Source organism: Prunus mume, linkage group LG8, assembly GCF_029339155.1.
Source record: "Prunus mume cultivar Tortuosa linkage group LG8, ASM2933915v1, whole genome shotgun sequence".
In the NCBI taxonomy this organism is placed as follows: Eukaryota; Viridiplantae; Streptophyta; class Magnoliopsida; order Rosales; family Rosaceae; genus Prunus; species Prunus mume.
In genome coordinates, this window is record NC_142705.1 from 10651852 (window position 1) to 10785021 (window position 133170).

At 37.2% G+C, this 133170-nt stretch overlaps 24 protein-coding genes, 1 long non-coding RNA gene and 5 other non-coding genes across 38 annotated transcripts; 11 read left to right on the plus strand and 19 right to left on the minus strand.

The window, feature by feature from the left end:
- The first annotated feature begins 651 nt into the window (after window positions 1–651).
- Window positions 652–3314, plus strand: LOC103341753 (beta-fructofuranosidase, insoluble isoenzyme 1-like). Its single transcript, XM_008245301.3, has 5 exons — window positions 652–1052; window positions 1143–1996; window positions 2192–2601; window positions 2702–2804; window positions 2919–3314. Exons 2-5 carry the CDS (start codon window positions 1148–1150, stop codon window positions 3114–3116), a joined length of 1560 nt encoding a protein of 519 aa, XP_008243523.2. The 5' UTR covers window positions 652–1052; window positions 1143–1147; the 3' UTR covers window positions 3117–3314.
- A 1767-nt stretch (window positions 3315–5081) lies between these two features.
- On the plus strand, window positions 5082–7467 carry LOC103341883 (beta-fructofuranosidase, insoluble isoenzyme 1-like). The gene is given in 7 exon segments (XM_089043512.1): window positions 5082–5202; window positions 5204–5841; window positions 5844–5932; window positions 6366–6772; window positions 6940–7003; window positions 7005–7043; window positions 7153–7467. Coding segments are annotated over 7 exon segments (1551 nt in total). The 5' UTR covers window positions 5082–5086; the 3' UTR covers window positions 7351–7467.
- A 12542-nt stretch (window positions 7468–20009) lies between these two features.
- LOC103341882 (beta-fructofuranosidase, insoluble isoenzyme 1-like) lies at window positions 20010–22396 on the plus strand. Its single transcript, XM_016796593.2, has 4 exons — window positions 20010–20858; window positions 21287–21693; window positions 21863–21965; window positions 22072–22396. The coding sequence occupies exons 1-4, from the start codon at window positions 20010–20012 to the stop codon at window positions 22267–22269; spliced, it is 1557 nt and encodes a 518-aa protein (XP_016652079.1). The 3' UTR covers window positions 22270–22396.
- Window positions 22397–24424: 2028 nt separating this feature from the next.
- On the plus strand, window positions 24425–26179 carry LOC103341752 (1-aminocyclopropane-1-carboxylate oxidase homolog 4-like). The gene is made up of 2 exons (XM_008245300.2): window positions 24425–25309; window positions 25717–26179. Exons 1-2 carry the CDS (start codon window positions 24461–24463, stop codon window positions 25975–25977), a joined length of 1110 nt encoding a protein of 369 aa, XP_008243522.2. The 5' UTR covers window positions 24425–24460; the 3' UTR covers window positions 25978–26179.
- Window positions 26180–26811: 632 nt separating this feature from the next.
- On the minus strand, window positions 26812–28538 carry LOC103341751 (60S ribosomal protein L40-1). The gene is made up of 4 exons (XM_008245299.3): window positions 28308–28538; window positions 28115–28217; window positions 27112–27178; window positions 26812–26967 (listed from the first exon to the last, which is right to left on the minus strand). The coding sequence occupies exons 1-4, from the start codon at window positions 28495–28497 to the stop codon at window positions 26941–26943; spliced, it is 387 nt and encodes a 128-aa protein (XP_008243521.1). The 5' UTR covers window positions 28498–28538; the 3' UTR covers window positions 26812–26940.
- LOC148914709 (small nucleolar RNA snoR99) lies at window positions 27853–27953 on the minus strand. Its single transcript, XR_016123017.1, has one exon. It is a non-coding gene; the product is annotated as a small nucleolar RNA snoR99 (small nucleolar RNA).
- A 1207-nt stretch (window positions 28539–29745) lies between the features above and the next one.
- On the minus strand, window positions 29746–31835 carry LOC103341750 (small ribosomal subunit protein uS11x). Its single transcript, XM_008245298.2, has 6 exons — window positions 31704–31835; window positions 31217–31336; window positions 31083–31128; window positions 30683–30768; window positions 30394–30523; window positions 29746–30067 (listed from the first exon to the last, which is right to left on the minus strand). Exons 1-6 carry the CDS (start codon window positions 31704–31706, stop codon window positions 30000–30002), a joined length of 453 nt encoding a protein of 150 aa, XP_008243520.2. The 5' UTR covers window positions 31707–31835; the 3' UTR covers window positions 29746–29999.
- A 7272-nt stretch (window positions 31836–39107) lies between these two features.
- Window positions 39108–41730, minus strand: LOC103341749 (uncharacterized). Of its 2 annotated transcripts, XM_008245295.3 has the most exons (5): window positions 41257–41730; window positions 40900–41138; window positions 40267–40379; window positions 39668–39808; window positions 39108–39565 (listed from the first exon to the last, which is right to left on the minus strand). In XM_008245295.3, exons 1-5 carry the CDS (start codon window positions 41513–41515, stop codon window positions 39310–39312), a joined length of 1008 nt encoding a protein of 335 aa, XP_008243517.2. In that variant the 5' UTR covers window positions 41516–41730; the 3' UTR covers window positions 39108–39309. The 2 variants fall into 2 exon arrangements, with proteins under 2 accessions (XP_008243517.2, XP_008243519.2); XM_008245297.3 differs by lacking the exon at window positions 39668–39808.
- Window positions 41731–41875: 145 nt separating this feature from the next.
- On the minus strand, window positions 41876–44563 carry LOC103341748 (uncharacterized). Its single transcript, XM_008245294.3, has 5 exons — window positions 44321–44563; window positions 43982–44220; window positions 43139–43251; window positions 42502–42642; window positions 41876–42395 (listed from the first exon to the last, which is right to left on the minus strand). Exons 1-5 carry the CDS (start codon window positions 44541–44543, stop codon window positions 42146–42148), a joined length of 966 nt encoding a protein of 321 aa, XP_008243516.2. The 5' UTR covers window positions 44544–44563; the 3' UTR covers window positions 41876–42145.
- Window positions 44564–44712: 149 nt separating this feature from the next.
- Window positions 44713–44792, minus strand: TRNAL-UAG (transfer RNA leucine (anticodon UAG)). Its single transcript has one exon. It is a non-coding gene; the product is annotated as a tRNA-Leu (tRNA).
- A 606-nt stretch (window positions 44793–45398) lies between these two features.
- Window positions 45399–48011, minus strand: LOC103341747 (chaperone protein dnaJ-like protein). Its single transcript, XM_008245292.2, has 8 exons — window positions 47738–48011; window positions 47539–47656; window positions 47342–47461; window positions 47174–47260; window positions 46855–46931; window positions 46600–46727; window positions 46181–46317; window positions 45399–45803 (listed from the first exon to the last, which is right to left on the minus strand). The coding sequence occupies exons 1-8, from the start codon at window positions 47908–47910 to the stop codon at window positions 45726–45728; spliced, it is 918 nt and encodes a 305-aa protein (XP_008243514.1). The 5' UTR covers window positions 47911–48011; the 3' UTR covers window positions 45399–45725.
- A 649-nt stretch (window positions 48012–48660) lies between these two features.
- Window positions 48661–54910, minus strand: LOC107881801 (uncharacterized). Of its 2 annotated transcripts, XM_089042338.1 has the most exons (9): window positions 54134–54910; window positions 53254–53661; window positions 52971–53130; window positions 52649–52890; window positions 51248–52179; window positions 50825–51168; window positions 50206–50469; window positions 49911–50116; window positions 48661–49587 (listed from the first exon to the last, which is right to left on the minus strand). In XM_089042338.1, exons 1-9 carry the CDS (start codon window positions 54395–54397, stop codon window positions 48880–48882), a joined length of 3528 nt encoding a protein of 1175 aa, XP_088898464.1. In that variant the 5' UTR covers window positions 54398–54910; the 3' UTR covers window positions 48661–48879. The 2 variants fall into 2 exon arrangements, with proteins under 2 accessions (XP_088898464.1, XP_088898465.1); XM_089042339.1 differs by lacking the exon at window positions 53254–53661.
- A 150-nt stretch (window positions 54911–55060) lies between these two features.
- Window positions 55061–56469, minus strand: LOC103341746 (uncharacterized). Its single transcript, XM_008245291.2, has 3 exons — window positions 56032–56469; window positions 55790–55843; window positions 55061–55408 (listed from the first exon to the last, which is right to left on the minus strand). Exons 1-3 carry the CDS (start codon window positions 56341–56343, stop codon window positions 55175–55177), a joined length of 600 nt encoding a protein of 199 aa, XP_008243513.2. The 5' UTR covers window positions 56344–56469; the 3' UTR covers window positions 55061–55174.
- On the minus strand, window positions 55907–55980 carry TRNAN-GUU (transfer RNA asparagine (anticodon GUU)). The gene has a single exon. It is a non-coding gene; the product is annotated as a tRNA-Asn (tRNA).
- A 582-nt stretch (window positions 56470–57051) lies between the features above and the next one.
- Window positions 57052–62194, minus strand: SNX1 (sorting nexin 1). Its single transcript, XM_008245289.2, is given in 12 exon segments — window positions 57052–57513; window positions 57594–57654; window positions 57962–58041; window positions 58423–58438; window positions 58440–58489; window positions 58658–58791; window positions 58917–59076; window positions 59719–59793; window positions 59992–60125; window positions 60700–60835; window positions 61603–61737; window positions 61873–62194. Coding segments are annotated over 12 exon segments (1203 nt in total). The 5' UTR covers window positions 61885–62194; the 3' UTR covers window positions 57052–57303.
- A 1246-nt stretch (window positions 62195–63440) lies between these two features.
- Window positions 63441–64371, plus strand: LOC103341880 (protein S40-7-like). The gene has a single exon (XM_016796591.2). The coding sequence runs from the start codon at window positions 63594–63596 to the stop codon at window positions 64221–64223; it is 630 nt and encodes a 209-aa protein (XP_016652077.2). The 5' UTR covers window positions 63441–63593; the 3' UTR covers window positions 64224–64371.
- A 266-nt stretch (window positions 64372–64637) lies between these two features.
- Window positions 64638–66386, minus strand: LOC103341743 (uncharacterized). Its single transcript, XR_514802.3, has 2 exons — window positions 65266–66386; window positions 64638–65072 (listed from the first exon to the last, which is right to left on the minus strand). It is a non-coding gene; the product is annotated as an uncharacterized LOC103341743 (long non-coding RNA).
- Window positions 65425–65523, minus strand: LOC148914710 (small nucleolar RNA Z266). Its single transcript, XR_016123014.1, has one exon. It is a non-coding gene; the product is annotated as a small nucleolar RNA Z266 (small nucleolar RNA).
- LOC148914711 (small nucleolar RNA Z266) lies at window positions 66224–66324 on the minus strand. Its single transcript, XR_016123013.1, has one exon. It is a non-coding gene; the product is annotated as a small nucleolar RNA Z266 (small nucleolar RNA).
- Window positions 66387–76443: 10057 nt separating the features above from the next.
- On the plus strand, window positions 76444–78693 carry LOC103341742 (NAC domain-containing protein 90-like). The gene is made up of 3 exons (XM_008245288.3): window positions 76444–76684; window positions 76906–77234; window positions 77997–78693. The coding sequence occupies exons 1-3, from the start codon at window positions 76519–76521 to the stop codon at window positions 78378–78380; spliced, it is 879 nt and encodes a 292-aa protein (XP_008243510.1). The 5' UTR covers window positions 76444–76518; the 3' UTR covers window positions 78381–78693.
- Window positions 78694–82303: 3610 nt separating this feature from the next.
- Window positions 82304–85936, minus strand: LOC103341741 (Vacuolar protein sorting 55 (VPS55) family protein). 2 transcript variants are annotated; one of them, XM_089043145.1, is made up of 6 exons: window positions 85770–85935; window positions 85026–85215; window positions 84889–84940; window positions 83773–83812; window positions 83599–83683; window positions 82304–82813 (listed from the first exon to the last, which is right to left on the minus strand). In XM_089043145.1, exons 3-6 carry the CDS (start codon window positions 84919–84921, stop codon window positions 82630–82632), a joined length of 342 nt encoding a protein of 113 aa, XP_088899271.1. In that variant the 5' UTR covers window positions 84922–84940; window positions 85026–85215; window positions 85770–85935; the 3' UTR covers window positions 82304–82629. The 2 variants fall into 2 exon arrangements, with proteins under 2 accessions (XP_088899271.1, XP_008243508.1); XM_008245286.3 differs by lacking the exon at window positions 85026–85215 and having other exon boundaries at window positions 85770–85936.
- Window positions 85937–86426: 490 nt separating this feature from the next.
- On the minus strand, window positions 86427–89265 carry LOC103341740 (WD repeat-containing protein LWD1-like). The gene is made up of 3 exons (XM_089042145.1): window positions 89134–89265; window positions 87730–88359; window positions 86427–87094 (listed from the first exon to the last, which is right to left on the minus strand). Exons 2-3 carry the CDS (start codon window positions 88320–88322, stop codon window positions 86680–86682), a joined length of 1008 nt encoding a protein of 335 aa, XP_088898271.1. The 5' UTR covers window positions 88323–88359; window positions 89134–89265; the 3' UTR covers window positions 86427–86679.
- An 8347-nt stretch (window positions 89266–97612) lies between these two features.
- On the plus strand, window positions 97613–109790 carry SPY (Tetratricopeptide repeat (TPR)-like superfamily protein). Of its 3 annotated transcripts, none has more exons than XM_008245284.2 (18): window positions 97613–97975; window positions 98474–98928; window positions 99322–99483; window positions 99591–99766; window positions 99889–99964; window positions 101389–101517; window positions 101636–101755; window positions 101872–101940; window positions 102024–102105; window positions 103302–103396; window positions 103727–103791; window positions 104160–104358; window positions 105432–105626; window positions 106038–106132; window positions 106262–106397; window positions 106556–106773; window positions 108297–108424; window positions 108958–109790. In XM_008245284.2, the coding sequence occupies exons 2-18, from the start codon at window positions 98518–98520 to the stop codon at window positions 109353–109355; spliced, it is 2754 nt and encodes a 917-aa protein (XP_008243506.2). In that variant the 5' UTR covers window positions 97613–97975; window positions 98474–98517; the 3' UTR covers window positions 109356–109790. The 3 variants fall into 3 exon arrangements, with proteins under 3 accessions (XP_008243506.2, XP_016652121.2, XP_008243505.2); XM_016796635.2 differs by having other exon boundaries at window positions 98478–98928; XM_008245283.2 differs by having other exon boundaries at window positions 97613–97946.
- Window positions 109791–110075: 285 nt separating this feature from the next.
- LOC103341738 (Cyclophilin-like peptidyl-prolyl cis-trans isomerase family protein) lies at window positions 110076–112575 on the minus strand. The gene is made up of 6 exons (XM_008245281.2): window positions 112416–112575; window positions 112203–112298; window positions 112048–112109; window positions 111765–111898; window positions 111068–111152; window positions 110076–110335 (listed from the first exon to the last, which is right to left on the minus strand). The coding sequence occupies exons 1-6, from the start codon at window positions 112485–112487 to the stop codon at window positions 110290–110292; spliced, it is 495 nt and encodes a 164-aa protein (XP_008243503.2). The 5' UTR covers window positions 112488–112575; the 3' UTR covers window positions 110076–110289.
- An 87-nt stretch (window positions 112576–112662) lies between these two features.
- Window positions 112663–116432, plus strand: LOC103341879 (fission ELM1-like protein (DUF1022)). Of its 4 annotated transcripts, none has more exons than XM_089042329.1 (11): window positions 112663–112924; window positions 113048–113144; window positions 113324–113393; window positions 113619–113715; window positions 114366–114515; window positions 114599–114725; window positions 115133–115245; window positions 115327–115390; window positions 115503–115596; window positions 115748–115856; window positions 116070–116432. In XM_089042329.1, exons 1-11 carry the CDS (start codon window positions 112781–112783, stop codon window positions 116163–116165), a joined length of 1161 nt encoding a protein of 386 aa, XP_088898455.1. In that variant the 5' UTR covers window positions 112663–112780; the 3' UTR covers window positions 116166–116432. The 4 variants fall into 4 exon arrangements, with proteins under 4 accessions (XP_088898455.1, XP_088898456.1, XP_088898457.1 ...); XM_089042330.1 differs by lacking the exon at window positions 113619–113715 and adding an exon at window positions 113716–113761; XM_089042331.1 differs by lacking the exon at window positions 113619–113715 and having other exon boundaries at window positions 113319–113393; window positions 114343–114515.
- Window positions 116433–117210: 778 nt separating this feature from the next.
- Window positions 117211–118581, plus strand: LOC103341878 (casparian strip membrane protein 1-like). Its single transcript, XM_008245432.2, has 3 exons — window positions 117211–117758; window positions 117966–118089; window positions 118181–118581. The coding sequence occupies exons 1-3, from the start codon at window positions 117481–117483 to the stop codon at window positions 118394–118396; spliced, it is 618 nt and encodes a 205-aa protein (XP_008243654.2). The 5' UTR covers window positions 117211–117480; the 3' UTR covers window positions 118397–118581.
- A 343-nt stretch (window positions 118582–118924) lies between these two features.
- LOC103341876 (uncharacterized) lies at window positions 118925–120136 on the minus strand. The gene has a single exon (XM_008245431.2). The coding sequence runs from the start codon at window positions 120134–120136 to the stop codon at window positions 118925–118927; it is 1212 nt and encodes a 403-aa protein (XP_008243653.2).
- Window positions 120137–121529: 1393 nt separating this feature from the next.
- LOC103341737 (uncharacterized) lies at window positions 121530–123743 on the minus strand. Its single transcript, XM_089043481.1, has 2 exons — window positions 122409–123743; window positions 121530–122373 (listed from the first exon to the last, which is right to left on the minus strand). Exons 1-2 carry the CDS (start codon window positions 123638–123640, stop codon window positions 121800–121802), a joined length of 1806 nt encoding a protein of 601 aa, XP_088899607.1. The 5' UTR covers window positions 123641–123743; the 3' UTR covers window positions 121530–121799.
- A 1330-nt stretch (window positions 123744–125073) lies between these two features.
- On the plus strand, window positions 125074–129764 carry LOC103341736 (mRNA-decapping enzyme-like protein). The gene is made up of 8 exons (XM_008245279.2): window positions 125074–125375; window positions 125542–125582; window positions 125804–125853; window positions 126694–126838; window positions 127232–127288; window positions 127689–127809; window positions 128570–129052; window positions 129291–129764. Exons 1-8 carry the CDS (start codon window positions 125217–125219, stop codon window positions 129345–129347), a joined length of 1113 nt encoding a protein of 370 aa, XP_008243501.1. The 5' UTR covers window positions 125074–125216; the 3' UTR covers window positions 129348–129764.
- A 481-nt stretch (window positions 129765–130245) lies between these two features.
- On the plus strand, window positions 130246–132164 carry LOC103341734 (small RNA-binding protein 11, chloroplastic-like). The gene is made up of 4 exons (XM_008245278.2): window positions 130246–130526; window positions 131253–131321; window positions 131424–131530; window positions 131617–132164. Exons 1-4 carry the CDS (start codon window positions 130412–130414, stop codon window positions 131722–131724), a joined length of 399 nt encoding a protein of 132 aa, XP_008243500.2. The 5' UTR covers window positions 130246–130411; the 3' UTR covers window positions 131725–132164.
- Window positions 132165–133170: the final 1006 nt, after the last annotated feature.

Genomic DNA, 133170 nt, shown 5'->3' on the forward strand with positions numbered 1-133170 from the left:
AGGAACTTGAAGGAGATATGTAGATGGCTTGGTGGTCAGGCGTCAAAGCCGAGTCATAAGTCAGGTTGTTGAATTTCCTTTAATATGTAATAGGAGACTTAATCCAAACCTAATCCTTATTATTCTCCACATTAACAAGCAATACCATTAATGTTTTTTGATGTAAATTTTAAAACATCCTTCTTAATTTAATTTGGACCTCTCGCTTTACCCTTATAGATCGCCACTGCCAGTACCACCTTGTCTGTCGCTGAGTCTCCAGCGCTATTTATAGATATCTCAACCCCTATTTATCCCAGAATTTTTCCTCTTCTTTCTTCACTGCATGTTGTAAATATGGATTTCGTAAGAAAGCTAGTTCCGGTTTTTTTATTTGCTTCGTGTGTTTTGTTGGTCACAATTAACGATAATAGAGTTGAAGCGTCCCATAGGATATACTCTAGGCTTCAAAGCGTTCCTGCCGGTGAGGTGAAGCAACTCCACAGAACTGCCTACCATTTTCAACCTCCACAGCACTGGATTAACGGTATTGTCTTATAAAACATTCTGATTAGTGTTATCGTTTTTTCAAATAAATCATTAAGTTTTTCTGATATAAGGGTACATAAATTGTAAAAAAAGAATTAAGAGTTTGGTATATTTCACTTTCAATAAGGGAAATTAAAATATATTTGGAAAGAAAATTGATGTCCATAGGTTGCCTTTTTTGAGTAATTTTTGTATGTTACGGTTGGTGTATCATCCAATACACATGGAATAGTGTGTAAATATTCTCTAAAATTAATTGTATTTCCAAATGTCCTATGAACATACACAAATTTCTCTTTTTCTCTGGGTTGAGATGCATTTATGAGTAATTAATGCATGTGAGATTCGTTAATTTGCTTGTTTCGTCCCTAACATCTTTACTGTGATCACGAACAATATTAATTCAAGCAATTGGTATTTTAAAGTTGTTCGTTCATAAATTACTTCACTCGCTGACTCTTGTTTTGCTTTCGGATATTTCCATGGCGCGCGGCTGATAAACCAACCATCCACAGACCCAAATGGTGAGTAATCTTTGGCATTAACAATATTAAAACTTCTCAACAGCAGTTAATTGGATCTCCTTAATTAACTTTTGACTGCAAATTGCACAGGACCCATGTACTTCAATGGTCTCTATCACCTTTTCTACCAATACAATCCCAAAGGTTCTGTGTGGGGAAACATTGTGTGGGCCCACTCAATCTCCAAAGACCTCATCAACTGGGAAGCCCTACCCCACGCCATCTTCCCCTCCAAGCCCTTCGACGTAAACGGTACTTGGTCCGGCTCCGTCACCATCCTCCCTGGCAACCGCCCCGTCATCCTCTACACTGGCCTCGACAACGACAAGCGACAGATCCAAAACTACGCCGTTCCGGCCAACGTATCCGACCCCTACCTCCGGGAATGGCTCAAGCCGGACGACAATCCCCTCGTCCTCCCCGGCTCAGACATGAACGCCAGCCAATTTCGTGACCCCACGACTGCATGGTGGCACGGCGGCCATTGGAGAATGCTGGTGGGTGGCAAGAGAAAGCACAGAGGGATGGCGTGGCTTTATCGGAGCAATGACTTCAAGCACTGGGTCAAGGCCAAGCATGCTCTCCACTCTGCCTCCAAAACTGGCATGTGGGAGTGCCCCGATTTTTTCCCGGTTTCGTTGCATGGGAAGAATGGACTGGACACATCAAAAGTTGGTGAGGACGTGAAGCATGTGTTCAAAGTGAGCCTTGATGAGACTCGCTATGAATATTACACAGTCGGGAAATATGATCCTGAGGGTGATATCTATTTGCCAGATAACACTTCGGTTGATGGTAGGGATGGGTTGAGATTGGATTATGGGAATTTTTATGCTTCCAAGACTTTCTTCGATCCTTCAAAGAATAGGAGGATCCTGTGGGGTTGGGCTAATGAGTCTGATACAGCTGACGATGATACAGCTAAGGGATGGGCTGGAATTCAGGTATGGTTTCTGGGCCTATATATTTTTCCTTTCAGCTGACGGTGATTCATTATTGTCGTATTAAAAATGTGATTGCTTTTAGAATTGTTGTTGTTTTTGTTTTTTTGGAAGAAATACTATATTTATGAACCATTGTAGACAACATTACTATATCTTGGCATTTCTTAATTTTTTATGGATGTTATAATTTTGCAGGCAATTCCAAGGGAGGTGTGGCTGAGCCCTGATGGGAAACAAGTGCTCCAATGGCCTGTTGCAGAATTAGAAACTTTGAGGGGACAAAAGGTCGACTTGAAAAGTATTCAAAATATGATACCGGGAAAACTTGTTGAAGTTAAAGGAATAACCGCTGCTCAGGCTGACGTTGATGTTACATTCTCGCTGGCGAGCTTGGACAAAGCTGAGGAGTTTGACCCTAACTGGGAAAAGCTTGACGCCGAATCAGTTTGTGCCCTAAAGCGTTCGCATGTTCAAGGGGGCGTCGGTCCATTTGGGCTCGCGACGTTGGCTTCACAAAACCTAGAGGAGTTCACTCCTGTCTTCTTTAGGGTTTTTAAAACTAAAGACAATAAGCATAAGGTTCTCATGTGCTCTGATGCAAAAGGGTTTGTCTCTGTCCTCCTACCTCCAACTATTAGCTCAACTTTTCTTTATTGTTATTTTTAAAAAAAAAAAATTAACACTGAATTTAATTGGATGGAGCAGTTCAACTTTGAGGCCGTTTGACATCAAACAGTATAGACCATCATTTGCTGGCTATGTAGATGTAGATTTAGCTGCTGAGAAGAAGATTTCTCTAAGGAGTTTGGTACGAATTACCTTTAACCCTTTCTTTTTCTCAGTTTAATTGTAACACATTTTTATAAGTAAAAAAGTTTTCAAGAACTCATAACTAATGTCCTTTTTTTTTTTCCAATTGCAGATTGATCATTCCGTTGTCGAAAGTTTCGCAGCTGGAGGAAAAACATGCATCTTGTCCAGGGTTTATCCCACATTAGCTGTCAACGATGCTGCTCACTTGTTTGTGTTCAACAATGGGACAGAGCCTGTTTCTGTACAGACCCTCAGCGCATGGAGCATGAGTCCTCCTAAGCTAATGAACCAAAATTTAAACTTCTGAGCAGAGAATAGATATGATGCAATCAGGCATCTTATAATAATCTAGGGATACAAACGAGGGCTATTTCCACTCACTGGCCAAACACGGGCTTAGTCTTATGGGTGTTTTTTGGATTGTACTTGGAAGGTCGTCCTTGGCTTTCCTCACCATATATAATATATATAGGATGCGATGTTTGAATCCCATTTTGATTGACTATATACATTTCTTCTCTTATCTTAAAGATCATATACTGTTTTTTTTTTCTTTTGGGGATGCAACTTCTGATCCATCGGTGGTCAATCCACCCATGTCGTTTTTTTTTCCTCTTACCGATTGATCGACTCATATCGCTTGAATGCTAGGTTTTTACGAAATTTGTACAGTCCAAAACCCAAAGCCGGCTTAGAAACCAAGATTTGAGCTCTTAAATGTACAATTCTAAACTCTAAGCAATGGTCACGTTGTAAATGAGATATTTTAAAAAAACCGAAAATGGATAAAAATAGTTGTCCATTGAAGCGTCGTAATAGCTTCAAGTAGTTGAACCTAGCATGCCGATTGATTATAGAGGCACAATGTGGCACCCTTTGGCCATGTTTCTGGTCCAGTGAAAAAAATTATATGCAAAATAGGACCGGCTTGTTCAATGTCACTCTCAGTGAGTGACATGAGAGTTGTTCAATATCATTGTCAGAAAGTAACTAGACCGATTTGTTTAATTTTGGAGATGTTGGACCATTTTAACTTTGCGCCCTCCTATTTGCCCTTATATGGCAAAGTCCCTTACTTTTTCTTTTGTATCAAATAGATAAAAGGCAACGGGAAACATTAAGGCACAAAACAATCCTGTTACCTCACGATTGGAATAAATATATTCGGTCTTAAGTCAAATCGGCTCATTATAAATATTTCTTCCAAGCATATATCAATTCTCTTGTAAGTGCATAAATAATTTTCACATAAAATAAACATTAAAGCTAAAATACTTGGATTGCCAACATCAATAGTGTGCCTGATAACACTTATCCTAAATCCCATGTCCAAGGGTCAAAATCCTAACTTGAAGCCCTAGAAAAGATGATTCTATACCCTAAAATAATCCGCTACAATAGGTATATGGATATCCAAAAAATGAGATAAGAACTCAATCCACCGATAAAACCGAAGTTTATCTGAAGTACTGTTAATTAAGCTTATAGATAAGAACTGAAACAGAAATCAAATGTCCAAAAAACCTGCACAAGCTTTCTATAGATAATAAGGTTGTTTGTGTTTCAAACATACCTGTCCTTAACCCCAAAAAAACATCCAACTCTAATCCAGTAAGGAAAACAACTCTAATGCAACCGTCCTGATTGGTTTTTCTTGTTTTGTAATGTAGGGTATGCATGGCGTCAAGAATTTCAAACTCTTTTTCTCTCAAAGTCTAGTGCTATATATAGATAACCCAAGCCCTATTTATCCCAAAGCATTTCCCGATCTTTTTTCAATCTAGTTCCTTCCCTTGATATATTCTCTGCAGTTTCTATGGATCTAATGGATACTACGTTGAATAAAAAGTTGGGTCTGGTTTTCGTCTTTGCTGCTTCTGTTTTTCTGGTCATAAACAACAATGGCGTTAAGGCCTCACACAACATATACTCCAGGCTTCAGAATGCTGCTGCCGTTGAGGTGAACCAACTCCATAGAACTGGGTATCACTTTCAGCCTCCAAAGCACTGGATTAACGGTAAGTACGATACTAACACGAACTGTGTTTTACATAAATTCTATCATTCCTTTAACCATTGATTATTAATGTTACACTCACTGACTTTTATCTTGTGTTCCTTTCCATGGCGGCCAATATTCTGATAACTATCAACAGACCCAAATGGTAAGTACTCTTTCCCAACATGAAAGACTTTTTGCCTCTTTTTTTTTTTTTTTTTCCAAAATCTAGAAAGATAACACTCAAATTAATTCTCTTTTGCAAATTTACAGCACCTATGTACTTCAATGGTATCTACCACTTGTTCTACCAGTACAACCCCAAAGGTGCAGTGTGGGGCAACATTGTGTGGGCTCACTCGGTATCTAAAGATCTCATCAACTGGGAAGCCCTCCCCAGCCATATACCCTTCCAAACCCTTTGACATAAACGGCACTTGGTCCGGCTCCGCCACAATTCTCCCAGGCAACAAGCCCATCATCCTCTACACAGGACTCGATGCGGACAAGCGTCAGATCCAAAACTATGCCGTTCCTGCCAATTACTCCGACCCATTCCTTCGCGAATGGATCAAACCCGATGACAACCCCCTAGTAGTCCCTAGCCAGGAGATGAACTCGAGCCAATTTCGTGACCCAACAACTGCATGGTGGCATAATGGTCATTGGAGGATTTTGGTGGGTGGCAAGAGAAAGCATAGAGGGATGGCTTGGTTGTATAGAAGTATTGATTTCAAGTACTGGGTGAAGGCCAAACACCCTCTTCACTCTGCTCCCGAAACTGGCATGTGGGAGTGCCCCGACTTTTTTCCTTTGGCATTGAATGGGAGGAGTGGAGTGGACACATCAAAAGTTGGTGAGGATGTGAAACATATTTTGAAAGTGAGCCTCGATGAGACTAGGTATGAGTACTATACACTTGGGAAATATTTTCCTGAGAAAGATAGGTATGTGCCTGATAATACTTCGGTGGATGGTCGAGCTGGGTTGCGATTGGATTATGGAAACTTTTATGCTTCCAAGACTTTCTTTGATCTTCAAAGAATAGGAGGATTTTGTGGGGTTGGGCTAACGAGTCAGATGCTGCTGACGATGATAAAGCTAAGGGATGGGCTGGAGTTCAGGTGATTGCTAACTTTTTATTTTGTATTTTTTTTCATTCGATTAAGGACATGTTCCGGGATTGAGATTGGGTTGGATTATGAGGTAAAATTGGATTGGAGAGCATAACACTAATCCAATGATATGTTGGATTGAAGTGTGTTATTTACATGGCCTAACATGATTTGACATAATCTCATCCAAGTAAAACAAACTCTTTGGTGGGATTCATAATCCAATTAGATTTGGGCCTAGTAGTATTAGACATAATCAAATCCATGTTGTTTTAAGACCACCAAACATCTTACTAGGATTGTGAATTGCTTCCAATCATATAATCCAACTCACCAACTGATCCTATAGTTTTATTTCTCCTTACTTTGTATAGCAATTATATATGTGCACTACCATATATACTAAGATGGCTTCATTTTTTGGATTGTTATAATTTTGTAGACAATTCCAAGGGTGGTGTGGCTAAGCCCCGACGCTAAACAAGTGGTGCAATGGCCTATCAAAGAATTAGAAACTTTGAGGGGGCAAAAGGTGGACATGAGCAATCAAAATGTGGAACAGGGACAGCATGTTGAAGTAAAAGGAATAACTGCTGCTCAGGCCGACGTTGAAGTTACATTCTCCTTGGGGAGTTTGGACAAAGCCGAGGAGTTTGATCCTAACTGGGCCAACCTCGATGCCCAAACCGTCTGCAGCCTAAGGCGTTCGGATGTTCCTGGTGGCGTCGGTCCATTCGGGCTCTTGACATTGGCTTCTCAAAACCTGGAGGAGTTTACTCCTGTCTTCTTTAGAGTTTTTAAAACAAAAGAGAATAAGCATAAGGTTCTCATGTGCTCTGACGCAAAAAGGTTTGTCTTTGTCCTATTCTTCTTAATTTATTACTGAAAAATGATTGTAGTTTACAGTATCTGATACATTGTTGATATTTGATAACATCGACCTACTTCCATTTTTCTGTACTCACCGTGGACCTATTCCTTCACATTCGTTAACCCTTAATTTTTTTGGATGTCAGTTCTTCATTGAGGCCGTTTAATGAAAAGTTGTATAGACCATCATTTGCTGGCTTTGTAGATGTAAGATTTATCTGCTGACAAGAAGATTTCATTGAGGAGTTTGGTACGAAAACTTAATCCCTTCACTTGCTTTCTCAATTGGTAACTCATTTATATTATTAATTCCTTAATTAATAACTACTAACTATTTTCGATCTTTTTTTTAACTGCAGATTGATCATTCGGTTGTTGAAAGTTTCGGAGCTGGAGGAAAAACATGCATCACCTCAAGGGTTTATCCCACACTAGCCGTTAACGATGCTGCTCACTTGTTCGTCTTCAACAATGGAACTGAGCCTGTTACAGTCCAGACCCTCACCGCATGGAGTATGAATGCTCCTCAACAGATGAACCAAAGCTTAGAATTCTGAGCATATATAATAGAATGTTTAGGATTTAATCACACGAAAATTCATGCTTGGTTAAATTAATCATGTACTTATTGTAAACATTTATTCATTAATGAAGTTGATTTTCAAATCAAAGAAAGAAAAAGGAGAAAGAATTAATGAATATTAAGGCACAAAATATATGTCTTTAAACCTCGGATTTGCTGTTTACCGCCATTGCCCGGTGGATTTGTATTATAGGTCTAAGCACATGTGCTTTTGTTTGCCAAATTGGAGGTTTTAGGTTTTTCTGGCATGCGCAGTTCTCTTTGAATCAAACTGATTTATTTTTGTGTTTGGTCATTAGAGATGTTGTACTTATATTTGGCATTGCAGCTACTGTGTATTTTTTTTCTGTGTTATCTCTCAAGAAATAAGAGATTTGTTTGAATATTCTCGTTGTATTGACAAAGGTCTACAGACCAAGATATATATACATGTACAATTCCTATTTCCTAGGCTTAGAAGCTGTGATCCACTTTAGGTGGGATTTGATCTAGAATAATACAGGAAAGTAAATATATTGCAGTAATATTTTGTAATACTCCCCCTCAAATTGGAGAGTGAATATCATGAAAACCCAATTTGTCTGTAGTATCACAAAATTGATCCCTTTCCCAAGGCTTCGTAAACAAATCTGACAACTGGAAGCATGTAGGTACATATGAAGGACTAATCATTACTGCTTGCACTTTTTCTCGAACTATGTGACAATCTATTTCAATGTGCTTTGTAAGTTCATGAAAAAAAGATTTGCTACAATATACCAAGCTGCCTGATTATCAAAAATAATGGCAAATGAGCTGTTTGTGGGACCTTTAAATCCTGTAATATGTAGTGCAACCAAGTCAGCTCTAAACAAGCATTAGCCATTAGGGCTGGGCACGGTACGAGATGACACGGGATGGAGGTCATCCCAATGTCAATCCTGAATAGGGGAATCGGGATGGGATGACACGAGATGTGAGTTTTTGAAAAGAAGTTCAAAACATATTGAACCCAAACGGAATTGGTATGATTCGGTATCAATGCGTTGATACCGTAAAAAATATGCAAAATTTCATAACCAAACACTGGCAGTGATGGATTAAAAGGAGCAAGAGTCCCACTGATATTGTTAAAGATCTAAACTTAACCAAACACCTAAACCTGTAATAAAGTAGTGTTCTTTTCAATTAAAAGAGAAAACCCAACTACCATTACTTCTTAGATCCAGAAAACTTGACTTCTAGATAGCCCCAAAATGCTAATGCCTGTAAAATGTCATTGAAAACGTAAAGTCCAAATCCATAAACCAAATAAGTGAAATTTGGCAGCTGCACAGGAAACCTCCAATACCTACCTAAATTTCATAGAAGAAAGTCTTCAGATATTTACAATATATCATGAGATGAAAACAATCAATGTAATCCAGGATAAAGGGCTAAAATCCAACTGTAACAGGAAGGATACATATCAAAGGAAAAGAGAACAAAAAGAGAACAAACCTTATTTTCTTTCCAAAGATCAAAGGAAAAGGGAACAAAAAGAACTCATTTCTATCAAGAAAGATTGAGAAAGGAGGAGAGAAGAGAAGAGAAGAATTAGTATTAGACAGAGGAAAGGACGCAAAGAAACAAAGAGAAAGAGGAGTTGAAGAAATCTGTGGAGGAGAGTAGGCTGAAATTAAATTAGGATTAATAAAACAAATGTATTGTTCAATATGGTATCATGCCAACCGGGATCACAAATGTGAAACCAACGTCGTGCCAAACAGTAACGGGTGACACAGTATCATCCCGTTTACACGTCAACACCAAACGGATGACACGAGATTGGCACGGTTTGGCACGATTTCAGGATGGTTTTGGTATTCCAGTTTTGATGCCCACCCCTATTAGCCATAGCTCGATATTCAGCGTTTGTTGATGATATAGAGACATTAGCTTGTTTCTTGGATTTCCATGAGATAAGGGCATGTCCAAGAAAAAACACAATATCATGTAACCGACCTTATTGTGGCACGTCAACCTCCCTAATCTGAATCACAAAAAAATTTCAAGGCAAGATTGTTAAAGGCAGGAAATAATAAACCTTGACCAGGAGTACCTTTGATATATTTGAGGATTCGTAAGGTAGTATCCTAATGAAGTTTTCAAGGTTGATGCATGAATTTGCTCTCTCATGCCCCAGACCCAAGGGTTGGTGGAAATCCGGCAGCTGGTGCTTGAGAAAAAAAAAAGAAATTAAAAAAAAACCGAAACATGATTTAAAATAAACTTCTCTTATAAAAATAGCTCCAAAATCTTACAACTTTACAATGAATAAATAAAGCTCTATCACTCTCATATAATTTTGCCACAACTGGTTTAGTCCTTGTTTTTGCCCACTAATTCATCTGAAAAGTTAAACAGGGTGAAGATGAGCAATCACCATTCAGTGAGTATATTATGTAATATGACAGTCAAGTAATGCCATTTTACACACTCTACAAAAGATACACCAATCCAGATCATATCTCGATTATCCTTCATAGCATGTAACCAACCACATGACCCCTATTGGCCTCAGCATGTAACCATTAAAGTTCTCATGTTCCATACGTACTTCACAAATATTCCAATCAATATATATATGGGGTAAAAAATTGCACCAAATGTACATGCTTGACTTGAAATAGAGAGATATTTGTAAATAGAAAAAATCCACGATAATTCATGATTTTCATATTTTATCACAAAATAAGAGCTTTTAGAACATATTACATATCACCTTGATAATAAGAACCCTTAAAATAAATTCGCAAGACAACCAGGGACGGTCCTATGACTTGTACAACCTGGGCTATCCCTGTGTGGTACATCTAACACCCCGACTCCAATTATTTTCTATTTTAATTTAATTAAGGGAAAATATTAATTTATTCTTGGGTTAAGGGTAATTTTGGTCACTTTCGTATCCGGGAAGATTTTGGGACCAGTGGTGTGGTTGCGAGTGGTGTGGTTGTTGGACTTGAATCAGATTTCAAAACGGTTTTGTACCTCAACATTAAAGTTCTCATGACTTCCTTCCATGAATAACCGTCGGAACGCTCGCGGAAACGCGTGGCGTGCGGAATTAGCTTGGAACTTAGATCTCTCTCCTCCGCCACCATTTCCGATCGGAAGGTGAGGTACTTCACAGGTGGGATAGGTTTTGATAAGTGTTAAATTCATGAATTGAAACTTAGGTTTTGGCCGGTTTTCAATTTGAAATCAATATATTCTTCGAGTAGTATATATATATGGGGAAACTTCTCTAATGGCGTGGAAAAAGTTGTTTTTCGATCCTGATGAGATCCTTAGGATGTCACGAGTGCGTAGGATTTCGCGGATCTCAATTTGGATATCGTTTACATGATTTCACTTGACTTGATAAGTTCTAACCGTTGGAGTTTCCAAAGAGATATTAGGTACTCTTGTAAATCATGAATTGGAGAGCCCCGGAGAAAGTTTGGGGAATCGCGATTACCGTGCACGATCCACAATAACCTTGGAATGGGCGTCATGATTTTCATATTTTATCATTGTTTCTTGGACTGCTGATGAACCGCACTGGGCCGGGCAATACTTGTGAGTGGAGAGCTTTTAGCATATATTTTAAATGGTGGTTTTGATTTAATAAGTATTTGATTGATGGATTTGAATGTTCTGATACATCTTGGCATATTACATTGTCTATGTATAGAGTATGAGAGGTTGTTGTGGTGAGATTGTGGAAAGATGTGAAATTGAGGGATGGTTGTGAGATGTATGAGTATGGTAAGTACCATTCCCTTATTACCTTCCCACACACGTCGCACCTTGATCACGGTGTGAGACACTTTCCAATGGGAAAGTATGTATATTGCTTGAGTACCCTTAAAATAATTTGTGAGCTACATTGGCAAGTTCCGCCGGTTGGCAACCGTTAGTGTTGCCAAACAACAAGGGATTGTCTCCCCGGTCACTAGTATGGAGAGAAGTATATATTATATTAAAGTCCTAGTTATATGACTTGTATTTACGGGTTGATGAGAGTTGCCTTTGGGATTTTGTGTTTTGAGTTTTTGGTTTCTGAATTGTGAAACTGCATGCTAGAGCATTATTTTTACACGGTGGGGTTATTATGTTGATTTAAAGTATTTATTTCTGTCTACTCACATATCTGTTTTCTTGTTTTTGGAGGCATAGCTTAGTTGGCTACTACTTAATTTTGTGTTGGAATAAAAGCCTGGCAGTTGGAATGTATTTTGATGTAAATTTATAGCAGAAATAGTAAGTATCATTGTTTCGGAATGTCCGCCTTGGTTTCGGAGGAAATTCCGGGGCTGGTCCTGTCAGGATAATTGTAGTGTTACCTCTAGTTGTCGTGTGTCTATCTAACTCTATCTTTGTGATGATAAATTTTCATTTTTGAATTTTCTTACGAATTTTCTTTTCTATTAATTCATTTTTATTCATCATGGTAGACTTTACTGGCATTGTTGGTGTAAAATAGTCTTTTAAACAAATAAAATAAAAATGATATGTTGTTAAATTTTATATATATACATACATTGATCAATTTTAAGCCTAAAATCTAACAGTTCAATAAGGTAAATATATGTAATCCCACATCGACCAACGGAGATGGGGTGATGTGCCTTATATGTGCACACCCGCATCCATCTAGCACGAGGCCTTTAAAGTCGAGGAACTGAGTTGGAAGCTGCGAGCGAGGCTAGAGCAATCCTAAATAAAATACAATTTGGTATCGAATGAGATGTTGATTGTAAGATCCCACATAAATGCCTTATATATCCATCTAGCAGGAGTTTTGGGAGCTGGGCAGTATAGCAGGCTAGAGCAATCCTAAGATGGGTGACCCAGGGAAGTTGCTTGTAGCTCCGACCGTGAGGGTAGAGAGAGGGCCCAAGCGGACAATGTAACAATATAGCTCATTTTAAAATTCTGGGTCCGTCTAAAATCTCAAATTTCCTTGCATCTCTCTTTAGTCATGTTGCATCAATAAGTAGTAAATAAATAGCTCCCCAGTCCCCATTCTATCCTTGGTTGATGTGTTCGGCGGTTAAAATCCTGGGTAACAAGGCAACAACCTTATGTGTTTACACGTCCTTTAAGCAACCAAGGAATTGTGAAGATCCAACCCATATAATTATTAAAATGGTAAAACAACTATATATATAATCAATTTAAAAATATAACTAAACATAGCAAAATATTTATTCTTCTACTGGTCTTCTTATCTTCGAGGATTAATATCACACCAATGCCGGGTTCATTAAATCTACGTCCTCGCTTATCTATTCGAGAGGATTGAGGCACTTTGCATGAATTCGCATGAATCTTTATTGAACATTCCCAAAATTTCCACCAAAAGCCATTTTATAACCCAAACCGGCATCTAACAACTATGGCCTCCGGCCTCATGTAGCAAGACTGTTCTTAAAATAACTTAATGCATCAAACATGCATATAACAACTTCAAAATCTAAATCAAACCTTCTAAATCCTTCACCCACGTGCTCACTTTCGGTCAGTCTCAATTCAACCAAGTTTTAGGTAAGACCACCTAAGTAAACCTAGTAACTTCAGGCTCTAACGCCACTGCTAAGGGATCAAGCCACACGTAGCTCTTGTATCCTGGACTCCTAATATCAAATAAACCATTACCACCACACAATTACATACATTCTAATATTTATCCATCACAACCCATCAAACACAATCACAATATCCTAATATCACAAATAAAACCGCCTCGTCATGTCAACACGCTCGCATCCAGAGCTCCCTATTTATCGACGCACTCCGCCAACAGCTAATCCAAAGTCAGCTACACATTCTCAACTCCCCAGCACCACACAACCACATTCTCTAATCCAAAGACGCGTCTCACACCGGCCTCAAGCATTCTGATCGTCGGGGCCTTGCCACGATTAGCGGCTAATTGCTGCCTGTTCCAAAGCTGCGCGTGCAGGGACCACACCTGGGCTCGGTTCCAAGGCGGTGACGAGGATAAGCATGATCACAAGATGGGGCAGGTGGCGTGGGTAGTGCGATAAAATTTCAATCGCTTTGTTTACCTTTATCCATCCACACAATTTAATATATAAAATATAAATTCTACTTCTATACAAGCCTCAACCCTGGCAAAGCAGGATAATATTTTGATCAACAACGCCCAAGACCTGTCACTAAGGTCATTATAACCCTCCTAAAGATAGCTAGTCAACCCGGGGTCAAACTACCCACTTCAAACAGGCCCGCGGGGCCCACGGATAACAAGGCAAGGTCTAGGACACACGTCCTGCAAGTTTGGTCCTCGGACGGTCGGATCGCTCACGATCGCGATCGGACGTACTAAAACCCTAACCCTTTATTTCTCCGGAGTACGTCCTTTAAGCGAACCAAGGAATTTCAGGACCATCCGACGGTAGCGAACCCGGAAAATACGCGATATGCGATATCCGTTCGGAACTCTGTATCCAAAATGAGATCCGAGCATTATCCATCCAATGGGACAAAAATGCCCCTGCTTAAAGCGATTTCGCGGAAATCCTCCAAATCGTGAGCCAAGATACATACACCTAATTTGGAGTCACTTTTGTTCTTGGACATACCCCAAAAACTGACCGGAATGGCCGGAAATCACAAAAAATACATATTTCGCTACTAGCCTAATTATTAAAATGATCATGCGAAAAACAACTATATCTATAAAATATAATCAATTTAAAAACCAAAAATATTTCTAAACATGCCACTGAGCTTCTTTTTTGCGTTACAACTCAGAAGCTACGTGTCTACGAACTCATCTATTCTAGCGGTCGAATTCCCAAATATATATATATATAACTTCTCAATTCCATTTAAATTAATTAAACATGGGATAAATTTGGGGTCTTCACACGCTCAATATTCGAACGAAACAGGCTATGTCAGGCCTTGTGATAGTGAGATAAATTAGTCTACCAACTAGTCTTTTGTACTTAGTTGGATTATGCAACAATGCTCCATCTGTGGGAGTAAGTTTCAAATTATGTTCCATTATAAACTTGTCTGGGTGTGTCCTCAGAAGTCCCGAATCTTGCAAAATATCTAGTGCATATTTTCTCAGAGACATAAAAACTTTCTTGGAATGGGAGAATTCAACACCAAAAAAATATTTCAAATTTCCAAGATCTTTGACGCGGAAACGTTTAAGAATGAATGTTTTGAGATGTTCCATTTTTGAAGATCATTGCCTGTGATAAGTATGTCGTCAACATAGATAAGTACTACAGTAAATGAAGTGCCTTGAGCTTTGGTGAAAATGGAGTAATCAACCTTTGATTGTTGATAAGCAGCTTCTAAATGATGTCTGAAAAAGTGGAGAACTAGTTTCTAGAAGCCTATTTGAGTCCATAAGGGGACTTGTTGAGCCGACATACAGTGTTCTCCCTCGTCGACGAAGACCAGGAAGAGGTTCCATCTATACCACTTCAAGCAAATTGCCATGAAGAAAGACGTTTTGAACCAGTGATAGGCAATAGCAACAATTAGCAGACAACGGAGGGTGGTGAGTTTGGCTATAGGAGAAAAGGTTTCTTAGTAGTCAATGCGCTCAACTTGAGTGTATTCTTTAGCAACAAGGCGAGCTTTGTAGCACTTAATGGTGCCATCAAACCTGCATTATTGTAAACCCATTTGCAACTGATCGGTTTATGGCCAATGGGTAGAGGAACCAAACTCCAAGTGTTATTGTGTTGCAAAGCCTCTAATTATGTACTCATGGCATGTTGCCAATTTGGATCAAGGATAGCCTGAGCATATGATGTAGGTTCAGTGTGACCAGAAATGTTAGTAAGAAAAGAAGAATGTTGTCACGCCCCAACCCTCGGATTTACAAAACCTTGGGTTAAGACGTGATTCACACCTTAATTATAGAATTTAATAAAAACTATAACTAAAATGTAAAGAAAAATATTTAAATAATAAAATAAATATTTCACATAGAATATTCAATAGAAACGACAACATCTGAAACCTTAAAAATATTACATTATTTTACAAGTTATAACTACTCGAGAGTTTACTAAAGAGTAGCTCATTATTCATCCACAAGCTATAACACACTCTATAGACATACCAAAATCATCACAAGCTCTAGATTTCAAGTTCGGTACCTGCAAAATCTATTAGGAGGTGAGCGAAACCACAGCTTAGTAGGGACATAAACATTTTTACGGTAAATTGATATAATTAAATTAAGTGACATGCAATCACACAACCAAATATCATATTAATAATATTAATGCATGAATGCTCTTCATCTAATCTCGTTAATTCATATAACTTGACAAGCAGACCTACACGTCACATACCATGCTTATACCACTTGGTCGAATGCCCATTTATATGAACTAACACTCATTTCAACCATCCCATAATTCCCCTTTTGTTAGTCATCTTGTCTAACTCCCTGTCGTCAGTCCCGAACACCTAAAAATCATGTGCACAGTGGGATCCCTGAGACTTGGTACCTGCCAAGAGTTAGACTCAACTACACAAAAGACTATTTCCATTACCCTATTTTCCATATTATTTTCTCAACTCAACAACTCCAACAAATTACCATAACATGAGATAATTATGCCAATATTATTCAAATAGTTCAAAATACGTAAATATCTTATATCAAGAACATTATACAATATCACAATTAATAGAGCTCACGAAATTTAATTAGATTAATCCCCGTAAAGGCCCTCAAGAAACCCCTACCTTGAACGTAAGATAACTTTACAATCCAACACCTTGAGTTCCTCCAAAGTCTTTCTTGTTTAACGCTTTCTAATATTTTTCCTCCTCTTTCCTCTCTCTATCACTTTCTTCTTCTATAATGCGTTACCATGCATGTCCTAAAAACTAAGTTAAGGAAATGATTCCTATTTATAGTACAATAAGAGTCGGCTAAAGATGATATAGGAGGGGAAAGTCGGCATATCAACTAAGTGGTGTCAATTGGCATGCGCATATGACTGTAATGTTGCCAGCTATAAGAAAATATAGCAGGAGGTGTTCAAAGCTAAGTAAACTCAAGATATGCAGATGACAACTCACAAGGTGATTGTGCTCCTTGCTTGGCTATAAAAGAAATGAATATGTCTATCACTAATATCAATCAAAGTTGATCACTACAAACCTTAACTTAGCCACCAAGTATTAATAACATGCAGGAGTTGCAACGAAAATAAAACATATCCATATATTTATTTAAAGTATATATTCATTAGTGATAATATTTATGAAAGTATAGCACGTAATTTTTTTATATGTACATATATATATATATATAGACTTAACTATCTATGTTAATAACTAAATATTCCCCAATATATATATATATATACAGAGAGCTTCCATTGAGGATCCCTTAAATAAGCTTATTTGAGGGACACCATTGTAGGGCCCATTCCGGATTGTATTTCACTAATCCAAACCGTCTATTTTGTAGATATACATTCAAAGATCATTTCTACAAAAAATCACTTGAATCCGATATCATTTGACCATTCAATTGATTTATTGAAATTTTAGTATTTTCTTGAAGCACCGTGTTCATTGATTTTGTAGGACACAATTGGATGTCGAAATGGTTTCTGATTTGTCTAATTTTTTGTAAGGATGATCTATGAATGAAGACCTAAAAAATAGATGGTTTGGATCATTGGAAAAAAAATTATAGGGTACCCTAAAGGGCGTCCCTCAAATAAAATTATTTGAGGGATCCTCAATAGAAGGGGACTGTATATATATATATATATATATGTGTATGTGGTTTCACAAATGTGCAAAAGACAAACGGGAGTATGAAAGGAAGTGGGAAAGTGGATATCAAGTACCTGATGCAGAACAAAGCACCAAGGTTAAGTGACTAACTTGGTTGAACATGTGGTAATCTTTATGCCATACAAGAGGTTGCTTAGGGCGAAGTGACTGGCGTGGAAGGGGAACAGAAGGAGTTGGTTTGGCGGGATGGTTAGGCATTAGAGAGAATTCTAAGCGGGTGAAAAAGGCAAGGTTGGATCGGCTAGAAGAAGGGATAGGTCTGATGGGACGTGTAAGGAGGGCTGGGGTGATACGGTCGGATAAGGTTGTCAAGATTGGCGGGTCTCGTGTGCACGGGTCACGAGGTGACGCTGCCTGGAGGCGTGTCAGGTGGGCTTGGCTCAGTGGGTTGGGTGTGCTGGGCCCAGTGGTCCATCGTCACAGCCAAGAGGTGGAAAGTTGGGCTGCACAAAACTAGGAGTAGTGGGGTTGGGAATTTAGGAAAAAGGAAAAGTGTTTTCACAAAACTTGACATTACGACTTACAAGAAATTTCTTGGTCTCTAAATTGTAAAGTTTGTAACCTTTCTTACCAGTGGGGTAGCCGACAAAGACGTAACGTTGAGCACAAGGGTCAAATTTATGAGCAGGCTGCACAACCGTTGCATAACAGAGGCAACCAAAAACTCTCAAGTGATCAAATGATGGTGGGTTATTGTATAGTAGTTCAAAAGGGGATTTGGTGGATAATAGTGGGAAGGGTGGGCAGTTAATAAGATAGACAGCAGTCAAGACACATTCACCTTAGAAAGTAAGAGGTAATTGGGATTATTGGAAATGCAATGCGCGCTACAATGAGAATATGGTGATGCTTGCATTCAAGAACTTCATTTTGTTGTGAAGTGTAAACAAAGCATTGATATTTGATGCCTGTAGTTTGGAAAAAATATCTCATTGACAGAAATTTAGAACCATTGTCTACTCGGATGGCTTTAATAGTGGCATGAAACTAAGTACAAGCAAATACGACAAAGGATTTGAGAATATTTTGTGTCTCAAACTTGTGTTGCATCAGAAACAGCCATGTGCCACTAGTAAAATCATCTACAATGGTAAGAAAGAAACGTGCTCCTGAATGTGTGGGAACTTTGTGTGGACCCTAGATATCACAATGTAACAAATCAAAAGCAGCATGTGTTTTTATGTAAATGTGTGGGAACGTTTATGATCAGTGTTCTTTAATAAATGTTTTAATTGTGTAAATGAAATGTTAGCGTGATCCAGTTGGTAATCAAGTGCCTGTAGTTGTACACATTCCAAAAATTTTGCGGTTTGAAAAGTGGCTGAGAGAGTGGATGACGTACAAAGAATTTGTTTGTTTCTTACTCGGGGGGTTGTATCCCCTACAATTTACTATGCAGCTTTGCTATATATTTTTTTTCTGTTTTAGAAATAATGCAGTTATAATAACTATAGAATTTGGTTGTTTTCTTTTGGGATTTATGCATTTCGATTTGAACAATGATGAAATTGGAATGTCATGAAATGTAGATAAAGATTCATATAAGTTTTCTAAGCATACAATTTATGAAACCTCCTACATGTGTGCATGAGCAGGAGCGCGAATCTATTTAAGAAATCTCGGAGAACATCAAGGCTCATTCAAATACCCTTGAGACTTTCCGGGAGGATCACTCTGGCCAAGCTGCATCAATTGAAGAGAGGGCACGGGATACCTTCCAAAACCAGTATGCAGTAAGCTGTTTTTTCTCACAACTTGTCATTATGATGATGAGGATTAATGTACTTATCACTCATGATTATCTTCAGGAAGTGGATATACTTTGTGCCTGATATGTAAGAAAAGTAACTGAGACTGGAAATTTATCCCACTGGTTTAGTATACATGCGCATTTGCAATTCAGTTCATGAGTTTGGTGATTAATATGTAGGATTATGAACCTAGTGGGTCTACACCCGAAAAGACTGAGCCAGAAGTTCCAAGCAAGGGCACGATCGAGTCATTTCGAGCCATGCCTATGGAAGCTCTTGTTGAGGAATTCCGGGAAAACCATTCATACGAATCATTTGCCAGATAACACTTCGGTCTATAGATAATAAGGTTGTATCTATTTCAAGCATATCCTGTCGTAAAGCTTAACGAAAAAACAAACATCCAACTCTAATCCAATAAGGAAAACAACTCCAAATACTCATAGATATCTTCATGCAACCGTCTGGATTGCTATATATAGATAACCCAAGGCCTATTTATCCCAAAATATTTCCCGATCTTTTTCAATCTAGTTCCTTCCCCTTGATACATTCTCTGCAGGCTCTAATGGATACTATGTTCAATAAAAAGTTGGCTCTGGTTTTCGTCTTTGTTGCTTCTGTTTTTCTGGTCATAAACAACAATGGAGTTGGGGCCTCACACAACATATACTCCAGGCTTCAGAATGCTGCTGCCGTTGAGGTGAACCAACTCCATAGAACTGGGTATCACTTTCAACCTCCCAAGCACTGGATTAACGGTAAGCACAATACGAATACGAACTGTGTTTTATATAAATTCTATCATCCCTTTAACCATTGATTATTAATGTTACACTCACTCACTTTAATCTTGTGTTTTTTTCCATGCCGGCCAATATTCTGATAATTACCAACAGACCCAAATGGTGAGTACTCTTTCCCCCACATTGAATTCATGTAAATTTGGAATTAGTGCTTAATTATTGAAGACTTTTTGCCACCTTTTTTTTCCCCCCAAAAAAATCTAGAAATATAACCCTCAAATTAATTTCTCTTTTGCAAATTTACAGCACCCATGTACTTCAATGGTATCTACCACTTGTTCTACCAGTACAACCCCAAAGGTGCAGTGTGGGGCAACATTGTGTGGGCTCACTCAGTATCTAAAGATCTCATCAACTGGGAAGCCCTCCCCCCGGCCATATACCCTTCCAAACCCTTTGACATAAACGGCACTTGGTCCGGCTCCGCCACCATTCTCCCAGGCAACAAGCCCATCATCCTCTACACAGGACTTGACGCGGACAAGCGTCAGATCCAAAACTATGCCGTTCCTGCCAATTACTCCGACCCCTTCCTTCGTGAATGGATCAAACCCGATGACAACCCCCTAGTAGTCCCTAGCCAGGAGATGAACTCGAGCCAATTTCGTGACCCAACAACTGCATGGTGGCATAATGGTCATTGGAGGATTTTGGTGGGTGGCAAGAGAAAGCATAGAGGGATGGCTTGGTTGTATAGAAGTATTGATTTCAAGTACTGGGTGAAGGCCAAGCACCCTCTTCACTCTGCTCCCGAAACTGGCATGTGGGAGTGCCCCGACTTTTTTCCTTTGGCATTGAATGGGAGGAGTGGAGTGGACACATCAAAAGTTGGTGAGGATGTGAAACATATTTTGAAAGTGAGCCTTGATGAGACTAGGTATGAGTACTATACACTTGGGAAATATTTTCCGGAGAAAGATAGGTATGTGCCTGATAATACTTCGGTGGATGGTCGAGCTGGGTTGCGATTGGATTATGGAAACTTTTATGCTTCCAAGACTTTCTTTGATCCTTCAAAGAATAGGAGGATTTTGTGGGGTTGGGCTAACGAGTCAGATGCTGCTGACGATGATAAAGCTAAGGGATGGGCTGGAGTTCAGGTACATGATTTATTTTGTATTTTTTTTCATTCGATTAAGGACATGTTCCGGGATTGAGATTGAGTTGGATTATGAGGTAAAATTGGATTGGAGAGCATAACACTAATCCAATGATATGTTGGATTGAAGTGTGTTATTTACATGGCCTAACATGATTTGACATAATCTCATCCAAGTGAAAACAAACTCTTTGGTGGGATTCATAATCCAATCAGATTTGGGTCTAGTAGTATTAGACATAATCAAATCCATGTTGTTTTAAGACCACCAAACATCTTACTAGGATTGTGAATTGCTTCCAATCATATAATCCAACTCACCAACTGATCCCATAGTTTTATTTCTCCTTACTTTGTATAGCAATTATATATGTGCACTACCATATATACTAAGATGGCTTCATTTTTTGGATTGTTATAATTTTGTAGACAATTCCAAGGGTGGTGTGGCTAAGCCCCGACGCTAAACAAGTGGTGCAATGGCCTATCAAAGAATTAGAAACTTTGAGGGGGCAAAAGGTGGACATGAGCAATCAAAATGTGGAACAGGGACAGCATGTTGAAGTAAAAGGAATAACTGCTGCTCAGGCCGACGTTGAAGTTACCTTCTCCTTGGGGAGTTTGGACAAAGCCGAGGAGTTTGATCCTAATTGGGCCAACCTCGATGCCCAAACCGTCTGCAGCCTAAGGCGTTCAGATGTTCCAGGTGGCGTCGGTCCATTCGGGCTCTTGACACTGGCTTCTCAAAACCTGGAGGAGTTTATTCCTGTCTTCTTTAGAGTTTTTAAAACAAAAGAGAATAAGCATAAGGTTCTCATGTGCTCTGACTCAAAAAGGTTTGTCTTTGTCCTACTCTTCTTAATTTATTATCGAAAAATGATAGTAATTTATAATATCTGATACATTGTTGATATTTGATAACATCGACCTACTTCCATTTTTCTGTACTCACCGTGGAACTATTCCTTCACATTGGTTAACCCTTAATTTTATTGGATGTGACAGTTCTTCATTGAGGCCGTTTAATGAAAAGTTGTATAGACCATCATTTGCTGGCTTTGTAGATGTAGATTTATCTGCTGATAAGAAGATTTCATTGAGGAGTTTGGTGAGAAAACTTAAGCCCTTCACTTCCTTTCTCAATTTTGTACCTCATTTATATTAATTAATGAATTAATAACCAATTTGTAACTTTTTTTTTTCCTTTTCTGCAGATTGATCATTCGGTTGTTGAAAGTTTTGGAGCTGGAGGAAAAACATGCATCACATCAAGGGTTTATCCCACACTAGCCGTTAACGATGCTGCACACTTGTTCGTCTTCAACAATGGAACTGAGCCTGTTACTGTCCAGACGCTCACCGCATGGAGTATGAATGCTCCTCAACAGATGAACCAAAACTTAGAATTCTGAGCATATATAGAATGTTTAGGATTTAATCTCAAGAAAATTTATGCTTGGTTTAATTAATCATGTACTTATATTGTAACATTTCTTCATTAATGAAGTTGATTTTCGAATCAAAGAAAGGAAAAAGGAGAAAGAATTAATGCATATTAAGGCACAAAATATATGTCTTTAAACTCCTGATTGTGAATTCATGTTTGCCTTGTTGCTCAAAACAGAGGCCCAACTAAAGCAACAACACACTTCTGGAACCCACAATTTTTTCCACAAAATAAGTTTTTCACCTTTGTGATTTGAAACCTACCCTTATGTATAAAATAAGTTTTTCAATAAAAACTGTTAAAATTTGAATGGAAAACACACAAAAAGAAGAAACTCATGGTTGAGGAAGTTTCATAACTAAAATTTCTCTCCACCCAAAATGGAGGTTGAAATTATAAAAAAACCCAACACCAAAAACACTTTATAAACACACCCAAAACCCATCATTACACACACTCAAAACCCATTTATAAACACACAATCAAAAAAGTTGACGAATTTTGGGGTTGATTTTGGGTGTGTTTCTATGTTTAAATAGTGCTTGGTTTTTTTTATAAATACATGTCTAGGATTGGGTTTATTTATAAATTTGTAAAAAAAAAAACAGATAAATATTTTTTAAAATTAATGAACATTCTAATTGAATGAAAAAGTTAAAAGATAAAAAGAAACTATTATAAAAAAATAAAAAATAAAAACCCAAACCCATTACACCATCTCTCTCTCTCTCTCTCTAACCCAAAACCCAGTCCCCTCCTGGCCAAAACAACGCCCCCATCCTTACCCAATCATCACCATTTCTCTCCAATTCAAAACTCCACTGCGCATCGTGCTTCTCATTCTCTCTCCTCCTTCGATTCCATACCTAAAAACCCATCTCCTCTTCACTCACCAAAAAAAGAGTAAACAGATTTTTTTTATTTAAAAAAAAAAAAAAACTAACGTTAATTTTGTGGGAGATGTTAAAATTTTCTCTTAATTTTTTTAACAAAGTGGAAACAAAAGCTAGTTTGTCCAATGCATTTAATAAGGGTAAATTTGGAAAACAAAAGATGCATTGTCAAATGTATTAATGACATTGTTTTAAGTGTAGATAAAGTAGCACATGTCATAAAGAGAAGGTTAGAGAGAGGTTGCTAGCAGTTAGGGGAATTATTTTGGCATTCAAGTATTTTTTATTTTTTTTTGGGGGTGCAAAAGGCGTCAATATATTATTGAATAGGATCGTTTGACTAACAAAGTAGCCTATTCTCCTCCGTATAACCGATACAAAAAGAAATTAAAGGGCTAAACTCAAATTTTCACCCTCCAAAATACAACTATTCAGAGAAATTTTTCCTCCAACCTTGAGGACTTTCATAATTTGAGTCTGCAACTTTATTAAATTATAAAGAGTAATTTTTGCTATTACATGATTTATTTTTTTGAACATAAAATTTTTTGTTCAAATTGGTGGGTATTTATAGAGTTTAGGATATGTTTTGAGGTTGATCGTTAGACTTTGATCCAGCCAAAATTTAATATCAGCCGTTGACAAAGTAGCCATTTTATATGCAGCCTCAATTTTTAAGTTGCCTAGGCTTTGACTCCTTGGGGTAGTAATCATTTGCTAAGTATGAGAAATGGTTTGGACTGGAATCTGATGAAATTCCACCCCAAGAATGGAGAGCACATGGTCTTAGTGTTTTTTATAATTATTAAATCTTCATTATCCATATAACCGGTGGAGATTGAAATGTGTGAACAAATATATTAATTTTAAATTACTAAAGTGGAAGAGGGCGCACGTTTTCAAAAAAAACGTCTACATAATCATCATTTATTGACACCAAGAAATTTGACAAAACTGAAATAAAATACAAATGAGTTAGAATTTTCGTGGAGTAAATTAGAATTTTCGTGGAGTAAATATGACTTTTTTACTGAAAGTAGTATAACGTGCATGATGGGGATGATGACACATGCATGGATGTGCAATCTCTACCCTCTTTTTTCCAACTCCATGAAAAAGGAAATGAACGCGGTAGGTAAACTTGAAACTTCAACGATATAAAAATAAATAAATAAAATAAAAGTGAACACTTTTTCTTTCCTATATATATAACATAGAAGAAATATATTTGCAATTCTGTCGAAAACTAGTCCTAGTGAGAAAATGGCAGCCAGTGTTGATGCAAGTTCAAGCTCATATGATCGCATGAAGGAAGTGAAGGAATTTGACGAGTCAAAGATGGGAGTCAAAGGCCTCTCCGATTCCGGCATCACTTCCATCCCTCAAATTTTTGTCCACGACCCTCAAACCCTATCCGACCTCAAACCCTCCTCCAACCCAACTGCCGCTGTCATACCCACCATCGACCTCTCCCACATCACCTCCCCTGCCCACCGCCCCGATATCGTTGACCAGGTCAAAGCCGCCGCGAAAACCTTTGGCTTCTTCCAGGTCACCAACCACGGGGTGCCCGTCTCATTCCTAGACGAGACAGTGAACTCGGTCAAAGCTTTCCACGAGCAGCCCCTTGAGGTGAAAGCCAAGTACTACAAGCGAGATGAAGGAAAGGGAGTTATGTATGCCAGCAACAACGACTTGTACCGTACAACCGCCGCCAGCTGGCACGACTCGCTGCAGATGTGGATGGGGCCGGAGCCGCCCAACGTGGAGGAGATCCCGGAGGTGTGCAGGGAAGAGTTGGTTGAATGGGATTTGCATGCAACCAAGGTGGCTGATGACGTTATGGAGTTGCTCTCGGAAGGGTTAGGTTTGGAGCGTGGGAGGTTTAAGGAGCTGACGTTTTCGGATTCAAGGGCGCTTGTGGGGCACTGCTATCCTTACTGTCCTCAGCCTGATCTGACGGTAGGGATTAAGGCGCATACGGATCCCGGGATCTTGACGGTCTTGTTGCAAAACCATGTGCCGGGGTTGCAGGTTAGGCATGAGAATGAGTGGTTGGATGTGAAGCCTGTGCCTGGTGGTTTGATCATTAACGTTGGAGATTTTCTTCAGGTAAATTCAACTCTGAATCTAATATTTTGATTGATAATCTAACAACATAACACATGTAAAACTCTAATACACCGATGCGGCATGCCGATCTAGTGTGGGTTTATAATCTGGTTGGATTCAATAGATTTGCATCGTCATTTCGTACTTACGGTATAGGATACACACCATAACTTTGTTTTTTCTTAACAAGCGGTCTCTTTCTTATTAAAAGAAATAATAATAAAAGTTTAAGCTTTTGTTTTGTTATTTCAATAAAGCATGAAAGTGAAGGGAGTATCAAATCTTATCTTCTTGTTAAAATAATAAGTAAAATGGACTTCCAATTAATTAACTTTCTCATGGTAACTATATTTTGTCAAAGTTTGGTTGGGTCCAAATAAGACTCTGTGTTTGTGGTGAGGCTGCAGATAATCTCAAATGGGGAGTATAAAAGTGTGCAGCACAGAGTGCTGGCCAACTCCAGGAAGGAATCTCGGATTTCAATTGTGATATTTTTCAACCTAGCCAAATGGAGGGAAGATGGTTACTGTGGCCCTCTTCCAGAGCTTCTGTCACCTCACAACCCGCCAATTTATCGAGACTTCACGCCCCAAGAATTCCTTGAAAATTTCTATGGTAAAGGAATAGATACCAAGTCTCTGATTCAGAAAATCACAATACGAAACTGATATCCATCTATCTGTTTCCATCGTGATATTAAACTATTCATTCGTGAGGTATGCGTAATTATAGTGTGGTACTGTAATACAATCACGTGCGCTATGCGTAATTATAGTGTGTGCGCTATGCGTAATTATAGTGTGGTACTGTAATAATACAATCACATGTATAACTATATTCTATTAACAATATAGCGTTGAGTTTTTTCAATATCTTGGAAGGGCCTGTGCTTTTCTTTCTTGGTATTTTGAGGCCCATCCATTTGCAAGGGTTTAAGATTCTAATAGATCATGCAGAATATGTAACAAAGAAAAAAATGTGCACTCGAATTTTACAATAAAACATAACAAAATGGAATAGGTAAGGATTGAGGCACCAGGAGACCTCAAATACAACTTACAAGGGTTAAAAGAAAAAGGGCTGAATAGCGAGGGAAAAAATGGGTCAGTCTCAGATGTTGGGAGCAGTTGGAACTAGTAAGAAACCAGCTCTTCCTCGGACGTCCAAATTGAGCAAATGGATTATAATACCACTTAATGACGACCACCAAAGAGAAAACATTTCCTTCAGTTTTCTTTCGGGAATCAACATAAACCGAAAGGGAAATGTAACATCCCAAGTCTTAAACACGACTGAATAAAGACTTGACATTTCCTTTTCAATTAGGTAGGCTATTGACATTGGAAATTTAACAATGCCATAGCTAAAAAAATGAAACTGGCCAAGCAAAGGAAAAGAAAAAACCTAGCTGCATTCACATCACACAAAGCTCGACCGAAAGGAAAATTCAAGCAGCATCTGGAAACCAGATAACAAGGCAAATATAAACCAAGAGACCAAAATTATCCCAAAATTCATATATCTTAATATAAACTGCACTTGTTTAACTCCAAATACAAAGCAAATGACTTAACCGAATTGCAAAATTCGAACTCCAGTCTAGACAAGGGGAAAATTACTAGAACAATAGTCTATTTGACCTTCTTCTTTGGCCTCAACTGCAAGAAAACGAAAAAACACAGCTTCAGTTCAGAACAGAAAGAGATCCTAAGCAATCAATCATAAACTTATGCAATTCTCTGATCAAACTTCAAATGCTAAATAAATAAAAACTAAACATGTCCAAGGAAAGATAAAAGTACCTGGTTGCTGTGGCCACACTTCTTCTTCCTACAGTTCACTGCCCTTGGATGCAGCCGAGCATAACATCTAAAAAACCAGAAAATATATAAAATTAGATGCGCGTGGGACAATCATACAACATCAAATATTGACAGACCAATCAGGGAAATATGGAAATAAAATTGGAAGCCACAATACCATACATTGAACATAAGTGCAACACTATAGAGCATTTGATTCAACATGAACCTCTACTCTCTTCATGCAGAAAGTTTTCACACAATTTGGTTAGCCCAAATCTAGTAAGAAAATTTAACAAGACCAACATTTTGACCCACCCATGATATCAACTTAAAATAATTTATGTCAGCTGTTAAAGTTAAAGAGTGGAATAAACGTTGAAACATGCATAAACTTAATTCATTCCAGCAGAAAAAGGAGTTTAAGTAATTGTCCCAAAAGTTAAGCTCATGAGCTGCCGCAACCTTAGAATGATGCCCCACCACACCCACAAGATTAACTCACACTAAATGGATCCAGCCAACAAATCTGACGAGTGGAGGTAGAAATGGGAACCAAATTTATGAATATATTTAAAGAAATTAATTAATATCACAAACGGTTAGCTTAAATTAGTTAAGCCAACTTACTCTGCCCTATTCGCATATCAAATCTCAATTAACTATAGGACCAAAATGCAGCAAGTGTTTCACATAGCTATGATATACAGGGTTTACAAAGAAAATATAATAATAACAAAATAATGTCCCACTCATGAAAATCAGCTGCAAGTGATTGAGCCCAGCTGACAAAGTTAAGAGAATGGAAATTTGTATTGGGACAAGTATAACCTCAATTACACATTATCAAAAAAGGAGGCTAAGTAATTGTCCCATAAGTTTTCTAAATCAAAATTTAGAACTAAATCAATAACAGCCTACGACAAGAAAACCCAAAAAAAATCTCAGTAATTCACATCATTTACACATAAACAAACAGATTTGAGATGAAAAAGAACATTACTTTCTGCAAATCATTTTGTCCTGGTTGTACTTGCGAGCCAAAGCCATCAAAGAAGGCTCAATAATACCTCCACGGAGCCTCAGAACAAGATGAAGAGTCGATTCTGAAACAAACAGAGCAACCAAATTAGACTCCATAATCAAAAATCAAACCAATCAATCCAAAAACCCAGATAAGAAAAAGGAAAACTGACCTTTCTGGATGTTATAGTCAGCCAAGGTGCGGCCATCTTCAAGCTGCTTGCCAGCAAAAATCAAACGCTGCTGGTCTGGTGGAATGCCCTCCTTGTCTTGGATCTTGGCCTTGACATTGTCGATGGTGTCGCTGCTCTCGACCTCGAGAGTGATGGTCTTCCCGGTTAGGGTTTTCACGAAAATCTGCATCTTGCTCTGCCTCCGTCTGAGACTCAGTGAGAGGCGGAAATGGCTTCGTCAGGGTTTTATAATCTTTGTTTCTAGGGTTTCATTTCGCTACGAGACAGGGCTTGACCCGAACGGACCCGATGTAGTTGGGCCGGTTGCTTAGAAGCGTAACTAATCTGGATTGGGCCCTATTTTGAGAATTCTACACTTGCACTAGATTTCAACATTTTTCTTTTTAGAACCATTCTTTTTCTTCAAATGATCAATATTGCTAGTGACACCATTTTATTACACTGAACTTTTGGACACCAATTCATGTAGCAGTTTTTCGTTTGCTACGAGTAAATAAGGTTAACAGTTATTCCTATCCTGGTATCCCCCGGACTTTAAGAGCATGTCCAGCAGCGCTACCAATTCAGCCCGGCAAGCCCTGGGTCCCACCAGCCAAAGGCAAGCCCAAGGGCAGATCATGTCTGGGCTCAAGCCCGAAGGCGCTGACATTAGTGGTGAGGTCACGCTTATGTCAGCGAGTAAAAAAAAACCAAAAAATTATGGATGTTGTCCTTATAAATATATAACAATTTTATTCACTTTTCACACCAAATCCTCATACAAACTCTTCTCCTTCCAATATTTGTAAATTGTAATCATTTTTTTTCTTGCATTTGTAAATTGTTTATATTTTCTTCCATATTTATTTTTTTCTTGCATAATCATTTTATTTCTTGCATTTCTAAATTGTTTATATTTTGTTGCATATTCTTTTTCTTTTTTTTTATTTGCCTTTGCCCTTACCTTTTGGGATGGAACCATAAAAGGCAAGGCTGATACTATACACGTGAATAGTAACAGCCCTTACCTTGTCTTTGCCTTAGCCTTACATGCTCTAATGAGCCAATGCGTAAGTCTTATAAAACACAATAAGTTTAGTCCTAGAATACCGAACAATGACTCGGTCACTTTTTCAATTTAATTGAAACAATCCAATCAAGTTCAACACACCAGCGTATAGAGAGAAATGGGAGTATTTAATTTGTCTCTAACATTACTATTGGACTGAGAAGCTTAGTAATTGTATGTCCTGCTCAACCACAGGTAGTGAAATTAACACTGCTCTAGTAGAATTTTTGTGTAAGCGTCCCTTTCGTTCTTTTATCCTCACACACGGTAAGGTTTCGTTAAACTTGACAGCCTTCAGTGTTTAGATTTCATGATTATTTCAGTGGCTACCTATTTTCTAATTAATAGCATCCGATTATTTCAGCTCAATAAGGAACAAAACATAGAATCCAGCATCCGATTAAAAACCTTGAAGAAACAAGTGAATAACAGCATTTGATGTGTAAAGCTCAAATGATAATTGTCAACCAAATCAAATTCTAGTTCTCTTTTCCGGCACAATAATCTAACTAGGTTTGAAACTACATCCGAGCCGATAACAAGGCTGATAATAATTTTTTTTATCCAAAACAGAAATATCCCAGAAACCACATCGCCAGCAAAAACCACACAATTGAAAGCAATCACAACCTTCTTCCCCTTCTGCCACCCTTTCTACGAGTGCTGTCAGTGGGAATTGGAGTCACATCCTCTGCCAAAACAGGGAAAAAAAAAAACATCAAGAACTGCACTCAGGATTGAAAATTACAAAACCAGCACCTCAAATGTTTAACTTAGAAACCCAAAGTAATTATCGTATATCAGGCATGAGCTCTAAGTGCTTTACATAGGTCCTCTAAAAGCAGCAAAGCCATAAGACCAAATTTCCAGAATTACCAATCATCACTTGGGCGTTCAAAGCATCAGGAGAGGCACAGAACACATTTAAAACCAATAGTGGGAGAAAAGGGTAAAAAAGATATGGATGCATAATAAATTTAGCAAGGCAGACAGAAATAAAACAGCAAAGGAAATTACCAATACGACCAATTCTCATGCCAGAACGAGCCAGGGCTCTGAGTGCGGATTGGGCACCAGGACCAGGAGTCTTAGTCTTGTTCCCTCCAGTAGCCCGGAGCTTTATATGTAAAGCAGTAATGCCAAGCTCCTGCAAAATCAGTACTAAGAGTCAAGAAGCAGTTTTCTGCATAATATCAAATTACCATCAACAAGCGGGGTAATGCAGTAGCCAATTGACATAATCATCCACCAAGGCATATAATTCAAAGTATACAACTGAAAACCAGTAGACGGAAAACATGCAGACCTTGCACCGTTGAGAAACATCCTGAGCCGCAAGCATGGCTGCATATGGTGATGATTCATCTCTATCAGCTTTCACCTTCATACCACCTGCATTTGGGAAAAAGGTGATAAGGTATTATAGCAACAGCAGAGGCATAATCAAAAGAAAATTATCTTTGAAATGCCAGGACTAAATTGCCCGGTTTATGAAGAACATTAACAATGAAGAAAAAAAAACAAATACATTAATATTTGAGCACCCATCATTCATACATTCATACACATCACTAGTTTTGATGAAAAAGCTCTACAATTAATTATGGGTTGACTCAATTACTGGGGGGAATTCCAACCATGTAATTCCAAAGCAAAAAATACCAAAACATGATTTCAATTAACAAAAGAGAAGTTGAATATTATACCAGTGATGCGAACAAGTGTCTCCCTTCCAGACAGGTCAGTTACATGCTGCAATTAGAAAACAAGAAATTTATATATAACTTAAACTACAAGTAATCATGGTTACAAGATAAAAGAAGAATATGATAGTGCTTACAATGAATGTATCATTAAATGAGGCAAAAATATGAGCAACACCAAAAGCATGCTCTCCATCCCGGAGAGCAGGTCCGAGAGTGACATTTTCCTCCTTGGACTCCCTGGTCTTCCTTCTCGACTACAAAACCAATTGAAAGAAGAAAAAAAAAATCAAAACTTCATACAAGTAATTGAATGGTTCTAAGCTTAATCCATAGTAGAAATGATAAAGCGCATCGGAAAATTATATTATAAACAAGATCAAAATACAAAGTTGCTGATAAATCTACTCCTCTGAAAAAATACACCACGAAAGTTGAATCATGTTGTGTTTGGTTGGCGAGAAAAGAGAGAAAAAAAAGTCCATGTTCTTTTCATATTTTGCTTTCACTTTCTGGGCAGCCCCATAGAATGTAAATACCATAAAATACTGATGGATCAGGAAGAGAGGAAAATGGGATGAAGCAGATGCAACAGAAAGCAGAGATGAAGAGAAAGTTGCTTACCATGGCTACAAGCAGGCGATTACTTAGAGGTTATTCACAACTGTGGCGCTCAAGCTCAGCGCTTTCAAAACCCTCTGCCTGCCGAGATGAGATGGCTATATCTCTTGTTGAGATTTATAGTTAGGGTTTCTCTATGGGTTCTGAAATGACCTGATTACCCTTTTAATTCCTAATTGTATAGTTTCTCTACCATACTACACCACTTTGTTTTCTTTTTCTTTCTTTTTTTTAGTGATGAAATAAAATACTACAAAAACCTTTTGCAAAAAAATATAAAGAAACACTAATTTTGTATTTTTATTTTTAACAATTATGGTTTGCTTTATGGCATTGAGATAGGGCTATTATAGAATAGAAGTTGTAACACCCCGACTCCAATTATTTCATATTTTAATTTAATTAAGAGAAAATATTAATTTACTCTTGGGTTAAGGGTAATTTTGGTCAATTTCTTATCCGGGAAGATTTTGGGACCACGAGTGGTTTGGTTGCGTAGGTGGTACTGAGACGAAACCGTAGACAGGCGGTAGGCTTGAATCGAGATTTAACGAAATTTTGGTGATCAAAACAAGTTCGGTGGCGAAACCGTAAATATTTTGAAAAGTTTGGAGTAAAAATCAGATTTTTCCAATTTTCACCTCACTCTCTCTCTCTCTCTCCCGCGTCTTCTCCTCCCTTGCGATTTTCCCCCTCCTTGTCACTGCTCATCGGATCGGAAAACTCCTCACACCACCACCTCCGACCACCCGTCCGACGAGACCGGTTCCGTTCAACCGCCACCTCTCCCTCTCTCTTCCCGCCAAGATAGCTCCAGAACCTTCGGGATTCGCGAAAACGCAGAAAAGCTGCCGGAATCGATGGAACTTCCACCACTGATCTCTCCACCACCACCATTTTCGACGGGTAAGGTGAGGTTTCTCATCCATTTTCGTGTTCTAGCTGACGTGGCATAGGAATTGATCGATTTGCAGTTTAAATTCACGAATTTGAAACCTAGGTTTTGGCCGATTTTCAATGTGAAATTCCGGCCACTTGCCGTCCGAATTGGACGTTGCCGTAGTTGAAAAAGATACTTCATTTGTCGAGTAGTATCTAGGATTGGAAGGGTGGTTCGTAATTTGGAGATTTTCCGTCGCCGAAAATTTCTCTACACACCCGCGCTCTGCCGGCGCGTGTGGCGGCGCGTGGGCAAGGCGGGTGAAGTTGCTTTTCATCTTGATAATATCCTTAGGTTGTCACGAGTGCGTAGGATTTTGCGGATCTCAATTTGGATATCGTTTGACTATCGAACGGATTTCGCATATTGTGCGTTATCCGGGTTCGATAAGTTCTAATCGTTGGATCGTTTCCAAACTGAAGTATGTTGATCTAGGTACTCTTAGAAACTTATAGGAATTCGCGGATCGTGAATCGGAGCCCCGGATGTTCCGATTCAATAATTTGAAGTTTAGGGAAATTGCGATTACCGTGCGGTCGGAAAGCGATTCCCAAACCTGTAACCGGACCTTAGGATATTCCTTTGGACATACACGCACCGGGAACTTGGGGATTTAAGTATTTCCTTTTGTGAATTTTTGTTTTGGAAGTACGTTATTTTAATCAAGGGTTTGTATCTCGAAATAGGTACTTCGGTTGACTATTCAAGCGAAGAGCAGACCCTCTCGGGGCCGGGCAGCTTGGGATTATTTGTGAGTGGACTTTGTTTTAAGTATATGCATGGTTTTATTGATGAAAGATTTGTGCATATATTTTAAATGGTGATTTTGATTTAATAATCATTTGGTTGATGGATTTGAATATTCTTATACATCTTGGCAATATATTTTGAGTATGGATATATATATATATATATATTTGAGTATGATGAATATGTTGATATGGATTTTGGGATGACTATCTATATTGTCTATGTATAGAGTATGAGAGGTTGTTGTGGTGAGATTGTGGAAAGATGTGAGTTTGAGGGATGGTTGTTAGATGTATGAGTATGTTAGGTGAGTACCATTCCCTAGTTACTAGGTTTCCCACACACGTCGTTGGCAGTGCCGGTGGGGTGGGAAGGCCATGAGATTGCGGGTCTCACACATGTCGTTGGTAGTGCCGGTGTGTGAGACACTTTCCATACGTGTCGTTGGCAGTGCCGGCGTATGGGAAGAGTATGTATATTGCTTGAGTATCATCACACACGCCGCTGGCGTGCGTGGGGTGATGATACCGCTGCGCGCGTAAGACTTGTTATGAGATTTGTGAGCTACACGTGTTGTTGGCAGTGCCGGCGTGTGAGCTATGGAGTTCCGTCCCCCGGTTGACTACTCATCCCCGGACGCGGTTAGTGTTCGGAAATCTCGCGTGCGATTAACAATCCCCCTGGATTGTTTCCCTGGTACATTAGTATGGAGAGAAGTATATATTATATTATACTTATAGTTATATATTTATATATATATCAGTATTTACGGGTTGATGAGAGTTGCATATCATTGGGAAATGAGTTGTGGATTTGAGATGTGGAGATGTATTGGACTTTGGAATATTGTGTTTTGAGTTCTGGTTTCTGGATTGTGAAACTGCATGCTAGAGCATTATTTTTACATGGTGGGGTTATTATGTTGATTTAAAGTCCAAACTTTATTTTTGTCCACTCACATATTTCTGTTTTCGCCTGTGCAGAGTTTCTTTTAGAAGCGTTGACAGTTATAGCTCCAAACTTTTCAGTTAGTTGTTAGGGTCTGTAAATTCCTTCTACTCAACCTGCTTGTTGTAAACAAATTCTGTAGATACTCTGTTATCGCCATGTTAGGTTGCTACTTGAGGCCGAGGCCATTTTATGTTGGATTGTTGTATGTTAAAAGTATCTGGCATTGGAATATATTTATTATGTAAATTATGCAGGTTGAATGTTGTTGGGTTTGAACATTTTACAGGGGAGACTCTGCCAAAATTTTGGTAGGATGTCTTGGATTCTTAGTAAGTGGGCGGCATCAATGTGATGTCGGCACAAGATAGTCCGCCGATTTTTTCAGGGAAATTGCAGGGGTCTGTCAGTTGTGAAAAATGGCTATTTTAGCACAAACTTCTTCATTCTATAAATATCTATCAATACCCTTCACTTTCAACATAAATCCTCATACATTTTCTTCTACTTCTATTATTCACTCTTTACTCAACATTTTCTTCTCTTTCAAATTCTATTTTTATTTCTTATCTTTATGGCTTCTTCTATCGAAACCAGAGGGGCGTGCAGCACCATGGAAGATGTTTTCTTGTCAAAGTCTTGGGTAAAAATTAGTCATTGTCTCGTGTCTTGCATTTCCATTATTTTTTTGTTTAATAGATGATTCAAGCACAGATGTGGTTTGGTGCAATTGGGCAAGGCAAAAAAACTTTCAACCATCATGAATGTTGGGAGGTGGTGAGAAATTGCAAACGCTTCAGAATTATTCTCATTGGTTCCACCGTTATGTTAAACGAGACACCACTCCGTGATTCAACGACATCGAATTCACCTCTCGATTCCCCTATGAGTCAAGACTCACTCATCGAAATGGAGCTGAGGCCCATTGACCGAAAGGTTGCAAAGGCGAAGAAATGGAGTAGTTCTAGCAATAATACATCAAAAATTTTGGAGGAAATTGTAAGGTAGAGCGCCATAAGAATTGAAATGGAGAGGAAACACCAAGATAATGAGATGGAAATTCGAGCAGAAAATCTTCAAAAAATGGAGTTTTTGCGCAAAAAAATCATTCACAAGAAGGATCGGGAAACCATGGCCATAGATACAAGCCATATGTCTCCTGAAACAAAACAATTTTAGAAGTTAGAACGAAGGGATGTTATGCGAAGAAGACTTTTCTGTAATGATGGGCCTAGCAACACGGATTGGTTAAATGATCAAAACCATTAAATTAGTTGGCATACCTTTTATTTATTTGTATTTTTCATGTTTCGTATTAAAGTTGTTGTAATTCATGTATTTTATTTTAGCAGTAGTAATTCTTAATGACTTGTATTGGCTTTCTTTATTTAATAAACTATCTTTTTATTCAACATATTCCATACATCAAACAAAACATAATTAAAAGGAAAAACCACAACCAAAACATAATAAAAAATAATAAAAAATACAACCAAAGCACAATAATAATAACAAACCACAACCAAATCATAATAATAATAAAAAAAAACAACACAACCAAACCATAACTAAATAAAACCTAACCAAAGCATCTATACTTCATCATTCACCTTCATTGCCTTTCACCGCCCATAGATGTTCCATCAAGTCAAGTTGACGTCTTTCATGAATATACGAAGATTGCATTTCTGTATATCGATCTATCATCCGGTTCATGAAACGATCATCCTTAACCAATGGATCCGGCTCAAATGATTCTCCACTTGGCGCCATGGGCATTTCATAAATTCGTGTCAAGGTCGTGTTCATGGGATCCGGTTCGTAGACCTCTATAGCATCATAATCATATTCATCCTCCACAATCATATTATGGAGGATGATGCAAGTCATCATAATGCTTCTCAGGATCTCCTCATCAAACATACGTGCCGCACCTCAAATAATCAACCATCGAGCTTGAAGGATGCCAAAATACCTTTCGACATCTTCCCTGTATCATTCTTGATATGAAGCAAATAATTTTTGCTTCTAGGATCGGGGATTTGGAATGGATTTGACAAATGTGGTCCACCTCAGGTAGATGCCGTCAGCTAGATAATAGTAATACCCCATCTGGTACACTGTATTGTTAATTTGATAGGTGATATTCGGGCCTGCACCTCTCGAAACATCGTTGAAGACCGAGAATTGACCCAGCACGTTGAGGTCATTTTGGGATCGTGCAACTCCGAAGAAGGCATGTCAAACCCATGTGTCGAAGCCAACAACGGCTTCAAGGATGATACTTTTTTGGCATTTTCTATTCCCGTAATCTCCTTGCCAAGCAGTTGGGCAATTCTTCCATTGCAAGTGTATGCAGTCGATGCTACCAATCATTTCTAGAAATTCTCGAGCTTCGACTTTTTGTAGAAGCTGTTGGAGGTCCCTGGGAGTTGGTCTGCGCAGGTAGTCCCTAGTGTACATGAGTTTCAACTGCATCACAAAATCTTACCAAGGCCTCTAACGTAGTGGACTTCCCCATCCGGGCAATCTCATCCACGATCAACAGATAAACCATACGCCAACATTCATTATAACAGTTGTAACCTTTTGCTCCGGAAGAAGTCCCAAAACCCCAGCAACATCACACTTTTGAACAGTATGCATCATAATTGCAAATATCATGCATGACTTTATTGAACAAATGAGGTTGCATTCTATATCACCTTCGAAAATCAACATTATAGTACAAAGAAGTTGGGATAAAATAATCTTCCAAAAGATTTTTACCCCGAGAATGTCTATGTCTGTCCACATTCGAGCCACGGCCGACTTGTGAACCACGACGGCGACCTTGGTTCTCTTCATCTAGCAAAGCTACTGTTATGACAACTTGTTCATCTTCTTCTTTCTGCAACCTTTGCCTTTTAGTTCGTCTACGGATTTTCTCATTTGTTTCTTGCTCTTGTCTCTCCAAGCATCTCCTCAAATCTTCCATTGAGAATGAAGTATGAATTCTAAACTCTAAGAAATGAAAATATAAAAAGATGTGGTGTGAGAGGTAATAAGTTGAGCATCTGGTTTTATAGAAAATTTTGGCCAGATAGAGATGTCACATGGCTTGATTTGATAGGATAAAAATCTTATCTGAAATTTGAAATTCATTTGAATTTTGAATTTTGAATTTTAAAATTCATCCGAAATTTGAACCCAAAAATTTATCTGAATTTTGAATTTTGAAATTCATCCGAAATTTGAACTCAAAAATCTTATCCAGAAAATTTATCCGATTATGAATAGTCTTGACATGTAGGAACCCAAAAATCTTATCCAAAAAATATTATCCAAATCAATTATTGAGGTAAAAAAATTTGTGAAAAAAACAAAAAAAAATGAATAATAATTGCTCTTTGCCATGATAACAGTGAAACACATAATATTATTTGCAAGGGCAACCACTATTCACGTGAATTGTAGCTGCCCTAGCCCCCTATTGCTATGGCAAGGGGCAAATAGGTGGAGTTGCTCTAAAGGTCTGTTTTTGTATCACTAGTTAAATATTTTGCCTCATATGAATAAGGTTTTTGCTTCATTTGGTTTTGGTTTTTTCTTCTTCGTTTTCGGTTTTCTCTTCATAGAGTTCGATTTTTTTCTTCATTAGGTTGAGTCGTTTGCTCGACTTGGTTGGATATTTTGCTTCATAGGGTTTGAATTTTTATTTTTTTTTAATCCTTGACTCTCTCAATTATTAAATTATTTCAGAAGAGAGATGATTCGAAGGGGCATATTTATGTACACCAGTTGATATGTACAACACTGTTATTTACTATTTCAAAATCACCTCCAATTTCTTAAGCCAACATCTTTGTCATGCCGCAACTGCCTCACAATGGAAAACTAGAATACGTTGAAGGCAGGCACCTTTCAATTTGTACTTTGCCGTGTCAAGAAAAGTCAATAGTTGACAACTTCATTCCTTGTCCGCCTCCGCCGGTGTTACGAGAGGAACAATGTTCGTCGATTGGAGTTCCTGGATCAAGAGCTTGCAAGCATAAGGCATAATCGCAGCACAAATTTTAAGGGAGAGAAATATTTTTGAAGAGCCAAAATGGATAAAAATGCCCTTATTTATTTTTGGAATTCTAAGGAATCTTTTACATTTGCATGTCTTTAGTTTGAAAGTTGAGATGTTTTTTTGTCTTTTTCGGAAAAGTTTTGGCTTTTTCCAAAAGTGAAATTTTTTTGTAGCTAAAACCTAAATTTACTTAAATTTTATCTCCATATCTTTCTAAAACCCGCCATTATTTTCTGTTTTTTCTCTTCTCATTAAAGTATTTTTTAAATCAAATTATATTTGCATATCAATGGTCATTCATTTTTTGTTTTTGTCTTTTCTTTTCGCTGTCCTTTCCCCTCTATAATATGATGAAGAACCTTCATATAGTGCAACTTAGGTAGTGAAGCAGTTAAGAGATTTTACTTCAATATGACACTCCATATTAGGTTTAGCAAATTGTGCGGAGTTAATAAATAAATCAACTAGCTTTAGTCTAAATGTACTTTTCGTTTCAATGTTGAAAAATATTTCAAGTTTGAATCTCACGCCCCAATTAATTAAAAAAAAGAAGTTTTTAGAATGAAGAAGATGCCTCTCAATTAATCAAATTCCCATGTTAGCAACTGGTAAAGAGTTTTATAATTTAGAGCCAGATGAAATCCAAAAACCAGAAAAGATCAGCCAAATGATAAAAATGCTTATTATAAGTGAATAATTGAAATACAAAAGGATATATCTCTAAATGCAAGCATAAATTTTGTAATTCTCAGGTTTGTACATTTAAGGCTAGAGAGTTAGTATCAATATTATTAACACAGACGCATTCATCCCATGAAGGTGCTGGGTGCCAGCACAAATGGTAAAATCATAAGAAAGAAATCACTAATCCACTATATCTCTTCTGTGGTAGATGACTTTTAAAATCCAACTATGGTTTATGGTCTAAGGGATGAAATCTTTGGTGCCACAATCTCAAGAAGTCCTTTTGGATTGTCTACATGAACCCAATGGCCTGATTCCGGAAGAACGTGAACTGAAACCTTCCCCTCCGATCCATCTCCTTCCCGCTTGGCAAGGCTTTCAAGCTGTTCAATATCTTCCACGTCCCAACGATCACTGTTCTCACCGCGCACAACAGCTATCTCCATATCTTTCGGGGGGTGCTCCAACAGAGGCCAATAAGACTTTTCCCTGCAATAATTCACAATCACAGAAGATGAAAGGGTAAGGGGGAGGGAAAAAGATTTCCATTGCTTTTACTAAACACTGATCTCAAAGTAATGAGATATTTACTGGTAAGAATTAAACATCTGGACAGCAACATCAAGATCAAACGCCCATGTCTCGTGATCTCCATGTTTCTTGAGGTTGCTGCCTATCCAATGTGGCAATGATTTTGAGAACCCAAGTTCAGTCAAATGATTCATAAGCCACCTGAGGCCAAGAACCAGATTTATCACATAAAGAACTTGGAAACATGAAGGGCAGGCACAGGATAATTTTGTAACTCCTTACACAACCAAATTCTGCAGCAAAAAGCAAGGGTTCTACAAATGGAGTTAACTTGACACCTGTTCAAGTTTAACCAATGTAAAGCTAGACAGAATCCAAGGCTTTTGTATGTGCCGACATTATTAAGCAGATGAATTCTTTGAGTAACATCTTCCACTATATGATACACACTTTTGGTATGAAGAACTAAAGTATCTGAATAAACTTAAAATCTTTTTGGAATATAGTCATCTCCGAAGGGGTTAGCATACAGAAAAACACTTAGAAAGAACTCCACCAGGCACCAACTTCTGAACGTTTACGCCATAACACTAAGACACTACACCATCGAAGTACACACAATAACCAAATAACTCATCAAAAGAAGAAAGAGGTTTTACTTTCGTGATGGAACTGATGAAGGTAGACTCTGCAATGTGTGCAAAACTCTCTCAACTTCCTTATTTCTGTTTTCAGGGTTCACTTCTCCTGGAAGAGAATCCAATACCCAGAGCTGTTCTGGTCACAAAGAAAATACAAAGGGCATCAAAAGGTAAAACTCACTAGCCCACAGGCCCTGTTTGACAACAGGAGCCATACTAAAATGACAAACCAGTCTGGTAAGCAGCAGTACTTGTAAAACTAAACAATGAAACTAAAGATTTATGCAACATAACCAAATCCCTAAAAACCTTGCTTACTGGTTGGAGAGTTTTCAACATTCAAGGTTCAAGAAGCTACAAGTGGGGTCCCAATAGTTGATCCGAGAGATGCTACAAATGCAAAGCAAAGAGCTCTTTGAACCAAAAAGCGTAGAACTCACTCACTCCACAACCCACAAAACATTATTTTGACTCACAATATATAATCATTTTGCATCAAGGAAAGACCCAACAGCCTACACTCAAAAACTTCCACATTTTGATTCACTTTGCCGGACTAAGATAATAATTATAGGTTTTTTTTTTTATTAAGCTCAAAGCAACTTCAGCGCCAAAGAGAAAGGACAAGACTTTGAGGGGCAAAGTGAAGACCTGCTTGGGCACCTTAGCAGAGCCACCATAGTGACCAAGAACACAGCTTTGTGCAAATTGCAGAGCAACCTTACCACCAAACGAGTGGCCAAGAACAACATCGGGCCAGGCCCAACCTCGAGTCTGAATCAAATGAGCCAAATCATGGGCCGCATTGACCAAATCATGAGGTGGGTTCAGACCTTCGATCTCAGCTGACCTCCCATGGTTCCTCAAATCCACAAGCACCATCCTCCAACCTACACACAATCAAAGAAAAAAGAAACAAAATTAGTTGTGTTTTTTTTTTGTCAGAACAAAATCAGTGTATTTATGAAAACAGAGGAATTAATAAATTGAGCAGAGAAGACGAGATACCAGATGGGCTGGAGAGATTGGAGAGGAGGGTGCGAGAGAAAGATCTCCAGGTTCTGGCGGAGCCCAGGAGGCCATGGAGGACAAAAGCGGTGGAGTGGTAGGGTTTTGTGTCAGTGGAGGGCCGGAGCTCTTCGTATGCTACGGTTTGCAATGGCCGCCGTGAGATAACGAATCGGGTCAGGAGGTCGTGAAGACCCGATTTGTTTCCGATGGTTCGCGCCATGGGGGATTTGGCGCTACGTTTGGGCAAAGGGATCATTAAAAATACAGACTGTGCTAATAATGACTACCACGACGTCGTTTGGTGCAACAAACTATTAACCTGGAATAGATATGTCACACTGCACATCAAAGTAATGTAATATCAGATTTGCATTAGTTCGATTTAGGCCTCATACTAGTAGCATAATAATACCAAATAAATTCATTTAGTGACAAATTTGGTTTAGTTTGATTTGGTCATTTCTCTTCATATGCAATTAAAACAAATATGCATACTCCCTTCTAAATTGATATCGGAAATTGAAGAATCGTTGATAAAACTTTCGTACTGCTGAAGATTGAAAGTTTTTTAGAGAGACATTACGTCAAATTCGAATGGTTTAACGACATCGATGTGTGAGATGAAATATGATAGTAAATGATTGCATCCAACAAAAGAGTGGTACGTGTAAAAATATAACAAAATTACATGTTCTTAATATAGGGTGTTAGGTTAGTCTAGGCAACCAAACTGCTCGGATTGATTTATTTTGCCTGTTTTAACCTACATTTTAATGCCTGAGTTTTGAAATTGAACAAGATGCCTCTGAATCAATCACATTGGCCTCCATATATTTTCTGCGGCAGGTGACTTAAAAGTTAAAACCCAACTATCGTAAAAAACTTGTCATAGGGATGAAATCCTAGGTGCCACAATCTCAAGAAGACCTTTTGGATTGTCCACGTGAACCCAATGGCCCGACTTGGGGAGAACATGAACTGAAAACTTTCCCTCCGATCCATCTCCTTCCCGATTGGCAAGGCTTTCAAGCCGTTGAATCACATCCGGGTCCCAACGATCACTGTTCTCAGCACGCACAACATCTATCTCCATATCTTTTGGGGGTCGCTCTAACAGATGCCAATAGGACTTCTCCCTAATATTTTGGATTCATATAAAGATGGAAAGGTAAGGGGGAGGGAGGGAAAAAAAATTATTGTTTATACTTCTAAGAACTGATACGAAAATAATAAGAAATTTACTGGTAAGACTTGAACATCTGGACAACACCGTCAAGATTGAACGCCCATGTCTCATGATCTCCCTTTTTTTTGAGGTTGGTGCCTATCCATTCTGACAATGACTTTGAGAACCCAAGTTCAATCATATGATCCACAAGCCACCTGAAGCCAAGAACCAGATCTATCACATAAAAACTTGGAAACATAAACGTTATATGACACGTGACAATCTTTGTAACTCCATCATGCAACCAAGCTTTGACGCAAAAACAACAGTTTCATAATGAGTTTAAAAAGACTCCTGGTCAAGCTTAACCAAAGTAAATCTAAGACGGAACCCAAGACTCTTGCTTGAGTGAAGCAATCTGACGGTATGGGCCAATATTATTAAGCAGACTGACTTCTTTGATTGACAGCCTCCACTAAATTATAGAGACTTTTGGGCAGAAGAATTAAATCATCTGAATAAATTTAGCAATGTACGAAATGGTGTCAATCTCCAAAGGGGGTAACATACAAAGAAGAACTCCACCTAACTGACACTTACTTTCAGACCCAAAAACTGACACCTACTTCTGAACAGTTTACCCCATCACTCCAGCACCCATGTACACAAACAAGAATCAAATAATTTATCATAAGGAGAAGGAGGTTTTACTTTCGTGATGGAACTGATGAAGGTAGACTCTGCAATGTCTGCAAAACTTTCTCAACTTCCCCATCACTGTTTTCACGGATCACTTCTCCAGGAACGGAATCCAATACCCACAGCTGTTCTGGATCACAGAGAAAGTACAAATAGGCACAAAAATATTTTTAAGTGCAAGTGAACTGAGCTTTCAATCACACAGGATCAGAAGCTTTTAAATGATTTCTTTGTTTCCTTTTAGCTATAAATTCAAGAGTTAGAATTCACTAGGCAATTGGCTAAGCTGGCCCTATTTGACAGCAGGAGACGTATCAAAATGAAAAACCAATGTGATAGATAATCCTTGCTTTGGTTTCAATTTGAGTTCATTAGACAACACATAGATTATGAAGCATTACTTGCTCATAAACCAAACACAGGAAACTAAGCATGATCCATGCAACATTCAACAGAGCTACGCATGATAAGAATTTATAAGTTTACAAGCATTGGTTGGAAAGTTTTCAACATCCAAGGTTCAAAAAGAACGTGGAGAACCAAAAGTGTCGTTCTTACTCCCCAACCCACCAAGAAAAAATATGATTTTGATTCACGCTATATACCCATATTGTATCAGGGAAAGGCACAACAGCCTGCAAGCAAAAAGCTTGCAAATTTAGTTCATTTTGCTAGAATGATTAGATAGATTTATTTATTTATGGTCTGAATGATTAGGTTTTATTATGGTTCAGGTTATTGCTGATGATGAAAACCTAGAATTTGAATAACTCACTTAAACATTATGCCAAAATAAAGCAACTTTCAGCAAAGAGAAAGCACAAGTGTTGAAACTATGAGGAAAAAAGTGAAAACCTGCTTGGGCAACTTAGCGGAACCACCATAGTGACCACGAGCACAGCTTTCTGCAAATTGCAGAGCAACCTTACCACCCATGGAGTGGCCAAGAACAACATCCGGCCATGGCCAACCTTGAGACTTAACCAAATGAGCCAAATCTTGGGCCGCATTGACCAAATCATGAGGTGGGTTCAGACCTTTGATCTCAGCAGACCTCCCATGGTTCCTCAAATCCACAAGCACCAATCTCCAACCTACAAAAACACACACAATCAAAAAAACAAATTATCAAAATTAGTGCATTGAAGAAAACAGAGGAACCAATAGAAGTTAAGCAGACAGAGGAAGAGTGACCAGATGGGTTGGAAAGGTTGGAGAGGAGGGCGCGAGAGAAAGATCTCCAGTTTCTCGCGGAGCCCAGAAGGCCATGGAGGACAAAAGCGGTGGCGCGGTAGGGTTCTGGGTCAGCGGAGTGCCGGAGCTCTTCGTAGGCTAGGGTTTGCAGTGGCCGTCGTGAGATTGTGAATCGGGTCAGGAGGTGCTGAAAACCTGGTTTGTTTCCGAGGGTCCGAGCCATGGTGATGAAAGAGAAAACTGTCAACTACCAATTGTGTTTCTTTCAGGCTTGAGCAAACTACACAGAATAGTGCAAGAAATTATGAGTTATACGACGTCGTCGCTCCTCTCGCGCGAGTACTTAACGGAAAGTGTTAAATATTAACAAAAAGATTAAAAAAAGTTTAATTTGACAGCTGTGGGATTTGAACCCACGCCCTTTCGGACCAGAGCCTAAATCTGGCGCCTTAGACCACTCGGCCAAACTGTCTGTTGAAATTAATGTAGTCAACTTAATTATATATACCCTAATTAAATATATATAATCTTGATTTATCTCTGTCTTATACAGCTTAATTATCCATTTGCTAGAATGATTTGGTTCGTTGGTGCTTAAAGGAAAGAGCTGATACTTCTTTGGAAACTGAACAAGTTATGAATGCTTCAATGTGTTATTGGATCATATAGCAGATACTATTTTTTCTCATACAAACGATTGTGAATCCTATTATCTTTTTGTTCTTTTGAGTGGATTTGTCTCATAGGACAGCCAACAGTGTTGATAATCAAATATGATCGCTCTCACTCATGTCAAATAAATGAGATTAACGTTAAAGAAAATTGAGTAGAAATGAGGTTTCTCAACGCATCCTTCCTGCACACAGAATATCTGTTAAAGTTATAATTCTGATAGCAGGAAATCCTGGTTCTGGTTGCCAGCTGAATTGGTCATACAAATAAATTCATATTGGTTATTTCTGATCTCACACTGTAAGCTCCCTTGCCTATCAATTTCTTTTTATTTAAGTAATTAGACTATTTTGCAGCTCTGTATGGTCAATATAGCTTTGCTTCTAATAATCTCTGATGGAATATGTAAACAAAAAGTAAACTTTCCATCTAAATTGGCATTCTGCTCAACCAAGTACCCAATCCCTACATCTCATCAAACAGAAAACTTACAATGTAAACTTAAATTGGTGTTCCTAGCTTACATGAGGTACTCTGTAATTAAGACAACAATGCCAATATCAAGGGAAATTGTGACAACATTCCATTGCCTTATTTTATTTTTACACAATTGTTACTTTATATACTTTCTGTGTCTTTGGACAGTGGAGGAGAAGTCCAGGAAATGGGAAAATTATTCCCAAGCTACATCGACAAGAAGATAACGCTGGTAAAGTTATTTGTGTGGTTTGCTTTAGTCAAATGGATCTATCCGTGGGTCGTGCTCGCTTGCCATCATCATCCCAGTGCAGAGGCATGTTGGGCACATGACCTAAATGAACATGGAAGATGATTAGTACTACAAGAGAGAGATTGGCATTACAATAGATCAAGAAACAAATTGCAAAGCTCTCTTATCAAAAGAAACAAATTGCAATTGAAGCTTTAACACTAAATCTTTTCTTTGGGAAGTACGACAAATCATCGTAAGTCTGATAATTCTTTCTTCTCTTTTAAGCTTAGTATGACTAAAACCATAGGAAAACATGATAAGATGGATTTATGGAGAGATTTGAAGCATGTGTAGCACATGCCAAGACAAATGATCAACAACACTAGTAGATTAGTATGATAAATGGCAGTTCCATAAACTTCAACATGCCAAATGATATCTCATGAACAAGCCACCTTGTATAACAAATTCCATACCTTTCCAGCACCAGAGCAATTTTGACACCTCTCAGTTGTGGGAACTCGCAAAGGGCGGTCCGATGCACTAGATTCTGATATAGGATTGATGTTCAAGCACACACCACTTGCTGAACATCTAGCACAGGCCAAGTACCCTGTCCAAGTATGATCAGACAAAATTTTCAAACTCATACAAAAGAACAATTTTGCGGAAACAAAAACAAAAACAAACCAACCCCAAAAAAAAGTAACAGAATAAGTTGAAAATAACTTTTGTGATGAAAAAACTTCAATAAATTTGAAGAAACATAATATCCACAGCATCATCCCCTTTTTGTTTAATAAATAAAATCGTCAAAGAGATCTTAAATTCAAATGCAACTGTTGAGCATGAAAATCTGTTGGCACACTTGTATTTGAGACAAATTGAAACATACCAGTTCCGTGGCAGTATTTGCACCTTTTCTTCTCTTGTTGCTCAACATTGTTAGCTTCAATCAACATCAGTGCTGAAATAACACCCACTGCCCCACCCGAGAAAGATGCCACAATGGGATCAACCTGACTGAATTCAAGATCCAACAGAAGTAATTTAGGACACCAAGTAAGCAAATCCGTATTTCATAGAGACACATATAATGGTTCCTTGAACTTTAAATTCGTAATCAGGAAAAAGCATGTTCAATAAATACCTTAATTGCAAAGGCAAATGCATGCTGCGAATGAAGTCTTCATATGAGGTACCTCCTATACCTAATTTTAGTTCCAACTGCCACAGAGAACAGGTTGAGACATTTATACATACAACAGTAAAGTGCATGAACATATTTACCAGCACAACGCATTAACTTTAAAATTAATATTAAGAGGAACATGTACCACCCTGCTATAAGGGTCACTAGACATAAAGAGGTAAGGAAATGAAAATCTACTTAGAATAATAGTATAGAATGAGCACCATACAGTCACGATAAAGAAACTTAAATTGACAATCTACATTTACAGACTTACCGTGGGTGCAATAAGGCCCCCAAATACAATTACAGTAGATATCATTGATAAACTTGTGAGGTAGAGCTGCTTCAATGTCTTTGGTGTCTACATGACAACAAAAATCACACAATCTTAGCCGAAAACGGCAAGCTCAGGGCAGTTTGCTACATTATAAATGAAACTCACCACATGATTGAGAAAAGGGATAGTTGATGGAATGTCCGGCATCTCATTTGACTCTTCCTCGCAAGCCTCATCGATATCTTTCGCCATCTTTATGCGGTGCTGCACCCGCAATCTCCTTAGCTACACAAACCAAAAGTATCAAACAAGGAATATGCCATAAGAAAATGAACATTCAAGACACCCTTTTGAGTTTTGACCTCTTCCATGAGAAGGAAAATCTTGTTGCGCCTGCTCCTGATGTTGTCCTGAATTTCCTGCAGCTGCATCTGAACAAAGTCCTGTACCGTCTCTGGCCCTTCTATGATACAAAAAGTGCTGAGGAAAAAAAAAAAAAGTAAATTAAAATTCAGCATTTTCTCATCAACCAAACACCAGGAAGAAAATTCAATTAATTACCTGGGGATGTTATCTCCGGAGGAACCCTCCTTGGAAGCAGAACAGGAAAGTTGGGGACGTGGGGAGGTGAATTTGGACAGGGAGAGGCGTCTAGGGCTGCCATAAGAGGAGGTGCAGGGAATTAGGGTTTTGGACGAAGGGAGAGGATGAGAGTGGAGAGAGAAAGAAGCCATCTTTCTAAAACTTCGATGCTCTGCTCATCCTCATCATCCAAACGCAGTAGAGAGAGAGAGAGAGAGAGAGAGAGAGGACTTTGGTGAGTGAACAAAGGAATCTTTGAGAGGGTTTGAGGGGCATCTTTGGTAAAGAAAGAGAGAGAAAGATGAGGCTGATGGATTAATGCCACGTGTCACTCTGCCAACGTCGTCTCTCTTGACCGTCTTAAATTGTTATTTGTGTTCCCGGCAATTACCGCCCCGCTCATACTGTGGCTCCGACTAATATTTATTTATTTAATTTTTCTGGTGAAATGGGCCCACTTGCTCGACAAACAAGATTAAGATTAACGGACAGGCCTAAGTCTTCTCTCAGTGCGGTGCAACTCAAGCCCAAAATTTGTCCGTTTCTTGTTTCTACGAGTAATTTTTTGGTGTGACGTCTTTTAAATGCGGATATTGGAGGAGGGAGGTGAGATTCAAATACAAATTTTATTTTATTTTATTTTATACAATAATATTTGATGAGAGATTTTCTCACACACACACTACTAAAATTTCATGATCTACAAGTCAATGTCATTTTTCTCTGAACTAGACTCCATTGTGCGAACACAGTTTTCAAACCCTTGCATAACACAACATTTATAATATCACCTAAAGGTGCAATAGTAATAGACAAAAACTTCTCCTCACTAATAGGTCAAATAATTTAATTTTAATCTTAGAAGAGGTACAATGGCATAACTAATATGAGTCACTTTAAAATCACTGAAACATTGTTTATTATTTATTCATTGATTTGTAATGATTTAAGACTGTCACCATAGTAACATACTAACACTATTTGAACATTTTCCCAAAATGCTCAAAATGAAACTACAAGACATAGTGGAGTACGGGGCCTGCGGTTTTGACAAGGCAGTCGTTGATATTTTCCTATTTTGCAATTATACAAACAATGACTCCTTTTGGCTTGGTCTGAAATTATATAAAGAATGACACTAGCAGAGAAAGCAACATAAACAACAACAAAACTATAACAAAAGGAGAAAACCAAGTTCCAAATTCACCCAAGCCTTCATATTGATCATCAGCTTCCCAATCCAAGGCCTTTTTTCTGCACTTCTTTCCCTTCCCTATTCTTCCTTGTTCAGCTGATCTTATATGAGATAGTATGTGAGGAAACACCTTCTTGTAAGATTCTTCTCCAATCAACAAATCTGAATGTCCAAAACCCTCCACAACTACCCTTTCATGTCTGAAGCCAGGCTGGTGCAACTTCATGTATTTATGAGCAAGGAAAGATGTGTGAGGAGTCACAAGGAGAGACCGCCCGCCGGATATGTAAAGTGTTGGGAGTGCCATTCTTTCTGGATGGATCAAATATGAGTTGCTCCCACTGCTGTCTACTATAAAACCAGAGTTGCATATCTTTCTGAGGTGGGGAAATGCTGCCATAGGAAGCCTTGTTGAGCTTTGCTTGTTCAACCACTGGTGCATGGTGGGGCTTATGTTTTTGTGCCAGAATGTGTTTCCAAATATGCCAGAAAACACTTCGCATTCATTGCAGGTGCATTTCTCATACCGGGGTATGAAGCAGGCTATAAGTTTCAGGAGGCTGTGGCGTGAGCTGACCGATGTTTTTTTCAACAGAGGAAGTATCTTGTTATTTCCAAGTATGAACATTGATATCTGCATTATTAAAAAAAAAATTAAGGTTCAAGCATGAAAGAATAATAGAGGCATCTTTAGGTCACTCAATTGGGGCTCTCATATATTATGAACTCTATGTCTCCTTAGTATTTACGAAAACTATGTATGATTATTAAATTGCTACAACTTTAAACCATATAATCTATTTAAGCATTTTGCCATATTTGAGAGCACTTCTTTTTTCTTTTTCCTCCCCTTGTTAAAAAAGTATCCTGCTAATTTTCCCACATCTTCATTGCTATTGTTTTACTGCGTTCTTTTTTTTTCTTTGAGAGACAGAGAGGAAGAGAGAGAGTGCTCACTGGCATCAGAGGAAGCCACATTTTAACTGTGGACAAAGCACTAAGCTTGAAGAACATTGAAGAGTTGGTGCAAGAAAGAGAAGCTATACGGGTTGCAGAGACATGACCTCCCATGACAGCTATGTGTATGGCTAAGCCTCCAACGCAGTGTGCAACTACATGCACCTTTACACATGGTCCATGCAACTCCATGATCTTATTAATTGCTGCAGAAGTAGTAAAGCAAGAAAATGCTTAATGAAATACAATAGGATCAGATCAGTAAGAGTTAGAGTAGGTGTTTATAATTTTTTACCAGCAGGGATATCAAATCTTCCAACATCTTCAATCGTAAAACTGTTTGAAGGATTCAGAGGGTGTAATCTTGATTGCAACAGCCATGTTTCATGCCCTTCTTCAAGTAAGGTTCTGATCAAGTCATTTGGCTCCGTTGGCAACCAGTAACTCTCAGTAGAATATCCATTAAGAAGGAGAACTGGAGTTTGTTGTTCATCTCCTTTAAGTCGTGACAAAACATGGTGGCACTTCCATTGTCTGCAACTGATATTGAATCCATCTTCTGCATCATATATGGGACATGAAATTAGGAACTCAAGTAGCAGCAGGAATATAAGGGACAAGAAGCAGCACGTTCTGTGCCATCGGATGGAATTCCAAGGTTAAGCCAGATCATCAATCCAAGTATATGACCTGAAGTGTTCAGCATCTTTTATTCCAGTCTTCACCAAAGAAGGTTTGCATTGAAAATCCAAAGTTTTGACTCGATGCTATTTTGTAGATTATGAAGAATTTTTTTAGGTTTGTGTTTTAAAGCAAATGATCATTGATGCATAGATTCTTGAATGGCAACATATTAAGTTATAAATAGGTTTGAATTTACAGACCTGTAAACAATGAACTCAACTTTTTGCTACCTGTTTTTATTTCATGGAGAGTACCACTTGGATAAGATTTATGTAGACAGTAGGACAGATTTAAATCCTCGGGATTCCCTCGAGGTATCTGCAATATATAGGTTCTTAAGAGAGCCCCTGAGAGGAGGCATATGAACCTTCCCTTCTTGTTTCCTTCAAGGCTTATGAAGCTCTTAAGAAGCTCCTTCATGGAAATACCAAGCTCCCCTTTCAAAATCACCTTCTCATTCCTTGAGTTTTTCTCTGCAACTTTTACAAATGTCACATGCAGTGTTGTCATCTCCCTCCAAGCATATAAGCCAAAGAGATAAGGATTCATTATCTTTCTTCCCTCAAGAATATACCTGCACCAAAATTGGTAATGTTTTAATTGTGACAAAAGAAAACAAATGAAAAGCTATCAAATTTTCAAGTTTCATTTACCTTGAACCAGTAGAAGCCCCAAGAAGAAGATTATAATGCATATAGTGTGTGTAAGGAGTTCTGCAATCTACTTCACACAAATTTACGCCCCCATCTATGACGTGTAATTCATCCTTCTCAAAGGCTCTAAATTCCACATGCCCTCCCACTTTCCCTCTTAGAAGAGGATGGGATTCTCCAGTACCAGACTTCTGTTCATCAGAGTGGTCCCCAGTGTTCATCTTCATTCTGAGATAAGCTGTGCAGGGCATACCCCCAACATAACCTCTCATGGTTTCTTTAATCAAGACCTCTGATCTCTGACCAGTAATTATAGTCTTATCAGTGAAGGAATCTGGACCTTGGTTAGCAGTTTTGAGAACACATTCAAGCGCTTTTCTCCTCTTGTTCTTGAGAACATCCTGCACAAGTTGCTTACTTATGTGCTCAGCTACAGTGGCAATAGTAAGAGATGGATTTATTCCAACAGAACATGGGATCAAAGAAGCATCGCACACATAGAGGCCTGGATGTACTGTGGTCGAATCCTCTGCATCAAAAACCTGCCCACTGGGGTTGCAAACACCGTGTGAAGGCTCTGATGATGCATTGCACCCGCCTAAAAGATGAACTGATGTGCTTCGATATTTTGAAATAAAGAGAATTCCTCCTAATTTCTTAGTGATCTTTTGAAAAGCTTTAATTTTTCGAGGGAGAAGGAGATCATGAGCTGGGATAAAGCGGATTTTGTTTGTGCCCCTTTCTAACATGATCTTACCATCACTTTCATCATATCCTAATCCTATAAGAACCATTGCTTGGCTTGCTTTGAAACCCATGATATGTTTTATCTTGTCTATAATCCCATGAAAGAACCAGTATCCAGCAGGCCATCCATATGTTGTAATTCCTTTAAACAGCAGGTACGGATAAGCTGTAGGAAGCACAGCACTCTGACAGAGGAAACTACATAAGAGGTGGTTGTATCCATCTTACAAAAGAGCATTTTCATTTGCAGAAGTTCAGATTAATATTTATATATGCATGCATAATTCATAGTTCATATATATAATAATTCACTCGTTTTTGTGCAAAAACCAGATCAGCAGCTACTTAATAATTATCTTCATTCTTGACCATATCAGGCACCTCGACTTTAAGGCCGTCAGCGGGGTATGTATTATGGTACATCACAATCACACCAGCTGTACTAAGTTGTGAAGTTAACTATGACTAACTCCAACACCACAGAAATTTTGGCCGTATCTGGAAAGCCATGTAAACTCAATCTAGATTTCCCACCAGATAATTATATGATACAACGTTGATTTCCATTGCAAATTAAAAGTAATTGGAACCAAGCCATAAATTGCAATGAATGAAAAAAACTAAAGTCAATTAAGTGTAAAGAAGTCTCTGAACCTGGATTGTAAAACCCAGTGAAGAAGTGTAAGATGAAGAGATGGATGGCCCTGGCCTTTCTTGAAATGGCATCTTAAACACTTTCTTTCTGTCTAATCCGTAGCCATTCAGTGGTGCTGGGCTCCCAGCAAGATAAGCCACGGTATTCCCATTACAGCTGAATCCAGATCCGAGTGCTTCTGAAAGTTTTAGTCCTCTCATTTGTGACTGGAAGAGTATCTTAGTTGTGCCAAAAACTCCAGCTGATAAAACCAAGTCTAGAAATTGTTAGAATATCTGTGATCAAAATTTCCAGAAGATACCTACTTTGACTGTTTCTTACCTGATAGGATTACGAAATCAGAGGTGATAGAGTCAATCTCATTGAAGTAAACAAGCCATCTTCTATTTTTTCTTCCAACTTTTCCTTCATATTGTAAGCTTTCATGCAGGTTTCTAACCACATACTGCACTTGACATTCTGTTTTAACAACGCATCCTGCCTGCTTCACAAGAAACACTGGGTTTAGTGGAGAGGGTGACCTTAAAACTTAAACAAAAACGTCTCTTACATCCTAATGGATGTTATTATTTTCTCCACATAAATAGTATAACATAAGGCATGCCTGGATTGCGGAACGTAGATAATTTTTATCGGTAGAACTTTTGGCATTATAAGGACATCCAGAAAGACAGTTTCCACAGGCTAAGCAGGTACCCATTGCATCGGCTAGAGGTTCTTCAGGGTCAAAATTCACACTTAGCTTCACTGAAGTATCAAAAGTTTCTCCAATCTCTCCATTAGAAACTTCTTCCATAACTTTCGCAATAGGAAATTTGACAGGAATACTCTGTGCTTTCAGCATGGCTGCAGCAGAAGCTTCACAGTTATCCCAATTTCTTTCCCATTCCTTTGGCCACTTTGGATGCCGTCTCGCACGAACTGGTGTTGGAACCATAACTCCTGCATTCACTAGTGAACCTCCACCAAGCCCACAGGCAACTGCTGCTAGAGAATCATTTTGTTCATATACCTACACTTCCATCATAATAGATGCATTTTAAGTAATCACATAGGTTTTAACTTCCATGCGACAGAGTTAGAATCTTTTCCAGATGACCTGCCTAAGGTCATATAAATTGATTTTAAAAAATCCACTCAAAATGTCTGGCGATATTATTCCCTTATAAGATCCAGTAATCACTGAATATGAGTTTGTTCATGGTGTTTGGCAGCTACCAAATCCCAAAACAAAACACTATAGTCACGTTGTATTTACGTTTAATATATGAGTTGCAAGGCGCAAGGTTTTGGGAAAACTGTATATGTTTCTAAGTTGTAGTAAGCAAGTAACATCAGAAATTAAAGGAAATAAAGACCCCATGACTAGTGGGATTTAAATGGAAAAAAGGAAGGACAATATAGCGTGGAGATATTGCCCGAGCTGCACTCTCTAACACAATGAGATAACAGCATGAAAAAGAAACAGAGGAAGAGAGAATAACCTGGAACAAAGCATCTTTTCGTCCAAAGCTAATGCCTAGGCTCTGGTTCTCCATCCTCATAGCAGACAAGATTTTGGAGCTGTCAGTTGGAAAGTCCTTAGATTCCCATCTCCGGCCTTTCTCAATTAGACATACCTTTACGCCTGCCATAGACAACCGACAAGCAGCAATAGAACCACCATAGCCAGACCCCACAACAACTGCGTCGTAACCATCTTCGTGTCCATCATCAAAAAATCCTTCTGTTGTTGCTTGTTTCTCCATTTTCTTTTAAGTCTCAAATCAAGAAGTCAGGGAAATTTCTTATTTACGGTCAAAATCTTACAAAGGGTTAAAGGGAAGTAATGGAGTACCAAACGACAGTCTGAGAGATTCAGTCTCAGATTCAAGATACCTTATAGCTGAGTATACCGCCAACATGGAAAGTACTGGATATAAAATTTTGTTTCTTAGTGCCCTTTTTTAATAGGTGTAATAGTAACTTCAACTTCGTTTTTTCTTTAGCTTTGAAGATTACAACTTCCTTTTTTTTTTTAGCTTTGAAGAAACCAATGGGTTTAGTTAAGACAAAGTTGAGAGAATGATTACCTAGTGATAAGCTCCTAGACAATATCATCCCAATGCCTTGGCCTGTCAAACATATAACATCCAAGAAACAGCAAATATAATGTAGTCTAGCAGCACAAAGGACATAAATCAGAACAATATAAAATCAGAGCTCAACAATGTAATGTAGTTTAGTGTTGTGTCTGCATGTTAAAAAGCACCTTAATGGTGTTTCTGGACAATCCCAGTCCTTTTTTGCATTGAATGTTGCAGAAGCAGACACAGTTGTTAAAACTTAAGAGGGTTGCTTGGAGTTCACAAACATGTTCGCACATTCGGTCACGACAGCATAAAAATGTACAAACAACAAGAACTATGATCTGTTTGCTGAAACCAAACTTTCACTGAGACCAAATTTATTCGGACTTAAGAAAAGTACAAATATTTGCATTACATAAGAAAGCGCATATAATCACAAACATATGGCAAACTTCTTTACACTCTAGCGATTTCAACCGACTTCTGAAGAGCCTGCATAAGACTTCTCATGATTCTTGGCTCACCAGGAGGCGTCTTATCCTTCAAGCGTCCATTTCTCACAGCTCGGAAAATCGGCCCAGAATCAGCATCTGCTGGAAAAACCAAGCAATCTATGTATACAAGGACCTCAGTCTCCCCGTCCCCAATCGTAATAAAACCCAATCTAGTCCCACCTGCAATTTTGTCCACCTGTTCCATTGCAATGCGCACAAGATTATTCAATCCATTACACGTTGCAAGGAGGCTGAGATAGATAGATATCACTACAGGCCTCAATGCTATTGTCATAATACATGTACCACATGTTTGTGTTGTCCAATGTGTCCATGCAATTAGCAACAAAAATATTAATGCAAACACCCAACATATGTCACAACCCAAAGAAGCGCATGCCACCTCCGCGACATACCCCAAAAGGATTACTCAATAATTAGACTCAGATTGACCCAGTAGTTCACCGACGTTGGACTCAACAAGCTATCAGAGTCTAGGGTGTTACAACATAGCTAAGAGACCATAAATTTAAAATGAAAATGAAAGAAAAGAACTGAATTGTTGAGTAATGTGTACCTTTAAAGGAGAAGGGAGAGGCAAGTTAGCTCCTTGGGCGAGACTATTAGCCCACTGTTAAACAAAACACAGCATATTTTACTTCCAACAAAAATATAAAAAAATGAAATAAAAAAGCGCTAGAAGGAGGGTTCGAACCTCCGACCTTGTGGTTAACAGCCACACGCTCTAACCAGCTGAGCTATTCCAGCTTTGATGTTAGAATATACCTTTAAATACTAAGTACATAACACAAATAGTACCTGGAAGAGCAAGATCTGGAATCTGGGAACGTCGGTATCCGAGGGCAATTTCATGGTCCCAAGCAAGACGCCATCTTCAGCGTCGTCAGAAGGGACGAGGCTGTTTCTTTCCTCATACGACGCCCTGGCCGGTGTCATTTTATTTGGGCGGTGGCAGTGGCCGGAGTATAAATTAAGCTTGGGGAAGAAGCCGTGGCTGCTGGTGGTGGTGGAAGCTGCCAGTGAGAGAGGGGGAGAGAACGGCACGTGGGAATTGACACGTGCGGAGTGGAAGGGGAGTGACCTCGCTCCCATAGTCACAGCATTGGCCATGGCTAGCTGAACTGAAGCTAAGTAAACGAAGAGTTTTTTTGGTTAGAATTCAGAGGTGGGATAGGAGGAAGAAACGAGGAAGGAGAAGGAATTTTACAGGATATGCTGCTTTGCTTTCTTTTCATCTTCTTTTACGAGGCGGGAAGGGAACGGTTGGTGAGAAGCGCTTCATACATTTTCCAATCAGTTCATGCCACGTCAGCAAAGTACCACGTACCCACCCTCCACATCACATTATTTTTCCAATTCTAGTTTTTTTTCTTCATTCTTTTTTTTTTTTTTTTTTTTGTATTATACAAGAATTAATCGAATCTTTAACATATCTTAATTTCAATTACCATTTTATAATTTATGTACGACGGGAGGGAGCAATTTTTTACCATTGATTTATGTATAGCCCGCACTCCATTAATGGTAAAAAAAATAGCCCATGTATGTACAATTGACGTTAACAATGATTTGATACATGACACCTTGCATTTCTACATTTGAGATAGGTCTTTAGATTAGATTAATTTAGAGTTGTTTAGATTATCGTGGAAAAAATACACAATATTTAATTGAAAAATAAAATACTTCCCACATAATAGATTTTTCTTTTAAAAGATCCTCAAACACGCCCTAAGTACCGAGATTTCAATTTCAATGGTCAACTCAGGGAGAATTCAACATTTCAAAGTGCAGCAAAATGTGAAAATAAGTCCAATGTAGGTACACATGAAAATCTATTAGTGGTTTGCTCTGCAAATGACAAAGCAGATAGTAAAGCTTTTCAATTAGCTCTGAATTTGTACAGGTAATAAGTTAAAATGGATTTAAACAAATTTGTAAACCACAACTCGTACAACACCAGAATAGCAGAACAAACTCCTGAAGGTCGACAGTTTTTACAAAGCAAGAGCTGCCCTGCCATCTCTACGGACCAAGTGAAGTATACTGCTCTGGTTTAAAATTCATTAGCTATGCAGAGGAACAAGTTTCGAGCTTGGGGAGGAGACTTCGCCAAGCATCTGCAATACTATTTGCCAGGCGCGCCTGTCCTTTGGCAAATTCGTGGAAAGAGATCCCCATGTCTGTTGTTTTTTGTTCCTGAAAACGGACAATCTCTTCGTTCATCAGTCGCACCATTGTTTCAAATCTTCTACTCGCCTCCTCACCCTCAGCCTTCAACTGCATCACAAAACCAATTCTAGTCAAATAATGAAGATCCCTAATGTGTACACCATATACTATTGCATCAGCTGACTTGCCTCCTTGTACTCGTGCTCAGCTTCTCCAACCCTGTCTGATCGCGTGAGCATGAGTTTTTCACTGCAAACCAATTGACAAAAGGGATTAAACCAATCATCAGACCAACAAACAGTTACAGAAAAGAAAGAGCACCATGATGTCTAAATCAACATGGTGAGTGAAATCCAATTCTAGTTGAATCAATTGGTTGTCATCTACAATTTTTTTGCAATTTTTAATTCTTAATCATTTCTTTGTTTACTGAAAAACTAGAAGAGGCCAGCCATTTTTAATACTGGCTACTTGTCTATGCTTTCAATTTACAAGTGGCCAGCCTAACAGCATATTTAGACAAGCAGAGAAACACAATAGTTGGCTAGATGCATACAGATTTATCTCCTTCAACTTAATTGTTTCAGCAAGTTCACACTGTTGCCTGAAGGCATTTGCTCTCTCAGCTATCGTGGCCTGTTTCAACACACAAAAGCAGAAGGATCAGTGGCTTCTATGACAAATGAAGATTATCCAGAAGGCCAAAATAGGTTGGGAAATAAAAAATTTACAAATAATTCATAGCCACTTCTTAACTTTTCCAGGATCAGCTTTTATGACATATAAAGATTATCTGGAATGGGAGGGAATAAATTCTACAAGTATAGTGCCGAATGGACAGGAATAAAATTCTACCAATAATTTGTAACCATGAATTAGATTTTCCCACAGGAACAAGTATTGAGGATCAAAATTTAAGCTTAACCATACACCTACAGTACTATCTAATGGGGAAAGAAAAAAATGCAATGAGAGATGATATATTCTGAAAACATTAACAAGTCAAACTGCATTCACCTTAATAGATTGCACAGCGAACATAATCTTTCAAGGGTTCTTCAAAATTCATTAAGAGTTGGTGAGCCTACAAAGAAATACAAGAACAGTAATACTACAATATAACATGATAAGCTCTTAAATAAAATAAAATGCACAACAAAAGTCAACACCAGGCATGTACACAGAGAGGCAACCTCAACAAAATGTACACACTGGAACACTAATTTATGCTGCGTTCTCAATTGAAGCCTACCTCCTTTTGCAGTCTGATTGATAATACCTCTGACTTTGCCCCAAGCTCGGTGAAAGCCTTTCCAAGAGCATTACCTTCACAAGCTCCAAGGAGCTTGGCTGCTTTCCCGAAATCTGAGAGAGACTGTCCAAGCTCTGCATAAATATAGTTAAAAACAATCAAATTTTATCCTATACACACGTACTAATTAAGAATAAAGAAGTGAGCACCTGATACAGAAATAATAACTACTATAAAGTTAAGCCTTCATCATTATTACCTCTGTGCCTCTTTACAAGACGGTATGCATGCTTCTGGGCTTCAGCCAAGTGGTTTTCAAGCTCAAAGATGTAGTGTTTCAACTTCTCATATTCTGGATTTGACTCTTCCACTGGCTTTTCCTTTCCAAGAACAACATCACTCACTTTAGACTGTACATCCTGTCAAACATGCAGGTGCTGTTATTGCTCAATCAGATAATCACTCCAAAAGGAAAGTGTACTAGTTTAAGTGGCCTATTCAGTCCAATAGAGATCATAAATGCACAAGGAATGAATTGTGCAGTGGATAAAGGACTGCTCCTTTTGATTCACTTGACAACAGACTTAGCAAATTTTAAAAATTTTAAAAATTGAAAGAATTTGAAAGAATTGGATTTATCATCAAGCAGAACTGACTTTACAGAATCCAAATAATGCTCTCAGATGGCTAAAGTGTTATGTTGCATTCAAGACAGAGGTTGCGAGGAGATCTCTTCTTCAAATATTCCACAACAGATAAATGTTCTGTTTTTCTATTTGGCTACACAATGTCTATAACATAGGTCATAAATATGACAGTGACAATTTTCTACAGATTTTCTGTACTTGAATCAGAAAATTAACCTTACAATGTGCCCATTACAGGTTACTTGTCTAAATTTATTGAAAATGAGAAGTACCTGCTAGAGGATTATGCAAAATTTTGCAAAATAAGAAGAAGTTACAGAATGTTCCTTAATAGCTCATAAAATGCTTTCTTTTTTTAATGAATAGCTCATGCAAACTTTTCATCTTCGGAACATTGTGCAGAGTCTATGTTACCTTGAAGATTTGCATCAAATCTGCTGGCTTCTTCTTAAAGATACCAGTCTCATGAAACCTTAATCTCTCCATTGTCTGAACAAGTTACAGAAACATGTCAAATATTCTGAAGCCTTTGCACATTATTCAATATAAATTCTTATTAGAGGTATGTGTTTGTGTGTGCACAACAAAGAATCAGTTCAGCTATTTTTCAGATGTCCAACACAGGTGACCTATTGACTTTCATGGTAGTGAACTGTGTAACTCAAGGCATCAGTTTAGAAACATTACCTCTTCATCTGCCTGCAAGAAGGTTCTCAGATCCTCACTTTGCTGAAGCTCATGATGTGAAGCTATTCGATTAACAAATACATCCAATGCTTGACGCCTCATCTCAATGAATTCAGCACTGAAACGGAACTTTTCTGCATTAAAAAGACTGAAGTTAGTCCTGTTATATTTAAAATGATTCCAACATAATCTTACTAAAACTTCATTAATCACATTTTACAAAGACTAGGAAAACCATCAATGCATGATCCTTACATAAACCCAAAATAATATGTTCATGTAGCCAACAAGAAAAATGCACAAAGCACCTTGCATGCAATAGGATTGTGCAGAAGTGTCCTGCTGGAATTCAACTTCTTGCCTCTAAGCCCTTCTTTAGAATACACAATAAACAGATTTGTGTAAAAGAGTGAAAAAGGGTAACCTTTTTAGGTGCCTAAACACTCCAAGCATTTCACTGGTTACAAACCTACAAACAAAAATTCCCACAGGGTGGGCTAACCATCTACACACTACCACAATCCCTTGACTGGCAATTTCAAACACTAACCAAGTTTTATCCAACTACGTATGTCAAGCTGTACCATGATGATGCAAGCAAAATAATTTAGTGGCAGAAAACAATTATGCTCACGGAAATGTAAATGTGGCATTTTCTACTTAGTACACCAAGGAATCCTAAGAAAGTGGGTAGAGCGATGTTGTTACCTACAGCACTCTTTTCAGGGAGAGGAGGAATAAAAACTCCTTTGTATTTTTCAAAAATACGGTCACGTAGCCAAACAAAATCACTGTACCGTCTAATAACAATCTTCTCCGGCCCTTGGTACTCAGGAAAATTTGTCTGCCAAAGCAAAAGTATTCATTCAAAAAGTAATACAAACATGACAGGGATGTCAAAACTCAATAATATAATCAAGCCTATAAGATTGCATCAACAATAGTCACAAAAATAAGATTTACAGAGCCCGCTTAGAGATTGCAAGCTCAGCCCAAGTCACCAAGCATGTTATTCACAGCATGCTCAACCTCAAAAGATCCATAATAAAAACATAGTTCATTTGCACGCATTTGATAACAAGAATAACTGATAAATGCAACATTGTCCCCAATTCAATCAATAATCAATCTTACCATCATTAATAAACCAACACTAGACCCAAGTCTTCTGCCAAAACATACGTACAAAACCATTATCCAGATTCCTGTTAGCTTGTTTCATCTTTGTTAGCAAGGAAATGCTATGGCACATAAAGCTTGAATAGTTTTCAATTTTCAGTGCATATTGTATGATCATGTAGATACAAATTCTTAATTTCTTTCTCCCATGCCCGGGTATCCCATTTTCCTACTTGCTATTTTAAGACCTAATCTAGCATTAACTGAATTGATCATTCGTAATTTTCTTCAACAATCTCATCAACCCATTTCCCTATATCACAAGTTGTGAACTTTTGTCAGCCCTAACTGTGAGCTATCAATCAACCACGCAGCTACTGTTAATTACGCAATGAACCCACTCACAGAAACACATCCTGCAATAAACCCTAACCCTGATCAAATTAAGTCTACGACTAATAGCACAAATAGAAAATGAAAATCCCGGAATACCTTGGTGATTACACGATAGGAGATATAGGCCTGGACGCCATTGCCCAATTTCACAGGATCAGTCACTGAGACTGACAGGTACGGCTGCGAGGATGGAGATCTAGGGCTCTGCGACGAGCCCGATACACTTCTCTGCTGCTCCATACCACACAATCAAGAAGAAGCCAAGTGGAAATCCAAATTAGGAAACAAATCAACAAAATTAAGACCCAATTGTACAATTTGGGGATAGAAGAAGAGGAAAGCGAGCAGGGGCAATTTTGTAATTACCGTGGTCAGCATCGCGGGTTTGGGGGAGGTGGAGTCAATGAAGAAGATGGAACGAGACGAGCCTCTACGAGATTTCAATCGGAGAATCAAACAGAGCGTAAGAGTGGAACTCTGGAACTGTAGCTGCGATTGAAGACAGGTGTATGTTTCTAAAATGCGCCGGGTGTGCGCAGTGCTCTGTTCCGGTGTTCCATCGGTCGACGCCAGGAAGGAAATAACTTGGGATATCTTGGTACGTAAGCGAGTAAGACCAAAGTATTGTATTTTTTCTTCCTTGGTGATTTAGAATGAAGTATTGTTGTATATTTTAGTGTTTTTTATTTTACCTTTTCTTTTGGCCTGTGTTGAATATTGGTAAGAACCTATTTTCTCAAGTTTCGTCACTTTGATTTATAATTAAGCTAGAAGCAACAAACATTTTCTACCAAATCAAACTGCAAAAATGAACCTTTGATTTAGTGGTATTTGTCTCTTATTAATTGGAGTAGGTTTCAAGTTCAACTTACATAAATGAAGAGAACGATATATATATATATATATATTGTGATGAGTTCGATACCTAGTTATGGTATAGTTTTATTATATATGTATTGGCCTGTTGTAAAAATATCATATAGTGTCTCAAAGAAAAAAAAATGAACTTGAAGAAGACATGGTGGTGGATTGGTCTTTATTCACTTTTTGTGTTGTAATTTTTTGAGTTGTAATAAGTGCATAAACTCTTTATGAGTTTGTCCCGTGTTTGTATTTTTATGTATCTAGTTCCTTTCTACACTTGCCACCTTTTTACCATAATTTCTTAGGTCATGTGTGACTATGAGTGGAAGTGCACATTGATGGACTAATCTATACTTGGATTCACCTCCTTGTGATTATTGTGCATCCGTATTTGTATTAAAATTATGTGGTTGTTTGTAATAATATTGATCTTTGTGAGACTTGAATTATGAATTCAATATATCTCATTTCTCTTAAAAAAAACACCTAAAACTGATGAAATTGTTTATATTAATTTGATTGTCTAACCGTTGGAATGTTGGTATTTATTATAGTTCTTTTGTATTATATTTTATTTTACAAATTCAATACATGTAAAATCCTTATATTAATAGGCGATTATATAGATGGATATGATTCATAATCCTGCTTAATTGTCTAGTGGCCTAAAACTATCTAGATTAGATTATGTATAATTTTACTAGGTCCAAGCGTTCTAAAAACAATCTTAGATAGGATCATGTTTAATTTGATTAGGCTGAAATGTAGTAGGATTATGATTTCACCAAACGATTGGGATTTAGTTAATCCAGATTTAAACCAACCCGATCGTGCACACCACCACTAGTCTATATCTATAGTAGTAATTCCAACTCTACACTAATTTCCTTAGATTACACGGCACATTAACATCCATTTTTTCCATTAGGGAGAAAAAATGGGACTCGGATGCGACTTCGTTAAGGCCTGCGGGACCCGCCAAAAAAAAAAAACTAAAAACTAAAACTAACGCCCACACATCCTTTCCGAAAGCAACTCCCCCACGTGGGTCCCACTCCACTCCAACAATTTCAGGTGCCTCCCACTTTCCTTCTCTTTCTCTGCTCTTCTTATTTTGCCTCACCCACCACACTCTGCGTCTGTCCGCCACATCAAAACCAAAAGTCTCTTCCTTTTTCTTGCCTCTCTATCCAAAAAAAGAAAGAAAGGGAAATCCACAATCAATGGATTCAACCAGCTTCTGCCACCAACGATCGCCGTCGTCAGATCGCTTCCTCGGCTTCTTCTCATTCTCACCGCCTTCCTCCGCCTCCGCCGGCGAGGAGCTCAACGAGGCCGAGGTCTTCTGGACCACCGACTTCACCGAGCCCAGCGACGCGCAGAACCCCCGGGTCAGTCTGATGCGCCGGGTCAACTCCGGTATACTCGCGGTCCTCCCGGAGCCAGGTCTCCCGGCTCCGGTCCTGTACCGGAAGCCCGCGCTCTCTTCATCATCGTCGTCGAAGCCCATACCTTCAATTCCGAGATTTTCTCAGTCTCAGTCTCAGTCGCAGTCGCAGTCTCAGTCCGTGCCGACTTCGAGAAAGTTCCAGAGCTCGGCTCCGATGAAGGTTCCCATGCTGTCCAGGGCGGTGGAGAAGCATCGGAGAAACGACGACCTGGCTGATGTCGTAGACGATGATGACGACGGAGACGACGAGATGCTGCCGCCGCACGAGCTGGTGGCGAGGGGGTCGGGGCTGTCGGCGAGGACCACGTTCTCGGTGCTGGAAGGCGTGGGGAGGACGCTCAAAGGTAGGGACTTGCGTCAGGTCAGGAATGCCATTTGGCGCAAGACTGGGTTTCTTGATTGAGATTTCAAGCTTTGTGTTTTTGTTGGTTGATCAAGAATTCTGGTGGCTTTAATTATTAATGCGCCAAGAAATTGGGGGTAGTTTTTGTTTAGTGCCCCCATTGTTGTTTTTGATTTGCTGATTCTGGATAGCTAAGTAAAGTTCCATATCTGTCTGCTTCTTGCTCATGTTTCTAATAATTCCTCTGTTTGCTTTACAAGAATTAATGTCTGGATAATGAAGATCAAAATTATCACTTTTAATCACTGGTGGGAATTTGTAGTTTCACAATCACCAATTGACATGAATTCAAGAAACTCATTCAACACAATTGTTTGTTTCAATCTCATTCTACATTTTCACTGAATGACTGAATTTAAAACCCACTTGAGAAAACTACACAACAAACTGCCCAAGTCGACGGGAGTTTACATCTACCAGACAAGAGTCAACATAAGTTTACATTGTTTCATCAACATAAGTTTTACATTGTTCCATCTCAAGGACATAGTTACAAGCATACAGGAGTTATGCCAGTTAGTCAAGGCATCCTTTGCAATTTTCCTAGATTTCGCTCCCCATACATTAGAATTCAATTTTCCTCCCCGTACATTAGAGTAGTTGGAGCATAGCTTTGTGAAAACCAAAAAAATTCGCGTTGTTAAAAGGTTTGGCTGGGTGTGACTGACATTAGCCACAAGATTTACAACAATGAGTCTCCTCTCATGCTGATTGAGAAGCTTCAAACCTAAGTAGAAGCTCCCTCAAGTGCCAAAGGAGTACCAGCTGTTTGTTTTGCCTCTTTAGAGCAATTGTGGCACCACCAAAACTTAACAAGTGTACTTGACTCTGATCTGCAACGCATCATTTCTGCACAAAAAGATGACCACCTCACCAACCATGTTGATGAAAAGCAAGCAGTTACCACAAGAGCGGGTTACATACATTCCAAGTAAGGTATCAATCAAGGAAATTTCAACATGGGTAAGAATCACGAAACACGAAAAAGGGTATTCTCAAATCGTGCACCATTATATATAAAGCAGAAAGGAAATCAACCAACCATTTTGAAATTCTGCGAGCAAATCCCACTTCAAAATTTGACCTAAAAAGAACCAATAAAGCAAGAAAAGTTGTGCTAATTCGTGGTCCGGTATTGCACATAGGCAAACATACATCCCAAGGGACTAAATTCGGAAAGGATGAATATAGATAACTATGGCAGGCAAGTCAGACAAATCCAAATGCCTCAAATAATTGAGTTCATAAAAAAGGATCTCCCTTTTTCACACATCTAATTGAATCATCACTCTTGCCAATGTCCATTTCCACCCACTTATTAAAAAAAGTTGAAAAAATCCGTCTCTTTAGCTTCAAAATAAAAACAATTATGGACTAAACTTGTTTTTAGCAATCATACAAGTCATCACATATCACAGAAATCAAAATAAAATTACAGTGAAAACGAATCTTGCTTAAAAAATGAAGGAAACATAAATCACAATGGACAACATTTTAATAACACATGCATCAAATGACAACAGAGACATGCCTTGATCTTAACCCCTTCGAGCATACTAAGAGACAATTTCCAGTAAAGATCACTACTTGACACCAAAATGCTCCTTCAATAACACATTATTAAATGAAAGTTCAACGTAACATTCAAAAATAGACAGGGACATCATATGAGATTCACAAAATATTTGCGATGGAATTTTTTTTACCAACCACAGAGAGCCTAAACAACCAATATGTCCAAGAACAAGTTGTACAAGACAATTTCAACATAGGCAACAACCATTAAACACACAAAAAGGGTGTTCTCAAGACATGGAAAGCGGAATTATCCAAAAGGCAGAAAGGAACTAAATCATAAGTTTTGAAATAGGGATACAAAATCCATTGGAGTAAAAGAACTCAATGAAACAGGAGAGGTTATGATAATTTTCAGTTGAGATGTAAGTGTGCATCTACACATTGATACAACTTAGAAAGAAGCTAACATGATTGAAAATGATGGCAGGCAAGTCAGACAAATCCAAATGCCTCAAATAGTTGAGTTCATAAAAAAGGATTTCCCTTTTTCACACATCTAATTGAATCATCATTCTTGCCAAGCTCATTCCCGACTTTAATCAATTTATTTAAAAAACTATACACAAAAAATGGGATAAGAATGTTACCCACCCAAGACTGAGACATTTACAACGAACAGTTTCCAATGGGCCTGAAGCTCCCCATTGACTGAAACACCCATGAGCAACTAGCATTGAAGCTATTTGCCATTTTGTTTCAGAAAATGAGAAAATGAGCTCCAGGACCCAAATGGAAACAGAGCAATGCCTCAGGAAGAAAAACCCAGGTGGGAGATGAGGAAGGTTCAGAAGGAAAACCCTAAAGAAACCCTCCTAAATGGTGTTTTGCTATTGCGCAGCTATGACTCAAAACGCTTCCATGGTTGCTAAGGAAGGCGATCTTAAGGGCCGCGCTTTAAAACAAACGAAGCAAAATCGATACTGAGCTCAGCATCCAGAACTCCATGTTCGGATTCTGAGCCACACCAAAAAAAAAACCTAAAACTATTTAGAGCTATCACTGTAAATGTTGCAGATTTTGAACGGAGAAAAACCCTAGTGGCTGAACAAACAGAGGAGGGGGTGAAGTGACATAAGGTGGCTTATATAGGCTCTGTAGTGTGTGTGTGGAGTAACGAATTTACCCTTGCTCACTTTGGGCTGAATGATTTGAGGGCCTGTAGGTTGAGTTTCGACGTTCGTATTCTTCGGCCCAGGGAGGCTAGCCCAGGTTTGAAAAACTTTTGAGGCTATTTGACGAACTTAGTTTTGAGACCAGAGACCCAAAAGTTTTCATTTGAGTGAGGCAAGAGGCCCAGTGAAGATAAATTTCGAAACTGCACCCAAAAATTTATGATTTTGCCCGAGGCTCGGTATATAGACTTTGGAGGTCATAAATTATAACTTAAAATTCCATCCAAATAGATGTCATTTCTCAAATTTCATGATGTTTTCGTGCATATTGCTCCCCTTACAACACCCTCTTTAATTCCTTATGTTAATAGCTAGCTAGTTAGACTCGGAAAAATTTCGCCCTCAATTGTTTGTGTCATGTTATTTAGTATTGAAAAATAATTGATCATCACCGGACACATTTAATTAGTCTAGTTGAGTGACTCTCAACACTAACCTAACCCATTTGTGATCATATCGTGTTCGGAATGACTCATATATTGTGAACTAAATTTTTTTAGATCAATAGTAAACTTATCCCTTATATATTCGTTATAAAAAATAAATAAAAAAATTATATAATAAAAAAAACTCACTTTATCATGAATAATACCATTAAAAAATTAATTTGTTATTATACAATGACTCATACATAATACATTGATACAAATAAAAGAATGACACTTGCCTCTCTGATGGTGACATTGGTGAGAGAAACTGCAGTTCCTGGTGGTGGGTTCTGCCTCATTTGTTTTTATTTCTTTCTTTTGTTTCAAGTTCATCTCCGTCGGAAGACAGTGGTCGTGTTTTCGTTTCTCATCTCTAGGGTTTTTCTTTAATTTATTTTTAATAACTAAAATAGTGTTATGATGCAATAAAAGTAAAAGATAATGACGTCATAATTTTTAAATCAGTTTTTTTCCTCTATCCTTAGATTAAATATAATGGTGGGTGATCACAATTTCCTTAGACAACCGCAAACCGGCCGAAGAGTTGCAGTTAACCGCAACTTGGTGGAAGCCGCAAATCGGTGAGTGTCCGCAAAAAACACGGGCATACACCGATTGGGTCGTTTTGGGCCTAAACAATCCAAGCTAAGCAATCCCAGAAAATCCACCACCCTAACTAGGCCTGAAAAAACAAAAGAGGGAGAGAGAGATGGAAACAGACAGAGGGAGGAAGAAGGAAGAGAAAGGAGAGAGAGGTAGAGAAGAAGAAGAAGGAAAAATAAGAGAAAAAAGTGAGAGATGAGAGATCGAAAGCGACGGAGAGAGGAAGAAGTAGGAAAAAAAGGAAGAGAGGGGGAGACAAGAAGAGCGAGAGATGGGGAGAAGAAAAAAGCAGACTTTGATCTTGGCGCAAAAGCAAGGCGTGCCCAACAAATGGCTAGGTTTTTTTGTTTTTTTGTATTCTTGAATTGTATATTATATATTTTAGATATAATACAAAACCGCATCGACTATCGCTAATTACGGTCACTTTAAAAATCATAATTGACACGGTACGTGTGGATGCGGTTAACATATGATCGATAAATGCGGTATTTCGATTCAAAATAACAGTCCTAGTAAAATTCATGTACACAAAACTGTTTCATCCTTGAAATGTGAGTTTCATTGCTGTTTCGTCGGTCGGTAAAATTGTTACCTTTAATATAAATTGAAATTGGTATGAGATGTTCACTTCCGCGAAAAGAAGGATTTCTTGGCTAACGATGAGGATGGATGATATCTGGCAGTGGTAATGCCCTCGAAAGTTCACAATGAATTAATAAAACAAATAAAGTGAAGGCCAAGACTCCGTTATAACAGGTCAAGCATGCAACTCAAGATTCATGAATTCATTCTGGGATTGGACTTGACGATGATAGTCCTCACATCGCTTTAACTATCCACAAAGTAAACGATGAACATTATAATCAATTGGTAGGAGCAAAAAGTGAAGACAAAGGCTTCAAAGTACAGAGAAGAAAAGACAAATGAAAGAAAACAGAAATGCGTGCGTGTTTTCCTTTACTATTGAGAAACACATGACCAAATACTTTTCTACAATATATACAATTGATTTACGAGAGTTTAGAACATTCATGTTAAAGTTAGAGCCTTAAATTTAAAATTAATTAGCAACTTATGTAATCGACAATTTTGAATGAATAATGTTACTCTTACTATATTTGTATACCGCATTTTCATACCATATTATATGACAAATGAGGTGGATAACCACATCAATTAAAATTAATCTAACATTTTCTTTTCTTTTATGATTTATTAACACTTTTTAATTGATATGGATGTATACTTCATTTGCCACATAAGATGATATGAGAATGTGTTATACAAATGTGGTAAGAATAACATTATTGATTTTGACTTAATGGAAAAGGGCTTTGACTTACAGACCAGTGCTCTTAGGTTCAAACCACCATGTAGTGTATGAGTCCAATTTTCTTGCGTTTTGCAGAGCAGAGAAGATGCAGGGACTAAGTTTTGCAGGGTGAAGAAGATGTAGGTACTAACGAGGAAATAGAGGGGCACATGGATTTTTTGGTTACATTAAAGGAAAGAAACCAACCGGGGTTTGATCCTAGGTGCCATGGGGGGTTAGGAGAATCCACCACCATTGTGCTGGGAACCTATTGACGGGGCACATGGAATTTGGTAACATGAAAATTGGATTCCATGAGAAACCATTCTCCACCACATGACATTTGCCCTCACATACCTTTTTTATGCGTTTCATTTTGTTTTTTTTATTAATATTTATTAGCTCTCACGTACCTACCACATGACATTTTTTGACAGAAAATTGGATGGAGCTCGAAAAATATAATGTTGAGCCCTATATTATTATTTTTTTGTATAGTTCAAGTACTCAAATTTCTGGAAAAAATAATGTGGGAGATCAATTCTCAATCAAGCGATAATTTACGGGAAGAAAGACCATTCACTCCATAATTAATTAATAGTAAGAGGTTAATAAATTTATGTACATCGTAAGTAGTCAAATGATTTTTTTTAAGGACATTTTTTTATTGAGATGAGCGATAACATATTAAATTCACACAGACTACACGAATGTTAGGACTCGAATCCAAGACCTTTCCTATTGTGATGTAGTCAAGTGATTTGTATGTAGACAAAAGAAGATTTGCATTAACTTTCATTATCAAGTTATTAATAATATGGACCAGTTGGTTTTGTACTTGGTCTGAATCTGAATTGTGAAGACATTTCAGCGTGGTCTCCAGGCAAATACGGATTCCTTCCTTCCTTGTTTATCTCATTGCGCGTGAAAAATTGCATGATTTCTTTCCACTGTACATTTGCATTGCAGCCTTCAACTTGAACTCTACGGGGAAAAAGAAGAAGATATATATCAAGATCCAAGTCTCTGTTTGTGTTGACTTCTTTATGACCAATATTGACTATATATATATATATATATTTATTTATTTATTTATTCTTTTTCACAATTGAGAATTGAAATTCAACCCTGCATCCGCGGGCGGAACCACAGCCACGATTAGGGTGGGCTGTACTCCGTGACTTCGGATGGAAAAACCTATATCTATATTGGCCACTAGCAACAACTTTTTCCTTTTGGAAAGTTTTTTAGGGGGAAAAAAAACCTATATGACCCACCATGTGTTTCTTGAAGGCTTTGCTAATTTCTTTTATGTTATTTAAAATCAATGAACGACATCCATGTGTAGATTATAAACCTGCAAGCTATAGTTTTGACTGTTTGCTTCCTTCTTTTTGTTTGTTTAAAAAAAATTCATTCAACTTTAAAACTAAAAATTTTAGTTAGTCTACCAATAAAAAAAAGTCTTAATTCGGCCTTCGCCTGCATCTTTATTGGCCACCATGAGTCAATCGACATTATCTTCTTCACGACGCGTTTCTTCTGTGCAGTTGAAGATGAAAAATGCATTGTCACGCGCATTCAAAAAGATGCATTGTCAATTTGTCACGCCCATTCATTGCTTCCTTCTTTTTGTTTGTTGTTAAAAATAATTCATTAAATATTAAACTAAAAATTTTAGTTAGTCTATCAATAAAAAATTTATTTATTCCGCTTTTGCCTACATCTTTATTGACCACCACGAGTCAATCGACATTATCTTCTTCAGGCCGCGTTTCTTATGTGCAATTGAAAATGACAAATGTATTGTCACGCACATTCATAAAGATGCATTGTCAATTTATCACGCACATTCATCAATCTAGCTAGCTTGTTGAAGCAATCCATATGTAAAATGCAACTGAATTCTTATATAGATGGTGCAGGAATTGTTGCTGAAATGATCTATATCGACACATTACCGATCACTATAGCTATAGATATCAGTATTACAGCTGGAGGGAGCATGTTGACCCAAAAAAAGAAAAACTGGAGGGAGCATAAACTCCATTATTCTAAATAATGTCTTGCTTTATGTTATTTTTGGAGTAAGAATTTCGACGAAAGTACCTGAACATCTTTATAAATAAATAAATAAAAGTTGGACTTGCAATCTTTGAAGTCCACGATATTAATGCAAAGTCAAGCTCAGTTTTCCATTTTCAATTCCAATCCGCACCTACCACTTGCAACAATTATCATCTCAAACCAGCCTTAGTCTTTTTCATCGAAGAAACCAAGAACACAAATAAAAACCAGTAACGTCAAATCCACATTGTGGAAAAAAAACTGGGGCGTGAAATAGATATCTGTACACGTGGTGCTTATAATTAGATAATTTGAGATAATATTTGTATATATGTGACATGCGATGCAGAAAATGATATGCATAGTTGGCCTCAATTATTATGGCCCGTGGGGTAACCCTAATTATAGGCGTATATAGCTATGGATAGCAGCTGGCTACTGCCTCATACGCTGAGAGGAGGGAGGGAAGAAGGCCAAGTGTTGGTTTGGGTGTGGGACACAAAAATGAGACTAGAGTTTTGTTGTGTTTTTCGAGCCAGGTGATCTTCTATCTAAAAATCAATCGGCAATAAAGAAGTAGTCCAAATCTTTATAAACTTAGGCGAGTCACTTAATTTTTTAATTTGGAGAAAACACTCTCAACAAAGGCAAAGTCACTTTTATATTGTCACAGAGAGAGAGAGGGAAAAAGATGGAGGTTTTTTTTTCTGATCCCAGGAAAGAGAGAGAGAGAGAGGTATATACCAAGTAAAAAAGGATACTACCAAGTAAAGAGATTACGTTTCTAAGAAAAAAGGGAGGAGAGAGAAAATTATTTTATTTTATTTTTATGAGGGAGAAATTAAAATTAATGATTGTTTATTTAAAACATTAAAACTATTTGTCATGTCATATTTAATCTCAACAATTAAAAGTTGAGTAATCTAATGGCCCAAAAATTGTGTTAAAAATATGATGCCACAGATCCGCCCCCTATATATATATATAAAGGTATAAATTATGTGAATTTATAGCTATTCATATGCAAATACAATATTTATTTTTAAAAAAAATATACGAGAAGCATATGACATTCTTCATGCCAATTAAATAAATTCTCAAATTAAATTTTATTTTTTCGATTTTGGGGAGAGATAATTGAACACAAGACTTCGGTGTAGATATAACGCTCTTATCTTCAAATTTTGTAAGACTTGAGACCAACTTATTACTATTACTTATCTTAGCAATTATTTTTTAAAAGGATTATTCGTATAGTACTTGTTCCATTTCTCTTTGTATATTTGCATCTCCAGTTATTAATTTGCATGCCATGCCAAATTGCCAATAGCTTGTAGGCCAAATCGAGCGAGGAAGGAGGAGGACCTGACGTTGCCACAGTGAACGATCTTGAATTCTTTGTCAGTTTGCTAGATGACAAAAAATTGATTAATTCTATGCGTGTGTTTATTTCTTCTGCAAAAGAAACCAAGGAAGTTCATGGTGAAATTTCGAAGAACAAGCTGCACATGGCCACTTAATCCACAAACTTCTTTTTTGTGGTTCCAAATTTATTTTTATTTTCGAGTAAGAGATGCATATATAAGGGGCTAGAGCTAGAGATTCAATAGTTTGTTAATTAATAGAGAAACTACAATTAGAGCTCATTTGTTACTGTTATACGAATATGTTTTTGCGTTGCAAAACAAAAGACGACTTGTCAATGGAGCATAACTCCATGGGTTGAGTTCTTCTATCTCTATTTATGTAGTCAGAGCTTTGAAACCCCCAAATATCCAGTGAATATTTGTGTAAACCTCCATCCCTAAATCGCTTGTACTAAAAAAACAAAAGATGACCTTAAATGGTGTTTGGTTGTGAAATATGGAAACATTACAGACATACAAAGTCAATCATAAAAAGAGAAAAAAGTGTTGTAATTAGTGACGACATTACGATGTTTTTTGTCATGTTGCATCGCAAATGTTTTGAGCCCCTTTTATGACGCTTTTGGGCCGTCGTAATAACGTATCGAACTTGCTAGCAATAAATCAAATGTTAGATTTAAAACGTGATTTTACGACACAAATTACGACGCAATCTCGTGTAGCAACTAAAGTAATTGCGAATGCGCCATTCTGTCGCTCATGTTTATATGACAAAGAAAGCGACAATATATGCGACGGAGGCACACGTCGTTAAAATTGATTTAACGACTGTATGTAGCATTGCAATAAATATGCGACAAAGTTCTTCATCCGGGAGCTCATTCCCTTTATTTTGAAGCTGTTAGTTTGAGAATATATTCCTGGTAAGACGTTTGTTAATATTAATCAATTCTGTTTTTTGAGTTATTTTTTAATTTAATATTTTGCACAGCCAATGACAGTTTTAATTGACATGTACACTAAAAATAGTGATAAAAACATAAATAAATGAATGGAAAACAAATATATTTTAATCTTTCTATAACCTTTTAATGAAAACAATTGCTTCTACGTCTCCAAGTCTAAATTAGGCTGCAGCTCGCTATTAACACTAAGTCTTCTTCAGCGCATACCGTGACGCATTCAGAATCTATTGATGACATCAAATATAAAATATTTCAGAGTTACATAAAAACTAAGATCACTTAAATTTTAACAGTATTTATTCTTTAATAAGAGAAATACATTAAATATAATGTACATGTCTGCCTTCACTTTCTTCTGAGGTTGTGAACTGACTTCATTTAACTTGGATTGAAGGTCATCTATTTTTGATTGATATTGTTTCAGGGGCATCTCTATTATCCTACAGTTATAATATTTTAATTATCAATCAAACTCATCAATACACATACATTATCACAAATATAATTAGAAGATATGTTAGAGGAACTTTTTTTCCATTTTGTGCTATGATTCCAAGCTGTGAACTAAACAATGATGCATTTGCTTTAACTGGCTTCCACTCAGGATCAAAGGAAATATGCAATATGTTTCCAGTTCCCCATGTTGAGTCCAATTTTTGTACTTGGACATAAATCAATGCCTTCTTACTACATCCCTTGTGAACAAATAACGATTGTGACATTTCTTGCATAGACAATAAATTCCTGCATCATCTATATTTTTAGAAAATGCAAAATCTAAAAAAGTCTCAACTCCAGTGAGATATTGCGTAGATGTTTGATCTCGTATATCTATTCAACTCTTGTCCATACTTTTCTATTTGTTATCCAAGAAGAAAGAAGAAATAATACCTACCGATCAATATTGGAAAATAATACATGTAGAAACATAAAGTTCTGGAAGATAGGCAATTTGACCTTTCAAATTTAAGCTTTTTATATCAATGGAAACCACAACTATCGTTCACACGAACAATTCTGTATTGAAATCTCTGAATCTACAATAAGAAAGACATATTAGAAATATTATAATTGTCTTGTCTAAAAAAATATATATTCATGAATATTAATTTTAATAATATAAACAACCTTAACAAACCCAAAGTGCTTTAGTTCTAAATGAAATCAATTTTCAATTTTCAATTTTTCAGAGAACTACTAGATTTATTAATTTTTCATAGAAAACAGAACGATTGTGGTCAAATTCAAAGGCAGCAATAAATTGACGACAACCAACAAACCAAAATTAGCCTCACTCTATATATCTTGATGGGATCAAGTTCCCAACTCCAACTCTATTTACACTATTAATACGCCAACTCCAAAACAAAACTATGGTCAAATTTAAAGACACTTTACTACGATATCTCCTAACCTATTTACACAATTACAAACATAGAAAATTTGGGGCTAAGTTTTATGGTATTTTCATGACGTTACTAATTAAGGTGTCACAATTATGTTGGTGCGAATCACTAGCGTGCAAAATTACATATATTTGCGTGAGCTGCGTTGATCGTCGCAAATAGCCATTTTTCTTGTAATGGAGAATACACTTAGAAAAATAATTCAAATTTGTACTTTAGTTTAGAAAGAACCCAGAAGTTATTTTCCTAGGTTTCATTGTTACGTTAAAATTGAAAAATACGGGAAAGACTTGTAATGGAAACACTGCAAAGGTTTCTCACTTCGTCAACTTTCTACTTTTAGTCTTCTTAACATTTCGGCTCCCCATCTAAAATATCCTCCTCACACTCTTACACAATTAATTGAATTTTGTACGTTAGTTTAGAAATCAACCAAGACCTATTTTCCTCATTTTTACGGTAAAATTGAAAATATGAAAGTCTTCTCTAGAAACCCGAGAGTATAAAGGTAAAAGCTTTCACACTTCGTTGAATTTTCACTCGCTTTAGCTCTCTATCTAAAGTTGTCTATCTTTTCGTATCTTAGTTGAAATAAATTATATTGAGAGCTGTTTGACACTTCAAAATAGTCATCACGCACTTCTCTCTAATGAGAATAATAAAGGAGGAAGGAGTGCATGATGGATTTTTTTGGGTGCTAATAATACTTATATTTCCTTATTTTCTACTAAATATATAGATAAACACCGACATAAATTTGTGTATATTTCAATTGAGTTATCCTTAGCTCAACTACGATTGCTGAAGGGCTGTTTTATTTACAATGTGATGCATTAAGTTTTATCTTTACAATTACAATCACAAGGATATTGATCTAATAGTTTTTTTAAAAAAATAAAAAATTATATATAATATCCTTGTAGTTGGATATATTAGTCGGGTAAAGTTCATATAATTCATAGTCTTGGAAAGATCCTTGGATATTTTATGCTGCTAAATTATTTATAAAAAAAGAACTGCACATGAATTAATCTGCTAGTGTTAACATATTATTGGTTGAAGAAAAATATAGTAAACCAAATTATACAACAGCGGGTGTAGAGAAAGAGCCCTAGACTGTCCCGCAGGGATATATATTTTGACCGATTCGTGAAGTCAAGCTGAAGGAGAGAGAATATTTTCTCACACAAGCGCGTAGAAATTTCCAAGCAACTCAAAACTGTCCCTCCTTTCTCTTTCACTCGGCCTTTTTGCTAAACCGTTTGCTCATTTGCCTAACTTCAATTCATATCCTATATAATGAACCGCTTCACGTAAGTGAAAATCAAATTAAGCGCAATACATAACATTTTGAGAGAGAGAGAGAGAGAGAGAGAGAGAGAGAGAGAGATCAGATGGGGGATTTGCCACCTGGGTTTAGATTCTACCCAACGGAGGAGGAGCTGGTTTCGTTTTATTTGCAGAACAAACTGGAAGGGAGGAGGGAGGACTTGAACCGAGTCATGGACCGAGTCATACCTGTTCTTTACATATATGAGTATAATCCATGGGACCTCCCACGTAATTAAACTTCTCTCTCTACTCTCTCTTCTCTCTCTGGTGCATCATTTTCTTTTTGAGGTGCATATAAAGGATAGGTTGCATCATTTTAGTAACATGAAAAAATAATGGAGGTCGCTTATGGAGTTACTCCTCATTGCAATGTCATGACTTTATTTAACTTGTATTTCTGTTTTGTTTATACTTGAATTAATTACTTGGGTTATGTAATGAATTTATAGAGTTTTCGGGAGAGGCCTGCCATGGAGATCCGGAGCAGTGGTTCTTCTTCATCCCAAGACAAGAGAGTGAAGCTCGAGGAGGGAGACCGAGGCGACTCACAACAACTGGGTATTGGAAAGCAACTGGGTCACCGAGTTTTGTTTACTCTTCCAATTGCAATCGAGCCATCGGCCTCAAAAGAACCATGGTTTTCTACAATGGTAGAGCTCCTCATGGAAGGAAAACCGAGTGGAAGATGAATGAATATAAAGCCGTTGAAGCTCATCATGCAGATCAAAATCAACCATTGATTGCCTCTTCATCATCAAACACCCCTTCTGCTCCTACGGTACTAATTAATCATATATCTCCAAAATTACTTAATTTCTTTTCGAAACCTAGATATCATATAACTTGTGTCAAATCATTCTTAATAATTTTGAGCACACAAGATCAAACCTTACATTTAATTTGTGTATCATAACAACTCGAAAAGACTTGATATGTAAGTGTATGTTAATGGTACCGCTTGGACCACAATGTTTTTAAGCGTGGTACTTGATGGCATACGACATCAATCAAATTGCATGTACATAAGGGAAATATTTATATACCAATTCTTAGCACTAGTTATCAGTTTTGGGATTGTGCTTATTTTTAGAAATCGATGACAGTTTTGTAATTAATAGAATGTTCGAACTCTCTTTGTTATGTTGTAAGTGGGCTTTTGGTGTGTTTCTAATGAAATATCAACCAAATTAAGGGCTCGTTTGGGAGTGCTTCTCTAGGAAACACTTCTACTTATACGCGCTTCTACCAAAAGCACTTTTATTATAAAGACGTTGAAATTTTCATAATAAACAAAAGTGCTTCTTGGAAAAGCACTTAAGAGTGCTTCCTAAAGAAGCACATGACATGTGCTTCTCCAGAAAGCGCTTTTATGGCCTAAAAGCGCTTCTAAATATTTTTGTCAAACGCTATCAAAAGCACTTTTGGTTGTCAGAAAGCGCTTTTAACTATTCTAGAAGTACTCCCAAATGAGCCCTAAAACTTCATAAACTTAATTATGTTGTTGCCTTAGATTTATTAATTTATGTTGGCATGCATGCAGTTGAGGCAAGAATTCAGTTTGTGCCGAGTGTACAAGAAATCAAAATGCCTGAGGGCATTCGACAGACGACCTCTAGGGGTGGAGATCATGAGCAACCCTAGTTTGAATTTGAATCAAACGGCTGCTGCTCATGAAGGTGCAGGTCATCAGGGTCAGGGTGCAGGTGATCAGGGTCAGGGTTCAGCATCACATAGCAGGAACCCCCTCATGGGTAGTGATCAGAGAACAAACTCAAGCTCACCAGAGAGTTCATCCTCAGGAGATCATCATGGCCCTCAACCACCCTCTCAACCTGCAGGTGAAACTGGAACCTTGCCAATGTTCATTGATAATGAAGCACTTTGGGATTTGGAACAATTGATGATCAATAACAATTGGCTTTAAGGAAGAAAATAAGGAGAAGATTAGTTTCACTCAAAATGGAATTGATGATTTTTAGAGTTTAACCAAGTTATAAGATAGTTGTATTACTTTTTGTACTAGAGTTGTGGAGAAAATGCCTAAACTTGTTGTGTTAAGACTTGTAGCTTCAAGTGGTACAAAGTACCTTCACATGTAAGGCCAAAGTTTGAAGTACGTCTCTTCATATTTCCTTTGTAACAAATAATAACTATAAGTTTCTTCGTCAACTGTACTTTCATGTATTATGTATGTTTCTTGGATTATATGAATCTTGAGATTTTGCAGAAGTGGAGAATAGTATTTGTTGGTAAAATGATGAGAAGTAATTCATATTAACTTTTTATACAAAGTGCACAAATTATCTAAAATTAAGTTCATTGTAAATAATTAATAAAAAAGAAAAGTTCGATGCACATTTTTCTTTTTATTCGGAAACACATAAGTTCTGGTTCTGGTTCAAAAGAGATCTTAAGTCATGATCTAACTCCTCCAACAAAATAATGTTTGATCATTAAAAAATCATGTTTTTATCTGAGATTTTTAAATAACATCGTCATCATGCATGTGAAGTTACTATCACACATAAATCATTTCCAAATGCAGTCAAATACCATACATATTCCATGCATAAGCCGCCTACAAAGTAGGCAAAGCATCCAGAAAAATACATACACATGTACGCACAAGCACGAATCGAGTCAAACATACGTACACATATACAAGGAGTTAATTTGACGAGTGAATTACGTCATATGTTCAGTCATACACACAAACAAGAAAGATAATCACATTAAGATTGAACCAACATAGGGCTGTGTGGACTCGAATCGAACACCATAAAATTCTCTGATTGGTGTATGTGGCCGTACAAGTGATGTCATCCACCTGCCGAGTTGAAGAATTTCTCCATAATTAAAAAGGCGGTGGAACAAATTCTTTGGTAATCAACCAGTCAAATCACCTTTACCTAATTCATATACACTTGTATGCATGAGACTTTAGCGTTGACGTTGATGGAGATGTCGACAGCAGTAATCTTTGGCCTTTGTATCCTTTGTATTTCGCCATAGAATAGAAGCATAGAGGCTAAAATTGAGTTTTGCAAAAGAAAACATCCTGGAAATTCAAAGGCGTGAAAATACTTCTTTCTCATCATTATGTGCCAGGAAGAATGTGGACTTCCACGTGCAAATTGGAGGAGGTCAGCCTCAGAAAAGTCCCAACAACGTTGCTTCGTCTGTTTCTTGTGTCTCCGCAAACTGAAATAGCGGACACGTTTAGTCAGAAACACGCTGCTTGATTTTGTTCATTCTTTTTACTCCAAAATTTAAGTGATCGTTATTTCTTCCTCAAGAGAAAAAAAACCATACACGTATGTCAGTTTTTCTATCAAAAGGATGTTCCTTATCATAAGAAATGTATACATATTTGTTTTAGGATTATACATAATGTATTTTCCACATCCGAACTACCTAGATTTTAGGTCATCATCCTTCAATGATTATTTCTGTAAAAACACACACACACAAAAAACTGGCAACAGTAGCCATTATTTGGTGACATTTACTGGGTGATTAAAGGCTTTTTTGGGTGACTTTTTTTTTTTTGGGTAGTGACATTCATATTGAAAGTGTTTGATCATCTAGAAACATGCAAAAAAACCATAATTTGTTTGGATAAAAATGAAATGAAAATGTGGATAATTAAATGGCTAAGCTATTTTCTGATTTAGCTATTGTTTGCATAAATAATCCTCGAAACAACCTCCTTAAAACTAAATTGGTGTTTGGTAAGCCGCTGTAACGATTATATTTTTTTGCATGACTTTCAGTCCATTGTATGGATGGATCAGATTCATTGTTATCTATACATATAAAGCAAAAGGTAGAGAATGGTGAAACATTCAAAATACTAGAAAATGTCCTTAGTTAATTCAAACATTAAAAATTGAAATTATTAATTAAATGAGGATAATATGGTAAATTCACATTTTTTTCATATTGAAAAAAATTAAAATTAAAAACAAAATCAGATAATAAGTCATAACTTTTATGGAACATAACTACCCTGTTATCTTTTCTTAATTCTAAAAAAAAATAAAAATAAAAACCAATTGACACATGCGTGAGCATGTGCCAAGGGGCTAGTATTTATTAAAATCCTACTTTGTTTTTTTTTTCCCCTCTCTCTCTCAAGTAGTTTTATTAAATTCTTCTACGTTAGATGGGTACATATACTTGACCAATATGTATTATTTACTAAGCAATAATGATATATACGACTTTAAAATATGACAGCACAAACGCTTAGCGACCAAAGTCTTGGTTTAAACCATGACTAGGTCATCCGTGACATCTAGGATCATGTCGCTTTATAAGAAACAATAAAAAGCAGAAAGTAGAACGTAAAAAATGATTTTGTTGCTGCAACATAATTTGTTTAAATTTTGAAACAGTTAAAATTCTATTGCATGAGAGGAGGGTTAATGATGTAATTACATATAGTAGCATTATAATTATTTAATTCTCTTTATTAAACAAAAATTAATGATGTAATGAACATTTTTAATTGATAAAAGAAGAATTTTAGATTTAGGAACAATCTACAATGACAAATCTATGTACTTTCTGTAATCTTTTGCTTTCTTGGGTATAAGCGATAGAAGGATGACAATTTACACAAATATTTATTGGGTGTATGAGATTTTGAACCTATGTGGATGGAACCAATTGAGGTCGTCCTCATTGGCTTTTTTTTTTTTTTTTTGGGTAGTCAGAAGTGGATTACATTAAAAACCCACAAAAAGGCATAACAATACACCAAAAGGTGTGACTCAACCAACTGGGCTCATTGGCTTTTAGTAACCCATTCTAGATTCTAGATCCAAATATAAAACGACGATGAAGAAGAAGAAACGGTCAGGTTTTTGTTTTTTGTTTTTTGTGGATAAGATTTTAGCCAGATTTTTGTCGGGCATCCAGTGCCATTCATTTTTGTAGCGTAAGACAAGACAGTGGACTTCCGACTAATCGTCCCTTGCAAGTTGCAAAGACATACAAATCAGCACCTGGCCCAAATGTCAGAGCTGAAAAGTCCCGTTTTATGAGAGTGTCTTTATATATATGGCTTTTAAGTGAGTTTCAATCTCTTAATCGTCAAATCAGACCAACCAATTTGATGACTAAGTTAATTTGATTCAATGACTAAGTGATAAGATCTTACCTAAGTCCCTCACTACAAAATTCTTGGAGCTGAAAATCACAAGAAGCCATAGGACTTTTCTGAAAAGTCAATACCCAAGAGGGTGGGTGCGTTGTGAATAGAATGTTTTTCTTATATGGCTTGTTTTACTCTAGTTTTAGTTTCTGACAAGTAATACCGGTGAAGGGGGAAAAATAGGTTGTTTTATGCAAGTTATACTGCAAAGGAAATTAAGGGGGTGTTTGGTATCAAAATCAAGTATTGAACTCAAAAAAGTTGATTTTTCTTAGGAGTTGTGAAATACACATTTTAAGATTCAAAAATTTATTTGGTATGTAATTTGAACATTGTTTCTTGAAAAAAAGATATTTTTTTTTTCCTTCTGCTTTCAAGTATTTGAGTATTTTTAGTTTGGATTTTCTAAACCGGACATATCAAACATATTTTCTGAGTTTTAGACTCAAACTTTGTATTAAAAATTTAGATTCAAATAGAACACCAAACATGCCCCAAAGTTCCAACTCAAAAACCAATTGGAAATTAGGAGGGTGATATAGCTCCTTATAAGCCCTTGCAAGATTTCTTTAACTTTCCAATGTGAGAGAATTTCTTCGCAACCTCATAGCCATGTCGAATTTTATTTTTCCCTCTCTTCCATCTGATCTGAACTGGTATCATCAACTTCATAAAAGAGATGCATAGTATTTAAAGATCAAAATTCTAGTTAAATTATATTACACAGCAAATACTACTATCACACAGAAGCAATCCCACATTAACCAGAAACCTAATGTCCTGCCCAAATCGGTTAAAAGGGAAAAATTAATCAAGATGCCTTTGAACATATTACAAACTGATAAAAAAATTTCTCTTTGAACATTAGATATAGAACACATTTACAAAAGGGAAGAGTCTCTATCCTTTTCCATTGTATGCATATCACACTTCATGCAGTTGTTTACATTACATAATTGTTGGCCCCAATGATTGCCAGTCAGTAGTAGATAAGAAGCTAGGTTTTTTATGTTCATCACCACTCATCTTCGAGGCTGGCACGGTGGAAGCACAAGACAGTGCAGACAAATATGAGGAATGAAAAGAATTCGATCCACATAGCAGATGTCTCAATCATATGAGCGTGCCTAAGGATAATAGGAATGGCTATGCTCCCCACAGTTGATGCTCCAGTCAAGAATTTAGCAGCATTTACCCACCTGCAATATAATAATTTTATTTAATCTAAGAATATGACCTGAAAAGAAAAAGAGAAAGCCAACAAGGAAGCTGTTAATGTAATTTTGAATTATAGAGGTTCTTTGCAAACTCAGTTTACAAGTTCCAAAAGTTCCATAGGCTGGTTGTCAACTTGTCACAACTATTTTAGGGTAAAATCACAATTACATACATAACTACTTATTGCTCTGTTTTGTGACCCTAAAAAGGAGCAATATTTTTTAAGTTTGGCCCTTCTCTCAGCAATATTCCAATGTGTACCTTTTCACTTGTTCTATTCCAGCTAGAGTTGAATTTCTTGAATGGGCTATATGTCCCTTGGCAGTGTTGGAAAATCACAACCCCCTTCAATACTGAGGTTCTTCCTTTGTGTACATTTGCAGCCCCTTTTGTTTATTTTGAAGCATAACAGTACTCCGAAAAATTGATTTTATAGAAAGCTAAAATTTATGGTGTTAATTTAAAAAATAAATCAAGTCTTTCTTAGGGACAGTAACTATCGAAACGAATTGAACCAATGACTCAATCCTGAGGTATTCAGAATATCATCCAAACCATGGCAGTGATCTTAAAAAACTTGGTTATATCCAGTTGTGAGTTCCGACAAAAAGGCTGACAAATAAATTGGTGCATGGCACACAAGTATCTTGACATTATTAAAAAAAAAAATACGGGATGTCTATAATGAATGAAAAATTATAGAAATACCAGGTATATATAAGAGGGTTACATTATAGATGAAATTTTTGGTAAGGAAAATACTCACCCATCATTTTCCCTGCTAAGCAAAAACTGAGTAGAACCACCACCAAAGAATAAGCAAGGCATGGGTACGAGCACGTACATGAGAGCTACAACAACAATCAAAATTTCAATAATTTGATGCTCAAACCACCCTAAATACCAAGTAGAATAAGAAACTTATATTAGCTACTCTCACCAGATAACATCGGCCACCAATTGTTGTATAATGCACAAGCCTGCCACACATTAAAAAAAAGAAACATTAAGTGAGTCAGCATAAAAGATATTTGAAATCCAAACCCCCAATCTGGTGATGTATCACCAGGCAGTATTATTAATATCACAAAGGATACAAAGCCCCTTTCAAATGCAGAAGGCAACTTGAATAACACCCTGTTAGTAGGGTTCTAGATTTTGTCTTGGTAGTAAGCTACTATATCAACAAAAGAAAAAGAAGAAAAAAACATCTAATCCGCACAAGAACAATTGAATACTATAATTAAAAAGCAATGCATAAATGTACCCCTACTCCCTTTGACATCATTAAACACATCCTAGGAATGAATGTACAAAATCCTCCAATTTCCAATGTCCACAAGTAACCAGAAGAATACTCATTAAAACTGAACCCTAACTTTCTTGCAGGACAATAGCCCAGTTTATAGCTTTAACTTTTCTTATGCAGTGGGTTTTTCCAAAAAAAAAAAAAACAAGAAGTCATATATGCCAACTGCTTCAATAATTTCACTGTTTAAAAGCTCAATTGAACTTGAAAAATATATCTCAGAAATGTTTGGTTCAAAATGTTTGCAAGATTCATCACAGTGAACAGAGCACCTTCTTTTCTTTTTTTGATAAGTACAAAATTTACTGACATGCGCCAAGAACAACAACCCATGCAACACAAGCACACACAACTAACAAAATAAATAAACAACGCGTGAAGAAAAGGATGAAAGGAAGTGTCGTCTGCAAAAATAACAAAGTGAATGCACTAGACGAGAAAACAAGCATAACGCCTGATGTTCATAAAGTAAGATGATTCATGAAGATAAACACATGCGCATGTGCCTTATTCTTGATGCATCTGGCATATTTGCAAGACAGACTATGTATGGCATAACATAATACTGGGATATAATTACAATTGAACAAGCATATATATGAGCATCTGTTCGACTAAAAGGGCACAAAACTTTCAAAACATAATTATAAAGCATTTACTATACAAAAAACAACACATGATTTAAAGCAAAAGGAAATTGCAAAATATTCCAAACCACTACAAACATTCAAACCATACAAAAATTACCAGGATCTGTAGCAAGATGCTTGCTGAAAACATAAAAGCAAGTCCTGCAAGCCTGTACACAAAGAAATTCGTCGTTAGAAGTCTGTTTGAGATAAGCTGCATAACAGGGCTAAGATCACAGAACTAAACCTACTTACACTGCAAAGAACACGACCGGTCAACAACACGCAGAGCAACAATGCACCAAAAACAAAAAGGGTTAGTACTCAATGCCATCAAAATATGACTGAAGGTTCAATAATAAACACAATGACATAACTTATCTTATATACAGTCACAGGAATTGATGCTCCACACATGCAACGCAACCCTTTCACAATCTGTGAACTAATGCCCCCAATTTACAAATAGTAACCATGCATGAAATTCGAGCTCCCCAATTAACGTTACCGAAATAGTAAGTTGCCACTAAAATCAAATTGATACGATTAACCATTTCTTATTTTAGACCAAAAAAATCATTTCTTATAAGATATCATATTGGAAACATAAATAGAATTTTAAGTTTTTATTTATAAAAAAAAAAGTTCTGATTAAGATAAGGATTCAAACTGGGGTGTTTGAAATCATAAAATATGATTGTAATTTGTACTAAAAAAGATCAACTACACGAAACCCTAATTAATTGAGCACAATTCCAGAATGTTCAGCTCTCAAGCCCACACGATTCCAGTTCTCCAATTTTTGCAGGGGGGAATTGGAACAAGAGAAAAGGCTTATCTCAGTTTTTTGATATTATTCAACGAAATTCTGCACACACAAATTCGTCGCCCAGCCAAAACCAAAATTGATTTGAAAAGAATCGATTTTTTTTTGTTGAGATATATGAAGAGAAGAAAAAAAAGAAAAAAAAGAAAAAAGGGAAACATTAAGAATTGTACCTTCAATGGTCATCGCCATCGAAGAGACGAGAGCTCTCTTTGTTGGTAGTGACGCCGGAGGAAGGTTCGTGTTCGCTGATCGCGACGGAAGAAGCCAAACGATGAGCTTGCGAAATTGCAGAAGTGTAGGTGGTCCTCGATTGGTCTTCGGTTCAAGCCCAAATTGAAATTAAATAAAACTAAAATTTAATCAAAGTGGAGTCCGGTTTTTTTTGCCGGGTAACTGTTTGCGGCAGTAAACTGTAAAAGGTAAGAACTCCAACTACTTTACTTTTTTTGGGGGGTTGGGTTTATGTTTTGATAAACTTTTATTTATTTACTTTTTAACATTAGAAAATGGAAGTAAGAATGTAAATATGTAAAACTAGGTTACCAATAGAGATGAGATCCATATGAATAACATTTTTTACTATGATGTTTGAGGTTGTTTTCATATAACTTAACATAATGATTTGAAAAAAAAAAAAAAAAGAAGAGAAATATAACAAAATTGGTCCCATGTTAATGTCTTACTTAAGAAAAATTTACACAAATGACTTATTAGTGTAGTGATTTGGAATATTTACTTCATCATGCAAGGTTTTGTGTTCGAATCATAGCATTTGTGTAGTGTGTGTGAGTTTAATGTACTATTGTCCATATCAATAAAAAAGATCCTAAAAAGAAAATTCATAAAAATTTATACTCAATCAACGTTCACATCAAGATCAGAAGTTCATACTTAATAAAAATTTACACAACATAAAACTTCATCGTGGTATTAGTCAATGAACATTTTGACCATTTCCATTGTCACACTAAAATTGTATTTTACAAATATCTCCCAGTTAAATTAATTCCCATTTCTTCTTTCCATTCTTAATTACACAAACTCTAAATATACCATTGCCCATGAAAAACCTTGTAATTTCTAAACCTTCAAGACCTGCAACTTATTCAAGAAGGCAATAGCAATCCAATCCAACTCCATAGCAGACCAACGCACTTGGTTAATCTGAGCCGTCGCTCCATACCACATCTCTGGCTCCACATTCCCACCACCGTCCGATTGAACCCCAGGTTTGACCACATCCCAAATCATAGCCCTTGAATCATCACTCACAGAACATATCTGGTGGCCCATACCTGGGGACCAGGAAATGGCGTTCACACTGGATTCGTGCTTTTTAAGCTCCATGAGAGGAGCTGTAGGAAATCTGATGTCCAATATCACCACTTTGTTGCTGTCCATGCCCACTGCGGCAATGAATCTTGGGTCTTGCTTGTTCCATTCTAGCCTCAGCAAGGACCCATCTTGAGATGGGTTTTCATACACTATGGTTGACCTATTGAAAAATTTCGTAGAAAATTATTGTATTTATTAGTAATATGGTCAGGAAATGTAATACAAATAAACAATAAATCAAATGCAAATATAAGATAAGAAAGACAAATTATACCCCACCAAAATTGACTTTTCTCTTCCTTATAATAGTAGAACTTCAGATCACAAGATTTCTGTATCAGAACACTGGCAGGCTCAAAATTTTGTACTGTAATTATAATAGGCTAAAGGGAATTGAATAGGGACTTGTGAGAAACTCTCATGGAACGGGGATATCACTTTTTGCTATTTTTAGTTAATAACGCAATGACATGTATGATAATTTTTTTCACCAGTCATTGTGTTATTGGTCGATAATAATAAAACAGTGTTATCCTTATTACAAATAAGTTTTTTAGCCACACATGGCCTCATATAGGTCCACCCCTGAATCAGAAGTAGCGTTGAACTCAACTACAGACTTCTTATCAACTAGGCAACTAAAACTAAGTCCAGTAGTACTTCTCATTCAATTACCCCAAATTAAAAAAGTGTCTCACGTTGGATTCCCCCTCTCAAAACAAATACGAAACAAAAGTCTTGAGTTTTCAGTCTAAAAAAATTGCATGCAAAGTAAAATTGTGAATTAACCCTTACCTCTCTTTGTCCCTCAAATCAAAGACCCTAACAGTGCCATCCCCAGAAGCTGAGGCGAAGACATTGAAGCCACCCCAAGAAATGTCATACACTTCTTTATCATGAGCCACCAACTGAGTGTCCACAGCTTCCCTCTCAATGTCCCAAATTGTGCATGTAGTGTCCACACTAGACGTGGCCACACGCTTAGTGTCACACTCAGCCCAATCAAAAGATGTTATAGCCGAATTAAATTCACTGCTACTGTTCCCATTGAGCAGGGACTTGAGCTCAATTCTGTCATCATGGATCTCCCATAGCCTCAAGTAGTCGCCGGACGTGGCGATCAGGTCGGGGTTTGAGGGGTCTTTGGAGGGGAAGAACATGAGGTTGGTGGGTGCGTAAGGGTGGTCGAAAATTAGGCGGTTGTCGGTGGCGAAATCGGAGGTGTCCCAGTTGAATTGGACTAGCTCAACCTTGTTGCTGTAGTCTTCAATGAAGCTGCCTATGGCAAGGCGTGAGGGCTTGTCATGGCGGACCGACCATGCTAAGGAGTAGATTGGCCACTGGCTTATGTAGGTGTACACTCCTCTTTTCTCCGCTGGGCTTTGCATGCTTGGAATAATTGAAATTTGTGTATTTTCTCTCTAGCTGCATGGTGATTTTAGAGTCAAATGTCAAATAATGTACAACTTTTATTTTTATTTTTATACAAAGGATATTCTATTTTCATCTAAATATAAATTATAGGAGGGGAATTCGAATTCGAATGCATAGTGGAAAGCATATCCGCATTCTAACTAACTTGCTAAGCCCATGTTTGCAAGTTATAGTATTAAAAAAAACAAAACAGACACGTACAAAAAAAGAAAAAAAGAAAAATGATCTTCTAGCTAGGTGCCTACACTTTGATTTATAAAAAAGAAAAGGCGAAGGCGGTTCTCTCCATAAATAAAGTAAAATAAAAATAAAATGGAAGGTTAGGCTAGCTTATCACCATATTCTGTTATACCTAATCAAGGTTGACTATCAAAATCTCTATATAAAACCCATTGTCTTTTGGGAAGGTTCATGTACTTACAAATTGTGCAGCAGTATCCATTAGACCAAGATGCAGAAGCTCTTTGACTATGATGAGAACTCATTACCACCAAAATAAAAAAAATAAAAAAAAGAAGAAGAAAAAGATTGACTCATTGATGAGAACTCTTCCTCTTGGGTTTGTAAACATATTTTGATAATAATATTGTTCCATTATTCCATCCACAAGAAATGCGCATTCCTACAGTCAACTATCAAAAACCTACCCAGAAAAATAAAAAAAGAGCAGAAAAGAAAAGGGAGTGAACAAAGTTTGAAGTTTGAAAACCACCCAATATTTTGGGAAGTGTGGAGAGAGAGAGAGAGAGAGAGAGAGAGACTTACATTGGTGAAAACTCAAGAAGTTTCAGTGGTTATGGGCTGCTTCCAGAGCATGAGACATATATATATATATATATAAGGAGGAGGGAGATGAAGAATTTGAGCTTTGTGGTGGTAGTTATGAAAGTTGAGGGGCTATATATAAAAATAGAAATATATATTATTATGAAAATATATATATATATATATACAAATATGAAGTAGGGGAGACAGCAGAAATCAAAAGAAGAGAATGGAAGGTGAGGGCGTGAAAGCTAATAGCCAGTCAATCTATATGAAGTGAAGAGAAGGTTTGGTTAATTATATTATTTTCATTTCGTTTATACTCTTTCAAACCCCTTTTAACATGCACCACCACAACTACTCAATTGTGACTCTTTTGGCCACGCGTGTTCCATTTCAAAAAATTATATTACCAAATTGAATTATTTATTTTTCTTATTCAGGTGCAACAATGATGGTGTCCAAATTTCTTCTAACAAAATTGCAAAATGACGGTGTACAAATATTCATTGGGTACCTTAAGACTTCGAACCTATGCGCATATATGCATGCTTAGATTTTATGAGAGCCCCGCTATGGGTACTAGCTAGTGTTTTTGTAATTTTTCTTGAAATTTTGGCTTCCTTGGCACCAAACACAAAAAGAAAAAGACAATGTATTTTTTGTTTTCGTTTTTCCAAATATATCGTTATTAAAAATGACGACCCGAAATTGTATTCCATTTTTGCTATAACGTGAATTAATTACTTTTCTCCATGATGATGCAAATGGTTTAACCCATGTGATGGGAAATATACAAATATATATAATGCAAGTAGCCTTCCTTCAACTTCCAAATTGTAAATTTCCTTTCTTGTGGGAATGTTTGTCAAAGAAAAGTAGCATATTAATTGTTTTTTTTTTTCTTTCTATAAATTATTGAATCTGAAATCATATATCAGACCTCAGGAGGCTGCTAATGGTCGCGTAAGTGCACTAGGGTGCGCAAGTACAAAAGCTTCCACCTCAAGTGAGAGTGACAGATGGTATTTTTGAACCAAAGTCATAGTTTCAAACATTTTTGAACCAAAGAGGGGAAAAGGATAAGGACCATTTTTGTACAAAAGAAAGTATAGCCGCGCTATACTTTATTTATTTATTTTTAAATTAAGAATTTTGTTTTAAAAAATAACATACTCTTTAAATATATATTAATATATATTAGAATATATATATTTTATTTTTTATATTTTAAAAACAAAATTAGTTTTTTAGTTTAATATTTTAATTAAGTGCCAGTTTGACATTGCTTATTTGGGGTGATAAGTGATTTTTTAAAAATTTTGGGAAGCCCAACCCGTTTGGTAAACTATGAGAAAATCATTTATTATTAAAAATTGTTGTGAGAGAAAGCTATAAGGAAAAACAGCTAATGAGATGTTTTCATTTTCTGATTATGCAGAAATAAGTACCAATAACACTTTTTAAAAAAAGTTTACCAAACGCCAAATTGTTTTCTCTCATAGCAAATCTAACAGTGATTATCTTCACAACAAAGCAATGCCAAACTTGCCATAAGAAATATCTTAGCCTTATTTAATTACTTTAATTACTAATTGTATTTCCATTATTATTTATTTAGTGAATAATTAATATTTTTATATTTTAATATTTTAATTAATTTCATAAATTATTAAATATATAGTAATTAATTATTTTAAATTATTTGGTGGACTGTTTTTTAAACTTTTTCGTACAAATTAGTTTGTTTGGTTTAATATTTGTAATTAAGTAATATCTTAGCCTTATTTAATTACTTTAATTAGTTTTTAGTTATTATTTATTTAGTGAATAACTAGTATTTAAATATTTTAATAAATTTCAGAAATTACTTAATAAATAATATTTAAATATTCACAGTTGCAAAAGGTCTACATTCTTTTTGGAATTCTATATATACATGCACAAATGGAAAAATAAAATAAAAATAAAAAAATAAAAAATCCTTATAAGTAGTCATGTGTTTATAAGGCCCTTCTTTTTGGCATCGTTCTGGGCCATCAAAATCTCATACCGGACACCTATCCATGTTTCCAAAATCTTCCTTTGAGGACCCAATCAAAATTTTTATCATCCATAATATTTTCTTGTTATAGAAACTATAAGCATCAAATAACACAAAACATGACTATCTAATTTGAATTGTTTTGCTTTGCACATGGAGCTACTTATTTCATTTCCCTACTAAATTTCAATAGATTTAAATTAAAAATAAAAGTAGAAAACACAATGCAGAGGCCATGTTGGTGCAAATAGCCTCATTTTTCTAAAATTTTGAAAGAGAACACAAATGATATAGATAGTGTAATAATTTAATAATTTTATTTATTGGGCTTGAGAGCTAGTTGGGACTAAGAGTTGCCCATTTTGATTCAAGGCAAACCCTTTGTTTCTCACTCTCTATGTCTCTCTCGTTCTATTCAATTTGGAAACCCTACCAACTGAGTACTTGTTTTTTTATGTTGATGTGACTCACTTAAAGATGTGGAAGGATTATAGGAAACGGGTAGTCAAATGAGTCGAAGACATATTGACTGGGCTTTAGCTTTCGGGAGGAAGTTGCAGGCGCTCGAACGGCAGATGGAATGTTTTTGTCTAAGATAGGCGCTCGAGCACCTGCTCAAGCGGTAGAACTCATATTCTAACAGACGCAGGCGCTCGGGTGGTGCAAGTGGCGCCCGAGCGGAACACTCAAATCCATAGCATATCCCTGGCGAATCTGGACAAATTTTCTCCTAGTTTTAGGGTCCTTTAAATTTCCTATTCCGTTTATAATTGTACTAAAGCCTTATTATATAGACATGCACTTTAGCGTTAGTTTATTGTAATGTGAGAAAGCTAGGACATCAAATGGTTAGAGTCAAGGGTGAGAGATCAAATAAGGTTCTTCATTGTAATCAAATGGGTTCTTGCATACTAGTGAATTTCTCAGTGATCACCAAGAGGACGTAGGCATAACGCTGAGCCTCTATAAATTCTTGTGTTCTTTGTGTGCGTGTTTACTTTTCGGTTAATATGTGCTTTATCTTTGTGTGGCTTGCGTGTGATAATTGCGTAGTCCATCAACGATAAGATCATTGAATATTTTCACATAACAAGTGGTATCAGAGTCTAGTTGTAGCGAGTATTAGTTTATGCCCAAGTGCTCTTACAACTTTAAGAGCGGCAGCGTGTTGACGACGGTAGATGGCAAGGAGGAAGAAAGTACCAGTACAAAATCACCACGTGTATCAAGTACAAAGGTGGACTTAAATCCGTTCACCAGCAAGGAGAACTTCACACTTTGGCAAGGAAGGATGAAGCATGTCCTTAAGCAGCAAGGTCTTAACAAAGTCTTGGGAGGCAAGGAAAAGAAGCCGGTAACTATGATGAATGCGGATTAGGAGGATCTAGATTAACTTGCTAGAGGATTTATTGAACAACATCTAACTGACAAGGTGTTGTGTAATGCAATGGAAGACACCGCAAACCAAACATAGGAGAAACTCGAAAGAGATGTTTGCAACCAAATCTTTGTCCAATAAGCTCTTCTTAAATAAGGAAGCTACACTCTCTAAAGAAAAAGAATGCCCAAGCATGATGGAGGACGTAAGCGCCTTTAATATGTGTATTGTAACTTGTAGAGAATTGATAAGGTTTATAAGTCGGAAGACAAGGTTGTGATATTAACATCCATGTCACCATCTTATAAACACTTTTGCATGCGATTATGTTCGGAGAAGGGAATCTTGAAGTATGAAGAGGTCATGCAAGACATCCCGATGCATGAAAAAATGGTTCAACATTCCGAATGTGTCTCTTAAGGTGAAGGTAGCAAAGAGAGAGATGTCGATCAAGCAAGTGCGAAGACAAGAAGAGCAAAGAGGAGAATATCAAAATCCAAAGCGAAAGACGGTTGTTTTGAATGTGGATTAAAGGATCATTGAAAAAAGAATTGTTTCTACATGGAGAGATAAGAGAAAGAAAATGAAGACATTGGATAAAGCCGGAGTCACGGAGGATAGTGATGATGAGGCTTATTTACTGATAACATTGTTTATATTGATGCACTTACTATCTCTTCTAGGGTTTTCTTCTGATTGGATTTTGAATTCTAGGGGCTTATATCATATGTGTTTAAACAAATCTTGGTTTGACATGTATGAGGTGGACTACGAAGGCAAAGTTATGATGGGGGACAATTTGACCACTATTATGTATCTCGACAGATATATTATTGAATCAACCAAATAATATCAAACTTCCAAACGAAATCTCCAAATTTCTTTTATTGTTACATCCAATTTTACAGATATCTTCTCCAATCTTCGTATGTGCTATGCATGCGTACTTTAGTTGTCGCCTCAATATCCAATTTTACAGAATCTTGAAAATCATGATTAAGTGACAGCTAAATATATCTAAAAACTGTAATTCCTGATTCATAAAAGAATTAAAAAAATTACATACTATTTATCAAAACATTTAAATAGTAATCATTCACTAAAGAAATAATAACTAAAAACTAATTATTCATTAAAACAATTAAATAAGGCTAAGATATTACTTAATTACAAATATTAAACTAAATCAAAATAATTTGTACTAAAAATATATTAAAAAAAGTCCATAAAATAATTTAAAACAATTAATTACTATATATTGAGTAATTTATGAAATTAATTAAAATATTTAAATACTAATTATTCACAAAATAAATAATAACTGAAATATAATCTATATATATAAAGAAAAAGGCAAAGAATAGTGAAACATTCAAAATACCAGAAAATGTCATTGATTAATGCAAACATTAAGAATTGAAATAATTAATTAAATGAGGATAATATGGTAAATTCACACTTTTCATATTTATAAAATTAAAATTAAAAGAAAAATCAGATAATGATTCCTATTTTTATGAAACACAACTACATATTATTTTTTGTAATTCTAAAATAAATTTAAATTTTTTTAGAAACATCTGCGCAAAAGCATATGCAGAGAGGCTAGTTAGTAATTAAAGTAATTACATAACGCTAAGATATTTCTTAATTACAAATATAAAAAATAAACCATTTTGTTTTTTAAAAATAAAAATAAAATAGGTATATTCAAATAAATATTTTTAAAGAATTTAGCCATTATATATATTTAATTCTTTATGTATAACCTTCTCGAATTATTACCAAACACAAACAAAAATGATAAAACATGTGAAGTGTCCCTAGGCCTGGGGCCATTTTTATTTAGTTTGTCTCTTACGTTTGGGCCTTGGTCCCAGTTTCATCAAAGAAAGAAAAACATATTATATGATGACAAAGCAAGTCCTTCCATGTAATATGAGCCCATCAGTTAATGAATGAAGCCATAATTTATAAGGTTCATGTTCACATCCTCATCTAGGTCACTCTCTATCACCATTCAATATATAGCTCACGGTCTCACCTCTCAAAAAATGCATAACAAAGTGATACTTCTCATATTTAAAAAAATAATAATTTAAATCTCCAATTTTCATTGATAAATAATTTAAAAGGGAAAAAAATTTCAAGAAGCGTGAGCTAGGGACTCTAAAAGGAGGGTTGTGGCCAACACAAGTTGGTTCAATTGGTAAGGTCCTTGCACTGTATCTCTTCTTATCAATGTTCGAGTCCCGCTGCCAACAATTTTGTGTTTGGTGGGTAATTTGTAAATTCCTTTGTAAAACCGAAAAGATCTAAGGTTTGTCTTGACCTTGTATGTGGGGGTAGCCTCTCCCTCCCCTAAACTTTTTGTTACAAAAAAAAAGGAGGGTTAGGGACCTTAGCTAGCTCTACCTTTGCAGAGAGGCCCCAGAGGCCTTTCATATCAAAATGATAAGCAAATGATAAAAGCAGTTGCGTCAAGTGCAAGCATATATAGATGGAAGATGTAACACGAGGATGAAACACATTTAAGTCCATAAATATCATATAGTAAATTCCAGTCATGACTAAATCCCTTACCATTGTTCAACACAATAAATAAGAACATTAAGTTGGTGTAGGTTAAATTAGTTGGCCAAAAACAGTGTGTTTGTCTCCTTGCACTCGAGTTTGATCTCCCTCTCTATAGTTTAGAATATCATTTTGTCAAACAAAAATGAGAACATTGCTTGTGCAAAAAGATCTATATAATAGGCATCAAGGGAGGATACTTCTCACTTTCAAGGGATTCCTTTAGTTTAGTCGTTAGTTGACTGTTCACTATTCTTTACTACTTATATTGTCTCCCACATACTCTATTTGATTGACTTTCAAAAGTGCGAATTCATCTTTAGTACAAATTGGTGTAGTCGTTAGATTGACTAGTTCTGACAGATGCAAACATCGACTTGACAATGCAATGTTCTTGACAGATTTTCAATCCTTAGATCAAACACATGCACAACCAAATGAAACACATGGTTTTGTTTTGTCCTATGAAAAATGGTCGATGTCATGAAGGACAGTGACAGAGTTAGAATATTTAGATCGGAGGCTTGAAATTTAAAACTTAATTGTAAATAGGTTTATTATATTTAACAGATGCTAACACTAACTTAACTCTTAAGTTAATGAAACTATATATATCAGTCAAGTACAATAGTTGTTTCTCATTAATTGTCTAGCAAAGCAAAGAAAAGTTATCATCGATGAATGTAACTATGGATTGAAGAGAGCATCATGACAATATTATGTGTGATTACCTATTATTAGTATTACACAACGACATGATTTTTCTTACTCACAGTTATCAATCTATCAAACTATTACTCCAAATCAAGGGTTCAATGAAAAGAAGAAGCAAAGGCAATTAATTAGTGAGGAAAAAGCGAGGAACAACATAATTGCATGTGAAGAACTTAGAAGAATTTTGTTTCTTCTTTTTTCAATAAAATCATAGTCAAACTCACTTAGGACGAAGCCACTTAAAGACCACTGGTGCTGATGTCCCTAAAACTTTCAAATACATATACAATAACATGTCATTGCATATAAATATTACAAGAAAACTTTCATATTTAGATTAGTAGCTCTTCCAAACATGTATATAATATGTGAGATTTGGTAAACTTTGTAAAAATCAATCCAACCAAAGCTTATTTTGAGCCACCCCAAAACTTAAAATCCTAGCTCCTTAGTTCACTTATATACGTATGCACCAATGAATTTACATTATGACTATGCATGGAATTGCCTAATGTTTGTTTGGCGTTTTAATTGGGTAGATTTGCCAAAAAATCAAAGTGTTCGACAAAATGCCTCGAGAGGCCGATGCATGGTAGAGAGCCAAAGGCAGCTGACATGCGAGCTTAATTTTGTCTCGAATGAAGAAAAATTAATGGATACGCCATTGCACTTGCAGCTTACAGGTATGGTTCAATATTTGTTACAAAAATGTGATATGTGTTGCGTTACGGTTTCATTCTGTAAGAACATCTCCACCGCTAGCTTCAAACCACGGCAACAGCCCCCAAACCGGTTTCCCCTCCAAGCGCAACCTCAAGCTGGGCAAGCCTCAGGCGCACCGGGCAAGCCCAAGGGCAATTCTTGATTGGGGTCTAGCCTAAGTTGCTTGACGTCGAAGGTGAAAATCAATTTTTTTACAACCCCTATGGGAAGATGCCATGTGGCGCTTCGAACTTTTTGATCGAATTTTTTGCGAAATCCGATGCCCTCGAATTTTTTTTTAAAAAATACCAAAAAATTCTAGATTTTTTCCCTATACATACCTGACAATTTTATTCACTTTTCACATTAAATCTTTATACAAACTCTTCTCCTTCCAATATTTTTTTACTTTTCACTCTCCCTTTTCTACTACTTTCCAATTTGTTTATATTTTCTTACATAATCTTTGTTTTTTCTTGCATTTCCAATTTAATGTAACTTTATAATAAATAGTGACACGTGACAATCTAAAATATTATTTGAAAAGCTTATCAAAATTAATGGTTTAAGTATTAAAAAAATATATAAAATAAAGTAAAGTGAATAGTATTTGCCATTATCCGTGCCTTTGGTGGAAAAAGCGAGGTTGTTACTATTTACGTGAATAGTATCAAACCTTACCCTTGCCTTTTAGGGTGGAGGTGCTCTAAGTGATGTTGATTTTTTTAAAGATAGACACGTGGTTGACAGTGTGTGTTTCGTAACGTAACTCTTTTAATTTTCTTTTTCAAATTTTTCTTTTTCTAAGTGGATAATAATTACTTGAATAAAAGAGGCGAAATACCAATTATACCCATAGAGCCGGAGCACATTGGCGACAATGGCACGGTAAACCAGCTCACCCCCATGCTCGAAATCACAAAATCCTTTCAGGGCTTTCGGGGATTTTGGGGCTGCCGACAACGACACTCCTACTTCGCCACGCCGAGTCGCCGAGTGATTTGTGTTTTGCGCGGTCTCAAGACTCGTTTTAGCGCAGTGGTATAAAAGCAAATACGCATAAAAAACAGGGTTAAAGAACACACGGAGCTTTGTCTCTCCCCTAGTCCCTCTCGTATGTCCCGTTTTCTAAACGTTGTGATTAACGGCCTCCCTTCTTCTTCTTCTTCTTCATCTTCTGGGTTTCATTTTGGACACATTCAATTCAACCTGTGTGTCCAAGAGAGCCAGAGGCTGCTGTGGCAGGGCGTCTCTACTTTTTACCCTAGTTAACTCTTTAAAACGGCAAAACCCCCAGCTAAAGTCGGGTGCTTGACAAAGGAGCTCGACTAGCTCCAACGGAGACCATAGCCGTGCCCTAGCCGTAGCCTTTGATCTCTCACCATTGCCCACTCTGTTTAGGTAAAGAAGGAGCTCGTCGACCTCCAAGTGTACGCTTCAAATTTCAAAATTCCTAATTTCCCTTGCATTTTTTGCCATTTTTTCTCACTCTTCTTTAAGCCCCTGTTTTGAGCTTAATAGCGTGTTATTGTTATCAAAATCCTATCTTTAATCCATATGTGATCGCGGTGTATTAGGGTTTTGGTTGATTGCTTAATGATCGTTTGGTTTTAGTAGAGGGCTACTGTGATCGTGCTATATTAGGGTTTGAAATTGTAATTAATGGGGGCGTTTTGAATATGAAAACGATGGTTAGTTTATTAGGTTTTTCTGGGCATTGTTCTGATAGTAATTGCTGGTACATGGCTATCTAACTTTGTTAAGCTCGACTCTTGAGCTTTCATCCAACTGTCAGCATTATACTAATTTTCCAAAATCTTGGTTTTGCTTGGCTTATGCCAAACAAGCATTTAAATGATTGATTTTTTAGTGCGCCAAATTTCAAATTTGTGGTTAAAACTGAAGCTTTATGTTTAATTTGTCTGTAGGTAGATTTTCGAGTGAAAAGTAGCGCCCTTTTAACCATTCCCAAATGGCATGGACGGAGAAAGATGTTGGTAATGGGAGAGATGGGGACTCAGTTGGAGAAAATGGATTCTTGGATGGTTCACATCCTTCTCCTAGTACTAGTGGCTCTATCGTTGCTGTATCTCCAGTAGGGAGGAGATTTGAAGTGAAAGATGCTCTGTCTTATGCCAACATTCTTCGCTCGAGGAATAAGTTTGCTGATGCTCTGAGTCTTTATGAGACTGTGTTGGAGAAAGATGCCGGAAATGTGGAAGCTCATATTGGAAAAGGAATATGCTTGCAAATGAAAAATATGGGAAGGCTCGCTTTTGACAGTTTCACGGAAGCAATCAGGTTGGACCCGCAGAATGCATGCGCCCTCACACATTGTGGTATTTTGTATAAGGATGAGGGCCGCCTAAGGGAGGCTGCTGAGGTATGCTCCCCTTACTTAACTTACTATTTTTGTCTAAAAGAACAAAAAAACAACAGAAATTTCTTTGGTGAGTAACAATACAAAGGCGCTTGGCACTTCGCAGGCCTACTGCAATGCTTTAGTGTTTGTTTATTTGTGCCGAACCACCCTTTTGAATGCATTACTAGTTACTGAGTGTATGCATAAGGAATGAATGAGTACACTTGATTGTCCGTTGATTTCAATGATGACATTTAACTATTTTACTCTAGACCTTTGAATGGATCCTGTCCAAGTAAGGTCGTTTTGATGGTATATCTGTTATCTACTACTTTTTTGTGCTTTGAGTGATTTATAAATCATGTTTAAAACTATGAAATATTACCAATTAACAAACAATTTTGCTTGGAACAGTCATATCAAAAGGCTCTAAAAGCAGACCCTTCGTACAAACCCGCTGCAGAATGCCTAGCCATTGTATTAACAGATCTTGGAACTAGCTTAAAGCTTGCTGGCAATACTCAAGAGGGACTGCAGAAGTATTATGAAGCTTTGAAGACAGATCCACACTATGCTGTAATTTCATATTCTCTGTCCTCCTTTCTAATGGTTTCTACCCTTTTTTATTCTTCTTGTTTTCTGTTCTTACAGATTTATATTCTTACCTCACTCTGTGAATGCAGCCTGCATATTATAACCTTGGTGTTGTCTACTCTGAAATGATGCAATTTGACACGGCCCTTAGTTGCTATGAGAAGGCTGCACTGGAGAGGCCGATGTATGCTGAAGCATATTGCAACATGGGTGTCATTTACAAAAATCGTGGTGATTTGGAGTCTGCTATTGCTTGTTATGAGAGGTAGTCTACTGTTTGCATTCTATTGGTCGGTCTAAGTTGAAGCTTGCATAGATAGCTGTAAATCTTGTTGATGGTTATATCTATGCTGACGCTATGCTTGCTTGGTTGCTATGCTGTCCTAGGTGTCTTGCTGTTTCACCAAACTTTGAAATTGCAAAGAATAATATGGCCATAGCCTTGACAGATTTAGGAACAAAGGTGATATCTCGTCCTTTTTATTTTTTGGGTTTTCCTGCCATATTCATTGTCTTGTTTTAATCAATTATGTTATCCTCATCACTTTTCTTCTAGGACTTCCATTTTGGTTCTGCTACCTAATTTGTTATTCATGATCATCATTGTTTTGTTGGGCTTATTTTCTAATGATTGGTTTGGTGTAACTTTTAAGAAGTGGCTGCTATTTAAAAAATAAAAAAATAAAAAAATAAAAATTGTGCCGAGGGCCCAAGAGAAATTGTGCCCTAGAAGGCAGTGAATAGGTCTGATCAGATTTATCGCACTCTCCTGTCACTAGTGTGATGTTTCACCGAGATGGATTTAATCAATCCTCAATGATGAAGAGATTTTTCTGGCAAAGCTGTGGCACTGGCATCATGGACTCAAAATCAAACTTTCCACCAGGACAAATTAGGTTATTGGGTTAACCCAACTCAAATTTCTGTTGAATCACCTGGAAATGAGAATCAACCCACTAATTACTCAACTACACAACCACAGAAAAAAAATCCTAGGCTTTTTACCACCTAAATTTTACTGGTAGCATGTGCCTGATAAGTTGGCAGTTGGCTGGGCCATGTCGGTCGGGTGAGCCTAGGGAGTGTTATGCTTGACCAAACATAGATTAGATTTGTATCTTCAAGGCTCTTCTAAACTCTTCAAGCTGTCTACTTAATGATTTCTTCTTGACTAGTTCAAGTGAACACATCAGGCATTTGCCAATCCTAAGAATATTATATATTAGCACCAAGGACATAGGTTGTAACTGGTAATTATGAATTTAAAATTTTGACGAAGTATTAATTATGGGAATTTGACTTAAATAAAAGAGATATTAGCTGGTGAAAATCATTGAAGCATTTTGGTAAAGAGTGTATAGAAGTCCTAACTTCTTAGTTCTCCTATTTAAAGAGCAGAAATATTTTGTTTGCCGCTCATCAATTAGATGTGTCAGTCAAGGGGGAACTATATGAGTTATGACTTCAGTTTCATTTGCTCTTATTTGTCGTTGCTCAAATAGTTCAGTAACCAAAAAGGGTGTCTGGACTCTGGAGATCTCATCATAGTGTTTCTTCAACATTTTTAACTCGATTATTTTTGTTGTCCATCATCTTACTTAATTCCAATCAGTAACATCCAAGAAGAAATTTTGGTTGTCAAACCTGATTATTTTATTGACTTTGGGTGAGATCAACATGATGGTACATATTCGCTGCAGTGACCCAAATGTTTTTCTGTTCCAGAGTCTTTCCTCAGATCTGTCCGGCCTATCTATTTTCCTTTCATTTATATGAAACACACCCTAACTCATTTTCAAGACATTCTCATGTTCCTTATTTTCTCATTATGATAAAATTTCCAATTTTTTTATTATCTGATTTTGGATTCAGTAACATGTTTGTTAGGTTAAATTGGAAGGTGACATTGATCAAGGTATATCCTATTACAAGAAGGCTCTTTATTATAACTGGCATTATGCGGATGCTATGTACAATCTCGGCGTTGCTTATGGTGAAATGCTTAAGTTTGACATGGTAAGTTTTTATTTTTATGAAAGGATCTCTCTCTCTCTCTCTCTCTCACTTGGATATATTTTCTTTATTGGTTAAGTCAGTTCGACATGGCGGTGGTAATCATTTTCTGTTTGTGCAGGCCATTGTGTTCTATGAACTTGCGTTCCACTTTAATCCCCATTGTGCAGAAGCATGCAATAATTTGGGAGTAATATACAAAGATCGAGACAACCTTGATAAAGCAGTAGAGTGTTATCAGGCAATTTTTGATACTTGTACAAAAAAAATTCTTTCTTTTTTCCCTTCTAAAATACTGATTGAATGATGTTACCATCATCACTTTTGTTATCATCATCGTTGGTTATCCATTTGCAGTTGGCTTTGTCAATCAAACCAAACTTTTCACAGTCGTTGAACAATCTTGGTGTTGTCTACACTGTCCAGGTTTGGTTTCAATCCCTTCTAGGTGTTAAGACTCTAGAATGTCTATATATCATATATCAATGACTGCTTTTTGCTATTGGCAGGGTAAAATGGATGCTGCTGCAAACATGATTGAGAAAGCTATAATTGCAAATCCCACATATGCAGAGGCATATAACAACTTGGGTTGCTCTCTTTTTCTAAGACTCTGAGTTTTTTCTTCACTGAGCTTTTGCCATTCACATTACTCTTAGAGACACTATGCAACTCATAATGGAATTGGTATTATGCTAGGTATTTAAATTGAGTAATCTGATTTGTTTTAGAGTTAATCATAGAATTTATTTGACAACATATATTAGCTGTTAAATGTGTTCTTAGTTTATTGTTTCTAATATAATTTAATCCATCTTAATCCAGTTATCAAGCTCGGAGCAGAGATTTGCTTGCTATTTTATATAAAAATTAGTCCTAAAGATGTGAAAGGAAATTCTCAAATTTGTTTCAAATGCCTCTGCTTTTGATTGTTTTGTTTCTTTTTATTGTTGATGGGAAAGTGTTTAACTCTTAATGTAGTCTTTAGACCTTAGGCTTTAAAGGGGTAGTTGGGATTTGAAAGGATCTTAATTCAAAATTCAAATATTCCTAGAAGCAAGATTGTATATATACAGAGAGCTTCCATTGAGGGGTCCCTCAAATAAGCTTATTTGAGGGACACCCTTGTAGGGCCCACTCCGCATTGTATTTCACTAATCCAAACCATCTATTTTGTAGATATTCATTCAAAGATCATCGCTACAAAAAATCACTTGAATCCGATATCATTTGACCACTCAATTAAATTATTGAAATTCAAGTACTTTCTTGAAACACTATGTTCATTGATTTTGTTGGTCTCAATTAGATGCCTTAATGATTTTCGATTTGCATGATTTTTTGCAAGGATGATCTCTGAATGAAGATGTGAAAAATAGATGGTTTGGATCATTGAAAAAAATTTCATAGGGGACCCTAAAGGGTGTCCCTCAATAGAAGGGGATTGTATGTATATATATATATATATATATATATATATTTTATATCATTTGATAGAGTCTAAGAGGATGGATCCTTCAAAAGGCAGAGTCTAAGAAAATAAGAATTCGTACATATAAGAGAAAATGCCAAACACCTGCTTTGACCCATATTGAAATCGTTGTTTCCTACTTGGCTAATGTAAGGAGGGGAAATTTTATAAATAGAAATGGTGAAGATATTCTTCTGATTTTATTCATAGTGAATTTTGAATTTCTGTACTTGTTCTATTGTGGTGGGTTATGCTCCATTTTCTTTTAATTATAAATTTTGTTGTAAATTCATATCTGTTTATCCTTTTTGTGCAGGGGTTCTCTACCGAGATGCTGGAAATATTACTTTGGCTATTGATGCATATGAGCAATGCCTAAAAATAGATCCTGATTCCCGGAATGCAGGCCAGGTATTAATTCTCTACACTCTCATAAGATTTACTCATGTGAGTGCTAAAGGTCTTTCAATCTGTTTGCTGTGGTTTATATCTGTAATCTTTGTGTCAGTGAAAAAAATGTCAAACTTGGTAGTGGCATGCTCCAGGTTTGATTGCTAATGGAAAATGGGATAGATATTAACAGTTCTGACTTCTGATATGAAACTCATTGGTGCAGTGCCTTTAGATATTGCAATAAATGAGTATTTATTTATTGTTGGTGCTCTTGGTCTCTCTTATGGCAGAACCTGTTATTTGCAAGTTTTGTTTTTAATCTCTATATGGTTGACTGTGTTCTTGCAGAATCGATTGCTTGCAATGAACTACATAAATGAAGGACGTGATGAGAAACTTTTTGTGGCTCACAGGTCTCAACTAAGTCCTCTTAACTTTGCATGATTTCTTTTCCCTTCTCCTTGTTCAATGACCATACTAAACTTCTAATGAAAAAAAGCAAGTATTGATAACCACGTTGGTATATTATAAAGGTATAGCCTAGACTTATCAAACATGTACGCTATTTATTTATATTTTTTTTAACTTTTAACATTAAGTATTACATTAGGCTATACCTTTATAGTAAAGGTATATTATAAATGTATAGTCTAGTGTAGCGGTAATTGTAGTTTTCCTATTGGCTTTTGTTTATTATTTTTTATGTTCTGTTTGTCAGTTCACAAAAAGAATCAGTAATTGTAAATTTGATGATGCTTAAACTGAATTTATGTACAAGCAGGGACTGGGGTAGACGCTTTATGAGGTTATATCCACAGTACACTTCATGGGACAATCCAAAAGATCCAGAACGACCCCTTGTGATCGGATACATATCTCCTGATTATTTTACTCATTCCGTGTCATATTTTATAGAAGCTCCGCTAGCCCATCATGAATACGCAAAGTACAAGGTGGTTATTTATTCTGCAGTAGTGAAGGTATCCTTTTTCTTTCTTTTGTCAATTTATACCTACATTCATCTATGGGGGTTGTGCATTTTGATTTTAAAGTTTGTTCATGGTTCCTGTGTGTCTTACTTTTTCATTTGCATATTTTGCCAACATTCTAATTTGCTTTCAATTCCCATTACAACTCCATTCTAAAGCCATATGTTTGGTGAAAACTTATCATCTCTCTCTGTATGTGCTTTAGTTTTCCTCAACTGTTCGCAATACACTGGATGATCATTAATGTCTGTATCCTTCTATTTTTCTGATTTCCTCTCTCCTGTGCCATTCATTGATGGGTAAATAGAAAATTTTGATTGCTTCACTTATGAGTTTTGACACCCTTGTGGAGCTCCCAGAAATCCACACCTGGTTCTACTTTGACTCCTGGAAAGACGCAATGACCACTTAGACTGTGTGACGAAACCAATCTTTTCATTGTCTATTTTCACTTTTGTTTTTATATGCTGCATGTTACATGTATCGTTGCCAGTGTGTTGGTTTCTTCCATTACTTTGACCACTGTCACTGTCATTGCCACTTTCTGCATCGTTTAATTTTGCAGTGTTAAGAGTTCACACCCTCTACAACAGCCATGAGCCACCACCACCAGCATAACCACTAAGTTCACCTACCATAGGCATTGGTATTGCCTCCATAAAGCTTGCAATTCTCTCAATTTGTAAAGCTTGGGCCTCCAACAAATAGCCATCTTTACTATATCTCAGTACATTTGGTGCTTGCACTTTTTCCACCACAACTTTTGCATTTGTGAATAACGCCATGATCGCTGCCAACACTATCTTGATTATCATCAGTATCTATCATCTCTTCCACTGTTCGCTAACCAATACTCTCCTAGGATGTGCAAAAAGTTACTTGGTCATTGCTTCACTGGTCATAAATTCTCATGTTCTCTTGAAATTGTGATTTTATTTTATTTCAATGTTGTATACGTTTCTTAAAGTCTTATTGCTTATATGGAAAATACTATTTGAGATGTTTTATTGTTAGATAGTTTTATCCCACAGACAATTTGGAATTGATTTTTATAAATATCACAGGCAGATGCCAAGACTATTAGGTTTAGGGATAAAGTCTTGAAAAAGGGCGGGATTTGGAGGGATATATATGGGATTGATGAAAAGAAGGTTGCGACCATGGTTAGAGAAGATAAGGTTGATATCCTGGTGGAACTTACTGGCCATACTGCTAACAACAAATTGGGAACAATGGCGTGCAGGCCCTCACCTGTTCAGGTATGCTGAAAGGTGTTCTGATTTTTCTATAGCATATGACTTTAAACATTCTTGTTATTGTTAGTTTGTGCAATTTTTCTTTGTTGACTCATATCTTATAGTGTATAGTATATAGTATACTGCAAATCTAAATTCTTTTTGGCCTTGGAAAATCTGGAAGTGGAGCAATGTTAAAAGAACATCTTTGTCCTGGAATAACCATATGATTTTCCTATATATTGTACAGCTTTCTAAGCATCGAGTTGCTTTATTTATTAAAGCCTGATGTTTTTTTTCAGTTCAAAAAACAAGGGCTTCCCATCAAATTTGTTCTTTTTGTTGTCACGTACCTCACTCATTCACTGTTTGATTGTGTATTTGCACTGGATCGTGTGCTTAAAGTAGCTAAACCTGCTATTGCTGGATTTACAGGTGACCTGGATTGGCTACCCAAACACAACTGGTTTACCGGCAATTGACTATAGAATCACAGATTCACTGGCGGATTCTCCTGATTCAAAGCAGAAGTAGGTCTACTACTTTTACTCCTATGATTACTACTCTTGTTTCTTCTGAATTCAAGCATGAGTACCCGCTAGAGTAGGTAGTACCAGTACATTTTTGTGTAACTTTGATCTGTTTGTTTTTTTGGTCAGGCATGTTGAGGAGTTAGTTCGATTACCAGACTGCTTCCTGTGTTATACACCTTCCCCTGAGGCGGGGCCTGTTTTGCCCACTCCTGCTCTTTCCAATGGCTTTATTACTTTTGGCAGCTTTAATAATCTGGCAAAGGTATTGGCTAGGTTGTTTTTCTTGTATCAGATGTATAGCTAAAACCATAAGCAACTAGATTACTTATCATATAATAGAATTCTTGTTTCTTTCGATAAAAAAGATCATACTTTTCGTGTAATGCCTTGCCTCACTCCTCTTTTCTTCTCTCTTATTAGATCACTCCAAAAGTGTTACAAGTTTGGGCGAGAATTCTTTCTGCAATTCCAAATTCTCGTCTTGTGGTGAAATGTAAGCCTTTTAGTTGTGATAGTGTGAGAGAGAGATTTCTTTCGACATTGGAGCAGCTGGGGTTGGAACCACTACGTGTTGATCTTCTACCTCTAATTTTACTCAATTACGATCATATGCAAGCCTATTCTCTCATGGACATTAGGTAAAACAAAGATATTTTTTCTTACATTTGGAAGACAGTAGTATGAAAGTTGCTTATATATATATTGTTTATTTATCTCTGTTGGATGAACACTTCCTATACCTCAAACCTTTCTTACATCGTGTGGTTGTCTGAGCCTTCCATATTATCTATGGAGTTCGAATCCAAACTGTGAACTGGTTTCCACACTGGATCTTGAATTAAATAGATTATGTAATATAAAAAATGAACATAGGAAAATATTTTAATTTGGAAACAAGAGACTTGATCTGTCACAGTCGTAACTAAAGTTAAAATATGTGAATTGAATTATTTTATGAATGACTCTAAAAATAATGATAGAAATTAACAAAAACAAATTATGTTTGTTAGGGGAAATTAAAGGCATTAAAAATAAGAGATCTTTTTATTCTTTGCAAAAATTGTTCAAGACATGAGGTTACCCAAAAAAATGTGATTCGAATTGGTTGGGATGAGTTATAAATCACTTACTTACATGCCTATTTGGAACCAATCATATGAATGTTAAGATACTATAGTTACTAATTACTAAGTTGACAGTACTTTTTCTAAGGGAATGATATAGCATTGTATGATGTGTATGATATTATCTTGATGACATATTAAATAAGTTGCGATAATTAGTTATTAAAAATCTTGGTTAGGGAAATTGCTAGGGTATTCTTAAATTCGTAAGACATTGAAATATTTAAATCAAAACATGGTTAATGAATTTAAGCTTTTTAGAGATGGTGAGATGCATTAATATTATTATTTTTATTATTTTTCAATGAGTATGAAAGGAGGGCTACAATATTGGGGGAATAAGAGGGAAAACAGAGAAATTATCTCTTAAATGGTATGGTATATTTGTAATAAGGATATTTATGCCCAGTGAATGTTATACGATATTAATGTTTTTATTTAGTTTAATAAGGAGTATTTTTTTATGGAGTGTTTTACGATATTTTTCTGTAGATGGAATATTATATAAAAAAATGAGTCGCCTCCTTGGATAAGGTTTACTCATAGCTTAATGACTACTAAGGAAAGCAAGTAGAACAAATCATAGTTGATTCCTGAACTAAAAATATGGATCCTTTCTTCCTCTTGCATGCAATGCTCGAATTACAGTCAGCATGTGTTCTTTTAAAGAATTAGTCAGATGTCTAAAATCAATTGCAGTGTTATGTACTGAAAGGTGCTTTAAACTTGTCATTGGGTATTACTTTATTGCATTATAGCTTTGGTCCATGTTTGTCATTGTATGCGTGATTGCAGAGGTAATGCTACTTGTAAATATCACTTTTTGAAAGGTTGTTTTGCATGGGAAAAAGAGATTTGGTCAGAGTCTTAGGACATAAATTAGAGAACCATTTGACAATTTATGATGTGTATGCAATAAAGTCTCGCTGGATTCATTTATGCTAGTCCTGCTGGTTGCACATTTTAGTGCGGTTTCACTTGTTTCTTGTTGGATCTTGTTTGGAGGTTCTGACCCAAGTTATCTTCTCTCTATGTAGTTTGGATACTTTTCCATATGCTGGAACAACCACAACATGTGAATCTTTATATATGGGAGTTCCGTGTGTTACTATGGCTGGTTCAGTACATGCGCACAATGTTGGTGTTAGTATTCTCAGTAAAGTTGGTAAGGAATTTTTCTTTCTGCTTTTTGTTTTTTATTTTTTTTAATCAATGGTGTATGGTTGCACAGGAGATTACTGTTTTGCTTTATCTGCCGTATGGTTGGTATGCATATATTTTGGTTTATGCTATAAATGCATAAACCAAGCCAATAGAAGTGTGAGATTATATCTCATACATGGCTAAGAAGAACTGTTATCTTGTGGAGAGGTGGATTTAACTATCCTAGTATTTGAGATATAGTGGGATAAAAGAGGACAATAAAATAAACAATATATGAAAAATAAATGCCTTTGGTCATTGGGGTGGGAGAGCTCATATAGCCACAATCTTCTATGTATCTCCTCACTGTAACAGGTTCATAAACATTTTTCACAACTCACTAGGCAAATAGTTTTATCAGTTTAGAGATCAATTCTCTCGATATCGAACCTTTGATGGATGTGCGCAAGTCTTTCTTTTGGTAATGCCTAATATGTGTGTGTTCTTGCTGATGAGTTCAGCATTGTTTAACCGATTAAAGTGGACTTAATACAGGGTTGGGAAATCTGATCGCTAAAAATGAGGATGAATATGTCCAGTTGGCAGTGCAGTTGGCCTCTGATGTTACAGCGCTTTCAAATTTGAGAATGGGTCTCCGGGACCTTATGTCCAGGTCGCCTGTCTGTGACGGACAAAAGTTTACCCTTGGGCTGGAGTCAGCATACAGGAATATGTGGCACAGATACTGCAAAGGTGATGTGCCATCACAAAGGCACATAGAAATGCTACAACAGGAAGTAATCACTGAAGAGCCAGCTGCTGAAATCTCTGAGTCAACAAGTATTACAACACCAAGAGAAGGTCCTCCTGGATCTATTAAGACGAATGGATTTATTCCTCTTCCACAGCCTGTGCTTAACCTCTCTACTTGTGAAGAAAATGGAGGAGTCTGATGGGCACATATCGGAGGCGTTTGTACGGGGATTTGTTTGATAGGAATCATATTGCTTTTCTGGGTGAATTGATCTCCTATGGTATATTTAGTCATGACTGCCTTTAGTGGAATCGAGTCCGGTTGTAACTAAGGTGGAAGCACTATGTTTACTCGCCTAGGATCACATTTTTTGGGAAACAACTGCTGGCCGCATTCGGAGTCAATATATTATTATCTGCGTACAAAATGAAGAATTGAAAGAGGTGATGCTATACACTATCAATGAAAAAGAAGTGATACTATGAACTGATATTTTAGGTGGCTGCCAGCAATTTTTCCCGACTATAGAATTGTGTTTGTAAATTTTAAGATTTTTTTTTACTTATTTTAGGATTGCTTGTATGATTTTTAAACAGCAAAGTTGGTGAAATTACCTGGTTTGGTTACAGTGGAATCCTGTTTTTGTCTCGCGAAAATTCAAAATTGTACGATTTAATCATTTTGATGGTGGCATGGGGGTTTAAATGTTGCCAATCAGTTCTATGAGATGGATGCATTCTTGTAAATGCAGCCTGATATTTTTGCACGTGTCGAGGCATTGATTCATGAAATGTTTCTGCCCGCATATGAAAGTGGGAATTGGAGTTTTGAAACAAGACGTAGTTCTATGAAAGATAACTGAAAAAGGGTAAATTCGAGTCGTAGAAAACTACTTGTGTAAAAGTAATCTTCAAAGGTATGAAATTCAAGTCGGGGAAATTTTTTATACAGTTTCAGAAACATCAGCAAAATTCGTGAGGTTCCATATAAAGTTTAAATCCAGAATTTTTCACTGTTAGTATCCTTGTAAGAAACTGAAATACATTGATCATCATAGTTCTGAGTTAATACAATATCCAATTAACTTGTTGCAGCTCTTTGGCTTTTTATCTCTGACAGCAGCTTTGCAATGTCTAATCTTTGACAGATGTCCGCAGTATCTTCACATCATGCACTGGCCTGTACGGACAAAAGCATATGTTAAATAGAGTTTTGGACAAATCCACAAACTAAAGTCTTCTAAAGAAGTATGGTGAAAAGGAGCAACAATTAGATAGTGTGGACCCTGTGCCATGAATGGCAAACTTTACAAAATCTAGGCACGTTAAGGATGCATGTATGGAGGAATATGGTTCCACAATCCAAAGCCATGACAAGGTGCCACAATGCGTACTTGCCTAAACACACATTAAATCTATTAACTACGAATTGATAACTCTCAACTAATGACACATTTTATAATTTTTCCAACATCCTTTTCAAAATATCGACAAGCTTGACCAGTGAAGACATTGTACCACAAAATTGAATCCAAAAAAGAAAATAGTCAATAGCCTAACTTTCTCAAATATATAACATCATCGCTTGACATCTCATTTTCTCCCTTCACTTCTCATAAAATTTTACTCAAACCACATCAGATTCCTTTAGCAGATTTTACAAGGCACAATGTCACCTATTTTCACTCCATTCAAAATCCCGAAAATGTAAAGTCTTAAGTTTTTTTGGTTTAGTGCAGGGAACCACAACAGGCTGAGCAATTTAGGGGATCTAGCAGTCTGAACCCCTAGAAAAATTGCCAATTTCTTACAAAAAGTATAACCATGAATAATCATTTGCAGATAAAACGTAAACACGATAGGGGCATGTATGTGAACTAAACATCAAGAATACAACTAAGGGAAGGCATACCTATCATTATTATCAGTTTGGACACTGCCGAGTCTTTTGATGATTTCCATTCCTTTGCACACTCTTCCAAATATTGTGTGCTTTCCTGTATGAAAACAGAAACAAAAGGCTAAGTGTTAATGGTGCAAGACAAATTTTTACAGCACAAAATTGTACTGATGAAGACTGAACAAAAGAATAGAGAAAGCCTTCCCTACTCTTCCATCGAAACCCCTTCATGAAGTTTTGAATGGAGATAACTCAATGGTAAGTAACAAACAAATCCAAGTAAACAGTGTTGCTCAAGCAGAATCCTAACGGCGGTGGTCCAGTTTTTATTGTCACCTAAAGCCTAAGGTTTCCATACAGAAAAAAATCCCAGTACCATACAGATAAAATTATTATGGCAAGAACTGTTTTTCAGATTCCAATCGTTTCAATAGTTCACACAGTGATGCACTGATGTCTCATGCAAATAACTTCTGGGCAAAATGGGATAAAACCATTTAGTCAGAAGTGCACCCAACCACATTGTACACTTAGCGCATCATAGAGCAAAAAACATTTACTGGTAACTGCTAAGCACCACTTTTATGCAGATAAAGTAAAACAAAAGGTGGCATAGTGCACAAAACACATACGAAACAAAATAAAGAAAAAGGACCATACCAGTTTGATTAAACAAAGTCTAGACAGTACTGGGTAAAGATTATATTACCATCCAGTGACGGGCATGGCGCCAACGTGATAAAGAACTGGCTTCCATTTGTATTTGGACCAGCATTCGCCATAGATAAGATGCCAGCTCCAGTATGCTTCAACTCTGTTCTTATCTCATCCTCAAACTTTGCGCTGAAACGTATGATACAAGAAGGCATTAACTATGAATTATGATAAAAGTGTTTCCCACAACCCTTAAATGGGTATAGATTATTATAAAAACCCTTCAACGTTTAACTAAATAATAAATATAAATAAATAAAAGAAGAAGCAAAGCATACCCATAAATGGATTCTCCACCCCTCCCTGTCCCGGTGGGATCTCCACCTTGCACTATAAAATCCTAAATCCAATTAACAATTCAACCATCAGTAAGGCAAAAAAAAAAAAAAAAAAACAAAAAACAAAAACGAAATCAAAAGTCCAATTTTGAAACCTTGATGATTCTGTGGAATTTGACATTGTCATAATAACCTCTGCGAGAGAGCTCAATGAAATTCCTGCAAGTCCTTGGTGCGTGTTTGTAGTAAAGCTACGATTTTCACAATTTACAAAAAAATAAATAACGTCAAAATACGAACTCGATGGATTGAAGTCTCAGCTTTGCTTCTGAGGAAAGTAAGAGAAATTTGGGAAGAAAGAAAATTACCTCAACAGTGAAAGCGCCCATGGAGGTTTCTAGAGTGACCTCCGGAGACCCTCCTTCTGCACTTGCCCACATCTTTCAGACTCCAAGACTCGCACAGACTGAACAAAAGGCAACTTGGAAAGGGTTTTACAATAAGTCGTTTCATTTCGTCCCGTAAATAAACCCAGACACCTCAAAGAACGACATGTCGTTACTCAGATACGACCTGTCGTTGGTTTCACACGTGGTTTAAGGCTTCGGGGGTGTTTTGGACGAACAAGCAGCAGAAGAGGAAGAGGATGAGCAGCTGAGAAGAGGAGACTCAGAACTGAGAAGAGAAATGAAATGACGACTGAAGAGATTTGAAGCCCTTGGGGCTTTTGGGCATGGCGGAGATGTTCCAAGGTGGGGTCCACCGAGCTAGTAGAATCAGAAGAGCTGTTGTGATCGGAAATGGGTTCGCGGGTGCAGAGAATCAAAGCATTGGTCTGGTTCGTGCTCTGGACCTCTGGGGTCGTCAATCCCTCTACGTGAGTATAAATTTTTAATCTTTTTGTAAAGAGAAAACAAAAAAAAAAACTCTTGATATTGTTTTAGCTTGGTTTTGAGCATTGTTTTTGGTTGGTTTTATTGATTGATTAATGATTGTGCAGCGTGTTACTCGGCCAAGAGGAGGAATTAATGAATGGCTTCACTGGCTTCCACTTTCTCTCCATAGAAAAGTCATGCCTCTTCCTGCTGAAAGAACAGGTACTCGTACTTGTATTGTTATTAGTCCTTCATGCTGCATTGCAATGTGAATTCTGTCAACAAGTTATCTCTACTGTACTTTATTTTATGTGGGGCCCACTTAGATTTCATAGTTGAAGGGAAGAAGGTTGTACTTGAACTAATAGTTCCTTTTTCTGCTGAAAATGGTTCTAGCTCAGGCCTCTCATCTGATGTTTTGGAAGCTGATGCAAAGCAGATTGCAGAAATGGCTCGTCAAACATTTGACACGTATGTTGCTACTTCCTTTCTATTTTTCAATGATTAAATCTTTTAGTTAGATACGCGGGTTCCATTGTTTGTGCTTCGTGTTCATCATCCACACAAGCTCATACAACATATACGATGTTACTTTAGTCTTAATGCAGGGGTTTTTGAATTATTTCAAATTTTGTTTGGTAATTTCTTTATTAGTAAAAAAAAAATATCTACATGCATGCTTCATGTTCTCTCCAGAGACGGCCCGTTGCTGGTGGTTGCATCTGGCCGGGATACCATTCCTGTTTCAAGCGCCATAAAACATTTAGCTCCAGAAAATGTTTTTGTTGTCCAGGTTAAAGTTCACTTCCCCCCTAAAAAGAGCTGCATATATTTGGCTGGTAAATACTTAATACTGATACTCTTATTAAAAAAATACACTGATATACAAAGTGAGGCACTATGGCAGTTTATATACAATTTGTGTTTTTTCTTTCCTGTGTGCATTTGAATGAACTCTGGTGATATGAAAGTATCGTCATTCATGAAGATGGCCTAACCATCCTCTCTCTCTCTCTCTCTCTTCCTTACTGCTGTTCATGTTATTGAGCTGTCACAATTCTCATAAGAATTTGGAGATTCAGTTTTTTATTTATCAAATTTTTCTGGAGACAGGCTTTGTCGGAAAGATATTCAGAAACTGTCTGGTTTAGATAAAATGGTAGCATAGGATGTTGTTGCATAAGTTTTACACGCCATGAAGTTATCCGTTTTCTGCTTAAGAAGCACATATCTTTGATTATATTTTCTGCTTTTGAAAAAAATAAGGTTTTTGCTTATTTATTTGTCATATGTTTAGCTAAAAATTGATTTTTGATATTAATGGCATCATATTATGTTTTCCTGTGGATCGCTGTGTAATTTGATTGTAATGAATTGACACATGCAAATACTGCAGGTCTAGATTATCTGATTTTATTAGTTCTCTTTGGAAACATGTTTCAGATACAACATCCAAGGTCGCATCTGAATAGGTTTGATTTGGTGATAACTCCTCTCCATGATTATTACCCCTTGACTCCGGAGGGACAGGGACAAATTCCTTGGTTTCTGTGGAGGTGGATTACCCCACGTGAACCACCTGGCAGTAATGTGGTGAGTATCTTGGTTGAATAGGATCTGTACAAATGCCTTTTCTAGAATAATTGTGTTGACAGGTTCACTTCTATGAGTTTCAGGTTCTCACAGTGGGAGCACTTCATCAGGCGGATTTCACTGCACTTAGGAATGCTGCATCTGCCTGGCATGCTGAATTAGCACCACTTCCGAGACCTTTGCTTGTGGTTAATATTGGAGGCCCTGCAAGTAATATTTTTCATCTAAGAATCCGTCATGATTTTCATGTTGTCATCTTTATAAGGGGATGACTGTGATGGATTTATATCATTTTTAATGTTGTGGTTGCCTTTTTATTTGCTTTGTAGTTTTATGGAATTGCTTACAGGATTACCAGCAAAAGTCATTCTGTAATGTGTAGTTTGATTATATAAATCCTGACATTGCTAGGAAATCACATTTTTTAGTGCTGTACTGTTTTATTGAGTACAGCTATCTTTCATACTTGTGATCTGGTGTTGCTATGTCAGTAGCTCAAGAGTTATGTGTTTGTTAAAGTTACATTTTGAACCTCTCTTGTATGTTTACCTTGGTCTTTCTCCCTGTATGTCTTTTATTTAAAAGATAATCAAAATGCATCCATATTGTTTTCATAGGAAACTGTTCATATGGTATCGATCTTGGGAAAAGGTTAGCAGCTATGCTGCAGAATGTTCTTTGGAGCTGTGGATGTGTGAGAATATCTTTCTCTAGGAGAACTCCTGAGAAGGTACTAGTGCTGCTTTGAGAGTAGATCCTTTAGAGGCTTTATGGACGCATACTTACTTTCTCTGGTACACGTTTTCAACAGTTGTCCAGAATTTTGATGAAAGAATTCAGTACTAATCCAAAAGTCTACATTTGGGATGGTGAAGGTACTTAGTTGCCTTATTCTTAGAATACATGCATCTAATATGTATCTATGTGTGTACAGAAGAGGGGAAGTATTGATGTTTTATATTTTATTTTTTATGTAATACTGCTTAGGTTGTAATCCACACATGGGCCATTTAGCCTGCGCGGATGCTTTTGTAATCACAGCGGATTCAGTCAGCATGTTGAGTGAGGCTTGCAGTACCGGGTATGTTCCAAGTATGATGATAATGAAGGTCACTTTTTCCTTTCATTTTTTGAAAAGGAGAAATTTAGGTCACTTATTTACAGTTGTTTTAAATATTCCTTTCTTTGGTATGGGATTGTGTGTTTCTAAAAGTTCATAATTTTCACTTCAGCAAACCTGTTTATGTGATCGGTGCTGAACACTGTGTGTGGAAGTTCGCAGACTTCCAGAACTCCCTGCAGGAACGAGGAGTGGTTCGACCGTTCACTGGTAAAGAAGACGTAAGTCCGTCGACATACTGTTGTAGAATGATAGTGTTTTGTTGTGAAATAATTTTTGGCCATTCCTTACTCTTTTGGTTAGTAAATGAGGAAAGAAAGGATGTGAGGCTCTCTTTGAAGAGGAGGGTGGTTGTTCTTAACAAAGTTTACCTTTGGTTATTAATATGAGGTTTTTTTTTTTTTCTTTTTCTTTTTCTGTTTTTGTTTCCGTAGATGTTCAAGTCTTGGAGCTATACACCACTCAATGACACAGCAGAGGCCGCCAGTCGGGTGAAGATGGCACTTGCTGAGCGTGGATGGAGCATATAGTAACTTAGGTAAATGAGCTTGCCAAGCCCTTTGTCTAGCTTACTTCAGTAGTTTGTTTGACCCAGTTTTGTCCAATTCATCTTTTACCAGTGTAACTATTATTTTGTATTAAATTTTGCTGTATCGTGCCCCAAGGTTAGGGAAGGCACGTCCTTTTGAATTTGCTTTTATCCTGCAATCAAGCCTTTGGTTTGGGGTGTTGCCCATAAACAATTTCTTCAATAAAAATAGCAAATGAAAGAAGCAAGATCAAGGACGCATTCTTCACCTAGAGATGCAAATTTTTTTTTTTCTAAACATGGCCTGTCTTCGCCATATGTTGCTTCTGCTTTCAAGTGCTGTTAAAAGCGGCTTCAAGGAACTAAGTTGTTGAAATTTTTAGAGTGTTTGAACAATCTTTCTTTCTTTTTCTTTTCCTTTTTCCTCATTGCAAGCACATCACGCTTGCAACACATTCTGTGGGGCCCACACTTAGGTGGGCTCCGGATTCTTGTAACTGAGATAAACTTCATCTATCACGTGACGAGAGAGATTACAGAGACAATGGGCTATTGTTCCTTTTTTTTTTTTTTTTTTCCAAACACAGCTCCATAACATGACTCATGAGCTCGACAATTGAAGATTACGTATATTATGTGGCTACGCATGCAAAGGAAAAACAATATTGGTAACCTGGACAACCTTAAAGTGTACGCAAATAATGTGGTTTACACTTAACAATGATAGAAACAACACTTTTCTCAGACCAAAAAAAATTAAACACTTTTCATTGTTGGGTTAGGGAGCCCTAGCTGTGGTTTAGTTGAGTGATTAAAGAGAACAAAGTTTCTTAGTTAGGAAGCCCTTTGGACTTTTTAAATTATATTACTCTTTTAATAGAATTCAACTTCCCTCTTCTGCATTATATCATCAAAAGCTGAAAGTCCAAATGGTATGCATCATCAAGCTTTTCCATCCACTCCTCCTTTTAACAACATATTATTTTATTTTAATTAATTTTTGTGAAGAAAAAAAAACATATAATATTGAAGTGGTTACTACTTGATCCATCTGCCAGATAAAACCTCTTCACTTGCTCTATGAACAAAAAGTCATATCAACAACTCTCCTTTGCCTCCCATTAGCTGATTAAATTACAAACTAATTTGTATTATTGCCAATTTTAATCTACTAATCTCTTATAATTTGCTGCACTATATAAAGCCTCTCATGTTAAGCAGTTTTCATCACAAGCTTCTGAGTCTCTCCCGTTCAGCAATTCTCATCTCCAAAGCCTTTTAGCTTATTTTTTTTGCCTGTTTCTCTCTTAGCTAAAATGAAGAGCGGTGACTCAACTACCATTGATGTTCCCCATCATGAGGCCAGCGGGGGCGGCGCATCGAAAGGAAAAGGGGCAATTCTGACAGTCCCTGCAAGGCAAGAGAAGGGAGGGATGAGGAGAGGGATGGCCATAATTGACTTGGTTTTGAGGATTGGTGCTGTAGTGGCTGCTCTGGCTGCTGCAGCCACCATGGGAACAAGTGATCAAAACCTTCCTTTCTTCACCCAGTTTTTCCAGTTTGAAGCTAGCTATGATGACATGCCCAGTTTCCAGTATGTCCCTTTCAACCTCTCTTTACAATCTTGCATTTTACATTGTTAGACTATCAATCTGAACCATTATTTGCATGTGACGTTGTTAGACTATCAATCTGAACTATTAATTCGATGAACAATTGTTTCTATCTGTGATGCCAGATTGACAATTTAGCGACATAACATACCTATCTATTATCTAACACACTCATGCATGCAATGCAGGTTTTTCCTCATAGCAATGTCACTCGTCGCTGGCTACTTGGTGCTCTCAGTTCCCTTCTCCATAGTCTCCATTGTTCGCCCCCATGCAAGTGGAATAAGGCTCTTGCTCCTCATCCTTGACGTTGTAATATTCATTAACCTCACAATCATGCTTAAATCCTCACTAATTAATTTGATTAATCTGTGTATAATAATACTTATGATGATCATGACAGGTGGCACTCACCCTGGCCACTTCTGCTGCTGGGGCTGCAACTGCCATAGTCTACTTGGCTCACAATGGCAACTCAAGCTCCAATTGGCTTGCCATCTGCAACCAGTTTGGTGATTTCTGTCAGACAGTCAGCGGGGCTGTGGTGGCTTCGTTTGTTACTGTTGTCATCTTCATGTTCTTGATTCTGCTGTCTGCCGTGGCTCTCCGAAAGCATTGAGACAAGATATGGAAGGGGAAACGCTCTTCAAAAATGACTGTGAACGCTGTTTATGATTCTGTTTTGGTGCTTTTCTGCATAAGTGCCTTTTCAATTGTTGTGTGAATTTGGTTGTAGTTCATGTAATTTACTTTGTCTAATGCAAATTGAAAAAATATCGTAATGGAATTTACTGTTCTTCCCGACTTGCATCCTTTTGTCAACTGTTGGTTTTTCTTTTCCTTGTCTCTTCAATTTTCAACTTAAATTAAAAATTAAACATCATTTGCCGTGAATTTGATTCCAAGTCTCCAAAGTCTTCCCCAGAAGAATTGAATTCTGAACTTCTATATGGTCTATGAATCAAACCTGGACAAAACAAGGACTCATTTATCAAATATCAAGAAGCACACTGGGGGCACGAAACTTGACCCCCTGACTCATAGAATCAATTTAAGGACGTCTTGAATAAAATCAGCGGCCACCGGGGCATCTCTACCCAAGTCACACAAACCAACAAACCATCATGATGATGATGATCAGAGATGATCAGTCCACAACCACTATATTTTGATATCTGGGGTCAGAGATGGCTGCTTCCATGACATGATCCGGGCCAATTTTCCTGTCATTGTCCAAGAAGGACTTGACCAAATTGTCGTTGAAGCGGTTCATCATCATCATCCCATGCAGTGCATAAGGCGCAAATGCAGGCATGCTGTTGTTCGTTTTCCAAAACACAATCTGTGGCACCTCATCGCCGTACCCTTTGTCCTTGAACTTTCTCTGTATCTCCTCATACTGCATCTTCCAGCAGTAGAAACGACCATCGCAGCCGGGAGTCTTATCAAAGTCTTCGCAGCTGGTGAACACGAGCACCCTCCTGATCATCTGCTCCGGCTTCAAATCATTCTTCACAGCAACCTCCAAAACAGAATCAATCACCACCTCCAAATCAACCTTCCACTGCGTGGTGTCCTTCAAAATCTCTAGCTTGGCCTTGAGATCGCCTTGTAACGAATGCAGCTGCGGATTTCGACTGAAATTCATCAACTTTCCTTTCCATGGCTCTTCACTCAGTTCGGAGATCATCACTGCCAACGCCACCGCCGCATTTCCATAGTTGTCATGCACAGCCAAGCAGTTTTTGAACTTGCCCTGCTTTCTGATGTGCTCCACCATTGCCTTCCACTGAAGCTCGGCCACTTCGAGAAGGTCCCTGTGGTTCGCATGGCAGGCGATCTCATGTGGAAGCAAAGCACCGGCCTCAATCTTTGACTTGCCGCAACCGCCGGCTGCTTTCACTTCCTCCAAATACTTCTTCACCACACAGGGCTCCCGCTTGGACTCCCGTTTATAACCCCACCTGTTGAAATCTTCGTGTAGATCACAGTCCTCCAAGGCCTTCCTCAAGGGCACCAAAACCTCCTTGATCAGCCGCTGCAGGACTCTGTCGGTGTAATCCGACTCCTCAACACCTAGGTATTCCTGGTAAGATGCTCGCGGGAAAACCTTCTTGGCGATGCTCTCGCAGAGCAAGGTGTTGCGGTTGAAGTCGGAGTCGAAGTCAGTGCACGACAACCCGGCCGAGGTTATCTCCAAGCACTCAGCCGCAGACGTTTCATCCTCATCGTCATCATTGATACTCTGTTGTTGCTGATAGTGTTTGTTCAAGTTTTGAATATCGGACTTCAACCAATCGGCGAAAATATCGGAAACGCCATCGTGTAAGATCCGATAATTCGCGTCACACTGGTACATCTCGACGGCCTTGCTGGCCCATGCTAGGATCTCTTCTCTACTCGGAGCAGGTGGACTGGGGAAGCCCCCGGGGGGGGGGGGCTTTTCGATCTCCGAGTAGAGATCGAGATGGAAGAAGCGTTATTGGCCTTCCAGGATCTGTAATAGAATATCCAGAGCGGTTTTTAAACTTCCGAAGGACCCGGCGATGGACCCAGCAGTTGCTTCAGATACATGTCGGTTTCGGAGCACGGCATTATGATATCACGAAAGTGGAATTCCATGTATCCGTCTGGTAAGACGTTGTGAAACAGATCAAGGCAAGGTTTACCGTAGGAAGAGAAGAGCTCGCTGGTCATGTCGCACTTAGGTTTATATCTTGGGAGTTGTGGAAGAGCGACAGAAGGAGGAGGAGGAGCTGCTACTCTTTTGATGTTCAGTTGTGGAGGCGAAGGCGAAGAAGAAGAAGAAGTGTTGCCGAAGACATTGAGATGGTTCTTCCGGCATGCTTTCAGAACCGAAGTGACATACACTTGCACCGGTTTCTTCATCTTCCTTGAATTTTGTGCTTCGAAACTGATATTATTTATTTGGATCAACTATATAAAATCCCCCAAATTTTTAGAGATCATTTCAAATTCATACTCAAATTCACGAAATCCCAATATCCAAGCCCCTCCCTTAGCTTAGCGAGACTCCTATTATTTATTTCAATGAATTTGTCGATTTTGTTTCTTGTGCTCCACTCAATCAGTCAACCTTACTTGGCCTCCAATTATTTGGCAGTTTCTTTTTCCTAGAACCCTTTTGTGCTCCTCCAACATATCATTAGCTCATTCCTCTTGACAAACCCCTCAATGAATACTTATGTATACCAAAAATCTTCTTATTTTTTATTTTGTGCTCTTGCATGTTACTTTGTTAGACCGTCAATTTGAATTGTTTGATTAAATGAACTATTTATTTAAATGTGTGGTACCATATTGACAATTTAGCTACGTAACATACCTATAGTCTATTCAATGGCAATTCAAGCTCCAATTGGCTTGCCATCTGCAACCAGTTTGGTGATTTCTGTCAGAAAGTTAGATGGGTTGTGGTGGCTTCGTTTGTTACTGTTGTTTCCTTCATGTTCTTGATTCTGCTGTCTGCTGTGGCTCTCCGAAAGCATTGAGACAAGATATGGAAGGGGAAAAGCTCTTCAAAAATGACTCTGAATGCTGTTTGTGATTCTGTTTTGGTGCTTTTCTGCATAAGTGCTTTTTCAATTGTTGTGTGAATTTGGTTGTAGTTCATGTAATTTACTTTGTCTAATGCAAGTGGAAAAAATATTGTAATTGAATTCACTGTTCTTTCTCTACATGCATCCTTTTGTCAACTGGTTTTTCTTTTCCTTGTCTCTTAAATTTTCAACTTATATTAAACATTAAACATCAGTTGCCATTAGTTTTATTCCAATTCTCCAAAGTCTACTCCAGAAGAACTGACTTTTGGAACTTCTATACGGTCTATGAATCAAACCTTGACAATGGGGGGGCACGAAACTTGACTATAAGGACGTCTTGAATAAAATCAGGGGCAACGGGCGCACCTCTACCCAATTCACACAAACTAAAAGTCTAGCTAGTCTAAGCTATATGAAGCAACTAAATTAAAGCATACCATGGTGACGATCATCAGAGATTTAGTCCACAACCACTAGATTTTGATATCTGGGGTCAGAGATGGCTCTTTCCATGATGACATGGTAAGGGCCAAATTTAATTTTGCCGTCATTGTCCATGAAGGACCTGACCAAATTGTCATTGAAGCCACTCAACATCTCCAGCCCTTCCTGCTGTGCAGAAGCTACATCTGCATCAGTCGAACACCTTCTCAAATTCCAAAACACAATCTGTGGCACCACATCGCCGTACCCTTTGTCCTTGAACTTTCTCTGTATCTCCTCATACTCTGTCTTCCAGCACCCATCAAAGTCATTCTTGCTAGAGAACACGACCACCCTCCTGATCATCTGCTCCGGCTTCAAATCATTCTTCACTGCAACCTCCAAAACCAAATCAAACACCTTCTCAAAATCAACCCCCCGCTCCTCGTACTCCGTCTCCATCCTCAACGCCAACTCCAGCTTGGCCTTGAGATTATCGAGGCCGTTTATCGAATGCAGCCGCGTATTTACACTGCAATTCATCAACTTTCCTTTCCATGGCTCTTCACTCAGCTCAGAGATCATCACTGCCAAAGCCGCCCCATCGCCACTTTTTCATCTCCGCAGTCTGCCTTTAAGCTTAACCAGTTGTCATATACAGCCAAGCAGTTTTTGAACTTGCCCTGCTTTTTCATGTGCTCCACCATTGCCTTCCACTGAAGCTCGGCCACTTCGCCCAAATCCTCCTCCTTCACATAGCGTGCTATGTGATGTGGAAGCAAAGCACAAGCCTTAATCTTCAACTCGCCGGCGGCGGCTGCTGCTTTCACTTTCTCCAAATACTTCTCCACCGCACAGGTCTTGGGCTTGGGCTTGGGCTCGGGGTCCGGATTATAACCCGAACGGTTGACAAGTGTGGAATAGTTGGGGGGCATCAAGGGCTTCCTCAAGGGCACCAAAACCTCCTCCCTCAGCCGCCGCCGGACTCTGTCGGCGTAATCCGCCTCCTCAATGCCTTGGTACTCCGGGTACGATTCTCGCGGGAAAACCTTCTTGGCGATGCTCTCGCAGAGCAAGGTGGCGCGGTTGAAGGGGGAGTCGAAGTCAGGACACAACTTCGCTGCCGAGGTTATCTCCAAGCACTCAGCAGACGTCTCGCCCTCATCGCCGTCATTGATACTCTGCTGCTGTTGCTGATGGCGTTTGTTGAAATTTTGTATGTCGAACTTCAAGCAATCTGCGAACAGATCCGAAACGCAGTCGTGTAAGAACCGATAATCTGGGTCGCTCTGGTGCCTGTCGAGATAGGCGAGGAACTTCTGTCCGCTCCGAGGGACCCCGGTGGTTCTTCCGTCCTTTGAGTGGACAGAGAGATGGAGGCGGCGGTCATGGCGTTGTAGGATCAGGGATAGAATATCCAGAGCGGTTTCTAAACTGCCGAAGGAGCCGGCGATGGACGGGAGGTTGCAGGCCAGGGTCTTGGGGTGGTTGTGGTGGAGCCAAAAAGCCGCAGTGTCGAAACCCATTTTGTAGTTTTTGCCACGGGGAGGACGGTGGTCTAGTAGGTTGCAGATGAGCCTGAAGGTGGTTGTGGGATTGTGGGCCCATGACGCCGGCAGCAGTTGGTTCAGATACTGGAGGGAATGAACGGGGTAGGCGTCGTGTCGTTCGGCGTTGTAAAACAGATCAAGGCAGGGGTTGCCGCGGGAAGTGTAGAGCTTGTTGGCCATGGAGTTGTCGGATAGAGGCGCCATTATAAGAGTCGTTCGAGTTGCAGGAGCAGGAGAAGTAGAAGTATTGCCGACGGCATCGAGATAGTTCCTCTGGCGGCATGCTTTCGGAACCGAAGTGATATAGACTTGCACTGATTTCTTCATCTTCAACTGATGGAGCTTTCAGAGTTTGTTTCTTGTGCTACTCTTCAATGAGGCCTCCAATTAAACATAGAACCAGCAGCTTCCTTGGATTTAGGTTTTTTTGTTTGTTTGAGAATCCTAAACAATTAAAACCATTCAATATATAATCAGGTCTATTTATTTATTTTTCTTATTGTATTTGGAAAAAAAAAATATTACAACAATCTGAACCCTACTTTGTTACAGAAAAAAATAAAATTGGTATGGGTAAGTAAGGGCCTAGTATCCTACTTTGATATAATTTTATAAACTTAAAAACATATTTTAAGTTCAAAGCCACAAAAATCTGTTTAGTAGGCCTATTTTTAAAAATGAGAATATAGGGTTTCTGATTTTCTAATTTTAATTTCAATCTTTTTAGATCTTAAAAATAGTTTAGAGTTCATTACAAACAAGTTTTTAGATTTTAAAATCACTATTTGAAAACTCATGTTTTTAAAAAGAATCATAATTTTCTTTTTCTTTTTTTAGTAGGATATCAAACCGGGCCTATTGATTAGGATTTTGTGAAGAAGAAGAGAGGATATTTGAACCCCCAAAATCAACAATCTCAGCATTAATTTCCTACCAAATATATTTCCTGATTTTCTCATCATATTCAGTGCACAAAAACTAAAGAGTGTGGTCTTAACATTAGTATTTAACATAATTGTTAAAAGATGCTAACAGAAGGGTTTAAGTGTAAGGTTTTTGTGAATTTGGATATGGATGTTTGAAGTTCGGATACCGATTTGAAACGACTTTCCAAATTCTGAAGGTTCTATGTAGTTAATTATTAAAAAAAATAAAAAAATAATGGCACCATGAATGATAGGGTTTAGGTGTATGATTTTCACAAATTTAGATATGAGTTTGTTTAGTTTTCCAAGTTTGAATACCAATTTAAAATAATTCTCAAAATTAATTAATTCAAATAAAATGGCACGATGATTGTGGTTTTACCTAAAAAGTTAGGTTTATTCTAGGTTGTGGTTATTGACTAAAAAAAAATTCTAGGTTGTGGTTAAGTTTAAAGGTGCCACTCATAGTTGGGGCCCATCAGAATCACCTCGTGGTTCAGACAAAAATAAAAATAAAAATTAGGTTTAACACTTTTTCAATAAATATTTAAATTAAGAATTAATTATATATTTTTAATTTCGATTATTGAATTGCATACATTAATTATATAAGTAGATTATACCGTCTAGGTTTTTTATAGGTTGACCACAAGAATCTATAAAGTTAGACTTTTATTTTTATTTTTTCTGTTGTCTTTTTGGAGACATTGGACCATGGTACGCATGTGTCTGACAAAATGGGCCTCGAAGCCCACAACACAACCGAGATGGCGAGGACATTATTGTAATTTGACAGTAATAAGTAAGCGCAGCAAATCTGTGTAACTCCATTGGAACAGTGTTCTTCCATCACACGCTCTCTCTCTCTCTCTCTCTCTCTCCATTCCCTTAGCTTCTGTGACTTTCCCGGGAAATAAAACGGAAAATTCAAAGGGAAATCACCTCTAGGGTTTAAGGTTGTTCTCCGCCAATCAAAAATGTCTCAGACGGGGAAATTGATGCCAAATCTCGATCAGCAAAGCACCAAAATGCTCAATCTCACAGTGCTGCAGAGAATCGATCCCTTCATCGAAGAGATTCTGATTACGGCCGCGCATGTAACCTTCTACGAATTCAACATCGAGAGCAATCAATGGGTTCGTTTCTCAATCGTATTTCACTTCTCCGCTTGGTTGCCGAGAAAATTAAGTGAAACATAAGAAGATGCAAGGGTTTTCAGAATTAAACCAAATTAATAGTTGACTTATTCTACTGGTTACATTAATATCTAATAGTTTTCAAAATATGTTTGGGTTTTTGCAGAGTCGCAAGGATGTTGAAGGGTCTCTCTTTGTTGTTAAAAGGTAAATAATTCTTTTTTGGGTGATTGTTTTGTATCTGTTTTGGTAGTAAGCTTGCATTTTGTTCCTTTAAAATTTTGAGTGAATTTTGCTATGGGTTGTGTTTATTTATATTGATGATTGGCTCACCTAGTCTTAAACTGTTGTATTATCAAGGAACAAGTATTTTGTTTATTCATAAAGATGGTTGACTTACCTAATATTGATACTATTGTATTGTTAAGGAATACTCAACCACGGTTCCAGTTCATTGTAATGAATCGGCGTAATACAGGTACTGATTCTTACTGTTCACTGTAGTTTGTATTTGAGGTATGCTCTTTATTGATTTCCATTTGTTATCACAGTATTGTAACGCATTTTACCACTATGGTAAAATCTTTATCTGAATTGCTGGTTTGCTACTGTTTGTATCAATCATCATTACCATTTATTCTGCTGTGATTAAATGTTTCTTTGGACAGTCTTTTAAGCGAAGATAAGAAATAAAAATAAATGGTTTAGTCTGCTTCCTCAAAAAATATAAATAAGCGAAACTTCTGGTTCAAGCACGTCACTGATCTATGGATAATTCTCAAGATTGATTCATATCAGTTGATGAGAATCTTGGGATATTTGGTCCCTTCAAAGTGGCATGATATTCATGTTCATGCAAATTTGAGAAATAGATCAATGTAAAGTCAAAAGTGTCACAAAGTTGATAAAAGATGGAGCTTGTTTTTTAAGTGCCATAGAAAATAAAATCAGTATGAGAAACAATGATTTGAGAGTGAAAGTTCAGAGGTAACTGGTTGCCTATCACAAGAAATCTACTTTTAGCTTCTTGTCTAACCTATGAACTAGGGTCTAAACTTTGTTTCTTATCTCAGAAAAGAAGATGGAACTAAGTGGTTAAATTTCTAGATAGTTTTAAAATGAGTGTTTTTTCTTTTCATAAGGTCATTCTCTTTCGTTTATGAGCATATTCTTATTAGGAAATTGTGTACATACTATCTTCTTACAATATCTCCCTAGTTATGTTAGTAAAATATGTTGTGCATGCATTTACATACAACTATGCATTTGCCCTTGTAGGTATTAATTTTACATTAATATGTGGTTTTATATTGTACAGATAACCTAGTGGAGAATCTCTTGGGAGATTTTGAGTATGAAGTACAAGTTCCATATTTGTTGTATAGGAATGCAGCCCAAGAAGTTAATGGAATTTGGTTTTATAATCCCCGTGAATGTGAGGAAGTTGCAAATCTCTTTACTAGGTGCAATATCTTTCTTATCCTTTTTATACTTCCCATTTTGTTTGTAAACTGTTTGTTGTTAGTTTACTATAGAGTTCAAAACATCCAATTGCACATGGCTGATGGTAATACCACATAAAGGATTTATTTATTTTTGGTTAATACTTGCCCATGAGATTTGCAGTTACAAGAGTTTGACATTAGCAACTTTAGGAATTTTACATATAGAATATACATATGTCCCAGATGCATGCATATGATATGCATACAAACACATAGCATATCATGGGATCTAAAGCAGTAAAATGGTGATTTGAAATTACTGGATACGTAGATCAGTGTCTGCATGCAGCTATGGTGATGTAAATAAGCCACATTTACAAATTTGTATTCTAATGTTTTTTTTTTTTACAGGATCCTTAATGCATACTCAAAGGTTCCTCCAAAGTCCAAAGTAGCTTCAAGCAAAAGGTTATTCCCCCAATTTCCCCCTTGTATAAGTATTGAAACTGGAATGGTCATAGTTCCAATTGCATTATACATTTTCTATGTACTTTCTGTGTTAGATTCAGATTTATTTTCTTCAATTTTAGCCATATAAATTTAGTTTATGTATGAATTGGTGTGATGTTAAATAACTTATATAATATATTTCCTGAAAATGGAAATGTGATAGGAGGGGTAATATCTCTTTGTTAGATAACTTCTTTGGTATGGTTTCTCTTTTCTTATCAAGGTCATGTAGTTTCTAATATTTTTATGTCACAAGCTTTGTCTTTTGGGAATATAATATGCCATTTTATCTGCCGTATCAGGAGATGCATCCTTAGTTGGGTTACATCTAATTTTCATTCTGCATGTTACATTGTAGTGAGTTTGAAGAACTTGAAGCAGTCCCATCCATGTTGGTCATGGAGGGGCCACTGGAGCCATCTTTGAATGCCTCTACTGCCACTGATGCCCCTGAAGATTCTTCCTTTGTGAACTACCTGGTATGATTTTATGCATAGTGGCTTTCCCAGAGAATGTGGTGGCAATCTGATTTTTTTTGTGTCATCTAGAACTTTTGAAGTTGAGAACTGTGGTTCATTTTCATTATGCATCATCTGTAAATATGTATTTAATCCTATGGTTGAAATGCTTTTAAATTTATTTAAAGAACGCCAAATTCTCAAATTCATAGGCATTGCCTAAAGAACTCATTGTTTGGTACTGGGCATGTCTGGATGAAGTTCACCCCAAGTCTGAGCTATTTTCGCCTCGCTAAAATCTATTGGTTCTGCAGTTGACTGAACTTAATTATAATCCTTATCCTCTGATATATCCATTGGTCCTAGAAAATTCCAAACACTTAGCAATGCTTTGAAGTTCTTTATAGTTTGAGGACATTTTGTTTTTCTCTTTCTTAGGCCTGGATAATGAAAATATGATTCAGAAGCAATACCAATATTAGAAAGAGTGTAGGTGTAAGATTAAGTTTGAGAATGGACATTGGAATTATAAGTATTAGAGATAGAAGGAGGTGCAGGAGATGAAGAAAAGCTTATTTCTGATGCTTTAGTTTTTACAGATTGTGGCTAAAATGTTTCTCTAAAAAACCATTTCTTCTCATTTTTTTCTGGGATAGAAGTATTCTAAGAAACTTGACTGATGTAGTTTTGTGTTGTGTGTTGTCCTTACTCAGTATCTCTTTACTCGCTGTAGCTTGTTTCCAATAAGGGCTGAACATATTTTCCCCTAATCTTACTGCAGGCAGCTATGAATATTGGAGGTAATACTACAAACCCAACAAATTCAAGACAGGCCTATCATTCTGCTGGAACTGTTCCAGCGTCTTCCTATGCACCCAGTGCTGTTTCACCTCCTGCACCAACTCCACAACCACCACCCCTTTCCCTTTCAGTCCCATCTACACCAACCCCACAGCATGTCCCCTCTGATCTAACCACCAGCAACAATCGAGTCACTAATCTTATAAAGCCCTCTTCTTTCTTCCCTCTCCCTGCATCCTCATCTTCGTTGATTATACCACCTATTGCTTCAGCTGTGCCAACTGCTGCTGCACTTCATCCTCCCCTGAATCTGCAACGCCCTTATGGTACTCCAATGCTTCAACCCTTTCCACCACCGACGCCCCCACCATCTTTAACTCCTAATTCTGCGCCTCCGGCTCCCAATGACGGGCCTCTTATTAACAGAGAAAAAGTTCGTGAAGCACTGCTGATGCTGGTTCAGGTATTTTCATCTTTTGTCTCTTGTTCAGGTATTATCGTCACTTCAAAAAAAAAGGATGAAGTAGTATATATATGTTATCAATTTCTAGCAAGAAAAGAAGTCAGTGTATCAACTATAGATGCATCTTAAAGTGATAATATGTTTGACTTGTATTGTACATTTGGCCTCCGACGTTATAAGCATCCTCAATGTAAAGTTATTCAATTATTGGCTGACTCGTGTGTTGTTATTCTGTTAGGACGACCAATTCATCGACATGTTATACCAAGCATTGCTGAAAGTGCACCATACATGATTACTTAGTGGAACCAGTGAGGTCTTCCTCTGCAAATTTGATATGAGTACAAAATCATGTAGAATAAGTTCTGTATATAGTTATTCTACTTTGGTCCTCAAGAATAATCGCAGCACAACAGCTTAGGGGTAACATCCGCTAAAACTTCTCTCCGCTCTAAGCTTGTCAACTTTCGTGAGGAATTACTGACTTGGGAGGGTTGCAAGGGTGGCACTCACTTGGCCTGTTTGTTAATCCATATGTATCTCCCCCTGGAATTTAATGTTTGTAACACTTAGTTGAGTTTTTTTTTGCTCTTTTTATTTCCAATGTTTAATTTGGAGGAGTAATTTTGGTTCTTTAGGAGGTTTGGTTGTATTAGTTGTATTCAAACTTATGTTAAGACGTTGTGATTATGGATTTATTTTATTTCTTTTATTACTGCGTAGCAGGTACACAGAGTATACATGAATAACCTTTTTCTTCCTTATCCTTTTTAATTCCCATAGCCTGGCCATCCTTTCTATCTTACTGTGAGACACGAGTTCTTCGGTAGTCCTGCCGCATTGAAGCACCCTATCACAGTGGGCTGATATGTAATCCCACCCCGGATGTGGGAGGGTGCTGCACTGCGACAGCACTGTGTTAGTGTTTCTTGTGAGACACAAGATAGAATTTGACAATGGTGCCCTCATGTGGATGGTGTCTGATAGAATTTGACCATGGTGCCTTCATGTGGATGGTGTCTGATGATTGTATATCGATGTGCAATGTGCACGAGTATCGTTATCTGTCTCTACACACGAATTTTGTAAAAGCTTTCTTTACAAATAAGCCTCTCGAAATCGAGAACATAAAAACGACGTCGTTTATAAGATTTTATAAAGCTTTCTTCTTTTGGTTTCAGGTTCTTCTGTCACTTTGGATTGGATCCAGCCCACCCAATAACCCTGTAAACGTTAAAATTACTTGGTTTCAGAAAACACCAGCCGCCCCCCTCCTTCCTCTTCTTCCTTCTCTCTCTCCCTCCCTCTAGTTTCTCTCTGGTAAGACAAGAGTAGTACCAGAACCAGAGTATCATAGTAATGGCGATGCTTAGAAGACTGGTGAGGTCAAGCCCTAGTTTATCATATTCCTCCCTTATTCCTCCCGCTCTTCTAATCTCTTGCCGGGGATTAACTACTAAGCTTTTCGTTGGCGGTAATACATATGCTCTCTCTCTCTCTCTCTCTCTCTCTCTCTCTCTCTGCTTTTTTACCATTTCTGATCATCTGTTCTTCTTTATTAGATATAATACCTAAAAACTGAAATTAATCCCCGTGGGTTATCTTTTCCACGTAACACGCAATAGAAGAAGAAAGAAGATGATCTTTTGGCTAACGTTGGTGGTGATATATGATTAATTGAACTAGGTTGACAAAGTGTTTGAAGTAATGCCTGTTAGAGATAGAGATATGCTTATTCAGTGTTATTTACCCACAAGAAAAAAAGAAATTATATATTGAAACAGAGTGCGCACACACACTTAAAAACATACACATACTCTGTTTCAAGCTAATCTCATTGTTTATAAGAAAACATATCATTTAACAGTTCGTTATGTACTTCAAACATTTCTCATCAGAATGGTGAATTTTAAGTAGCAATCATGGTGTTATTCTAATGAGAAGTTATGGGAATGACTTCTTACTTCTCTGACTCTGTACACTCTGCATGAGATAATTTGTTCTTGTATGATTTGACCTGTAAAGCTTGTTTGAGAAAAGATTTTTTTTGCTTTAGTTTTGCTCAAGCTAGCAAAAAGAATGATCCCTCATCCAAATTTTCATGTTATGACATATGAGTTCATAGTTGTTCTTTTTACTATCTTCTTAACTTTTTCAATGGGGGTTATTATTGTTTCTTCTTTTTCTCTCCATTTTGTAGGACTGTCATTTTACACCAATGATAAGGGGTTATCTGAAGCATTCTCTCAGTATGGTCAAGTGATGGAAGGTGACTTGTGGGATATTTCACATGCAAGAATATTGAGGCAACTGTCTCTGAACTGATTAAATTCTGTCATTAGGTGCTTAAACCCTTTGTTTTTTTTGGCAGCTCAAATTGTAACAGACAGAGTTTCCGACAGATCAAAAGGATTTGGGTTTGTGACCTTTGCTTCAGAAGATGAAGCCCACAAAGCCCTAGAGGAGATGAATGGAAAGGTAAATCCTTGTCTTCTGTATTCCTTTATCCATTTGATTCTTTTGATCTTAGGTATCCCAAAATAACAGATTTAAAATACCGGCAGGCACTGAATGGACGTGTGATTTTTGTGGACTATGCAAAGCCGAAAGCCAATTATGGTGGCGGAATGCCAATTGCAAGAGGACCTCCTGATCCGACAAAGGACAGTTGATTCACTTACATAAACATTTAACTTACTGGGAGGCACTTGCAGGAAGAATGAAATGCCTGAAGAAAGGAAAATCAACTTCATCTGAGTTTGCTGTATTATCCTATACTCGAAAACAATTTAGAAGCATAGCAGGGTATTACAAAGTAAGAACATATGGAATTTTGCTTTGGATGAATTGATGGGACTTTGGCAAACATACCAAAATCACTACACATTTTGGTAAGGACAAAGAATGATGGAAGGATGGGCTTAAGCTAATATGTGAACATGTATGCGTTGCTTTTGTTTATGTAAGCATGCATTTCATATATTTTTTTACCCTATTCATGTTCCTTCCTTCTTTTGCCTTCCTTTTTCGATGCTTGTAATTCCTTATGTTGGATACATACACTGAGATTTCATTGCTTTGATGTAGATTGCAGAAAATATTTTATTTTCCATGACTAAATGTCCATTTCGTTGCACATAGAACAAATGGGTCGTTGTCATGTGATGAGAGAGACAGAGAAAAGAATGGTATAAACCCGTTACATGAAAGTTTCTCTCTGATTACACACACTTGTGCCACAAACAATAGAAGCAGAGCAGCATGCCTAAAATAAAACTTTCTTCCTACGTCTTGGGCCGTTACCTGCTAGGGGGACCCATCTAAACAATAACCCAAATTGAGACCCACAAAAACATAATATGCTTTGCTTAAAAAAACAAGGGGCCTCCATTATAAAATTAAAATAAAAATAAAAAAATTATAAAAAAGGCCCCCAAAAGACAAACCGAAAACACACATGAGACATGAGAGAGTTTAGAGTTGAGAGAGACTTATCACCACTTCTCCTCCTTAAATCATTTCCCCGTGAATTAACAACCACCGCCCAAAACCGGTTTTCTTGGTGGCTTCTTGTCGCGTCAGAAAGGGCAGTCACGCTCTCATGTCATGGCACTTTCTAGGACTCGACAACACAACATTTTTCAATTCAGTTTAATTTAATTTAATTTAATTGTATGCCCAAGTAGGTAGTAGTTGCTAATTAGTTAGTGGAGCGAGTCGTTTTGCCCTTTTTCGATGTCTTCAGATGCTTTGCTTCACAAGTGAGATATCCTGTTGACATGATCCACATCATAGTCCTACATCTAACAATAATACGATTCATCAAATTTGGGCACACGATATCTTGCCTGGACATAATACAACATAATTATTTTGTGCATTAGTGAAGTTTCTCTTGAAGTTGCTATATTTGGTGACACGAGATATTTTCCTGACATAATCCTCGATGAGTCTATATCTTACAATAATTTAATTCATCAGATTTGAATGCATGATATCTTACTTAAACACAATACAACATAATTCATTCTATGTATTAGTTTAATTTCTCTTAAATTACTATTTTACGTGATACAAAATATTTTTCTAACATGATTCACAATGTGTCTACATCTAAC

What these genes read in the sequence shown, in the direction of transcription:
- LOC103341879 (XM_089042329.1), top strand. Translation starts at nt 112,781, where the DNA reads ATGGCGGAGATGTTCCAAGGTGGGGTCCACCGAGCTAGTAGAATCAGA. An exon ending in AAAATGTTTTTGTTGTCCAG is followed by an intron (nt 113,716 to 114,365) that starts GTTAAAGTTCAC and finishes AACATGTTTCAG; the next exon opens with ATACAACATCCAAGGTCGCA. An exon ending in CGTTCACTGGTAAAGAAGAC is followed by an intron (nt 115,857 to 116,069) that starts GTAAGTCCGTCG and finishes TTGTTTCCGTAG; the next exon opens with ATGTTCAAGTCTTGGAGCTA.
- LOC103341734 (XM_008245278.2), top strand. Translation starts at nt 130,412, where the DNA reads ATGGCGATGCTTAGAAGACTGGTGAGGTCAAGCCCTAGTTTATCATAT. An exon ending in TACTAAGCTTTTCGTTGGCG is followed by an intron (nt 130,527 to 131,252) that starts GTAATACATATG and finishes TCCATTTTGTAG; the next exon opens with GACTGTCATTTTACACCAAT. An exon ending in GTATGGTCAAGTGATGGAAG is followed by an intron (nt 131,322 to 131,423) that starts GTGACTTGTGGG and finishes TTTTTTTGGCAG; the next exon opens with CTCAAATTGTAACAGACAGA.
- LOC103341882 (XM_016796593.2), top strand. Translation starts at nt 20,010, where the DNA reads ATGTACTTCAATGGTATCTACCACTTGTTCTACCAGTACAACCCCAAA. An exon ending in AGGGATGGGCTGGAGTTCAG is followed by an intron (nt 20,859 to 21,286) that starts GTACATGATTTA and finishes ATAATTTTGTAG; the next exon opens with ACAATTCCAAGGGTGGTGTG. An exon ending in ATGTGCTCTGACTCAAAAAG is followed by an intron (nt 21,694 to 21,862) that starts GTTTGTCTTTGT and finishes TGGATGTGACAG; the next exon opens with TTCTTCATTGAGGCCGTTTA.
- LOC103341748 (XM_008245294.3), bottom strand. Translation starts at nt 44,543, where the DNA reads ATGGCTCGGACCCTCGGAAACAAACCAGGTTTTCAGCACCTCCTGACC. An exon ending in TCATCAGTTCCATCACGAAA is followed by an intron (nt 42,643 to 43,138) that starts GTAAAACCTCCT and finishes TCTTGGCTTCAG; the next exon opens with GTGGCTTGTGGATCATATGA. An exon ending in CAGATGTTCAAGTCTTACCA is followed by an intron (nt 42,396 to 42,501) that starts GTAAATTTCTTA and finishes CCAAAATATTAG; the next exon opens with GGAGAAGTCCTATTGGCATC.
- LOC103341880 (XM_016796591.2), top strand. Translation starts at nt 63,594, where the DNA reads ATGGATTCAACCAGCTTCTGCCACCAACGATCGCCGTCGTCAGATCGC.
- LOC103341747 (XM_008245292.2), bottom strand. Translation starts at nt 47,910, where the DNA reads ATGGCTTCTTTCTCTCTCCACTCTCATCCTCTCCCTTCGTCCAAAACC. An exon ending in CATTTGCCTTTGCAATTAAG is followed by an intron (nt 46,728 to 46,854) that starts GTATTTATTGAA and finishes TCTTGAATTCAG; the next exon opens with TCAGGTTGATCCCATTGTGG. An exon ending in CAAATACTGCCACGGAACTG is followed by an intron (nt 46,318 to 46,599) that starts GTATGTTTCAAT and finishes ATACTTGGACAG; the next exon opens with GGTACTTGGCCTGTGCTAGA.
- LOC107881801 (XM_089042338.1), bottom strand. Translation starts at nt 54,397, where the DNA reads ATGGAGAAACAAGCAACAACAGAAGGATTTTTTGATGATGGACACGAA. An exon ending in GGGGCTTCTACTGGTTCAAG is followed by an intron (nt 51,169 to 51,247) that starts GTAAATGAAACT and finishes ATTTTGGTGCAG; the next exon opens with GTATATTCTTGAGGGAAGAA. An exon ending in TGTGGCTTCCTCTGATGCCA is followed by an intron (nt 49,588 to 49,910) that starts GTGAGCACTCTC and finishes TTAATAATGCAG; the next exon opens with ATATCAATGTTCATACTTGG.
- LOC103341742 (XM_008245288.3), top strand. Translation starts at nt 76,519, where the DNA reads ATGGGGGATTTGCCACCTGGGTTTAGATTCTACCCAACGGAGGAGGAG. An exon ending in TAATCCATGGGACCTCCCAC is followed by an intron (nt 76,685 to 76,905) that starts GTAATTAAACTT and finishes ATGAATTTATAG; the next exon opens with AGTTTTCGGGAGAGGCCTGC. An exon ending in ACACCCCTTCTGCTCCTACG is followed by an intron (nt 77,235 to 77,996) that starts GTACTAATTAAT and finishes GCATGCATGCAG; the next exon opens with TTGAGGCAAGAATTCAGTTT.
- LOC103341752 (XM_008245300.2), top strand. Translation starts at nt 24,461, where the DNA reads ATGGCAGCCAGTGTTGATGCAAGTTCAAGCTCATATGATCGCATGAAG. An exon ending in ACGTTGGAGATTTTCTTCAG is followed by an intron (nt 25,310 to 25,716) that starts GTAAATTCAACT and finishes GTGAGGCTGCAG; the next exon opens with ATAATCTCAAATGGGGAGTA.
- LOC103341878 (XM_008245432.2), top strand. Translation starts at nt 117,481, where the DNA reads ATGAAGAGCGGTGACTCAACTACCATTGATGTTCCCCATCATGAGGCC. An exon ending in GATGACATGCCCAGTTTCCA is followed by an intron (nt 117,759 to 117,965) that starts GTATGTCCCTTT and finishes CATGCAATGCAG; the next exon opens with GTTTTTCCTCATAGCAATGT. An exon ending in TGCTCCTCATCCTTGACGTT is followed by an intron (nt 118,090 to 118,180) that starts GTAATATTCATT and finishes TGATCATGACAG; the next exon opens with GTGGCACTCACCCTGGCCAC.
- LOC103341746 (XM_008245291.2), bottom strand. Translation starts at nt 56,343, where the DNA reads ATGGCCAATGCTGTGACTATGGGAGCGAGGTCACTCCCCTTCCACTCC. An exon ending in TCCAGATCTTGCTCTTCCAG is followed by an intron (nt 55,844 to 56,031) that starts GTACTATTTGTG and finishes TTTGTTTAACAG; the next exon opens with TGGGCTAATAGTCTCGCCCA. An exon ending in CTCTCCCTTCTCCTTTAAAG is followed by an intron (nt 55,409 to 55,789) that starts GTACACATTACT and finishes GCAATGGAACAG; the next exon opens with GTGGACAAAATTGCAGGTGG.
- LOC103341738 (XM_008245281.2), bottom strand. Translation starts at nt 112,487, where the DNA reads ATGTGGGCAAGTGCAGAAGGAGGGTCTCCGGAGGTCACTCTAGAAACC. An exon ending in TGGGCGCTTTCACTGTTGAG is followed by an intron (nt 112,299 to 112,415) that starts GTAATTTTCTTT and finishes TGAAAATCGTAG; the next exon opens with CTTTACTACAAACACGCACC. An exon ending in GCCATGCCCGTCACTGGATG is followed by an intron (nt 111,153 to 111,764) that starts GTAATATAATCT and finishes GTTTTCATACAG; the next exon opens with GAAAGCACACAATATTTGGA.
- LOC103341740 (XM_089042145.1), bottom strand. Translation starts at nt 88,322, where the DNA reads ATGCAAAGCCCAGCGGAGAAAAGAGGAGTGTACACCTACATAAGCCAG. An exon ending in GATTTGAGGGACAAAGAGAG is followed by an intron (nt 87,095 to 87,729) that starts GTAAGGGTTAAT and finishes ATTTTTCAATAG; the next exon opens with GTCAACCATAGTGTATGAAA.
- SPY (XM_008245284.2), top strand. Translation starts at nt 98,518, where the DNA reads ATGGCATGGACGGAGAAAGATGTTGGTAATGGGAGAGATGGGGACTCA. An exon ending in GCCTAAGGGAGGCTGCTGAG is followed by an intron (nt 98,929 to 99,321) that starts GTATGCTCCCCT and finishes TGCTTGGAACAG; the next exon opens with TCATATCAAAAGGCTCTAAA. An exon ending in AAGCAGTAGAGTGTTATCAG is followed by an intron (nt 101,756 to 101,871) that starts GCAATTTTTGAT and finishes ATCCATTTGCAG; the next exon opens with TTGGCTTTGTCAATCAAACC.
- LOC103341751 (XM_008245299.3), bottom strand. Translation starts at nt 28,497, where the DNA reads ATGCAGATTTTCGTGAAAACCCTAACCGGGAAGACCATCACTCTCGAG. An exon ending in TGACTATAACATCCAGAAAG is followed by an intron (nt 28,218 to 28,307) that starts GTCAGTTTTCCT and finishes TGTTTGTTTCAG; the next exon opens with AATCGACTCTTCATCTTGTT. An exon ending in AGTGTGGCCACAGCAACCAG is followed by an intron (nt 26,968 to 27,111) that starts GTACTTTTATCT and finishes GTTTTCTTGCAG; the next exon opens with TTGAGGCCAAAGAAGAAGGT.
- LOC103341749 (XM_008245295.3), bottom strand. Translation starts at nt 41,515, where the DNA reads ATGATCCCTTTGCCCAAACGTAGCGCCAAATCCCCCATGGCGCGAACC. An exon ending in CTGCTAAGGTGCCCAAGCAG is followed by an intron (nt 40,380 to 40,899) that starts GTCTTCACTTTG and finishes TGACCAGAACAG; the next exon opens with CTCTGGGTATTGGATTCTCT. An exon ending in CAGATGTTTAATTCTTACCA is followed by an intron (nt 39,566 to 39,667) that starts GTAAATATCTCA and finishes GAATTATTGCAG; the next exon opens with GGAAAAGTCTTATTGGCCTC.
- LOC103341750 (XM_008245298.2), bottom strand. An exon ending in GACACTTGTTCGCATCACTG is followed by an intron (nt 30,769 to 31,082) that starts GTATAATATTCA and finishes TCCCAAATGCAG; the next exon opens with GTGGTATGAAGGTGAAAGCT. An exon ending in CATGAGAATTGGTCGTATTG is followed by an intron (nt 30,068 to 30,393) that starts GTAATTTCCTTT and finishes CTGTTTTGGCAG; the next exon opens with AGGATGTGACTCCAATTCCC.
- LOC103341741 (XM_008245286.3), bottom strand. Translation starts at nt 84,921, where the DNA reads ATGTTTTCAGCAAGCATCTTGCTACAGATCCTG. An exon ending in GCATCTTGCTACAGATCCTG is followed by an intron (nt 83,813 to 84,888) that starts GTAATTTTTGTA and finishes AATGTGTGGCAG; the next exon opens with GCTTGTGCATTATACAACAA. An exon ending in CTTAGCAGGGAAAATGATGG is followed by an intron (nt 82,814 to 83,598) that starts GTGAGTATTTTC and finishes ATTATATTGCAG; the next exon opens with GTGGGTAAATGCTGCTAAAT.
- LOC103341753 (XM_008245301.3), top strand. Translation starts at nt 1,148, where the DNA reads ATGTACTTCAATGGTCTCTATCACCTTTTCTACCAATACAATCCCAAA. An exon ending in ATGTGCTCTGATGCAAAAGG is followed by an intron (nt 2,602 to 2,701) that starts GTTTGTCTCTGT and finishes TGGATGGAGCAG; the next exon opens with TTCAACTTTGAGGCCGTTTG. An exon ending in AGATTTCTCTAAGGAGTTTG is followed by an intron (nt 2,805 to 2,918) that starts GTACGAATTACC and finishes TTCCAATTGCAG; the next exon opens with ATTGATCATTCCGTTGTCGA.
- LOC103341737 (XM_089043481.1), bottom strand. Translation starts at nt 123,640, where the DNA reads ATGAAGAAATCAGTGCAAGTCTATATCACTTCGGTTCCGAAAGCATGC. An exon ending in TTGGCTGTATATGACAACTG is followed by an intron (nt 122,374 to 122,408) that starts GTTAAGCTTAAA and finishes GAGATGAAAAAG; the next exon opens with TGGCGATGGGGCGGCTTTGG.
- LOC103341876 (XM_008245431.2), bottom strand. Translation starts at nt 120,136, where the DNA reads ATGTACCAGTGTGACGCGAATTATCGGATCTTACACGATGGCGTTTCC.
- LOC103341736 (XM_008245279.2), top strand. Translation starts at nt 125,217, where the DNA reads ATGTCTCAGACGGGGAAATTGATGCCAAATCTCGATCAGCAAAGCACC. An exon ending in ACATCGAGAGCAATCAATGG is followed by an intron (nt 125,376 to 125,541) that starts GTTCGTTTCTCA and finishes GGGTTTTTGCAG; the next exon opens with AGTCGCAAGGATGTTGAAGG. An exon ending in AATGAATCGGCGTAATACAG is followed by an intron (nt 125,854 to 126,693) that starts GTACTGATTCTT and finishes TATATTGTACAG; the next exon opens with ATAACCTAGTGGAGAATCTC.